The sequence below is a fragment of the Ceratotherium simum genome, chromosome 18 (assembly GCF_057802395.1).
Source record: "Ceratotherium simum simum isolate JZ-2026a chromosome 18, ASM5780239v1, whole genome shotgun sequence".
In the NCBI taxonomy this organism is placed as follows: domain Eukaryota; kingdom Metazoa; phylum Chordata; class Mammalia; order Perissodactyla; family Rhinocerotidae; genus Ceratotherium; species Ceratotherium simum.
Genome location: NC_141917.1, coordinates 13,095,193 through 13,239,371, shown reverse-complemented (window position 1 = coordinate 13,239,371; position 144,179 = coordinate 13,095,193). Strand labels below are relative to the sequence as shown.

General features: G+C 38.9%; 1 pseudogene; it reads right to left on the bottom strand.

The window, feature by feature from the left end:
* Positions 1–48,390: 48,390 nt before the first annotated feature.
* LOC101403033 (serine/threonine-protein kinase MARK2-like) lies at positions 48,391–52,047 on the bottom strand (annotated as a pseudogene).
* Between the last annotated feature and the right edge of the window lie 92,132 nt (positions 52,048–144,179).

Genomic DNA, 144,179 nt, shown 5'->3' with positions numbered 1-144,179 from the left:
GTGTACACTTCATTGTTCACAAAGAAGGCTCAGTAATACAGCCAAATCTCCTCTCCCTTCCGTCACTAATCAATTGTTATGGACAAATTTCATAGTCCTCTATCTTTCCCTAAGATGACTTTTTCTCCTGAAAGCTTTTTCTTGTGCAAAGAGGGCCCTTTCAGGTCAGCCCCCCAAATATATCAAAAATCCCATGTGTGTCCAAATCCTCAGGATGGGTACACATCAGGCCATTGAGCTAGGATCCTACTGTCATCAAGACTCAAGATAAAATTTTCTGAGGCTGAAAATATATGCCAATAAAACAACATGTTGATAGGTTTTTTAAAATTATTTTCAATAATCATTTTTTGGGGGAAGATTTAAACAAAACCTACTTGATATCAACTACAATAAATTATTTATCTTAACTATGCAATTTGGAAAAATTATACTTGGCATTATGTAAATGCAACCTTTCTCAATAACATAGAGCATTTATTCTATTAAAAATTTATCACTTTAAGATACATAGAAAGCAGATTTGTCAAGAACAGAATAGCATTAATACTGATATTACTACTAATAAATAATAATAAGATCCTCACATAAATAATAAATGTTATGTTCCAGTCTAATAGCCTTATTGGCTCATCCACAAACCAGGAATCCTAAGCGGCAGCCACATCTATCCTGCTTCATATTCCAACTCCTGATTATCCAGGGTTAGGATGAGGTAGCTGAATAGACATTACCTTCTAGGGCTATATTTAAGAATAATATAATATAAAAATAGTCATGGGAATGCACAACTGGTACATCGATTTGAGTCTGAACTCCAGATAGAAAGAGGTTCTTTTTGCCAAAGTCCGCATCCCAAAACACGTGTGCATGCGCGCACACACACACACTGCAGGGCTCAAGGAACCCTGGTCTTGTGAAGAGGACAAATCTAACAGAGATTAGAGACAGATTGGCACAGATGTTAGCTCAGGGCTAATCTTCCTCAAGCAAAAAAAGAGGAAGATTTGCAACAGATGATAGCCAAGTGTGACTCTTCCTCACCAAAAAAAATAAACAAATTAATAAATTAAATAAACAAATAAAAGGCTAGGAAATATCTCTGATTAGTAATGAGTAAGGACCCAAATTAAGAAAAGGACTTCTCCATGAAAAACATGTTTTAAGGGACAAGAAGAATTTGAACCATCCGGAAGAGAATGGAAACTAGACCAGAACTATTATTCTTTCATCTTCATGTGAGGAAAATGAAGCTGATAGCGGAAATCTCACTGTGTCACTTGTATACAATTAGGTCTCATTCTAAAGAAGGGTCCGGTTATTCATAACGTAAGGGACACCAGTAGCTACATGATCTTCGAAGGTCAAGAAGTACAAATATGTTTTGTTTCATATATTCAATCCACCAGCTCCGAGCCCCATTTACAAAAGTCAGTGAAACACAGTCTGAAATCTTTAGTCAACTTCGTAACATCCTAACGTATAAAGCCTTCTCTGGGTATTGTTATATAAGGATAACTGGATCAAGTCAACTTTGCCCGTCTACTAGAATCTTGATTGTTGTGCCCAAAGTAGGGAAAGACAAGAAGTAGCATCTCGCACAGAATTCTGCCTTAGGGAGATTTATAGTTCAGATTAGGTTGCGTTAGATATCGCAACACAGAACAGCCGCTAGCAGATTAGGGCATCTTGAGCTGCACTATTTTGTTTAGTAAAATGAAGGGAGAAGAGCTTCCTGGAGCCCCTTAAAGGTTGGGATCTAGGAAAATGGAGAGAAGGGGGAAATGTGAGGGGAATTTGGAGTGAGTAAGGTGGTAATAGGACACCTCTCCATTTGCAAGATCTGCTACATATCTAAACGCTAGGTGTGAGTGTTTTTATTAGGGTGAGGGGGATCACAGAAAATGAAGAATGTTCCACTCTTCAATCTGTGTGGAGCAGAGAAATAAAGAGAAATGCTTGGAGGTGAGAACAAGAGTTTAACAGGAGCCAAAAGTGACCAGGAGAACATGAGCCCCCTGGGAAGTAACAAATTGAGGGAGGCTTTGGACTCCCCACCATGTGTGGGTTAAAGCCAGCTTGCATTTTCTCCATTTTAAGAGGCTGGATGGCCTCTGCAGACATCTGAATTACATTCATTTCAAGAAAGTTAATCTCTGCCTTTTAAAGAAAGTATGTTTCACAAACCTCACGTAGCAAAGGTGAGTTATGAATCCACTGCACCATGTCATCATGACCTGGGCTAGAAGAGGGGGGTTGAGATGCACAGAGGAGAATTCTGTGGTCGAAGCTTGGAAAGAACATGGACATGGCAGGAGGAAGGAAAGCAGACTTGAATAGGGAGGGACATGGGAAAAGGAATTTAGGCAATAGCAGAATGTGGTAAAGAAGGTAGCAGATACTTGATACCACCATGCTCACCACCGTGGTGGTAACAGAGCGTGAGGATTCATTTTGGAGAGCAGTGACATGGCAGAAAAGGAGGATTGGAGAGCAGTGACATGGCAGAAAAGGAGAGTTGCTGGGGGTTCTCCACAATTATACAAAAAATTTTGAAGCAGGGAAAACTCTAAGATTTAGCAATCATTTTGAAAACTCAGCTTAGTTTTGGCCATCACTTGGGTCAATTGTGGTGATTCAAGTTTGTTAATCTTTCTAAATATTACAATATGCTGGCAAAGAGAATGAAGTTTTCAGACACATTGAGTTACTTTTTTACTGAGTAACATGGGAAATCTGTCAGAGAAGCCCGTAAATTTCAGACTTCTGAATGAAAGGCAGTTAATAACGTATCTAACAGATGAACAAAGCTAGCCAATGTAATTACAGTAGAATTTGAGAAACTGGCCAAAAACATTCAGGCACACCGTTTGGGGAAAGAAAAGCTCTCCCACTCCAAGCCACACTAAATCAACAACAAAAAATCATTTTAGAACCTCTCTTTCTAAAGGGAAGTAAGCTTATGCCAGGAAGATCTATTTTAACAGCCTTAAAAATAACTCGGTAGGCAGTCAAGTAAGCCTTAATATGTCCTCTTGATGAATTAATCCCTTTAATATTATGAAATGTGCCTCTTTATTCCTAACAATATTCCTTGTTTGGAAATCTACCTTCTCTGATATTCATATAGTCACTCCAACTTTCTTTGGATTAGTGTTTGCATGGGATATCTTTTTCCATCCTTTTACTTTAAAAAGAATCAGCTTTATTGAAGCAAAATTTACATATAAAATATTCACCAATTTTAAGAGTATAACTTGAAGAGGTATACAGCCAATAACCACTACCACGGTGATGATATAGAACTTTTCCATCACCCTATCAAGTTTCTTCAAGCTCCTTTCTGTCAGTCCCCTCCCCTAACCCCTGAATCCTGTCAACCACTGATCTGCCTTCTATCCCTATAGTTTTGCCTTTTCTAGTGTTTCTTATGAATGGAATCGTACAGTACATAGTCTTTTGTGTCAGGCATCTTTCACTTGGCACAATACTTTGGAGATCTGTCAATGTGGATGAAGTGTTAGGGGGGTCAGTGGTTTGTTCCCTTTCACTGCTGAGTTGTATTCTTTTATAAGGCTAAACCACAATTTGTTTTTCCATTCATCAGCTGATAGAGATTTAGGAGCTTTCTAGCTTGGGGCTATTATGGGTAAAGCTGGTCACATGGTAGGTGTATGTTTAACCTTGTAAGAAACTGCCAAATTGTTTCCCAAAGTGTCTAAACCATTTTCCAGCCCCACCAACAATGCATTAAGAATTCCACTTGTTCCACATCCTCACCAACACTAATTCCTTTTATTTTAGCTATTCTCGCCTTTTAAGCCCTTACTATTCCTTTTGATTTTAGCTAATCTAGTGGGTCTGTAGTGATATCTCACTGTGGTTTTTATGGACACTCTCCGAATACTAACGATGTTAAGTATCTTTTTATGTGCTTCTTTACTACTTGTATATATTCATTTTAAGTATATTTCAATCTCTTTTTCACTTTTTAATCTGGTCAAAAGACTTCTTTATATATTTGTTGCAAGTCCAGATAAATGTTTTGCAAATACTTTATCCCAATCTGTGACTTGACTTCATTTTCTTTACAGTGTTTTTGGAGAGCAAATGTTTTTAATTTTAACAAAGTCCAATTAAAATTTTTTCTTTTATAGTTTGTGCTTTTTTTGTCCTATTTAAAAATCTTTGCCTAATTGAGGTCTCTAAATTTTCCCATAGATTTTCTTATACAATTTTGATAGTTTTGGCTCATACATTTAAATCTGAAATCAATTTTGTATATGGTATGAGTTAAGGTTTGAGACTATTTTCCTTTTTTTGATATACGGATAGCTGATGTTTCCAGTATCATTTGTTGAAAAAATTATCATTTACTTGTCGAGTTGCCTTGGTACCTCTGTCAAAAATCAATTGAATATATAAATGGGCCTATTTCTGCCATCTCTATTCTGTTCCATTGATTCTAGGTATCTCTCTTAACACCAATATCACACTGCTTTATTGCTGTAGCTTTATAATAAGACTTGAATTCAGGTCATGTAAATACTCCAACTTCATTCTTTTTGAAAATAGTTTTGGCAATTCTAGGTTCTTTGAATTTCCATAAAGATAAACTTTTCACTATCTACAAAATAATATTTTTAATGTCAACAAAAAAAAAAGTGGCGGGTTTTTGCTGGGCTTGTGTTGAAAATGTAATTTAATTTGAGAAGAATTGAAATATTAATGACATTGAATCTTCTGAGCCAGGAACATTGTATATTTCTCCACATATTTCAGTCTTATTTAAGTTCTCTCAGAAATGTTTTATTGTTTGCAGTACACAGTTTTGTAAAAGTTTTGTTAGATTTATACCTGCATATTCTGTATTTTTAACTCTTTTGAGAATGACATTTTTAAAAATTTCAGTTGCTGGCCCGCCCAGTGGCGCAGCGGTTAAGTGCACGCACTCCGCTTTGGCGGCCCTACAGATCCCGGGTGCGCACCAATGCACCGCTTGTCGAGCCTCGCTGTGGTGGCGTCCCATATAAGGTAGAGGAAGATGGGCACGGATGTTAGTCCAGGGCTGATCTTCCTCAGCAAAAAGAGGAGGATTGGCATCGGATGTTAGCTCAGGGCTAGTCTTCCTCACAAAAAAAAAAATTTCAGTTGCCAATTTATTGTTTCCTAGTGTATAGAAGTACAGTTAATTTTTGTATATTGACCTGGAATTCTATGAGTTTCCTAAACTTATTCATTAGCTTTAGTAGCTGTTTTAGATTCCATAGGATTTTCCACATAGATGATCGCATTGTCTGTGAATAAAGACAGTTTTATCTCAATTTTCTAATTTGTATGCCTTTTATTTCTTTCTCTTGCTTCATTTCCCTGAATAGAACCTCCCTGACTAGGAGGCATGAACAATTACTTTGTTCCCGGTTTTAAGAGGGAAGCATTCAGTCTTTCACAACTTGTATGATGTTAGCTGTTGATTTTTCATAGCTGTTCTTTATCATGAAGATTACTTCCATTCTTAGTTCATTGAAATTTTTTATCATGAATGGTTGGTGATTTTTTCCAAATAATTTTTCTGCATCTATTGAGAGGATTTTCTAATGTTAAACCAATCTTGCACTTTTGGGGTAAATCTGACTTGGTCATGATTTATATTTATATAAATACTTATTGCTTGATTAAATACTTATACATTTTCTTAAGGATTTTTGCATTTGTGCTCATGCAGCTGTTTATCGTATTCTCTTCTTATAATTCCTTGTCTGCTTTTGATGTCAGTGTAAATCTTGCTTCATAAAATGAGTCTCCTGTTTTCAGGAAGAGTTAATACAGAATCACTCTTGTTTATTCCTTAAATGTTTGCTAGAATTCACCAGTGAAGCCATCTGCTCCTGGAGTTTTTCCTTTGTGGAAAGATTTTTACTATGCTGAGGCTATTCAGGCTATTTCTTCTTGAGTGAGCTTTGGTAGGTTGTGTCTTTTAAAGAATTTGTTCATTTTGTTAAAATTGTCACATTTATTGGTTCATAGAGTTGTTGGTAATATTATGTTATTAGTCTTGCAAGTTTGTAGGATTGTGGTGTTGTCTCCCTATTATTCCTAATATTGGTAATTTGCCTCTTTTCTCTTGTTTTTGATCAATCCACCTAGGATTTTATGAATTTTATTGATGTTCTTCACAGAACAGGCTTTATATTTCATTGATTTTCTCTATGATATTCTGCTTTCTATTTCATTGATTTCTGCTTATAACTCTATTATTTTTCTCTACTTTAAGTTTAATTACTCTTCTTTTTCTAGTTTCTTTAAAGTGGGATCCAAGAACATTGGTTTGATGCCTTCTTTGCCTTTAATTCTATATATTTCCCTCAAAGCACTGCATTAGCTGCATCTTACAAATTTTGATGAGTTTTGTTTTCATTTCCTTCAGTTCAAAATATTTTCTAACCTTATTTCACTGCTTCTTTGACTCATAGGTTATTTAGAAGTGTGTGTTTCAATCTTCAAATATTTTGACTTTTTCCAGATAGTCATTTGTTTTTATTGATTTCTAGTTTAACTTCATTTTGGCTGGAGAACATACTTAGTATGATTACAATCCTTTGAAATTAGATGAGATTTGTTTTATGGTCCAGAATATGGTCTATCTTTGTGAATATTTTGTGTAGTACATGAAAATAGTGTGTATTCTACTTTTTTCTTTTGCTGGAGTGTTTTATAAAGTCATACATAGGCTTATTAATTTTCTCCCTACTTGTTCTATTAATTGTTGAGAGGAACATTGAAGCCTGCAACTATAACTTAAGATTTTTCTGTTTTTTCCTTTCAGTTCTATTAGTTTTTGCTTCATGTATTTTGAAGCTCTGCTATAAAGTTCATTCATATTTAGGATTATTATGTCCTCTTGATATACTGATCCTTCTTTCATTATGAAATATCTCTCTTTATCCTTGATAATATTCCTTGTTTTTAAATTTTCTTTGTCTGATATTAATAAAACATTTCCAGCCTTATTTTGATTCAGGTTTTCATGATATATCCTTTTCTATCTTTTTAATTTTAGCCCTTCTGTGTCTTTAGATATATGGATAGTATTTTTAAAAATCTAATCTGAAAAACTCTCCCTTTTAGATTAGAGTGTTTGTATCATGTGCATTTGATGGGATTATTGATAGGACTGTGATTAAATCTAACATCTTGCCATTTATTTTCTATTTGTCCCATCTGTTGTTCATTCTTTTTCCTCCATTTCTTGCATTATTTCAATTATATATTTTTAATGATTACATTTGATCTCTACAACCAGCTTTTTATGCATAATTCATTGTTTTAGTTTTTGTGCATGCCCTAAGGTTTGCAATACATGTGATTCACATACCACATTCTGCCTGCAAATGCTGTTATATACTCTTTATTTATTGAAGGAATCTTGCAGCAGCATTCTTCCATTTTCCTCTCTGATCCTTTGTGCTATTTTTGTCATGCATTTTATTTCTGCGTATATTATAAACCCTAAAATACATTGTTTTTATTTTTTTAAAAATCTTTCTCCTAAAAAAGGAAAATGTCTTTTGTGTTTACCCACTATTTACAATCTCTAAGTCTCTTCATCCATTCTTGCAGATTCAGATTTCCATCTCTTACCATATTCTGAAAAACTTCCCTTAAGAGTTCTTATAGTACAGGTTTGCTGGCAATAACCTCTCGAATTTTGGTTTGTTTAAAAAACTTTATATTTTGCCTTCATTTCTGAAAGATATTTTTGCTGAGTATAGAATTTTCAGTTGACTTTTTTTGACTCAGTTCTTTAAAGATATTGCTTTGTTGTCTTCTGGCTTGCATTTTTTCTGACAAGGAATATGCTGTCATTCTTTGTTCTCTATACTTATTCTTATACTTCTATACTTTTTCTCTATAAACTCACTGGTTTCCAGGAATTTCATTATGATATCACTTGGGATGATTTTCTTTATGTTTCTTCTGATAGGGGTTTGTTAAGTTTCTTGAATCTGTCGCTTTATAGGTTTCATCGAATTTGTAAAACTTTATTTATACTCAATTTTTTAAGTAAATTGTTTTGAGCCATTATTCACTCAAATTTTTTTGTTTCTACTCCTCTCTTTCTGCAACTTCAACTATATGTTTATCAAACTGTTTGATATTGTCACTCAGGTCGCTGAATCACTGTTAATTAATTTGAATTTTTCTCCCTGTACTCCATTTTGGGTGCTTCTATTACTATGTCTTCAAAGTAACTATTTTTTAAATTTGTTGTGTACTTTGTCTTATTCTATCCTGTGTAGTATCCATTTTCAATGTTATATTTTTCAACTTTGTGAGTTCTCTTTTGATTTTTTAAAATCTTTCATTCCTGTCTTCATCATAATCATGTTTTTCTCTACCCTCTTGAACATATGGAGCATATTTACAATAGTTGTTTTAATGTCTTTGTTGGCTAGTTCCAACATCTCTGTCATTTCTGGGTCTGTTTCTATTGAATTTCTTTTTTAAGGTTATAGGTTATATTTTCCTGTTTTCTCACATGCCTGATTTTTTTTTTTTTTTTTGGATGCTGCATATCATGAAGTTTACAATTTGGTTTTGGTTGCTAGATTTTTTTTTTCTTTTATATGGTTTTGAGTTGTTTCTAGTTCACACTCAATATTATTTGAAATCAGCATGATTCTTTGGAGGCTTGCTTTCAAGCTTTGTTAGGTCATGCCAGAGCACCCAATACTTTAAGGCTAATTTAATTCCACTCTTAAAGTGATACCTTTTTTCAGACTTTACCTGATGAATCATTTATTACAGGGCCTTTCTGCTCTGGCCAGTGGGCACACGAGCTCTTCTCAGCTCTGTGTGAACTCTAGTAATTGTTCTGCCTATAGCTTTTCAGTGTTTTTTTCTTCAGCCTTGGATATTTTCTTCTTTTGCATATGGAGATCAATACTCAGGGAAATATTTAAGGTATCACTTCCACAAATATCCAGACCTTTCTTATGGTGTTCCCTCCTCTTTGGCATTCTTCTCTGAAGATTCTAGCCACCTTTGCCTGCATGAAAGGGACAAAGCCTCCAGATGTTGTCCTCCCAAGTCAGCCAGACGGCTTGGCTCTGTTGGAGTTCCTGTTCCCTTCACTACGGCCTAGAATTGCATCCATGTACTGAGCTGATGCCATCATAAGGATCACTTCATTTGTCTTCATTTTCTCAGGAATCACAGTGCTACATTGCCTGTTGTCCAATGTCTGAAAACCATTGCTTAATATATTTTGTCTAGTTTTCCAGTTGTTCAAGGAGGAGCCATTACTCTCATGAGAAGAAGCAGAATCCTCCTCATAAAGAGCTTTGATGAAAGCTATAAGGATCTTTGACTTTATCTCAGATGTGAAGATAAGTCACTGCAAGATATTAAGAAGAAAATGGCATAGTCAAAGCAAAATGAGGAGAAGACAGTTTGGACATTTTCTCTAGGACTTTGCTGGCATTCATCCTTTGAGAGGAAGCAGAGCTTGACATCAGTCCCAGAGAGAAAACTTTGATGCAGTAAAGAAAACAAGCACTGCATTTGGAGTTAGAATGCTGAAATTGAGTGAGTCCTGATTCTGCCAGCTTCTATTATGTTACCTTAGAAAGTTTAACAAATTAGTTTCTTAGTAGGTGACACTGGTCAATGAACTTGTTTCCTCACCAGCAAAATGGTGGCAAAACCATCTCTCTCATAGGACTCCTGAGAGAAGTGGCTGGACATCAGAATGATCAATGTGTCAGAAGTCAGGATATGAGAGTTCTATTCCATTTCAGCTACTAATGTGCCGTGTCAACTACAACTTTAAAAAGTTAACCATTGGAAGGGATCTTATAATTAATTAATTTTAGTATCTTTAATTTATAAATAAGAAAATTCAGATCTTGACCTTTTCTACATAATTTGTAATATTTTTCACTACCAAAATTATTCCAGGATTCTAAGATTTGGAAATGAAAGCATTTTCTAGACTTCAAGTTTTGACACACAAAAATGTAAAGTTTTATTAATATTTTAAAATGTCAAGAAGGCAAAAGAAAGGGTCTTAATACGGACTATGAATTCACTGAAAATGTATAGTCAAGGTGACCTTACATTCTTTTGCTTATGAATATGGGTGATGAAGTTGGGAACTGGCCAGGAAAGTGGAGTGAAGGCAAACAGCTCACTTTCCTCCAGAGAAAATATGAATTGGTGATAAGAAATATAGTGCTAAATATTTTCCATATCCTGCACCACAATTTGGAATGAATAAATTCAGATGTCATCATAAACTAAAGATACAAATTACTATAAAACACTTAAAATAGTTTTAAGTGAGAAAACTTGAGATGGGAATTCAGTGGAATTTCAAAGTAGAAATATAATTCTGGTAATTTAGAAGCTTCTTTTATGATTTCTAGCTCAGTGGCGAGCCATAATTGCTTTGTAGTTACAATATTAAATTATTATTTGCTGTCATTTACTCTCTTACCTCTCCTTACTAAAAGTAAATTTTTCTAGTTTATGCTTCCACGAGTACGGAGTAGGTATTCTTCCCCCTAGTTCTCCTGCTGAGTACAACTAAAAAACCTGGACATTAGAAATAAAACAAACATAAGAAGACTTTGAAAGATGGAGAGAAGGCAGTGGTCAGGCTAGGACCTCAGGATCCAGGGAACGACATAGAGGCGAATTCCCTGGGTTTTCTTTTTGTCTTATATACCCTGCTTGGAAGCCAAGAAGCCAGCAACCTAGAAACATCAAAGAATGCAAACAAAAAAAGCCCCAACAAAATCCCACTCTCTCTAGCCAAAAGATCAGGAAGGGGGTAGTTTCTCACTAGCAAAGACTGAGTGTAGACCATGACTTGCATCCTCACTAGGCCATAGGGGATGTCCCAAATTCCCCCTGGGGTGGTATCAGAGAAGGTTGAGTAGGAAACTGGATTTCGCCCAACCCAGCAGTAATGAAGGGCCTTCCACCTCCCAGCAGGGGTGATGTCAGAGGAGGCCTAGGGGAGAGTCAGAACTTTCACCTCTGCTCAGCAGCAACATGGTGTCATTGGAGGCCAAGTGGGGAGCAGCAGCGAGGCATTCCTCTCCCTCTAACCAGGTTGGGATACTTAGTTGGGAGTGGAAACTCCCACAACTGCCCAACACTAACAAGGATCCCCCACCCCCACCCCCACCCCCACCCCCACCCCGCACAGTATCAAAGGAGGCTGAGAACCTGGATGTCTACTCTCCCCAGAAGTAATGAGATAGTCTCCCTCACATTTCTCCTGCCAGAGAGATGCCAGAGAAAGCAGCTAAAACAGGAGGTTTAAGTAATCCAGAATCTCATAACATAATGCCCAAAATGTCCAGATTTCAGTAGAAAACCACTTCTCATACCAAGAACCAGGAAGATATCAAGCTGAAGGAAAAAAAGACAATCAATAGATTCCAATGTCAGATGACAGAGATGTTAGAAGTATCTATCAAAGATTTAAAGCAGCCATCATAAAAATGCTCCAGCAAACAATTATGAACATGGTTGAAACAATAAAAAGTAGAGATCCCCAGCAAAGGAATAGAAAGTCTCAGCAAAGAAATAGAAACTACGAAGAAAAAACTAAATGGACATTTTAGAACTAAAAATGTAATCGCTGAAATTAGAAACTCAGTGGGCAGTATCCAGAGCAGAAGGAGGGGACAGAGCAAAGAAGGAGTAAGTGGAAGATAGGACAATGGGAATTACTCAATCTGAACAACAACAAGGATAAAATACATTGGAAAAAAAAATGAACAGAACCTCAGAGACTGGCAGGACTGTGATGATTAATTTTATGGGGCAACCTGGCTAGGCCATGGTGTCCAGAGATTTTGTCAAACGTTATTCTAGATGTTTCTGTGAAGGTATTTTTTAGATAAGACTAACATTTAAACCAGCAGACTTTGAAGCACATTATTCTCTATAATGTGAGTGGGCTGCATCCCATCATTTGAAGGCCTTAGTAGAAAAGGAATTACCTCCCCAGATGAAGAGGGAATTCTGCCAGCGAACAACCTTTGGACCTGAGCTGCAATGCTTCCCTGGGTCTCCAGCCTGTCAGCCTACCCTGCAGATAGTGGACTTGCCAAACCTCCACAACGATGTGAGCCAATTCCTTAAAATGTCCCTTTCTCTTTCTCTCTAGATATAGACATATAAATATATAGATGTATAGATATATAGATATAGACAGGCAGGAAAGAGGGCTGAAAAAGTTCTCGAAGAAATGATGGCTAAAAACTTCACGAATTTGGCAAAAGACATAAAATTCAAGAAGCTAAGTGAAACCCAAACAGGATAAACTTAAGGAAATCCACACCAAGGAACGTTCTAGTCAAACTTCTGCAAACTAAAGACAAAGAAAACATCTGAAAAGAAGTGAATAAAGAAATGACACCTTATCTATGGGGGAAAAACAATTCAAATGACAGTGGGTCTCTCTGACCAGGCATCAAGGATGCCAGAAAGAAGTTGCATATTTTTCAAGAACTAAAAGAAAAGAAATATCAACCAGAAACCAATCATACTGGCACCTCGATTTTGGACTTCTAGCCTCTAGAACCATGAGAGAGAAAATTTCTGTTGTTTAAAGTACCCAGTCTATTCTATTTTGTTGTGGCAGCCCAAGCCGATGGAGACAGGGATAAAGGGTACACAGGGTCTCTGTATTATTTCTAACAACTTTGTGTGAATCAATAAGTATCTCAAAATTAAAAGTTTAATTAAAAAAAATAAACTTTTACATAAATATTTGAAAATTGATCTTGTTATAGAACCATTTTAAGCATGTCTTAGTACACTGTGAGATAATACCTTCCATTCATATGGTAATTGACATTATTCCAGGTGTTTTCACACAACATCTCTCACCAGAACTTTGTTACATTTTGGGTAGCCATTGTTGCCCTTTTAGTGACAAGGAAACTGAAGCTTCTAGGGGTAGGCTAGCTTGAATATAGTTGTATGACTAATAAAAGTTGAGGCTTCACACGGACTCAGGGACTCTTTCCATTACAACAAGCCTACCTTGGGAATCACAAGTTTGCACAGCCATAGAAGAGGTTGAACTGCCTCGATATCCCGAAGAATAAAGCGAAAATCACTGGAGAATTACATAGTGATGTGTTAGGGCCAGGCTGACAATATCAGGAGCACGTGACTCTCCATCTCCCCAGGAGCAGTCAGAGTTGACTTGATTGGCCCTTGATTGAAGATGCATCTGGACAGGATTCCTCTGAGAAGGTAGAGGAGGCACAGGTCCAAAGGCTTCACGAGCACACAAGGGTTAACTTCCAGTTAGTTATTCTCGCCCTAACTCCCCAGGTGAGGCTTTCCTGTGCATACCCTGTGAATGCATAACTTGTAGAAAAAACTGTCTCCACAGAATACGTGCAAGTATAAATATGTAAAGAATGTATGGGGAAAAGTAGGGATTCTCTGTTTGCTTTTCATTAGGAATGGATTCCTGATATTCACTGTCCCAAGAAGAATATCAAAGCCAGTTCCTAAAAACCAACTGTCTTTCCTTTGTGGGCCTCTGTCAGGTTTATAGAAAACATGATACAATGCAAAAATAATGGAAGTGGGCTTTGTGCTGTCTCACTCCATCTGCCTTCCCTGCGTTGGGAATCATATGGCAGGTTCCACCTTTCAGCCAAGAGCCCAAGGTTTTATTTTGCATTCGAGAATTCAAGACAGAAAGAACTTCCCGGGTAGTTGTTATTTTGTGAAAACACACAGTAAGCTAAATTTACTGTAACAAGAGCCCACTGGAATTTAGAGATCCGTGTGTGCGTGTGTGACCAGCCATAGCATTTGGCTCACTGTTATTACTTTAATTTCCTTTGTCAGGATATAAACCACCAAGGTGCTTTGACAAGAGGCTTGTTAAATGTAGAATGGAACTAAGTTATTCATTGTGTTGAGTACATCTGTGAAAACCAAAATTTATCTTTGAGGTAGTCTGATGGCTCACTTGGATCTTTCATAGAACAAGAGGACCGAGTAATCAGATGATTCCCAATGTTACCCTGAGCATTTTACGTGTTGGAAGTGTCACAAGCCACAGTCAACTATCATTGAACTGCTACGTGTTTGAGGCATCACAGTAAACACAGTCTTTCCCAGGTCTACTATCAGGAACTTCAAATCTAACACCATCATGGCCATCCTTGAGAAGGCCGCTTGAGTAGAGGACACTGACTTTGCTCAGGGCGTCATATCTAGATCTGGTTGTTTCTTAATTTGTCAGTAATAATAATAACTACTACTTATTAAATTGCAATCATTTGCTGTGTACTGGGGTAGGTGCAGTGTATGTATTACCTCATTTATTCCTCACAAGAACTGAAAAGTTGGATTAAAGTGGCACAATATTACAGATGGGAAACTGAGCAGGTTAGTACCTATTCTGAGATTGCACGTCTGGCAAGTACAGAGATTGGAGTTGAATGCAAGCCTGGATCTCAAAATCCATGTTTTTTTTCTCCCATTCAACATGATACATTGGCACTAAAACTCTTCAACAGCTAAATCCTTGAGGGATCCAAAGATTATTGTGTTGGAACAGAGTGTCAGAATATTGAATTTTGATTCTTAATTCCTACAGCTTTTAAAACCTCAAAAGCTGCTCTGATATACCCCATGTGTAGCCAGTAAGAGGGATCCTGTATGCCAATTTAAGTACCTTTGAACAGTTTTTCGGTGTTACCTTTATTGGTTGGTGGCATTTCATCTCCCTTTTTCTAAGTTAAGTCTTGGACATTTGGCTGGTCAATGTTTAGTGTCTTCAGAAACCCAATGTCTTTTGGTGGCAAGAACATAGGGCAATATAAGCCAGGAGACCTGGGCTCCTGTTTTGCTTTCACACTAATTTTGCCGTTATGACATTAGACAAGTCAGTTCAGCAATCTGCGCCACAATTTTATGCGTCAAAGGGACATAATGTCTGCATTACTTTATGAGTTAGGAACGTTTTCAATGCAAGTAACAAAATACATGAATAACAGTAGCTAAAAGCATAAGGATATTTATTCTTTACTTAATAAAAAGTTTGGAGGTGGTAGGCCTAAGGATATATCAGCAACTTAATAATGTTATCAAGGAACCATTCTTTTTTATATCCATTGTAGTCCACTATTTGCTTTTTTTTTCTTATCCTCGTGCTTGTTGTCTTATGGTTACAAAATGGCTGCTGTAGCTCCAGTATCATAGCCATACTCAATGAAGGAAGAATAAGAAGGAGCAGAACCAATAAACTCTTCTTTGTAGCTGTTCTTTTCATCAAGGAGCAAGCTGTATTTCTCAGAAATCTCATAGCACACTTCCCCTTATGACCTCGGTGTCAAAAATGAGGTCACTTGACCGCTCACCCATAACTGAGAGGCCAAGAAATCAAGTGTCTGGATTTTCAGCCTCAGTATTGGAAGGCAGAAAGAGAGAAGACAGTTCAGAATGGCTTTTGTAGGTAATCATGAGTGTCTCCCACGTTTGTGATGTCAAAGGATTTGTTTCATCAAACCAAACTTTCCCCTTTTGTCCCTCTTCATCCTAAATAATTTGTAACCAGTATTTTAGACATTGCGTGTATCCAGCCATCTTTTCCTATGTCATGTTTCAAATATGTGAAGTACAAAGATGCAAAGTGGATACCATTGGTGCTCAAGAAATGAGCTATCTCAATGCAGGAAAATGCTCACCTGTGATCAAATGCCTAATAGATTTTTTGTGTCATTTGAAGTCACCTCTTACATTTGTGTTCTCTTCCTGTTTCAATGAATAGTAAACTAGACATGAGCTATGTACAAATAATGCCAGAACATCTGGTTGAAACGGAAAAAAAAAATCGATTATCTGGATGTTTTGTCTATATAACATCATAACATGTAGCATTGTGTAGACAAAACATCTGAATGATTGAATATTTTACTTTTCATCCCGACATTTTGTTGTCATGTGGACCAAAAGCACTGCCAAGTTAGAGATATAAAAGAAAAAATAGGGTATCACAAAACTTGCCTGATTTGTAGGGTTTGAGAATTGTTACTAAGCTTATTATGGGAAAGGAGGACAATTAATGAGATATTGTGTACAATTAATTTCCAAAAATTCTAGACTATATCGCAAGAAGCTCTTTACTACAGGTTCACAGTCATCATAATAAATGGTGGTTCCATTATGAGACACTTAATAGAAAACACACAGATTACTTTTTATTTGACATTGTGTTTACTTTACAAATGAAGCAATGCATTCACAGAGAACAGTGACTACTAAAACACTCCTTTATACCCTGGAAGAACAAATATGGAAACTAATTCTAGTTGTCTAATCCTAAATCAATAGCCCGGATTCTGTTCAAATTCAGTAATTATTTAACTTTGCTGTTCCAGGAGCTGTGCTGGTTGCGTTTTTCTATGTAGGCTGTCATTTAGTTTATTCTACACTAATTCTGTGAGGTTGCTATTGTATTCCCATTTTATAAATGGGAATCTGGGTCTTAAAGATGAAGGAAAATCTCCAAAATCCCACTGGTTGATTATGTCTACAAATAATACGATGCTTAAAGTTTTTTTCTTTTCATTTAGCTTGCCTTATGTTGTGTAAAAGAATAAAGTGAAGGTCTTAGAAGACCAAATTTCCAAAGTTGGGGTGTCACGATTCCTAAAAAGCTGGGAAATTTGGCTATATGCACTATGTCATGCTTTTTTATTTCATGTATTATTATAAATGTTTTTCCGTGTTCTAAATCCAATCTAACTGAGAACTAAACTTTGCAATGAGGGATGTTAGTATTTGACAGGAATCTATTTAATCCTTGAAGAACCTGATAGGGCAATATCCTTAAATACTATCTGAAGGGCCTCACTGAGATAACAAATTAAGTTTTATGACTCACTATCTCCTTTCCATCTTAAGCAGACAGTTCCAAATTCAATACACAGAGATCACTAGGGGAACATTCTGTCTTCAAAGTCGGCCTTATGTAGTCTCTGATTTTTCTGGCAGTGACTTAGCTGGATGGGGTAGTGAGTGCTAGGAGAACTTTGCTTTGAGCCAAAAGTTGTGTGATCAGGGCCCAATGGGTCAAAAAACTGTCAAAAATCTCATCAGTGGGGGAATGGGTCTGAGTGGGGAATCAGTAGAATTTTCAAAGTGGGCCATAGTGGTGTATTACTCACAACAGAGAACTCATCCTTGCAATAACCTGAGCCCGGCAACCACTTTGTTAAACACAGAATTTTCTGATTTATGACTGTGGTATTAGGGCTGGAACAAGTCTTTTGTCTACAGCAAAAACTCACATCAAGTTCTAGCCCAGGAACTTAAAGGTGAACCCCACGGTGCAGCCCATTTATACATTTCCCACTGTTAAAATTCAACATCCTGTTAACACAATGTGTTTTAGATCTGTATTGGGTTCTGGAATTAGATAGTGGCCGTGGTTGCACATCTTTGAAAAGACACTAAAACATCCTGAATTATACACTTAAAGGGGTGAGTTTTATAGTATGTGAATTATATCTCAATTTTAAAAAACTGTATTGCACTAATTCAAATAGCTTCTGGGACATCAAATAGATCTTACAAAGCAATATTTTTGTGATTTAAGTGTGAACGAAACAGAAACATATGGAGTGAATTTCTGCAAAATTGCACATGATTTCAAAAATTAAGGGGAAACGTTCTTGGCAAAACCTAGTTGGGTTTCATCTAATCCAAAATCTGAAAAATAAATTGAGACATTTCATAAACCAAAATACAGCTGGTTTTTCCATGCAGTATGTATTTGTTATGTACTGTCCTCACTAAATATATTTCTACTTATATTGGCAGGTACAGACAGTTCAGGTACCCAGGTACAAAACTATGAATACTTAAGGCATCATACAGCGTAAAGCAAGGTCATGTTGTGGAAATTTTGTTACAGTATATTAAACACATTTTCAAGGAAATATTCCTTATTGAAACAATTAGATGAGAAAGCCTCTAGCAATAGTCTCTGAGTTAGGTTCAAGAGCACAGAAAAACTGAAATCTCTGAGGCTATTCATCAGAGGCTATCCCATCTCCATTATATGTTTACAATCTCTGGACATATAAGTACCATTGTCACTGAAAATGTAGTCTTCTACATGGCTTTATAAAATCCAGTCACAAAAGTAGTAGATATTTACACATATATCAAATTTTTGAGGTTGTCATGCAAAACACTGATATCATTTTTAACCTATATATCTATTTATTGTCTCCTGTCTCTTCTGTTATGTCCTAGACTGCAAATCCCTAAGAAGCAACTTTGAGTGTCCTTTCATAGTTGGTTTGCAGTGTCTGATGGATCTCTTGTACTCACAAAGATGTGTGGAATAAATGCTCTTGACAGAATGTAATTTTAACTTCCCTCACTTCTGCTCAAGTGTCACCTCTCAGAGACCTTCCCCAACCAGTTATGACCATCGGCTCTCCCTCTCTATCCACTGACCTTTCTTTACTTCCTAACATGGCATTATATTATACATCCCTCTTTGTTTGCTGTCTCACTCTCTCGCTGGAATATTATTCTGGAAGCCTAGGTACTTAGTTTTGTTCACTGCTCTCTGATAATCTGAGGACAAATTATCAGAAGATACAGAGAAGCCAGAGTTTGAATCAATCATTAAATGGACATTGGCACCAAGCCACAGGAGGAAATATTAAAGGAGCACTGCCCATCTCGCAAATAGCCATTTCTAAATTACTGGAAGTTACAAAAGGGAAATATCATAAGGACTGCTGGACCCAGTTAATACACCTCCACAGATCTGTTCTATGGCTGTCCCAAGGGCCTTGACAACTGGCACTGCTTCGTGGTCCATATGGAGCCAGTAGCACTTCATGTTTCTGCGGTGATGGCAAAGACCCCACCATGATGCTGTCACATGTCTGAACACCATTGATTTTAACAGTCTTTTCCAGGGGCAAGGGCCTTCAGCAGCAGGAGATGCAGGAGCTCTAGCATCTAGGTCCTACCCAACTGGACCCACAGAAGCCCTGCTTTCTTCAGCAGCTACACAGACAGACTGATGCTAATGCCCCGTGGAGTGATCTTTGAACAACTAAAGATGGAGAAAAGCAGGCAGATACATTGCTCATCTGTCCCCACCCCCACCCCAACAGAATATTCTGAGAGGTAAGAGTTCCATATTGCCTTACTGGAGACATTTCATATATCCACACAAACAGTTATGTTTTCTCGTGAAGCTGTGGCCATCTCGGTGATGCGCAAACTTGAATCTGCCTTCTTCTCTCCTGCCTTCCCTTTTCCCCTCATCATTCCTTCACTGGATCAGACTGCTAGATTTGCTCTACACTAATTCTAGGCGTCTAGGCTAAGACAATCAGTCATAGAAAGCAGTCCCTTGGGAAAGGATTTTGGAATTCCATTTCCCACCTATCTGGAAGTAATATGGAGGACAAGTAGAATAGCAACAATTACTAAAGCTTTCACATATTGATAATTGAGGTGTTGTGCAGGTGGAAAGCAGGGCATTGGGAGACAACGTGGCTGCCATTCTTGATTGATGTGGGGGATGTGGTAATAATAAAGATTGTGGTGAGGAGTGGATACTTTTGTTAGCAGTAGAAGACTTGTAAGAAGAAAATGATATGCATAGAGCAGCAAATTGCCAGCTTAAATCACACTCTGAAAGCCCAAGGGCATCTCTGGCAGCTTTAACGTGAATGTTCCCTTCCTTCAGATGGGGAAGATTGTATTGAAAATCAGGCTCAGTATGTGATTATCAGCACGGCAGAGTTACAAAGGAGACTAAATGCACATCATCGATCTTCGATAATGAAGTTGAGATCTGATAGGAAGAGTGGGAACAGGGAATTTTAGGTCAACAAGTCTAACAATCCCTCAATCCCCCGGAACACTCCTGGTCAGCAAAAGAAGCCCTCTGATCACAAACCAGAAGAGAACAAACTCCCCTTGCCTGAGGATTGTGCAAAAGCCCCACTTGGAGCAGATATCTCTCAATATGACCTGTCTTTTTCTTTTCCCCTCATGGTTCATCCCTACTATTCTTCATTGTGACCAGCCTAGATGGCAACACTTAATTGTTTGAGGCAAAGTGGATGTAATTACTGTAACAGATAGTGGTGCTGGAGTGGGACTGGGAATCAGAATGCTTGAGCCACAGGGGTCTATGGCAACTGTGTTTGGAGAGAAAAAAACAAACAAACAAAGAAATGTTAGGATAACTATGGTGTTTCTTGATTTGTATAATCAAAAATTATCCAAGTCTGATGAGCTGAAGGGTGATGTCAACAGCTATAATGGAAATCCAAGGTTCTTTACCCTGTTTCCAGATCTAAGTTAATTCACAGACTCACAGCCCTGTGATTGAAAGGAAGGCACGATAAGTGGAATAAAGTTAATAGGGTAGATATTTCCCCAGTCCTTCCCCAAAGGGACCCATGGCCAATTTTTTCAGGGCAACCATGCACGGGGAAAAGAAGAATATCCAAATACTGGAGAGCTGTTAGATATAGAATCTGAGTTTACATTCATCTAGTTAAACCTAGAATGGCTTCGTGGTCTTCTGGTTAGGATGGACACTTCAAAGAGATTGGAGGGGAAGGGATAGATGGAGAAAGCTTCTAAGAATGTGGGTGGGGATAGGATTGAATGCACAGAGTAACTTTGGAAACCAGAGGTTAGGGTAGGTGGAGACGTTAACTATATGTGGCTAGAGATGTTAGCAAAAGGAAAAAGTAGATGGTAAGATGGAAGCCAGTAGAGGAAAGCATTTCAAATAGGAAATGGCTTGTCAATAAACATTCTGTAGCAGGATGTCGTTTGTTCAGAGGATTAACTCCTGAGTGTTTATTTCCATTTGTAGAGCAGCAGAAGATAAGTTTTGCCCACAGCTCTTCGCGAGGAAAAGGCAATTCCACATTTTTATCTCTTTTTTAATTGGTTCCAAGGGAGAGACAGGGAAGCCTTCTTGGAACGGAGTTAGGACAGGACAAGAACAGCCTCATGGGGTAAAGTTTTGGCTAGCGGGAACAGGGGATCATGGTGAGGCAGATCGGTTTAGCTCTCAGTTACGCTTCGTTGTAGCATTATGGCCTTGGGCAAGTGTGTTAAAATTGGAAGTGGCCTTGGGAGTCATTAAACAGAAAAGGAATTTTGAAGACTGTTTTAGCCTGGGTTCCCTGGAAAACAGCCTGAAGCAAAGTTTACATGCTAACACTTTATCAAATTATGCAATTTCATGCGTGGGTGAGGGAAAAAGGAGGGTGATTCAGAGCAAAAGAGAAAAGGCAAGTGCAAATATGAGGTGGTACTTTACCTAGATGACCACATCTTCCCAATATAACACAACTCTTTGCGTGGCCAAATAAGAGGTTTATAAATTATTAAAATTAATAACTAGATTTATCAAAGTCAATATAAAAATAAATTAATTTACATATATTAGCAGCAAACAATTAGAAAAATAAATTAATTGAGAAAAAAAGAACAGTTTGTGTCTATTACACTGAGTATTTCACATCCCACCTACTTCCATAAACAGGGTCTAGGATATACATTTTTACACTCATCTCTGAATTTTCAGTTATGTAGCAGTGTCCTTTGTAACATTTTCAAGCAATTTTCCTGAAAAAGATTGTGATGGTAAAGAATCTCCTGTGATCATCTGTAGAGCCTCAGTAAGTTATCCTCTGATAGTTGATAGCAATGGTTTTCACGAAAATAGTGTATCTTCTCTGGTAAGCTATAAGCAGAACCATTTCAAAGTTGTCTTTGGGTTCTTGGTAAGGCATCTCTCTGGTATACCTAAACATCTTCATCACACAACCCAAACAAATTTCTTCCTTTCTTGGTTCTCACCAACATAGCACCTGCATTCTGTCTTGGCCCTTCTCCACCTGGACCCCTGTCCCACTTCTGTGACTCCTTAGGACTTCATGGAGCTTTATGCAACATGAGCCTTTGTTGACACCGGAAGTCAGTGTGTGTATTAACAAGAGATTATGATATTGATGAATATAGACACAGAGATTTAAGTGATTGATACAAACCATTCATGTTCAAGCAAGATGAAAGTGACCAATTCACCTCCCTGAGCTATCACTATTGATACAAGTGTTTCCCAGTCTGTTCTAAAAGTAATCACTAGCACCAGCTGTCACTTCTTGCTTTCTCCCAAGAAAGCGTGTCTGATTTCCTTGATAAATTTGAACACATTTCAAAAGGATCCTCTTTGAAGAGCTGGTTAATTACAGATTTAAATGTATGTTCAGTTTACCAAACTTTTTCTACAATCTAACCTGAGAGTCGCACATGTTTTTCTAACCAAAAAGCTATAGTGTTTTAACCTTCAAAGAATATCTCTGAATAGTGTTTAAAAATTTTGGAGTCCACAAAAAAACTATTTTGAGAGTCATTGAAATAGCACCAATCATCAGTCACCTACCCCACCTACCTGTGTGTGAAATTCTGGTACTGCATTGTACACATGGTCATAATAAACACCAAGCGTTTGGATCTGTCTGAAATTTTCTTCTTTTTTTCCCCCTTAGCTAAATATAGTGGAAAGTGAAAATTATTTATTTGGTGAAAATGTCACATTTGTGAGTCATTCATTCAACAATGTTTGGTTAATTTGATTTTGTTGGGCATTTTTATAAATCCGATATATTTACCCAGAGGACTTTTGGCACTGGCAGCATATTAAAATCAGCAAAAATAACTATCTAGCCTAGCATTGGGAAGACTCAATTGCATCCAGATGAGGACCAAATCCACTTCATATTTCCAAAGCAAGTAAAATTAATTGTGTCAAAAATTAAGCCTTTGGAGATTTCTGGAATGTATATTTATTCCCATTCTAATTACTGTGGCATTCTAGTGACCCTATTTTGCATTATACGCACATTCCCCCACCCTCCTTTTTGTTCATCATCTCCCTTATTTCTGAATCACAGTTTTTCTGAACCCACAATTGAAATGGAGAACTGAGTCAAGTATATAGGGGATTTGCGTAGAGAAAAACCACATCATATTTTCCAAATTTATATCTCCTTTTGGACCCCCAACTAGTTTGTTTAGCTCTGGAAGCCCCATGCTCTTCTTTGTCCAGTGTGCCTCAGCAGACAATCCTCCATAAACACTCTTTTGCAGCTTATCTGTCTAAGGTTAGATGGGCATCTTTTTTTTTTTTTTTTTTTAGGTGAGGAATATTAGCCCTGAGCTAACATCCACTGCCAATCTTCCTCCTTTTGCTGAGGAAGATTGGCCCTGGGCTAACATCCGTGCCCACTTTCTTTACTTTATATGTGGGACGCCTGCCGTAGCACGGTTTGATAAGCGGCGCATATGTCTGCACCTGGGATCTGAACCTGTGAACCCCGGGCCACCGAAGTGGAGCACGTGAACCACTACACCACCGGGCTAGTGGGTGGGCATCTTTGAATGCCCAGTGTTGAGACCCACACATGGGTGACTTCCATGGAAGAGAAAGGAAGAGAGTTTATATTGGTTACATTTTTGTCAAAGGGTACAAACTTGCAACTAAAAAATGAGTAAGTACTGGAGATCTAATGCGAACCATAGTGGTTATAGTTGACAATACTGTGTTATATACTTCAAAGTTGCTGAGAGTAAACCTGAAACGTTCTCACCACAAAAAAAGAAATGATCGTTATGTGACATGATTGAGGTGTTAACTACTGCTACGGTGGTAATGATATTGCAATTCCTCAATGCATCAAATCAACACATTGTACACCTTAAACTTACACATTATTGTATGTCATAATATCTCAATTTCAATAAAATAAATAATATAAAATTGTATAGAGTGAATGAATGAGCTAGTTTATGAGCCATTCCAGAAAATAAGTAATTATTCATTAATAATAACTTACTTTGGATCAAGGGTATTGTTTCTAAATTTGATTTTATTTATTACTTTGACTATTCCCAAAATTAAACCCAAAGACAAATAGTGTGAGCATATTAAAATAATGTGAAACAAGTTTTAAGGGTAATTTCCAAAAAAAGTTCTAGAAATGAGTTGAGAAATGGAGTATCTGAGAAGCACTCGTCTCCTAAGGTGGGCCCTGAAAAATAACACTTCTAAGAAGGAATCTGCCTCAGTGTATCAGTTTAGCAAACAAGGCCATAGTATTAATCCTGTAGAGATATTCTTTTTTTTTTTAATTTTTTTTTTGTGTCTGAGGAATATTGACCCTGAGATAACTTCTGTGCCCATCTTCCTCTATTTTATGTGGGATGACTGCCACAACATGGCTTGACAAGTGATGTGTAGGTCTGCACCCGGGATCTGAACCCGTGAACCCCGGGCCACTGGAGCAGAACATGTGAACTTAACCACTATATCATCAGGCCAGCCCCTAGAGATAGTTCTTTTATTCAGACTTACACTGTGTTTTTATTCCCTATTTATGAGTTTTGACTACCTGACATTTCTGCAGACAGCCATGTCCTCCAGCATTTTCAGAATCCTCTGTAAGTTCAGGGTAGTTCTATGAATATAAGAAGATCACAATATTTATATGTTGGCAAATTTTTTAATGGACTTTTTTGTTTATTTTCAGATCAACTAAATACATTTAAACAAAAGTTATTTTGCTTTAATTCATTAAAACAGATTTTCATTTTGAAAATAGCTCCATTTTTACTCATTGAATGACCTCAGGAAGCTATTTAAAAATAATTAATATGGACACAAAGAAATTGAAAGATGTTCCACGTTCGCGGATTGGAAGAATTAAAGTAGTTAAAATGGCCATACTTCCTAAAGCAATCTACAGATTCAATGCGATCCCCAAGTCCCAACAGCATTTTTCACAGAAATAGAACAAAGAATCCTAAAATTTATATGGAACAACAAAAGACCCTGAATCGCCAAAGCAATCCTGAGAAAAAACAAAATGAAACTGGAGGTATCACATAACCTGATTTCGAACTATACTACAAACCTATAGTAATTAAAACAGCATGGTACTGGCAGAAAAACAGACACACAGATCAATGGAACAGAATTAAGAGCCCAGAAATAAACCTATGCATCTATAGACAGCTAATTTTCAACAAAGGAGCCAAGAACATGCAATGGAGAAAAAGGAAATTCTCTTCAATAAATGGTGTTGGGAAAACTGGACAGCCACATGTAAAAAAATGAACATAGACCATTATCTTACACCATGCACAAAGATTAACCCAAAATGGGGCCGGCCCTGTGGCTTAGCGGTTAGGTGCGCACGCTCTGCTACTGGCGGCCTGGGTTCGGATCCCGGGCGTGCACCAACTCACCGCTTCTCCGGCCATGCTGAGGCCATGTCCCACATACAGCAACTAGAAGGATGTGCAACTATGACATACAACTATCTACTGGTGCTTTGGGGGAAAAAAGGAGGAGGATTGGCAGTGGATGTTAGCTCAGAGCCGGTCTTCCTCAGCAAAAAGAGGAGGATTAACATGGATGTTACTTCAGGGCTGATCTTCCTCACACACACAAAAAAAAGATTAACCCAAAATGGATTAAATACTTGAATGTAGGAGCTGAAACCATAAAACTACTAGAAGAAAACATAGGCAGTATGCTCTTGACGTAAGTCTTAGCAGTATCTTTTTGAATATCATGTCTCCTCAGACAAGGGAAACAAAAAAATAAATAAATAAATGGGACTACATCAGACTGAAAACCTGCACAGCAAAAGAAACCATCAAGAAAACAAAAAGACAACCTACCAATTGGGAGAAGATATTTGCAAACCATATATCTGATAAGAAGTTAATATCCCAAATATATAAAGAACTCGTACAATTCAACCACAACAACAAAATAAAAACCAAGTCAAAAAATGGGCAAAAGGGGCCCAGTGGTATAGTGGTTAAGTTTGGTGTGCTCTGCTTTGGCAGCCTGGGTTCGAGGGTTCAGATCCTGGGTATGGACCTACACCACTCATCAAGCCATGTTGTGGCGCGACCCACATACAAAGTAGAGGAAGATTGGCACAGATGTTAGCTCAGGACCACTCTTCCTCAAGCAAAAAGAGAAAAGTTGGCAACAGGTGTTAGCTCAGGGCCAATTTTCCTCACCAAAAAAAAAAAAAGGGGCAGAGGATCTGAACAGACATTTTTCCAAAGAATACACACAGATGGCCAACAGGCACAGGAAAAGATGTACAACATCATTAATTATTAGGGAAATGCAAATCAAAACCACAAGGAGATATCACCTCATACCCATTAAAATGGCCATTACTAAAAAGACAAGAAACACCAAGTGTTGGAGAGGATATGGTGAAGAGAGAACACTCACACACTGCTGGTGGAAATGTAAACTGGTACAGCCACCATGGAAAGCAGTATGGAGATTCCTCAAAAAATTAAAAATAGAACTACCATATGATCTAGCTATTTTACTTCTGGATATTTATCCAAAGAACACAAAAACACTAATTTGAAAACATATGCAACCCCTATATTCATTGCAGCATTATTCACAATAACCAAGACTTGGAAACAACCTAAGTACCCATTAACAGATGAATGGATAAAGAAGATGCGGTATACATAGATAATGGAATACTACTCAGCCATAAAAAAGATGAAATATTGCTATTTGTGAAAACATGGATGGACTTTGAGGGTATTACACTAAGCGAAATAAGTCAGATGGAGAAAGTGAAACACAGTATAATTTCACTCACATGTGGAAGATAAAAAAACAATAAAACATATAGACCAGAGAATAGATTGGTGGTTACCAGAGTGGAAGTGGGGACTGGGGAGAGCAAATGGGATAAAAGGGCACATTTATACAGTGACAGATGGCAACTAGGCTTTGGAAGGTGAACATGACGTAGTCTACACAGAAGTCAAAATTTAATGATGTACACCTGAAATTTATATAATGTTATAAACCAATGTTACCGCAAAAAAATTAATTTTAAAAAAGTAGTATGAATTATTTTTAAACCAGAGTAAAAAAGGTAGACAAAAGTTCTATACCTTCATAGAGTCTCCCTTTTCTTTGGATATCTTTAGCCACTTCTGTTTGCTATATTGCCTGCTGTTTTAGTACCAAAAAGTAGGCTAAGGTGCCTTATGTAAATAATATCCTGAAGAAATAATTTAATGAAATTTATGATGTGTATTCCAGACATATATAGTTAGACCAAAAGTTTCAGTTTTCATTCAAATGTTACATACTGGGTGTAGCATCATTTAGACAGACGTTTTTCTATCCCTTGAGGATTTCAGGCACTAATCAGGGCCATGATATTTATCCATATGACTAATGTCTTAATCTGTTCAGGTTGCTGTCACAAAATACCATAGGCTGCTATAGCAAAGTACCATAGACTGAGTGGCTTATAAACAACAGAAATTTATTTTTCACAGTTTGGAGGCTGAGAAGTACAAGATCAATAGTCAGAATTGGTGTCTGGTGGGGGCCAATTTTCCAGCTGATAGACTTCTCGCTGTGTCCTCACATAGCAGAAGGAACAGGGAACTCCCTGGGGTCTCTTTTATAAGGGCACGAATCCCACTCATAAGGGCAGAGAGTTTATCTTCTCCCCAAAGCCCCCGCCTCCAAATTTCATCACAAAGGAGGCTTTGTTTCAGCATAATTTTGGAAGGACACAAATATTCAGTCTATAGCACCTCACAAATGTTTACTTTGCACCACCAACCTTGTGCAAGGCACCATGCTAATTTGTGAAAACAGTCTTACACTGGGTTGGTCTGAATAGTATCTAAGGTGTCCCAATCTAAGATTCCATGATTTGAGATGAGCCCAAAACAAAATTCTTAAAAATGAGTTACAGTAGAATTTTTTATTTTTTTAATGAGGAAGATTGGCCCTGAGCTAACATCTGTGCCAATCTTCCTCTGTTTCGTATGCGGGACGCCGCCACAACATGGCTTGATGAGCGGTGTGTAGGTCTGCACCTGGGATCCGAACCCATGAACCCCAGGCCACTGAAGCAGAGTGCTCAAACTTAACCACTACACCACTGGGCTGGCCCCTAAACTAGAATTTTAAAAATAAACATCTATTGAACACCTGCTTTGTGCCAGTAACTCTGTCACATTACCTCATTATAGTGGATGCTATGGGACACTGTCCAGACGCCCCTTCAGGAATGGTACACTCTCCCTAGATGCTAGGAGTCTTGACAACTGTGCTGGCAGCTGCTTCCTTCTCCAAGAATTGTAACTGAACAAAGGGGACTGCCCCACTCAAGTTTATGCCTCCTTCCTGGGGAAGCCTGATCCAATAGCTAGACAAAAGCTAGCCTGATCCAAACAGGCTATCAGAAGCCTGATCCAAAATCTAGTCCCTTTTGCCCCACTGTGGGATAACTCTGATGGCCATCCCAGTTCTTGTAGAGCTGCTCATGGGATCAGCTGGGGCCTCTTTTGCATCTCAGCTCAACGTCTCCCTCTGTCCCATACTGCCTCCCTCACTTCCTGACAAATGATGTTGCACCCGAACCTCCCTCTCAATGTCTTTTCTAGAGAACCTGACCTAAGACCCTCATTTAGTATTAAGCATACTATTTGTCATCCTATGGCAAGTCAAGCACTTTTGTTTTTTTAATTGTTGGGATGAAGCTAATACTTCAGCAGGGAAAAGCTTTTCAAGGAGAATTTGCTAAAACTCACTGGGCAATGAAAATGGAGTTGTAAAACAGCAACATCCCAGGCACGTGTTGACAGTGATGTCTGGAAAGTACCTTGTTCCAGATGGTTCCCCATTTGGCTCCAACCCAATCTGAAAATGACTCTTTCTACCAAAATGAATGGAGACTGATGGAAGTCCCCAGTTTCAGAGTGAAAAGAAGACATAGAATTCAAGAAAGAGAAAACTCAGATTACTGAGGCTGAAAAATGCAGGACTATCCAGAGAGAAGGTACTAGAAGACATTTCCAGGTAAAGAGTTAAGTGGTGGTAGGTATTTTGCAGAATCAATGCCTCTAGAGACTGTAGATGCTACCTTAACAGTGAGTTTTCAGTGACTGTACAAGTAGAGACTAGGCATAAGGACAATTAGGCGAGAAAAAGACTCTCCAGGGTGACATGAGCACAAACAGCTTGGGGCATACAGAAGAGATTCACAGAACCTACATAATATAGGACAACCAGGTGTCTCCCCTTTTAAAGCAAGTCAGAAATGATCATGTTTGATCGACCCTTAGATGGAGGCTTCTCTGCTCCTTCCAAGGGGAGTGTTTGACATTATTAAACAAACCCCCACTTTATATATATACTCACTAAACAAGAGATTATCTTCATTTATAAGGAAGTTTTCAATCATTCTCTGTTTATCTTTTTGTTGTCTATAAAGTTCCACATCAGAGAAATTTTCTAGACATTTTTACAGAGAAATATTTTTAACCATATGGCCTTCACCAAGATTCTGGTGCCTCAAGGGAGTAAGTCAGTAGTGTCTTTAAATAATGTTCCCTTTAATGGAGGTTACTTCTGTCAATGCAAATAATCAAGAATCATTCTGTAGTAAAGAAAAGAAGAGAGCTTTATTCGAGCCAAACTGAAGACTACGGCCCAGGAGTTGTAGCCTTCATAAGAGAAGAAAGTGCTCTGGATAAGAGTGGTTTTTCAGCACAGTTATATACCATTTTGAAACAAACACCAAAAATGACAGGAGCACATTCCTTCAAGGGTTCAAGGAAATGTTTGTTACAGATTGGCACGTACACAGCGGGTCAACACGACCCTGGCTTCATAGGAAGGGAGACATTAATCCTTATCGTCAAAGAGCACATTCTTTACTTTAGGGGTAATAATTAAAGGAGATGTACAATATATGATTGACAGGTTGTAAGTCAGTCTTTTTTGGTTCAAATAAAATTCAGGCCAAATCAAGTTAAACCAGAATGGCTTCCTCATATACTTAAATATACAAAAATTTTCTTATATCACTTCTGTCTGGGCTCACTACACATTGTGCTTTCAGAGAGCTGATCTTTCTTCTTTGTTGGCTGATTATCTTCTATTATGCATCAGACACCAGGAGGCAGAAGAACCCAGATCTGCTTCTCATGCTCCCATTGAACTGCCCTGTGGTTTATAGCAAGACACTCCACCACTAAGCTTCGATTTGTTTGTTTGTTTAATCTGTATCTGTATAATCTAGATCAGTGCTATACAGTAAAACTCTCAATGTAACGGAAATATTCTATATTCTGCGCCGTCTTCTATGGCAGCTACAAGCCACATATATCTATTTAACACTTGAAATGTGGCTAATGTGACTGAGAGACTCAATATTAAATTTTATTAAATTTTATTCAATTTTAATTAACTTACATTTAAATGTAAATAGTCACATGTGGCTAGTGGCTACCGTATGGACAGTGCAGATCTCGGTTGGCATTGAGGTGAAGTTTGGAGAGTCTGCCACTGGTACAAATAGTTACGAAATTCTGTGGTTTTGCTGCAGGTAAATGCTTACGTTGTCATTTGATCTGTTTGTGCTAACAATTAAGGCTTCTTATGACCTAAAATAGAAGTTGGCAAATTAGCTCCTAAGGCCAAATCCAGCCTGCTGCTGTTTTTTACAAATGAAAAGAGAAAAAACAAGTGTTGTGTTGGAATACAGTCACGGCATGTGTTTCAGTATTGTCTGTGGCAGCTCTTGTGCTACAATGGCAGAACGGAGTAGTCGTGACAGAGACCAAATGACTGGCAAAGCAGAAAATATTACTATCTGGCCTTTATAGAAAAAAAATTGCCTACCCCTGAATTAGAATAAGGTAAATTTGCTCTTTAATTTTATGTTGTAATAATTAAATGTTTATCCTTTCTGTATTATTTTATTCCATTTTAGAAGATAAGACTTTTGTATTAGAATGTTGGGTGCCTTTTTATTTTTCTCCTCATTTTGACACCAATTAAACGTCATTGACTCAGTGGGTTAGCACTTCTCCTCGCCTCATTTTAAATTTTGCCTCTCTTGTTATCTGTCTTAGGCAGTGGCTGGTCCAGTAAGCTGACCAGACATTGTACTAGCCTATTCGTGATTTCAGAGGACTTTAAAATCCTTCCAGGTGATTTTCTTTTTATTTTGTAAGAATATCAAATTCAATTCAAGTCATTGATTTTCCATATTTTTTGAGATGGATTCATTCACAGAGAAAACTATATAATCTCTTGCTCAAAGTACAAATATGACTTCAGTTTCTTATTAGCAAGGTTGTGATTGGCATAAAAATTTTTACTACATCTTTGGATGCTTTTATTTATCCACCCCCCCAAATCATTATGCTTCTCAATGCAAAGTCATAGTGTCTGGTGGCTACTTCAAGGAGGGGTATGGGTGATAATTTACATATCAGTTGACAAGCTAATATCTAATACTTATTAATACATTAATATATTTATTATATTATGTATTTATATATTAATATATTTATTAATAACATTGATTTTTATTAATAGTGGGGAAATGTTTGTGCTAACATTTTGGTTCTCGTTTTTGTGACTGCAATTGTTGTTCAGTTTTGAAAAATCAGTAATCAGCCTTCAGAACATGAGTCCATAAGCATGCGGTTGAGCTTTCTGCTGTATAGTCAACAAGCGTCGCCGGATCCTAATGGAGACATTGCCTCCAGTGAAAGCAAAGAGAAGACTGCGCACAGGTGGTAAATAACTGGCAGCACAAACAGTCGTCTAATTCACTGATAGTAAGTGTATTACATTTAACCTTATCGCCATAGTTTTTGGTCACACAGCTGTCTTTTCCTACTGAAAAAGTGTGGGGTTTTCTTTTTGAAAACATTTTCGTCTCCGGTCTAAAACAACTTCACAAACAATGTAATATTGCAATTCTACTCTCCTTGGTTTTCATAAGGACTCTATGCTGGGATGAAAATTTGGTTCTTCAACATCATAATTACAGCTTATAATAAATCTTATAGTGTCTTCTTAAAAACTAGAAATATTATAAATCATAAATATAATTCTGACTATGTCTCTGTCTTCATTTGGGTTGCTATCACAAAAATACTGTAGAGTGAATAGACTATAAACCACAGAAATTTATTTTTCACGATTCTGGAGGCTGGGAAGTCCAAGGTCAAGATGTAGGCAGAATTGGTGTCTGGTGGGGATCTACTTCCTGGTTCACAGATGGTAGTCTTCTCGCTGTGCCCTCACTTGACAGAGGGGCCAGGGAGCTCTCTGGAGTCTCATTTTTTAGGGCTCCATCTTCATGTCCTAATCACCTCCCAAAGGCCCCATTTCCAAATACCATCACATTGGGGGTTAGGTTTCATCATATGAATTTGGGGGGACACAAACATTTAGTCTACGGCAGTCTCCAATGATGATAGATATCTGTCATATGGCAGTTTTGTGCACTACTTCCTGTACTAAAATAATCTGTAGTGAGGTGGAAACCTTGGCGTGTATGCACGGGTCCTCACAATGCTCTGTGATAGCTGTACGAGTACACTGCACTGCATATAGCTGGATTTCTAGGTTGTTGGTGACAATCTGTTTGACATTTTGAGGGCTCTTAAATATTATACATTTATGACATTTTTTAAGAATATAAATTCTTATATTACTCTTCTTTCTCATTTTCCATCAACATAGTTATGATCATACCTTTTAGGTGAAGGTCTTATTTGTCCACAGAGACCCTCTGAAATGCATCTGTGAAAATACTAAGACCTTAACACTACATATGAGAGCAAAGGATTATTTTTCAAATTACAAAGCAAACAGAAACATTAAAAGATTTTTATGGATTAGTTAAACTTGAAAACAAACCTATATCTATTTTTTCTCTAATAAACACTGGTACCTAATACTTTTCTGAAACTATTGAACCAACCTAGAAACTGACCAATAGTAAATTCTTTCCAGTGCTTCTCTAGCATTGTGCCCACAACACTTGCATGGAACTTACCACATTGTGCTGCATCTCATTTACTGAGATCTGGAAGTTGTTGAGTGTGGGCGAGACTAAAAGACCATTCCATCCATTTCAGTAGGTGGGACACTGACTACAGAGCCATCTCTTTGATCAAGGTGGGGTCTCCTCTGTGAGAGGACCCTAAAAGGTAGCTGTTCATCTGGCTAAGGCCACAAGGAAATGTTCCCTGTAACACCTTCTGTCTGTGTCACTCTCAGCTGCTAGTGACTTGGCTGTGCAGTGGTACCACTCTACTGAGGACTTGAACCACTGACTTCCTTCTAGTTATTTCTCTTCCTTTCTTCTTTGAGTTATAAGACAAATCCTCCTAACACTGTAATGGCTTCTTCTTATGATTTTGCTCTTATTATTTCAATTTTCATTTTCCTTTACGTTTATCTATACACCTATCTATCTACGTATCTTTACATTTAATGATCTATAAGGACTTCTTTTTCCCTGATAGTTTTCCAGTCTTTGTAAAGGCAATGGGGAGGTTGCGTGTCCATCCATCTATCCCTTGAAATGCTAAAAAGGGACTAAATTTGGTCCTTTGTCTATGCTTGAGCATCAGAAGATTGCAGACCTGGAGCAGTCCCCTCTAGCCCACTGAACTGTATTTCAGCATCATGCCATTCTGGACATCAGGAACTATGACTCAAAATAGATCAACAAAATTTATTATTGCATCTGTTATAGTGATGTTGTTGAACATTTTTCCATAGCTCACATGTTTCTTTATGAACCCCTTTTCACCATTAGTCTTACCAACCACCCAATGGAGAACTTTCTCTGAGCTCTGGCTCTCCAACCAACATTTGGTTTATTTCTGTCTTAAGGCTGTTGTATTGGGTGCTAGGAAACTTCAAGCCAAGTACAGAGTGTGATGGGGGAAGGTGTTAGTGTGGCCCTTGCTTTTATTTTTTCTCCTTACTTTTTCTCCCGTTCCTCCAGTTTCCTCAACTACTTTACCAAATGTGGCTTTATAAGCCTTCATGAATAAATTCTGGAATGAGGTGGTATAGATAAAAAGGAGAGAAGAAAGGAGGGAGGGAGAAAGGGAAAAAAGAAGGCAGGAATTTAGGATTCTCTCTCTTATTACAAGAACTCTTCAACACACAACTCTCTCTTGTTAATCTTTATTTTTTTTTTACATATTCTAAGATGATGAGCTAATGAAAATTATTAAAATTTTAGGCCCTTGGTTAATTTCTCTATCATTATTTTTAAAGATATTCAAGTCATGGGTAATGCTTTTAAGATAATCTTTTAAAAATATCATCTCTAAAACTGAATTTTCCAAGGTATCTATCAGAAGCTTCAAATTAGATTTTATTTAGTTTGAATATTTCTGCATTTTCTTTTAAATGACATCCTTTATTGTGACTCACTTTATTCATTTCATCACACTGACTTGAATCCCACAGGACTCGCAGTGCCTGGGGCCTCTGGACTCCACCCAGCATTCATAAGCTTCCAATTCGGGGTGAAGGACATGCACCATTTCAACAGTGCAGAACAACACTGAAAATAATTTTAGGCAGAAAATGAAAGCTACTTCATCTCGCTGCAATTATGAGGGAAATGTTACCTTGGCCAGACAGGAATCTTTCCTATTGGCCCTGAGCCAGGCATCCAAGTTGACTTGACGATCATGCTCAAATGCTAAGGAAACTTTTGTACCCTCACAAGTTCAGAACCTTTGTTTTATAACTCCAAGTTTCTAAAAAGTTGGCAGTAAGCTTCAGAATGGTTTACTGTATTTATCTGTGTGCTTTTCAACAAAGCCCTTCATAAAGGACTTTAAAAGAAAAATATAAACTCTCTTTACTCTGGGAAAGTGATGGGAAAAAAAAAGGAAAGGGTGAGATTAGCTATTGATATCATTTGTTGGCCCATCTGCTGACCCTTGCTACCCCTTCTTTGCCTGATATCCTTCAGCTGTATTTTAGTTTCTCAGACTCTCCAAGATCCTTCCCACATCAAGGCCTTCTCCTAGTTTCCCACCATTTTTCTCTGGCTAAGTCTTAACTTGTCCTTCAAGTATCATTCTAAATGGACCTTCTTTAGGGAATCATTCTATGTTCCCAAGACCAAGTAAGGGTCTTGCTGTTATATGCATGCTTAGAAACCTGTACTTTTCCTTTTTAGTATCTGTTATTATCATGATTATATACTCAATGGTGCCTTTATCTTATTCACGGCGGTAATAAGATAAACCACATCACTTACCACGGAGCCTGAGAAGTAATGATTCTTCAATAAATAGTTGAATAAATATTACTTGACCAAGAAAAGAGTCTCTATATAATGTTGTTAATTTGTTTATTTATTTTCGTGTTATGGAGCATAAAAATTACAACTAAATTTGAAAGATGAAATAGATTTTTTTAAGTAGCCAAAAAAACTTGTCACTTCCTTTCTTATTTCTGTCTCCTTGCAAATATACCAACTCATAGTTCCACATTTCTGTGACGTTCTGTAATTTCAAGTAAATTAGAGGATATAATAAGACTATCCTGGTGGAAATTGCCTGAATTTCCAGAGAAAAATGAAAGCATTGTCTAAATAATATTCCTCTGACTGCTATATGAACTGGTCCTTTTTATGGTATTTTAAGATAAATTAGTATGTACCCAAATTCCAGAGGGCTCACAAAATTGGGATTCAACAGTAAAAACTTTAATTCTGGGTAGCCAGTTAGCAAGGAAGTGCTTTAGTATACTCAAGTAGGAGTCAGGAAACTTTGGTCAAGTCTCAAAGTTTCCCAATTTTTTTCGTCAATGAAATGGAAAGTTTAGTCATTCATGTAGCAAGTATTTATTTTACACTTTCTATATAACAGCACTGTGCTAGGTAATAAAAAAAGATGCAAAAGGAAAAAAAATGTATAAATAAGTACCCAAATTAGCCATAGAGGTAGTAAGTGCTACAAACATTTTAAAAAGTTGGAATCAGTATATACTGGTGCGGCAGTTTCCCAGGCATGTTTTATGAATTTCAAGTTATTCAGTGTGTTCCTAACAGGGTTCTATGTTGAATAAAATTTGGAAAATGGTGCACACTCAATTTCCTCCATGGAGAGACACAACGCATATAAACATATCAAAATCACTAAGAATTCTCACAATCATTAAAACTATTTAATTTTATTTAATCAAATATTTTCCCAAATCTTCTAACTACAGCTCCATATCTTTCTCCTAAAATGTCCTATTAATATTCCAGTGTTCAAAGAAAACTTGCAGGCATTCCAAGAAAACACTGCATTCTAATCCTTGGGAAAAGCCCAGGTTTGAGCCCATAATGATCATGGAGAGTTCAGGAATCACGGAAAGGTGGAGCCTGTCTGGGATTCCTGATAAGGCAGAGGATGAGACTGGCCAGGTGGAGCAGAGACAGATTCTAAAGAATATTGAATGCTACTCCAAGGCACTTGAAGATTACTGGTAGGCAACTAGTTGCCTTTGGCCTGTTCTGATCTGAGGGGGTGTGGCAGGAGAGAGACTTTGATGAGGCTAGTGTTTCCAAGAGACTTTTCGGGAAAGTGTATTTGTTTAGGTTGGATGGGAAAGGGGCATAGAGAAGAATCCAGAAGCTTCTGTTCTAGGTGTTCAGTGATGATTGATTGGGCTAGGATAAGAGAAATGAGAACAGGGTTAATGACATCAAAGGACAACATGACAATCTTTTTCTTTTTTTAATTTATTTTTTTATTGCAGTAACATTGGTTTGTAACATTGTATAAATTTCAGGCATACATCATTATGCTTCTATTTCTGCATTGATTACATCACATTTACCACTCAAATACTAACTACAATCCATCACCACACACATGTGCCTAATCGTCCCTTTTGCCCTCCTCCCTCCCCTCCTCCCCCCTCCCCTCTTCCCCTTTGGTAAACACCAATTCAGTCTCTGTCTCTATGTGTTTGTTTGTTGTTGTTTTTATCTTCTGCTTGTGAGTGAGATCATACGATATTTGACCTTCTCCCTCTGACTTATTTCGCTTAGCATGACAACCTTAAGGAGGAATAGCGATGAAAGAGGGCAAAAAAATAGGAGTAACTCCATGATGTTGCTTTCAAAGGATTGAAAGTTTATTGGTGCCAGTGATTCCATATGGCAGCTGGAGGAGGGGCCTTGTTCTGGAGTGGAGGAAAATGTGTAATGTTGTGTGACAGGGATGTGAATAATAAACATAGCAGTCACAGCTGAAGTTGGAAAAAAAGAGAGAGAGAAAAGCAAGGCCAAAATCAACCCCAGGAATGTCCACAACTGATGATAAGTAGGGAAAGAAGGAAGAGGAAAGGCCATTAAATTCTACTAGTATTCATCAAACATTGATTATTTCAGGCACTATATTAGCCGGTGTGTAAACAAAGATAAGACACAATGACTTGCAATCAAATATCTCATAATTTAACAAGGGAGAACAAGCACATAAAATCTACAATGATGGACCCTAATGAATTAGATCATCAGGTATTCATACTCTGGTGTAGTCTTCACCACATTGGGTCTGGGACAGCCCTGAGACTTACATTGACCAATAGAATTTGGTGAAAGTAAAGCTCTATAACTTCTAAGGCTGAATCTTAAGACATTTTCATCTTTATCATTTACCAGTTGAACACACTCTCTTGGAACCCAGTCTCCATGTTCTGAGAAGCCCAGTCTTCATGGAGAGCACACACAATGGATGATCAAAGCTCTCCATTGACACCCTCATCTGAACTTCCAAGTGAAAGCAAGCACCATCTGCCAGCCTTCTGAGTGAGCCATCTTGGATATTCCAGACTGGCCAAGCTCCTAGCTTCTTGCAGTCCCAGTCAGCATCATGTGGGGTGGAAGAACCACCCCACTGAGCTCCGTCAACCCAAAGAACCATGAGAGATGACTAAATTCTTACTGTTCAGACCACTAAGATTAGGGGTGGTTTGTTGTGTAGATATGGATAAGTGAATATGGCCAGCTGATAGAAGAATACAGGAAAAGTGATTAATTATGCAAGGTTGGGCCAGAAAAGCTTAGAATAAGTTGTAACACTGGAGGCTGGTTTAAAGAAAAAGCAAACATTTGCCGGAAAAATAGGAGGGAATGGCATTCCAGAAGATGGCAGCAAAAAAAGATAGGCAAATTTGGAAAACTGCATAGGGAAAGGGCATGAGAATAGGAAGGGTGAACAGAATTGAATCTAGAAAAGTTGTCAAGTCCAATTTCCTGAAAGCATTATGTGTAATAGGTATGAAAATTCTACTGTAGGTAATGGAGCTATTTAAAAAAATCTTAAGATAGACTTATATATTACACATTTATTCAACAAATATTTATTGAACACCTGCTATGTAACTGATGCTGTGGTAGACATTGAGGAGAGATAAATGATAATAACAAACAATCATGATTCATGACTTCATCAGGCTTGCAATGTAGTCAGAGAAACAGATCAAATAATTATGAATAATGAAAAATTATAAATTGCAATGAATGCTATGACAAAAAGGAAAATTATGCTATGAAAGGACACAGTGAAGAATTAAACAAATTTCTTGTACTGTCTTGATATTATAAATTCTCAATAAGTGGTGGTAGCATGGGATGGACCGTAGAGGAAAAAGAAATAGTGGAGGCATAGAGAACAATTGTGAAGATACTGCCAAAATCCAGGAAAATAATGATGAGGATCAGAGGTAGAGCAATGGAAACAGAAATGTAGAGACAGGAAAATGACATTTCAGAAGCAGAGTTGGCAACTGTGGAAAACGGATATCTAGACGAAAGAGAAAGAAACTGTCAGGACAACCCCAGTTTTGATCTTGGATAAGAGTTTTATTAAGGGAAAGAGAAAACACGCTGGGAGGCTGACATATGCAGAGGCAAGATAATGAATTTTGGTTTGTGAGTGTCGAGTATGAGATACTTTAGGGAGAAGATTTCCCATTGATAGTGCAGACTGTATTATTCCATTTATATAAAATTCTAGTAAATGCAAACTAATCTGTAGTGACAGAAAGCAGCTCAGTGGTTACCCGGGGACAAGATCGAAGGTGTTGGAAGGGGCCCAACAAAGAAATTGCAGAAGGTCATCAGAAAACTTTAAGGGTGATGGATATGTTTATTTTCTTGATTGTATTTCAAAACTCATCAAAGTGTACAGTTTAAATACATTCAGATTTTGTTATATAAATTATATTTCAATAAAGCTTTTATATAAAAAGAAATACTGAATAAGAAGACAGTCACAAAGAGTAGCACAAACATTTGCAAATTGAACAAAAAATATCCAAAAGAGCTTGAACTATTTGTGATGTGCAAAATCAATTACTACTTAAATTAAAAGGAAAAGGAAGAAGGTGCTTTTTTTAACTCGTGGAGAAATTCTCACATTTACCCAAAAACAAAGGTAACAAGATTGGATATTAATGATATTTATTTCTGCTAGTGAGAATTGGAGGAAAATGGAAAAAAAGTGGAAAACAAAATTACCAGAAATAAGACAGCGGATTAAGGGGCCGGCCTGATGGCATAGCTGTTAAGTTCGCCTGCTCCACTTAGGGGGCCCAGAGTTCGCAGGTTCGGATCCTGGGCACGGACCAATGCACTGCTTGTCGAGCCATGCTATGGCGGCATCCTGTATAACGTAAAGGAAGATGGGCACGGATGTTACCCCAGGACCAATCTTTCTTAGCAAAAGGAGAATTGGCAACAGATGTTTAGCTCAGGGCTAATCTTCCTCACACACACACACACAAAATAAATAAAAGAAAGTGGATTAAAATGAAGATGACAACAAATTGAGAAATATAAAAATGTCTCAGAAAAGCAGCCTTGACAGAGAAAAGTCATTGCTTGATGAGAAACTAGACAGAAAAAAAATAATAATAGCAGGAACTGGCTTAAGCAAGTCAAAGATTCCTGTCCATTGTGAGCATTGGTATGGCCTGGGGAAAAATCATCACATAACATCAAAGCAGAACAGAAAAATGGTGAAAAAAGAAGAACAGAAAGAAAAGGTCATCTACTGAATAAAATATAACAATAATAGCAAATTAAATGTTATAGCTACATTAAGACTAAGATAATAATCCAAAAAAAAAGTAGTTGGAGGCCTGTGAATCTCTCCTTTTTATGCAAGGCCAATCTCAATATTGATTTATTTGTTTATACACAAAAATATTTATTGAAAGCTTTCCACGTGTCAGACACTGTTTCAAGCCTCAATGTTACATCAGTAAATAAAGTAAAGTGCTTCCTTTCAAGGAACTTACATTTATTTGTTTATTTATTTTTGAAGAAGAAGATTGGCCCTGTGCTAACATCTGTTGCCAATCTTCCTCTTTTTCTTTTTTCTCCGCAAAGCCCCAGTACATAGCTGTATATCACAGTTGTAGAGTTATAGCTCATCTATATGGGACACCATCTCAGCCTGGCTTGATGAGCAGCGAGTAACTCCACACCCAGGAGCCGAACCCGCAAACCTCAGGCCACCAAAGCAGAATGCGCGAACTTAACTGCTACCCCACCAGGCCGGCCCCGACATTTATTTGTTTTATTGATAAAGTATTAAATTGATTAACCAAATCATTTGTAAATTTGTAAAGTTTGAACCAGTGTTTTTCTTATTTGAATAACGTTGCAAACTTCAATATAATGCTGTTTTTAAAAGATTTCTGCTTTTTCTAGGGACTGTTTTCTAGGAGTGGTGGTATCAATAGTAGTGAATAAGAACTTTTTGTATTCTTTAATTTAAACAAAAAGGACAGAGGGGCTATTTTTTTCTATATGCTTTGAAGAGAGTAAAGCTCAAATACAAGCTCTTCCTAAAATTAAAACATTATTATCATTCTTTTCCATCCTCTCCAGCATTGCTATAGTTTCTACCATTATCTTGAGTTTCTCTGGTTGAGAAAAGAATTGAAAATCCTTTGCCAGATGCATAGTTCAAAAGTCAGGATTGTAATATCATTGCCTAAAGAATTCCCAACACCAGGGAATCTCCCAAAGAATGTTAAAGCCCATGTTTCTTCTCAGCCCCTGCCGTGCTTCACAGGAACAGCCCGGCTGGACCTCGGGCTGCCAATAGAAACATGAAAGTGAGAAATTATCTGAAAAAAACAACACGGCCGTCCTTATTGGGACTGTGTTATCAAAAAATCATAATATCCAGCTCAGCTAAAACTTTCAGTTTCAAAAAAACTATTTTTCATCATTAATGCTAGATGTGCTTGGTGGGAAGTTTGGCTGAACAACCAAGAAAAACAGCCTTTCTTTAAAAGAAAAAGAAAAAGTTTCCTATAGCAACAAAATATGGAAACACTCAAAGTGTTTTTCTTTTGGTATAAAATATTTCATCTTCTTATGCAATGTTGCCTCTATGGGAATTGGCTTTGAATTGCATGAAAACAGCAAAGAATTGCTGCAATCTTTGTATTTGGAGAAAGTTATAATCCTTCTATAATTTTCTGACTGATTTATTATAAGTAAAATAGTATGACTTCCATTTGCCCTCTCTCTTATCACAAACAAAAATCTCCCCCACCCAAGTGAAAGTTTAATTGTATTTCTCATCTGGTCCAAACCACTAAGAATCCCATAGCATACCCAATTATGTATAAAAACAGATCATTCTACATTTAATACGAAGAAATTATTTCAGTTCTGATGAAATATACTTCCAATGTTAGAAGTAAAAACCTGTAAGGGCATTTCATCGTCATCTCCCCTTTTACATTCCAGCCATTCATACCCCTAAACACACACACAAAAATACTACTTTCAAGATAGCCTTAAGCTATGTCTTTGTTCCCAATGGGTTTTTATAAAAGTAAAACCTTATTTCCTGCCAAATTTAGTTTATTGGCCCTTAAAATGAAAGTTAATGTTTCCTTGGCATCATGTTTGCCAAATCCAGGAAATATATAGCATCGGTATTTATGTGCAATGTGTAGGAAAAAAACAAGAAAACTGTTGTGACTCTTTGGCCTTATGTACTATATTTGTGAAAAATCATTCAGTTCTCTTTTTATTTTTGAAGACTGATATTGTGTCTCACAATGAAAGTAGGTTTCAAATACTCAAATACAGAGAAATAGAAAGTATAAATGAGAGCTTATCTAAAGAGAAAAACCACTGTAAGGCAGAGTTTGAACTAAATGCAAGAAGGCCAAAGGATATTTGATTTGTCACTTTTTATGAAGTGCTAACAAGGGAAAGAGAAAAAATGCAAAAAAAAAAAAAAACCCACTTTTTAGATGTCTTACTGCTTGGATTTTTCTGACATGAGGTTATGGAATATGAATGTTCTTGAACAAATCTTTTAATAACTAGAGCCTACATGTTACCTTTAAAAAAATTGTGATATGTCTCCTGGAAGAGAACCCCAAAACCATAATTGTCTGACTTTATTTAGCTTGGGCTAAAAGGCAAATCCTATACCTAAGAACATGCCAATGCTTTGGCCAAACCACTTCTCTTTGCCAAAAATAAAAATGAGCACAAAGCTAGTCTAATGTTTCTGTGTTCAGAAAACATAAAACAAAGACATTTGTCAAAATCCTGTTGGGTTTGCTCACTGGGAAGCCATCTGTCTAGAGGTCTGAGACCAGTTTAGGAAATAAGAATTCCCATCTTCATCCCGTGTGACCCAAATCCTCTAAGGACGCCTGGGGAAAGTAAACGAAGCTCTTTGAATTCAGCTTCATCATCTGTACTCATGGAAATCCAGTGTCTTTATTTTAATTTCCTTTATTTGTTTTAATTTGTTTTAGTATTCAATATAGCTAAAACAAAGTTTAAAGAAAGGTGAAAGATCTTCTCTCCTTTTTTGTTCAAACGATTGGTAAAGTGGTCTAAAGTGACAGTGTGTATATTTCTGGAGACGAACTCAAGTTACCAGTCACTGCTTCCTTCTAATCCCAGGAACTCTGACCTGCCCAGCTACATCCAACCCGTTAACATCAGCTACTCAAAGGCACCCAGTATCTACACTCTCAGCAAAGGAATGAACATGACTATCTTTTTAATTGATTTATTATAAACATTTTGGAGTGGGAATTCTACGAGCCTAAGGCTATTAGCAGCTCTATCTGTTAAAAAAAAAAAACACTGAAATCCAGTTTATTATAGAAATGAGATAATAATAGATCTTACTCTAAGGAAAACACACAAGTCAGGATGTATTTTGGTATGAGGTACATGGCAAGAACCGTTCTAAACTCTTATCTCTCCCTGAATGATTCAGTTTCCTTTTGTATTGCAAAACACGCACGCCATCTAAAAAATCTTCATATCTTCCTGAAGGTGTGTTTAGATTGCATTTCTTTTATAACCTCAAATAAACTCAGTTGGATGATGTTTTCAAAAGGTATCTTATGGCCTAAAATAATTACAGGCATTATGAAATGGAAATATAAATAAAAAGCAGGGGAGGATAGAGGAATGAATAGGCAGAGCACAGAGGATTGTTAGGGCAGTGAAAATACTTTTCATGATGCTATAAGGATGAACACATGTCATTATACGTTTGTCCAAATCCATAGAATGTAAAAAACTAAGAGTGAACCCACAGTAAACTATGGACTTTGTGTGACTATGATGTATCAACGTAGGTTCATCAGTTGTAACAAATATCTCACTCTGGTTGAGGATGTCGATAATGGGAGAGGCTGTGCTGGTGAGGGGGCAGGAGGTATATGGGAATTGCCTTCAGCTCAATTTTGTTGTGAACCTAAAACTGCTCTAAAAAATAGTCTTTTTAAAAAAATAGAGGGAAGCGGGATTTGGATAATACGATAGAAATGGAGGTTCAAGAGAAGGCCATATCCCTGAACTAATCTCATTATATTGAACTATTATGGTGCCACAAACTAAATGAGGACTCTAGATGAACCAAATGAGCAGACGTATCTTGGGAAAAAGGGAAACTGGATAGAATAACAGAATTTGAAACCAATCAAGATAAAAATAGGAAATATTAATTATATTCAAAATGAGAAATAAGACTAAAATCTATATACTTTTTTTTTAATGAATGTCAAAAGTAACTCTGGGAGAAGACCACTTTAGAGCTGTCCTCTCCAATACGGTAGCCACTAGCCACAGCTTGCTACTAAGCACTTGAAATGTGGCTAGAGTGACTGAGGAAGAAAATTTTTAATGTTTTTCATTTTCATTTAAAACCTGATAGTCAATTCAGTTGTTAGAAAACTTTAAATGTGTTTGGAACACCTGTTTTAAGTGTGTTTGGAACAACTTGGGTATGTGAATCTTTTTCAACTACAGATTTTATACCTAAAACACAGACAAAGTATTTCCAATGAAAATGTAGTGTCCTTATGGATGGGCGGTCAGTGTAAAGATCTAAACTCTACACATTAGAGTTTAAAGACATAGTACAAAAGGAATGTAAAATATTTTTATATTGAGTGTATGTTGAAATAATATCTTTTAGATACACTGGATTAAATAAAATATATTACTAAAATTTTCAAAACTACTCTGTATGATACTATAATGATTAATACATGTCATTATACATTTGTCCAAACCTATAGAAAGTACAACACCAAGAGTGAACTCTAATGTAAACTATGGACTTTGGGTGATGATGATGTGTCAGTGTAGGGTCATCAGTTGTAACAAATGTACCACCGTGGTGGGGATGTTGATAATGGGGGAGTCTACGCATGTGTGGGGCAGGAGTGTATGGAAAATCTCTGTACCTCCCTCTCAATTTTTCTGTGAACCTAAAGCTACTCAAAAAATAAATACAGCCTTTTAAAAAAATTAAGATGGCAAATTTTATATTATGCATATTTTTCCACAATTAAAAATAAAAAATTTTTGAAAGAAAAGAGGAAAAAAACAGTATTGTGAATCACTAAAATTTTAACTCTACTTGTTCGAAGTTCAACTTACTTTTCTTGCACCATTCCAGAAAAAAATGAAGGCTGAGCCGATTTTAGGGTGGAATCATACTCCTGGAGCTCACACGAGGCTCCACAAAAACTATCAATGGGAGGTGCTTTTAAGGCTTTATATACCCTTTTGCCAAATTGACCAAATTTGCCTGAACCTGAAATGAGCATGAACTACTCTGGCTGCACCCAAGTTGAACACACAGAGCAAATCTGATGGATTTTGTCCTGTGTGCACTCCAGATGCTGACCAGATGTGTGTGCATTACAGCCCACTGGCCCATTTGGGGAGTTTGGACATTTATACTCCAGTCAGTCTCTGTTTTAATATTATTAAAACGCAATTCCCTTAAAATAGAAATTATGGAATGTGATTATTGTCACTTGAAAACGCTCATGTTGTGGCATGTCATCGCTTCTTTGTCTCTTTGGCACTTTAATACTGCTTCCCACTTTTAAATGAATTAACCATCTCTGATCATTAAGACCCAGCTTCCGCGTGGGGCCTCCAGGAAGCCTCCTCGTGGTCGACACCGTCACGCCTCTGTTGGATTTCCACCCTGCTCTACATTACATGCTGCTGTGTTTTTCCTGTAAACCAGCTTCCTCGTCTCCTCCACGAGAATTCTCTGCCTTTGCCAATTCATCCTTACCCCAATTTCAGCTGAAGCCTTAGCTTTACACTTCACTGAAAGAACCGAGTTCTGTGAACAGGACCCCCAGCTCCCCCTCTCCCCTACACACACCTTTAATAAACATTCCACCTTTCTTCCAGAATCTAGACCAGGGATCAGCAAAAATGGCACATGAGCCAAATCCCGTCTCCCACCTGTTTTTGTATGGGCCACCAGCTTAGGATATTTTTTACATTTTAAGATAATTAAAAATAAAAAGATGAATCATATTTCATAGCATGTGTAAATTACACGAAATTCAAATTTCAGTGTCCGTAAAGGAAGTCTTTTTGGAACATAGCCACAGTCATTTGTTTACTTATTGTCTACGGCTGCTCTCTGCTGTAATGGAGTGTTGAGTACTTGCAGTAGAGACCATATGGCGTGAAAAGGCTAACGTATTTACTCTCCGGCCCTTTATAGGTTTGCTGACCCCTGATCTCGACGAATCCCCTTTCTCCCTCCTAGCAAAACAATGGGAGGCCCTCTCCCCCCTTCAAAGGCCAATCCCCCCGCGTGTGCCCCCTTCTGAACAAGCACCTCTCTTGAACTGATCCTCTGATCCCTCGAGCCCTTTCTCTGCTCCCTTCACAGCCAGACTCTATTGACACCACACAACTCATTTTCTTCCTGACTTTCTGGTCAATCACTTCCAGCCTCCTTGTTCTTTTCCTTAATGTCAAATGCTAAGATTCCTCAGGAATCAGTCTAGACTCTTTCCTCCCTTCTCTCTACTCTCTCTGATTAGGTAATCGCCTCAATCACCAGGACTTTAAATAATATTCACTTGCTGAAGCCTCCCAATGTTATCTTCAGCTCTTCAGCCCTGACCTCTCCCCCAACATGCAATGTCACATGTCCAAATGTTAACTTAGTGTCCAAAAGCTCAGTTTTAGCATGTCCTAAACTGAATGTTGGTTTTCCTTCATAAATCCATGCCTCTCCAGGTCTCTCTCATCTCCCCAGTTGCCTCAGCCAGCTACCTAAGAGGTCATCTGGACGCTTCCCTCTCTAATACTCTCCACATCCAGAAAGTCTTGTTGGCTCAACTTCCAAGATCCCTCTTAACTCTTTCTTGGATATTCTAATTCATGCCACCTCATTGTCCCTGGACTGTACCTAGCTTCTAGCTGGCTGTGCTATTCATCCTCTTGCCCCCCTGAAATCCATACAGCATCATGGATAGCTCCCCCCCTAACATTCTCTTTATTACTTGTTTGATCTAGAGGAGAAACTGAGTGCAGGAGCTGAGAGGTTGGGAGGGGGCAGTGGACTTCCTTGCCTTGCACAGCCAAGCCCTCTTGTACACCCTTGGATCACCAGGCTGTTTCGTGAGTTGAGGGAGAGGGGGCAGAGGGGAGAGAGGGTCTGAGGCTAGAGACCACAGACACCTTCTTGAGACCCACAGGTTAGACTTGCAGCTGAGCCTGAGCTGGGAGTGGAGGTGATGAGTAGGTGGGGGAGGGGGGATCATCGTAAATCCAAAGAATGAAGTAATAAAATAAAAAACAAAGCCCATGACTAAAAAATGCACAACTCATGTGAGAGTGAGGCCATCTTGTGTACAACTCCCTCTAGCAGTTTCTCAAGAAAAGAAATACCATAGAAGTAAATGGAGAGATGCTATGCAGTCCCCAGCCAAGTTCCCACCCACTTCCACATGGCCATGGGGGTGAGCCAGCTGGAGCCACTTGGCTCTGTCTGTCCCCACCCTGTGGAGGGGCAACAATGCCAGGAAAAGAAGGCAAGGCTGAGAGATGAGAGAGGAGGGTGGGGAGTTGGGGGATGTCACCTCTGTAGAATTAGCTGGTGCCCAGATTAGTGCCGATGACTGATCAAGGGGAAGCAGTGGGAGGAGAAACAGTGTGTGTAGCAGAAGAGTGCTTCCCAAGGGTCCCTGTCACGAGGGAGACAGCTGACCCTGTCCTGTAGTCCTCTCCCTACTCCCAGTCACCTCCTTCTACTCAGGAGTGGGGTACGGGGAGAGATGGCACCCACTTTTGAGGAAGGGAACAGATGTCTCACAGCAGCTTGTGGAAAAGAATGTCCAGCTCTGGGGAAGGAGGAATGGCAGTGACCCCACCCTCACCTCGGCAACCCAGAGCAGCCCCACGGCTCCCAGCCCCAGCTGCCCAGGCCTCAAGCCCCTGAAGGCCGCCTGTCATGGTTGGCCTGGAAGGGAGGAGGGGACGAGAGGGTAGGAACCTGAAGTGGACTTGGTCAAGGCACTGATGCGGAACTCACTGCCCTTGTCTGAGAATGTTGTAGTCCCAGCCACCCTCCTGAGAAACCCACAGACCCAGACTTGACTGTCCCAATGAGCAGAGAGGAAGGGTGTCCCAGGGGACTGTTTCCTTTTTTTTGTTCATTTTGGTGATAAACAAAGTCTTAGTTTAGGTGACATACTCCTTGCAACCAGAGCACCGAGGGGGAGCGCTGACCCCTCCCTCCCTTTCCTGTGCCTCCTCTCAGGAGAAGAGGAAGAGGGAATTTCCAGATGTGGGAAAAACCTATCTCATGCGCCTCACAACACAGAAGAAAAATCAGAGAAGGGCCAGGGAGAGGAGAAGGGCCAGCAACAGTGACACCAGGTTCAAACCAGTCTCTGCAGTCTCATCCAGGTGGGGCCAAGGCGCCTGTCTCCCTCTCCTCCCCTGGCTCCTGGCAGCCTGTTAAGCTTCAGCTAGTTGGTTAGTTTGGAGGCAATGATTTCCAAGGCCAGGGAGGTGCCCAATGTCCCCTGAGAGACCTCCACACCAGGCGGCCACACACGCTGGTGTCCATAACTCATGGACCTCCAACATCATCCCCTTGGGCTCCATGGAGTGAATGGTCTTCCACTTCCATGGGAAGCATAGTGAATATGGCCTCCTTTTCTTCATCATCTCCTCTGCTGTCCACCACAGGAGGCCTGGGCATCTCCACTGGGTCTTTGCTTTCAGGTTCATCCAGGTTCCTTCTAGCATACCTAAAAGACAGATTGTTGTAGGCAAACTTAAAGGTGACCTTGCCAGAGATACCCCCCGGTGCCTCCAGCTGGCCCTGACTGTAGGCAGAGGGAGAGGACAGGGTCATGCCTTAGAGAAAATTCTGTTGGTTCCACACTTGCCAGAGTTATCCAGTATGGAAGATGTTGCAACTGGAATGAGGAGGAAATTCGTTCAGCTGAGACTCCATGACTGTCCTGATGTTGAGGATCGTGGGAAGAGACAGAGACTCACTTGAAGGCCATGCTGGGCTGTGGCACCTCTCAGCCACTTTCCCTTGGGGGGATCCAAAGTCCTAATTGCAGTGCACCACAGCCCACATAGATTTCTGCTGAGGGGAGGCCCGCAGGATACAGCAGTGCAAGGAGAAGGTGTACAGACAGAGGTCCCCTGGCATGGTTAGGCTGTCTTGGCTATTCTGGGTGGATGCCTGGCCAAGGCAGGTTTGTAAGAGCAGTTCTCCACAGTGGGGAATTCCTGCTTTGATTTGTGTTGGTTGAGAGAACAGTGTTTGTGGAGGGGACAGAGGTGATCCTCCTCTCCAGGAGGAAGGCATTTTTTCACCCTGACTCTGGTCCTCTTCAGGCTGTTCATTTTCTGTGCCGTTACTCTGAGTCTTCTTAGAGCAGAGCTTATGGGAATGGCAGGGCAGCGTGAGTGCTGAAGTGCTGCTGCTTGAGGTTGGCAGACATGCTGTGCTGAACTTTGTAGGATGGGGAAAATGCTATAGGTCAGCCCAGCTGAAGACGGGCTTCAAGATAATGATGTTGCTCTCCAGCTTCAAGCTCTTAAAGCCCAGGAGCAGACAGGTAGCTGTTATCCTGTTTTTCTGGCCCACCCACCAGCAAGTCCTGGATCTCTTCCCATGTATAACACATGGACACCATCAACTCTGTCCACAAAGGGTCCTTGTAGTCAGGGAGTTGCTCCACATAAGGCTTCATTCATCATCTTCGTGAAGCGCATCCCTCTGTCAGTTTCATGATTTGCCTTAACGTGCTGGGATTGAGAAGGAGAAATTTCTTGTGTAGGTTTTTATGGTGCCCTCAGTATCTTCCCCCATAGCTCCTTGAGGTTCTGTCCATCAAAAGGCATGGCTCTGCTGACCAGTGTATACAGCAGGACTCCCATGCTCCGGCCCTCAGGTCCACCACATTTTCACCCTGCAGGAGTTCTGGGGCAGCAAAAGGGGGACTACCACAGAAGGTGGTAAAAAACCAGCTTTTTACCAAAGACGAGTTTGTTGCTGAAGCCAAAGGCTGCCATCCTGATATTCACCTCAGCACCCAAGAGCAGGTTTTCTGCCTTTAAGTCTCTCTGAACAATAAATTTCTGCTGCCAGTACTGCACAGCAGACCCTATCTGGTAGAATTTGACTCCAGCCTCTTTTTGTTTCATGCTTCCATGAGGCACCAGGTACTCAAACAGCTCTACTCCATTGGCATACTCCACGACAAGATGGAGTATTCTCTCAGTCTCAGTCATTTCAAAGACTTTGACCATGTTGGGCTGATTCACTGCTTTCATAATTTTTATTTCTCTCAATGACCTTCATGTCTATCCCTTTTCTTGTCAGAATGTTTGAGGCCAGCTTCATCCTGGCTAGTTGACCTGTGCTGATGGTGTCAGGAACTGCCCGTCAGCAGAGGTGGCTGCGTTGCGGCCCCACAGCGCATAGGGCTTACTGCTGGGCTTGAGTCAATGTGTCCCAGGGTGGGCTTAAAATGGGAAAAGCTGGTAAGAGGCTTGGTCCAAATCACCTCAAAAGAGAATCACTTTCAAAGGAAGTTCACTTCATGAACTTATCTTTGTAATGACTTCAAAACACAAAAGCAGACAAAAATAAAAGTGCCAAAACAATTCTATCAAACTATGTAAAAAAGAGAAAATGAGAAAAATTAAGAAAGGAAAATGAGAAAATAGAATAAAGGAAATGAAAAAATGAGAATGAAAAGGAGGGAATGAAGTATGAGAAAAAAGAAAAGAAACAAAAAGTTAAGAAATTAAAAAATAAAAGAACGACCTAAAAAAGAAAAGGCATAAAGAAGAAGAAAAAGGGGCCAGCCCCGGTGACCTCGTGGTTAAGTTCAGTGCACTCCACTTTGGCAGCCCGGGTTCAGTTCCTGGGCGCAGACCTACACCGTTCTGTTAGCAGCCATGCTGTGCTGGCAGCCCACATAGTGAAAAATAGAGGAAGATTGGTACAGATGTTAGTTCAGGGGGAATCTTCCTAAGCAAAAACAAAAAAAAAAAAAAGAAAAGAAAAATGTGAAATAAAATGGAGAGAGAAGAAAAATGAGAAATAAAAAGTATAAATGAAAAAATTGAGAAAAATAAAAGAATAAAGACAGACAAAAATTAGAAAAGAAAGAATAAAGAAAACAATTAAAAAATAAAAAACAGACTAAACCCCCACCCCTACCCCCAATGTCAACATGATGTAGTCAAAGGAAGAAACAAGTGAACTTTGGTAAAATCCTTCAGATAAGTGACAACCAGCTTCTTGAGCTAGAAGGATGCACAGCTAGGCAGTGGCTCCTTCCTGAAGCCCAACCAAGCAATGACTCCTTATGAGGTGATATCAAAAATTCAACTAAATAGGACTGAGGACAATCAACCCAGTTTTATCTACAATAGTGGTTTTCTCTCACTTTTTGACCTCAAGAACCATTTACACTCTTAAAAATTATTGAGGAACCCAGCGAGTTTTTTGGGTTTGTTGTTGTTTTGTTTTACATAATAGCTAACAACATCTATCTTAAAAATTAAAACCTGTAGGATGCTTCAATGGCTTTTTTATTTCTAATTTGAACAGCCATAACGATTTTTGGCTTTAAAAGAGCTCATCACGACTACACTTAAATTATTCAATTACTTTTTCTTTAAATTCTAAATGATTGGTCTCAAAATTACACTGCAACTTAACTAGCACCATAATAGTATACAAACAGGTTGTTGCATAAGGCTCAATAAGGTACATAGTTAACATTTATAAAGCTGAAGGGAACATAGCTTTTGGCATATTTTCATTTCTTATTTGCAGTTTGGCCCAGTTTCTTTGGCATAAATTCTTCCCTTCCACAGGTCAGAGAACTCGCTGATATGTCAGTTAAATGTGGAGGTTGCAGCTGTGGTTTGAGAAAGTCTTCTCATCTCCGCTTTTTTAAGCCAGCAACCTGTCAAATGAAAAACAAATTTGGATTTAGGTAAGGAGGGACTCTATTCAAAAGACGATTGCGGTAGGGGGAGAGGACTGTTGCAATATAAAATCTCGAAGTATCTTGAAGGTCAGGCTGAAAGGGCTTGCCTTTTACATGGAGGAGTCAACAAGTCTAGAAAGAATGGGGTGTGGGCAAGTGAGATGAGCTCATGGAGTGATGGGACTCACGTAGGAACCATTTTCCTTCATGGCCAGCTGATTCTCAGGAGAAGCTGTTAAGAAGGGACTGCTCTGCATTCTAACACTTGCTGAAACTCAGGGTGAGTCAAAAGCCCACAAAACCTAATATATTTATTATCTGGCCTTTTAGAGAAAAAGTTTGGTGACCCCTCTTCTAGAAAATATTAAATTCACTGAATATTTTTCTATCTCTGATAAAGCTATGGAAACACAATTAACCAGAATATAAGTTTCATGATGGCAAGGATTTTTGTCAGTTTCATACACTGTTTTATCCTTAACCCTAGAATACTGCGTGGCACACGCACACATATGGTAGGTGTGCACTAAATGTTGAATGAGTGAGTTACTGTACAATAGAGCAATTTTAATGGTAAAATTCTATCTATTTCATCTCTGTTTTAGCTATTAGGGACAAATGATAACTTGTTTCATTTAGTATTCCACGGCCTAAAGTAATGAACTTTTTATTTGATTTTTGGCAGCATATTGATACAGCTAAAAGTTATACCAAAAAGGAGAAGAAATGATGTACATAACAAATCGAAATAAGAACATGAACAAATGCAAACAATGGATTTAAGTTGGGAGATATAGTAACCTGAAAAATTTCAACTCTGACTCGGTGTCTTGAAATTTTTTAAAAGTACACACACTTTGGGGTTCATACGTCCCATTCATTTTAGCCCAAAGAGAGTGATTTTTTTTTTTAATGAGTTGGATTTAGCACAGGGGTAGAATATTTGGAGTAAACTAGAAAAGCCACTATGAAGTCATAGAAGAATAAAACTAATAGACTTTTTTCCTTCCATTTGCCCATTTCTTTAACATATTTTAACATACGTTTGCAATGTCTTTAGCTGCAAGATCCGCTTTGGCTAATAATTTGGAATGAGAAAGTAATCAATACAATTTTGCAGAAAGTATTATCTTTTGAAAGATATCTTTATATTCATTGAATGACAAATAATATTTTTTCAGCCACCTACCATGTGCCTGGTACTTTTCTAGCCAACGGGGCATAGCAGTGAACAAAACTCTCAAAGTCTTTACTATCATGCAGCTTATCGTCTATATCTAAAATAATATCCATATCTATATCTAAAATGAATACAACAATTTTACCTCAAATCTCAAACACTACAAGGGTTACTCTCAGAAGTAGATTAATTTCATACAATTTGTGGAGCCAGAAACCCTCTTAAACAAACAAATAGAAGCTAAAAATAACAAGTGAAGTGTGGAAGAAAGAATCTTGGACTTGGAACAAGGACACTTGGAATTTCATTCCTCACTGCCCACTAATTGGCCATCTAATGATGGGCAAGCCACCTGGTCTCACTGATGCACATCCTATCCTCACCTATGTCTGTTCTGAGATGGCCTGAACTGCTGACTAGACCACAGTTCTCTATTACAGTGTGCTGGTGTTCAGTTTTTTAACGTGCAGTGCTGAATTCAGATACTCAAGCACGTAGTCTAGATGGGCCCCATGCTAGAACATATGCACCTACAGGTGAAATGCCATGGCTTGTCAGTGAAACGTATCATGAAGAATCCTTAAGTGCAGCAGAAGGGACCAATTCCTTCAACACATCCCTTCCCACACTCCAACACCCATATACAAAAAGAGGAATATAATATTAAAGTTCAGATGCCTGCACGCTCCCCATGCTCCATTAAAAATACTCTCTGGCTTGAGTACTTTCTGTGGACTTCATCTGACCCTCATCATTATGGGGTCTGCTGTGCATCACCCACCCAGGTGCCCATCATCATCATGGAGGTTTACTGTGCATCACCCACCCCGGTTCCCATCACTATCAAGGGGTCTGCTGTGCATCATCCACCCAGGTTCCCATCATCATCATCATGGGGTCCACTGTGCATCACCCAGCCAGGTGCCCATCATCATCATAGGGTCCACTGTGCAGCACCCACCCAGGTTCCCATCATCATCATCATGGGGTCCACTGCGCCTCACTCACCCCAGTTTCCCATTATCATCGTGGTGTCTGCTGTGCATCACCCAACTCAAGTTCTTATTATCCATATTGCCACACTATGTGGCCAGCATTCTTTCTCATTTTCATCCCTATTCTCTGAGTCTTATTTCTTACTGTCCTTTTTGTTTTTAGTCAGTTCTACACAACTTGGCTTTTCAGAAAAGCAGATTGTTTCATCAGCCTATTGTGAATCAAGGTGGCTAGGGCCGATGAATATCATAATGCAGTCCCCGCAGGGGCTGCTTCTGTGGACCAGACCTAAGACAATGTGTGTCATCAGAGTCTCCTGGTGCCTCTTTCTGCTCTTTAGAATTCTACTCCCCAGATCCCTCATTCCTTACTGCCCAAGACCATTTCCTTAGCCTAACTACAGGATCCAAACAGTTTTCAGATTTTCTCCTCAAACAAAACTTTCCTGTCCTTTTGTCTCAGGCCTTTTGTGGCTGAGAGATTTACAAAAGTACAAAGGAATGCACAAAAGATGATAAAAGAAGTACAAAAGATGATACTTCCCTCTCTCACCCTGCGTGAGACGTCCTATGCACTCTTTCCTGAAACTAGAAGACACATCTCCCTCTCTCTTGTGTCTGAGCTCAGTGCTACAGGATTACTACAGAATATGTCTATGAGTTGGTTTAACCCTTTGCAAGTCAAACACTGCTCTATCCTAGGCAGGAAAGAGGTGAAAAATAACTGGGTGCCAGATATCTAAAATATCATAACTCTACCATTTGGGAATAGTACCGAGAATTACCTAACAAGAAAAAGAAAAATGGCACATTCCCCATGAGACTGCAGAATTATTAGCTGAACATCAGATTTGAAGCAAACTAGTACAGAACACATATTGCTTTGTAACAACCCTATCATTTTTTTTCTGCACTTCTTCAGCCTCAGCTTTCTCCACCCCAAAGTGAGCCTACCAAAAATGGAGAAAACATTCCAGATGCTATTGTGCTATTGTTCAGTAAAATGCCACTTTCATCTGGTCTGTGTTATTTGGTATCCATTTTTAAATACGAATAAGCATCTTATTTGTTTTTTTGACGACTGTTGAGCACTTGGCAGCTGCCAGCATTGTTCTACACGAAGTAATTCTGACAACACCCTTGCTCAACAGAACCCAGCAGAGGTTATGGGAAAATCAGACTAGTTTGTTTGAGAAAGTGTGAAATACCCAATCCAAGTGAATTTTTATTTATAACACAGCCCAAATCCTCTAATCCCTCTACGTTTATCCAGTTGTTTTTTAAAGTATTAATGATGTTAAGAACTCAAGCCCATTGGATCCAAATTGGAAAGGAAGAAGTGAAACAGTCACTATTTGTAGATGACATGATTTTATATATAGAAAACCCTAAAGAACCCACCAGAAAACTTTTAGAAGTAATAAACGAACATGGTAAAGTTGCAGGATACAAAATCAACATACAAAAATCAGTTGCATTTTTGTACACTAACAACGAAGTAGCAGAAAGAGAAATTAAGAATACCATCCCATTTACAATTGCAACAAAAAGAATAAAATACCGAGGAATAAACTTAACCAAAGAGGTGAAAGATCTGTACACCAAAAACTACAAAACATTTCTGAAAGAAATTGAAGAAGACACAAAGAAATGGAAAGATGTTCCGGGCTCTTGGATTGGAAGAATTAACATAGTTAAGATGTCCATACTTCCTAAAGCAATCTATAGATTCAATGCAACCCCTATCAAAGTTCCAACAACATTTTTCACAGAAATAGAACAAAGAATCCTAAAATTTGTGTGGAACAACAAAAGACCCTGAATAGCTAAAGGAATCCTGAGAAAAAAGAACAAAGCTGGAGGTATCACACTCCCTGATTTCAAAATATACTACAAAGCTATAGTAACCAAAACAGCATGGTACTGGCACAAAAACAGACAGACAGATCAATGGAATAGAATCAAAAGCCCAGAAATAAACCCACACATCTATGGACAGCTAATCTTGGACAAAGGAGCCAAGAACATACAATGGGGAAAAGAAAGTCTCTTCAACAAATGGTGTTGGGAAAACTGGATAGCCACATGCAAAAAAATGAAAGTAGACCCTTACCTTACACCATACACAAAAATTAACTCCAAATGGATTAAAGACTTGAATGTAAGACGTGAAACTGTGAAAATTCTAGAAGCAAACATAGGCAGTACGCTCTTCGACATCGGTCTTAGCAACATCTTTTCAAGCACCATGTCTGACCGGGCAAGAGAAACAATAGAAAAAATAAACAAATGGGACTACATCAAACTAAAAAGCTTCTGCACAGCAAAGGAAACTATCAACAAAACAAAAAGACAACCTAACAATTGGGAGAAGATATTTGCAAACCATACTTCTGATAAGGGGTTAATCTCCAAAATATATAAAGAACTCATGCATCTCAACAACAAAAAAACTACCAATCCAATTAAAAAATGGGCAAAAGACCTGAACAGACATTTCTCCAAAGAAGATATACAGATGGCCAACAGACACATGAAAAGATGTTCAAAATCACTAACTATCAGGGAAATGCAAATCAAAACTACAATGAGATATCACCTCACGCCCATCAGAATGGCTATAATTAACAAGACAAGAAACAACATGTGTTGGAGAGGATGTGGAGAGAAGGGAACTCTCATACACTGTTGGTGGGAGTGCAAACTGGAGCAGCCACTATGGAAAACAGTATGGAGATTCCTCAAAAAATCAAGGATAGAACTACCATATGATCCAGCTATTCCACTGTTGGGTATTTATCCATAGAAATTGAAAACACCAATTTGTAAAGGTACATGCACCCCTGTGTTCATTGCAGCATTATTCACAATAGCCAAGACTTGGAAGCAACCTAAGTGCCCATCAAGGGACGAATGGATAAAGAAGATGTCATATATATACACAATGGAATACTACTCAGCCATAAGAAACGATGAAATCCAGCCATTTGTGACAACATGGATGGACACTGAGGGTATAATGCAAAGTGAAATAAGTCAGAGGGAGAAGGTCAAATACCGTATGATTTCCTTCATTAAGTAGTAGATAATAACAACAATAAACAAACACATAGGGACAGAGATTTGATTGGTGGTTACCAGAGGGGAAGGGGGAAGGGAGGAGGGTGGAAGGGATAATTCGGTACATGTGTGTGGTGATGGGTTGTAATTAGTATTTTGGTGGTGAACATGATGTAATCTATGCAGAAATAGAAGTATAATGATGTACACCTGAAATTTTTACAATGTTATAAACCAATGTTACTGCAATAAACAAAAAATTTTAAATAAATAAATAAATAATGCAATGAAAAAAAAGAAAATAAAACAATCAGTTAGTGAGGTTTAAAAAAAAAAAAAAAAGTGTCTTTGATGTTAAGCAATCCTGGGATTAAATACCTATTTCAACTGTTTCCTAAATGTGAGACCTTGGGAAAGTTTTTTAATATCTCTGAGCCTCAGTTATCTTTTCTGTAAAATGGGAATGTCAATAGTAGTATCTACATCATGGGGTTATTGTTAGGACTAAAGAACATGGATAATCATTAAACATACTGCCTGACAAGCAGTTTAAACCAAAAAAAAAAAAAAGAACTCAAGCCCATTGTCTACTAATCATACATTAGAAACAAATATGGGTCAGCAAATATTTTGATTCAATTAACTGTCCGTCATATTCCAACTTGGAAATAACTACAAGGGCAACCTCTGTTAGCAATGACAAGATATGGACATATTTTCCCTGTTCTTCTTTTTTCATAATGAAAAACCATCACCACAATGAACATTTGGAATCTTTGTACAGTAAATGCCATGAACTTACTTATCTGTTTGCAGGCGGACTAGAGAATTGCAAAATTAAGAAGAGAGGATTACATAGGGGAAGCATTTGTTTTTATCAAAAGTTTTGCTTCTTTTTCTTTTCCATGTCACTCTGCACCAGTAAAATGATAGAAATTTCTGGATCACTGGCATCTCAGTCGGAGCCCTTTAAATGGAAACAGCAACCATGAACTATGCTAATAGGTTTCCCATTTCCAAGAACAGTTGATGTTTTGAGGTCAGAGCACAGGCTTTTGTATAAGCTAGAACTGTTCCAGACGTGAGGAGAGCTACAGATTGTATGGAGATTCAATTCTCCAAGCCCATTAATTTTTTTCCTTCCTGATGAAGCCTCTCTTTATTTGTCACTTAGACACATTGTGATCAAGTAATTTGGGGTATGGGTAAATAAGAGAAAGCAGTGAAGTGTCGTGGAGTCTAGAAACTGTCAAACAAATAACCATCAGAGCAGTACCACTCAAGGACATTCTCTGTCTGTTAATGCTTTTCCCACCAGGCCTTGACTCTACAACCCCCTGCTGAAAGGCATGGTATGGTGTAAATAAGAAGTATTTCTTTAACCAGCTACTTTACTCCTGTTCTTTGGAACAGTCCATAAAATGGCGAATTAATACCCTGAATCAGTCTCATACCTACCGGTTCAGAATTCCATCACTCACTGGTTTTATGGCTGTATTATAGAAGTCAATTAAAGCCAGCTTTCCTTTTAGACCGATTATTGATCCATCATTTATTAACATTTTTAGGACAAATGTTTTCTAGAAATAGTATGGAATCATAGAATTTCAGAGTTGGGAGGAGCTTAGAGATCATAGCTCAACTCCCGGACTTCACAGATGAAGAATCTGAGATCAGAAGTGGACAAATGACTTAAATGGGGATAGCAGAGTCCCAACAGTAATTTAACCTGTATTTTCTTTTCCTTTCTTCTTCAGCAAGGAAGGTGCCAGAAAACCACGTTGGATTGCAGAGAACAGCTCCAGCTCCCCTTGGAAGCTAGGGAGGAGAGAGTGCCCAGAGGTCACAGGCACAGAGGTCTGCAGTACAAGCACTGACCAGGCAGAATGGACATTGGCCACACACCTGGAGCAGGGTTCTGGACACCTGCTGTGCTGGGCACTAAATTTTAGCTACTGAATAATGGGCAGCTCTGAAGGGAATGAGGGGGCCTGGAGCAGCCAGGGATAGGGAAACATGAGGCAGAAGCCACATGGACTAACCAACGTGGAAGTATTCCAGTGTTTAAACAAATGGTATTCCACATCACCATATGCCAGCCCAACTTGGAAGAGTAAATACAGAGTGCGTAGCCCACTACTTGAGGAAAAGAATACAACCAACCGTTTTGTGTTCTAAGGACTCAATGTGAAAACTCTATGGTGTCTAGGGATATTGCCAGGGAAAAGTAAAAGGAAGTGATTCTAGGTCTGTTGGTGACACCAATTCTGATATCTTGTCCCACTCTGCATGTTGGAACATGGCTGTGCAGGTGAATCGAACAAAGAAATGCTACAAGCAGGTGTTGCTTTGGGGGACACTCAGAAAAGAAGACCCAGTGTCTACCACAGGGTTCTGCTCCCCATCTGAAGGTCAACAATGCCAGCCCTCCCCATGGGCACTGCGAGAGAGAAATGTCCCAACTCTGCCCACTGCAAGGGTTGGAGAGAAATTTATATAGACACAACTTGTCAGCATAGAGTCTACCAAGCTGCCTGAACTCTTCTCCATGGTTAGCAAAGAGAGTTAAGACAGAGCTAGGACAGATTCTGGCCTCATTCCATCAGAAGCCCCTGAAAACTCCTGGACCCACTGCAGGAAAGGTAGTACTGTGGCTCTGCTGCTAGAACTTACAGGTGGGAGGTCTCAGGTATGCTTGCTCTGGGTATGGACTGAGACCCATCCATTGACTTGTGAGGACAGTGGAGGACAACTGGCTTTCTCAAGGTGGCATGACTAGAAATGCGTGTAACTAGATCCCTCGTCACCTGTCTTCCAGTGATGTGTTCTCTTCTCCAATACATGACAATGATAATGTATCACACTGGGACATTCCCAAGAAATAAGATACAGAACTTGACTCTCCATGCATAGAAGACTACAGGAAATCCATCATTAATAATGGCTGGTTTCAGGAATTTTCCATTCATTCCATCATTTACTCCTTTCCAATGGCTCTGGTTCCTATACTGCCTGAAGATAGTGCTAAGTTTAGGATCTATGTTTTGATCACTCACTAATTTATTCACCTACCACTTTTATGTGTTCGGATCTGAGCTAGACCCTGAGAATACAAAGATGCTGTGACAGGTTCTCCCTGTCTGTCTCTAAGCTGTGAGCCAACAGACTCCAAGCTTTAGCAACCTGAGGGGGCACAATGCCCTTTAGTTGTTCCATTTAACCAGTTTCTCAAATGTCATTACAAAAATTTTAATGATTAATTAAATCAGTATACAGCTTGTTTTTATTAAATATCCTATACTTCTGACCAATGTCCTGAGGCCAAACTTAGAAGCTTGAATTATTCTTTTCCATAGGATGAGTTATTCCCCACAAGGATCTCTGCTCCCTGTAGAGGGTTGAATGGTGGGCCCCTGAAAGACATGTTCACATCCTAACCTCCAGAACCGTGAATGTGACCTTATTTGAAAAAAGATCTTTGCAGATGTAATTACATTACCATCCCAAGATGAGATCATGATCGATTATCTAGGTGTGTCCCAAATCCAATGACAAGCATCTTTGTAAGAAGCAGAAGAGGAGACACACAGAGGAGAGGGCCATGTGAAGACGGAGGCAGAGATTAGAGTTACCCAGCCACTACCCAAGGAATGCCGACAGCCACTAGAAGTTGGAAGAGCAAAGAAAGATTCTCCCCTAGAGCCTCTGGAGAATGTAGTCCTACCCACACCTTGATTTCAGACTTCTGGCCTCCAGAATGGTGACAAAATAAACTTCTGTTGTTTTAAGCCATCAACTTTGTGGTAATTTGTTACAGCAGCCACAGGAAAGTAATACAGTCTCTCCTAGACCTACATTCCTGTAGGTCCCCTCACCTATTCTCCATTTAGATATGACTTCAGATACCAATGGTGGTTGAAATATTTAGTGAACCAAGCTGCTTTTGGTAATAATTCATTTCCACCTTATATGGCTCTCCTTGGATCTGCTGATCAGCATGAGATAACCAGTGTTATTTCCCAAACTTGATTAGACTCCAAGCAAAGCAAAGCTTATCTGTGAAGACCTGTGGTGGTAGATACATGTACAATCCCTTTTAGACATTTTGAAATACAGAAAATCAATATCAGACCACCATTCCTGATTTTTTCAGGCTTTAAAACAGGGGGGAGGGCCGGCCCTGTGGCATAGCGGTTAAGTGCGCGCACTCCGCTGCTGGCAGCCCAGGTTCGGATCCTGGGCGTGCACCGACGCACTGCTTCTCCGGCCATGCTGAGGCCGTGTCCCACATGCAGCAACTAGAAGGATGTGCAGCTATGACATACAGCTATCTACTGGGGCTTTGGGGGGGAAATTAAATAAATAAAATTATAAAAAAAAAAAAAGACAGTGGGGATCTCAGCCTGGAAGAGTCATCCTGAGGCTTCCATGGTACAGTAAGGTCTTAGCCCTGGTAGAAAGGAAACTCTACTTTCTCTTTATAGAACGAATACTGTCTGCCATCTACTCATATTCCCATTTCTAATTTGGGATTCATTCAAGTTACATTTTATTAGAAGGCTATATCACAGGATGCCCAAAGAAACTCTTGTACTCAGAGCCTGGGGCAGTGCCTGATTATCAAAACATTGATAAATGTTTTGTTAAACTAAAATTGATGATATTTATTTCTGAATCTATTTTCAGTATTTTCCACACATTTGTCCTCTGTTACATGAGGCCATCGCCGTTACTTCTCTTCCAAGTCAAGAGTTCTAAGACAGGCAGAGTGCTCTGGGAATTTAGAAGAGAGTGGAATTTTGCCCGGAGAGACTAAAACTTTCCTGAATTCACACAGCACTGGGTTTTTCCTTCATCTATGTCTCTGAATGGGCTCTGTTTTATAGTAACTACTTGTGTGTGTGTATGTGTGAGTGTGCGCGTGCGTGTGTGTGTGTGTGTACATGTCTGGTCTTATAAATTCCTTGAGAGTAAGCACCGTGTCTCATACGCACGTTCAGAACCTCACTTTCCACACCCAGAAGATCCACCAAAGTTCCTTCCACACAGAAGAGGCTGAAAAACCGTTTGCTGAGTAAAAGCTTCCAGGTTATTCTGACATTCCCATCTAGAGATGGTTCAAGGGCTCTGGCTGCCAGCTGGATATGGTGGTAGATGATGGCGGGGAAAGCAACAAATAACTGTGGCCACATCATGTTACATTTCTCTTTTATAAACTTTCCGTTTCTGTCAGCATTATTCTTGGAGGCTTTCCTCCTCAGTGGTTACAAACTAAGATGCTGCTGCCTGACCTGGGCTGCTGCGTGGATCATTTGAGATCTCCTCCCAAGAACAAATTGGAACTCCCAGCATTTTGTCTGCTTGGACTCAACCGTGAATTATTTAAACCCAGCCTCTTGTAGTTTATACAGCTCAGTTGGCCCATTCTGTGGGATGCACGCCCCTGTGTGTTCCTGCTCTGTTTTCAGTCTCACAGGCAAGTATGTTTAGCAATTGAATTTATCATTCTTTAAAACTGGAGCCCTGCCTTTGTCAGGAACTGATGCTTTTCAGCTATGGTTGGACTAGATTGCTTACAGTATTTAGGGGGAACAGCATACTTTTTACATACATTTATTTTTACATTGGTATTTCACTCCTGAATTTTGAGGGGGTTTGTCAATTTCTGGGAAACAAAGTTTGGGTTTCCTTTTTCTTTCTTTCTTTTTTTTTTTTTTTTGTCATTCATGGACTGCATTCCATCACACTATTATTTCAGGATTTTTCTGAGACTGCTTTATTCTTTTTCCTTGAGGAGTGCTCTGCATCTCTTCGTACACAATAAAAATACAGGCATTTTGGGGGTAATATGCGCCAGGAAGTTATTTTGTTGTGAGAAAACTGCCCTCTGGAGGGCGTTGCAAAGTTTACACGCGATGTGGCTATTTCCTTCTCTGGTACTTCAAATATTAGTGGTGGTTGGATTACATAGCAAATGCTTCATTCAGTTGTTAATGTGGGTGTGCCTAGGCTCCCAAAACATATGTGAGCATTGCAATTTGAAAATAGGAAATGAGACAGGTCTAGCTAGACCATTAGGTTTTTTTTACAGAAGGCTGATCCATGCAAGGAGAGGCAAAAGTGACCTTGACCTCATCTTGGCTTCTCAGCTTTAAAGTGGCCTTAGCTAGGGAAACGCACAGCCCAGGTGAAATACGCTATGTTTGCACAGCCTGGCTGTGATCAACTTAAAACAAATTGAGAAAAAAACCACTTTTTACTTTTGAGTACTCAATAGATATTTACTCAATTCAATTAAATAAATCAAGACCTGGGAATTTGAATATTACTTTAAAAAAATAAAATATTTGCCAATATTTCTTTATTTTTAGAGGAGATGACAAGTGTGCATTTAAATCATGCATGAGAAAAACTATTCAAGCTACACTCTACAGTTTAAATATTTGTACCATGCAAACATGTCTGTAACCCTGATGTAACGAAGTCTCAGCATTTTATTATAGCCTCCAAAGAGAAACCTAAATCCAAAATCCATTCATGAGTAGCACAGATTTTACTCAAGATTTCATGGGGCAGCAAATACTACATAGCAAATTTTAAACTGATTTCCCACCGCCTCTTCTTCCACAAAACCCATTCCCAGACTTCTCATTCCCCCTCTTTCCTCAATCTCTTTCACAAACATCTCCCCAACTTTGTTCCAGGAACATCTGGGGGCGGGAGGGGGGTGTCAGGGTTTTGGTAGCCCTATGGGGTGAGGGTGAGGTCCCTAAGGGGAAATCAATGGTGCTATTTTCTTTGGAGTGATGTTTTGCTGAATAGGATAAACAAACTTTGACCTAGAGATAAATTTTTCAGAGTTCAGAGCAGATTTTGGAGACTCAGTGGTGGAAAGATGGGGGCTGGGCTTTGGGGGTGAACCTGGGGGGCTGGGCATGACTCATCATGGAAGCCAGTCTTGGTTTACAATTTCCATCTGCTGCTAGGTTGTTAATTCACTAGGTCATTGCCCACCTCCACAGGGCACCTCTCACAGACACAGCAGTGTCTGACCCGGTATGTGGAATTTCCCCAGACACCTCTCAGGATAGCTTTGTGGTGTTATACCTCTCTCTTCATGGGGCAGACCCTTCCCTGCAGTCTTCAACTCCAATTCTGGCTTCTTCAGCTCTGAAGGGCCCTGATTCCTGCTTAGATTTCTGTGATATTGAGAAAGTTTTTGATACGCCACACAAGACCTGAGGGTGAGCTTCTTCCTTGCACTTAAATATACCAATATTAGGATTTGGTTGTGCCCCACAGAGTAAGTTGGTGCCCAATGTGAGCCTCTGGCCTCTCTCCTTCTTAAGCAAGGGTCAGAGTTAGTCTGCAAGTGAAAGGCCCAATAACAGCCACTGGAGATGGGCAGCTTTTGCTCCTGTGGGGGGCCCCAACTCCTGCTGTAGGACTCAGGGCATCAGCAGTGGGGTTCATTTTGAATTCACCTAGACGTGGCCTAGTATAAGGGCGATGGGTATATGGACGTGGCCAGCCTCCCTCACTGCCAAGCTCTGATCACACAGTGGGCATCCTGATCTCTTCTACTCTGTGTTAATTTCCTATTACTGCTAACAAATTACCACAAACTTAGTAGCCTAAAACAACATAAATTTATTAACTTATAGTTCTGGAGGTCAGAAGTACTAAACGGGTCAGCAGGGCTGCATTTCACTTTGGAGACTCTAGGATATAATCCATTTTCTTGCCTTTTCCAGCTTCTAGAGGCTGCTCATACACCTTGGCTCATGGCCCCGCATCAATCTGACCCCTCCTTCCACTGTCACATCTCCTTCTCTGACTCTGACTCTCCTGCCTCCCTATAATAAGGACCCTTGCAGTTACATTGGGCCCACCAAGATAATCTCCCTTTCTCATGATCTTTAACTTGATCATATCTGTCAAGTCCCTTTTGTCATGTAAGGTAACATTCACAGGTTCTGGGGATTATGAGGTGGACATCTTTGAGGCCATCATTCTGCCTAACACACACCCCTGCTTCAGCTTCCTGTGGTCTGTGTGATGAGAGTTCCTCGGCATTGCTGAGCCTAGTCATTTGCAAAACCAAGGTGTCTCTGCTAGCGTCCTTCTCCCTTCCTGAAGCTTTTAGGCTTACCTAACCTTTGCTATCATTAGCAGTGGAATCTCCCAGGTCAAGCCTACAAGAAAATAACCATCTTCCTCAAAAGAAAACAAGATGGGCATTTTGGTTTCCCTACATCCCCAGAAATTATCTAGAAACTCTTCTCTTTTGTGGCAGGCCAGCCAGTCTGCTAATTATTAAGAACCTTTTAAGTGCGTGAGTGAACAATGCTCAGAGTTGCTAAGCCACAGCCAAGTTGACTCCCAAATTACAGATAATAGTCTAAGAAATTCTTTCAACTCTGGGAAGCTCAGGAGCTAGTCTTGCTGCCTAAACTTGCACAACAGCATTTCACTGAGAAGTCCAATGAGGAACAATCTGCACCCTGCCCTGTGAGGGCAACACTTTCTAAAACTTTCAGAGCCAAGCGTTTGACAGGCCATTGCCTTCTTCCCTCTTTGACAATTCTTAAAATACTTAGCCAGCATATTCTGTGGCTGAACTATGTAAGTGTTGCCTGGCTGGGGAAACTTGCTGACCTCCAGCGCAGACCATGTGAGGTTCCACTAGTCCCTATCATTCTCTCATTCCTCCCACTGCCACTCTCGCAGATTTCTGTTAGGTTGGGTCAGCCAAGGTTCAAATGTCTTTTCTCCCAAGATTGACATTCTATTGCTTGAAAACACCTTGATGCATCGGTTTCTGGTGCATCATCTTTCCTGTACAGACATGACCTTTTCTATCTCCTGTCTCTGCGTGTTAGCCATGTTTCTGATGGACATTCCAGGGTTGGGGTGATTATCTAGAATAAGAGTGTTAAAAATAATTCTCCATGCATCCCTTTTCTTCATTATCTCCCGGGAAGTGTTGATGAGAGAAATTATTTTCAACAACTCAAATAAGTTCTTTATCCTTCTTTTCCAACCACTTTTTATCTTCTAAGGACTTTGTGTCACTCACGCGTAACATCATCCAACGGTATTTGAAAATCTACACCGTAGGGGCCGGCCCCGGTGGCACAGTGGTTAAGTTCATGTGCTCCACTTTGGCAGCCTGGGCTTCGCGGGTTTGGATCCTGTGCATGGACCTACACACTGCTCATCAAGCCATGCTGTGGCAGCGACCCACATACAAAATAGAGGAATATGAGCATAGATGTTAGCTCAGCGACAATCTTCCTCAAGCAAAAAAAGGAAGATTGGCAATAGATGTTAGCTCAGGGCCAATCTTCCTCACCAAAAAAACCCAAAAATCTACACTGTATAGCCATTGTTTCAAACTCAAATGACTCTCACTTCAGAGATTTTAATTAGTCAATGACAGAGCCATACCGCACGAGGATCCCTAAATCCGGGTCTTGGGCTCTGACACAGAACTTCTATGAACTGCTTCCCTATTCAGGCTGCAAAAACATTTTCCTCTCTTTCGTTTGTTCAATGAAATGCTGGGCACTCACTTGCTTTTTTAGTGGGAAAGCCGTTGTCCCTTTCGAGTCATCTCACACAAACCTGTCTGCAATTCCCTGGTGGGTAAGGGGTCGGTCAAATGGCCAGTCCTAGTGAGCAAAGAACTAGGGCCTGATTAGCTCAGCAAGCTTGTCACATCCCAAGGCTGCAACTGGTGTCTGAGTGGCAATGATTCCTTGCCAGCCCAAACGCCATCACAGACCTCTACATGTTCAGAGGAAACGAGGACCTCTCTGCAGTGCCAAACTTTGCCATGATATCCCCGGGCTTGGGATTCTGCAATTGGCATGTGGTGCTCAGCTCCTCACTCCCCAGGCCTTCAGCCATCCCCAGGAGGGTGGGGTCTCCTCAGAAACTCATAGTTACCACCATCCTTCTTTCTAGGGGGTCATCCAAGGAGAAGGGCAGCTTGTGATTTCCAAATCCTGATCTGGTTACACTCTCTTTCCACCAGACAGTTGGCTTCCTGCCCAATCTCTTAAGGGAAGTTACCCCCAGGGATTCTAAGCGGTGCTTCACCTATCCCAAGAAAGGCTACCTAAGTGATTTAATGTGTCTGCACCTACCTATCTAGGTGAGCTACTCTTCGAGACTCTAAATGGACATCCCAACAACTCTCTTATAGAGAAAAAAGTTCTGACACATGTAAATCTGTTTAATGAGGAGACTCGACTTGTTCGGTTTGCTTGAGCCCTGTTTGCTCCACATCTTTCCTGCTCGATACTGGGTCCCCTTAGTGAGAGATATGTGCTCAGTTCTATAACTTTCTGGTAACTCTGAATTATCAGGAAGTCTACTTCCAGTTTTTAAGACTCAGTCTTGATCACTGAGAAAGTTCAGTCTCATATTTTGTTTAAAATTCTCCTTCCTCTCCATTATCACACTTAGAGGTGCTGGTCTACCGATGCTGGAGGGTTGGGGCAGAGAAGGAGGGTGGGGTCTGCTCTCAAACACCCACCTGCCCTTTCTCTGAGTTTCCCTGCAGAGTACAGAGGAAATGATGCTTCTTATCTGACTGTAAAGAGGCTACAAGACTCTGCTTGGTTGATTCTAATTCCTGCTCTAACTCATTGTCTGTTTGTTCAATGAGGGAAAGTGGTGGCCAGGTCTCCTATGCATTGGAGGCTCCTGGGAAGACTCAGCAGTCTCTAACTGATCACTAGCTAGCAGCATCATCCTACAGACCTCTTAGCAGTGAGTCTTTTTGTCCTACTTTAGGCTGCCCTCATTCCTAGCAAGCCTGTAGCACACTATATACCACCCTCCACAATCTTATCTAACCATGTCAATCTATAGCTCTGTACCTATCAGCAATTTGCAGAATCCATCTTCCATATCTCTCAAGAACGAGGAATGGAAGAACCACCTTGCTCCCTCTCCCCGTGGTCATACCTCCACACCATTTCTCCCTAATGCAGGTTCTCCTTCAGGAGTCACACAGATGAAAGTTAGCAAGCATAACGACCAAGCAGACATTCGACTATGGAATTAAATGTTTACCTTTTTGCAGATAACTCTTACATTTTTTTATAAGTGAATCTTTTGCAGTCTTTCTCCCTAGACTATAGAAAGGGGAGGAAATAGCTTCTCTCCATGAACACTGCATGAAGGTGCTAAAATTACATAAAGTTAACTTTAATAACTCTTCCTCTCTACTAGCCTGCTCTACTGATTTTTATTTGTTGTGTCCTTAACTGCATAGTGGTATTTATTTATCCTTTCATGTGATTAAGTATCTTAGTCTTTATTTGGGATTCTGGATTCTCTGTCTCTCTGAGATCTTTACCACCTTCAAATTATAAAAGAATATTCTTATAGTCTATTCCTAACTTAAATTTCTTAACTGAAAATTCAGATATTTAATCCAAGTGGAATTTATTTTTCTATATAATATGAGGTAGTGATTGAATCATATTTTCTCCAGCACCACTTTCATTGACTTCATGAAATCCTGAATCTTTTGCAAGATTTGCTATTTTCACTAAAATCGATTTAATTTTTATATTTTTATTTTGAACAATGTACAGAAGGCTACCAGTGACGGAGCAATTGGCATAATTGGAAGAAGAGTGGCTTCAAAAAAGGAGAGATATAAGAGAGTGTATTTCTTGGTCTCTGTACTTTAGTCAATACTTTTTGGTTATGATGATATCTTTCTTGTAGATGTAATCTTTTAACTGCATACTTGGGTAAGGAAGACCTGTCCCACAGCACATGAGTGATGAAACAGGTGAAATCTGCAAAGTGAAAAATGCTGTCATCTCTGAGCAGCTCCACCTCCACTCAGTTCCTTGGGGTGAAAAGCAGTGCAGAGTTGTGCCTCTGGAGTAATGTGGGTGCCATGAAACCTTCCCAATATTTAAAGCAGAGGAGACAGGCATGTGGAGCAGTCTGGTCATAAGACTCTCTAAAATCTCTATTATTCAGTGACCTCCCCAGGGGAAAAGAAATATGAGGGCTTTTTAACCACAGGCAGTAAAATGAATCATACAGACAAAAAACATATATCTTGACAGAGAAGAAACTTTGGTTTATAAACACTGTGTTAAAGAAATTATGTTAAAGTTCCAGCTACTACATTTTTACATTCAATCAATAAATACCAATTGAGTTTATCTCCCTACCACCAATTTGCAAAGCTAAGTGGACAGGGGAATTCAGAGGTAAATAATAGTCATCATTTTATAGGGTTATCTTTCCACAAAGAGCTTTTTCTAGATATGAAAACAAAGCACCTATTTGTGAAACGTTAAATGACTATGCAGTAAAATAAATGCTGTGAGAGTGATGGATCACTAAAGGCCGTGATTACAAAGAGCACTTTATAGAAGAGGTGAAAAGTCAGCGAGCTCTAAAGAACCTGGATGCATAGAAAAACAAAGGGGAGAGTATTTTAGGAGGGAGAAACACAAGCAAAACAAGAAGGTGGAAATTCACAGGTGTCATCTTTTTATTTGATTTTATTTTTCAAAAGTCCAATGTGAGGTAAAAACGCCATATTTTGCTGGAAAATGTCCATGAAAAATTTCAACTTTATTTTTTGTTCTATAAATATTAATGAATAATCTATGAAGATTCATTTTTTTTTTTTTTTGCCAAATTTGCTCTAAAGAGTCTTTATTCTCCAAACAGAAGCTGTCTGATTTGGTTATCATTGTAACAGATTCTCATATGCTGCATTTTTAGTACCTTCTCCAGCTTTACAGAGAAGGAAAATTATTTGGAAATGCACAAAATATAATCTAAAAGACACGGTTCTTAGAAATCTAAAATAGTTACGAACCGCTCCAATGAATAGATCATCTCTGAATACATTGTTTGACAGACAAGTCTATTGAACATCAGGTATTAGTAAAAGAGGCTTAAACAGAAAGTGACAGAGTTGAAATAATGACAGAGTCAGCAGTTAATAAAAAGAGACTCCATGTTTATTCACCATGCATAACGATGCTTTGAATGGACACCCGAGTTTGTCTCCTACCTCCATCGGCATAGTTCCTCTCAGTTTTGAATTGCATGCTTTCTTTGCTCCTAGCATCTAAGTGATTTTCTACCTTGGTGATGCATCCTTCTCCCACTTTCAGAGCTCCTTAAAACTAACCAAACCCTTCGCGACATCCTGGCTCTTATACTCTCCTTTCTTCCCCCTAGCTGCCCAGGCGTCTCCCCACCTACCCTTTGTCTCCTCCAACACCCTGGGACTGCATGCCAATTCTGGTTCTTAGTACCACTTCCCAATTAATGTACAGCAACTTTCCCCACCCCCAACTCCGTTTAGAGTCTCTTGGGGAATAAAAGCTCTGTAAAGCATTCCAGACCCAACAGCATTGCACGGCAGCCCTCCTTTTGCACTGGTTTATGCCATGAGGCTGAAATGATCAGGGAGGCATGCATAATTCTTTTTCCCGGGTGCCCTAGGAACACTTAAGGTGCCGTGTAATTCATGCAAAATTACCATGGGAGAATTCTCTCTCCTGAGCTGTTTTGTCCTATACCCCTGGGGCTATGTCAGATCTGAGAATGGCTCTGTGCCTCACAAATTCAGCATCAGTTCTCCCTTTGGATGTACCTGCTTTGTTGAGTTTTCTAAAACCAGCAGCTTCTTATTATTTTTCCCTTCAAGTGCAGTTCCAGGCGCAAAGATTAATGGTAGGAGTTTATGGTTGTTTGTAGGGCTCATCCCAGAGTACGTATGCATACAAAGCATCCATGGGCATTAATGAGATGACTGGAGGCCTGTGCCATTATTTCAAGTAAACCTTTTGTGAGGTTTGGCCTGCTGAGCTTGGTTTTTTAAAATGTCCCCTCAAACCAAATTGAATCCATACAGTGCTGGCATTTACCAAAAAATGTCTTACCCTGGTCAGAAAGGTTCCAGGGGGCATAAAATGTATTGTAGAAATTCTCTGTGTCTTCATTAGGAGTGTAGAACTGTTCATGTTTTTCTTATTCGCAATGAGTGACTAGAAAGTCAAAAATACTTGCTTAAGCTATCCAAAAACACATTGGGTTCTTGTGATTTGTTTCTGTAAGGCTTGAAAAGTTTTATAAGTGAATTGCAAATAACTAAATGATAAGTGAAGTGTTCCTGTGCTCTGCACTACCATTCTGCCCTTTTGGACAAGGACCAAAAAGGGAATGGAGGGAGGAGCTAGGGTTGTCATTTCTCTAGCAGCCTAGTGTCTCTTCCATATCATTATCGTCATACCTTCAATCAAGTGCCTCTGATCCTCTGAAACTCAGCCCATCCAGCTATAAATACCCTTTATCCTTCTTCGTCACTGTCCTCTCCTGATTTCCTGGTCAATTCTATTTACTTATTGAATACTTTAAGACATGATCCACTTTCTTCTTCTCTGACAATTCTTAAACTGCTTAGCCAGCATATTCTGTGGCTAGAGCTTTGTACGTATTGCCTGTCTCGGGAAACTTGGTGACCTCTGGATGACCTCTTTCTACTCCAGGATGGCAATGCCATGTAGAAAGTGCATCTGGAAAATTAGCTTTCTTTCCTTAATTCCGATGACCTTTCACTCTACGTTTTATCTCTGACCATTCCTAGGCTCACAATCTAGATCTGGTTATCACCAAATGGAATGTTGCCTCCATCCATAAATACTTGAAGTTTCTCTCTTCTTAAAGATAAAATCCCACCCTTGATTCTCTAGTTATCACTCAGATTTTACTTTGCATCCAAACCCATCTAGGAGAAGTCAAGATGGCGGCGTAGGCAGACTCGGAACTCACCTCCTTCTGCAGACACAGCCAATTTACAGCTACTCGTGGAAAAATGACCCCTGAGACAGAACTGAAAACTGGATAAGAGGAACTCGTGCAACAAAGGACAATCCTAATTGAGGTGGAAGAGGCAGAAACTCCCTTCTGGAGAGGAAAAACGCCGCCTTCACAAGCTGCAGCGCCTCACGGCCGCCCAGCCGCCCGGGGGGCAGCCCAAAGGTACACAGCCCTCCCTGGAGGAGTGGGACCCTGAGCTGGGGAGCGCCCCTGCTGTAGGCATTTTGTGGACCCAGCACAAACGAGGCGAGTGGCAGAATATCTGACTTTCCCTGCTACTAAAATATTGGGGAGTACCCCCAGAAAACCTGGTTCACAAAGAAATTAAAACCGGCTCTTAAAGGGCCCGCAAGCAAACACACCCATTTTAGAAAGCATCCTAAAATCATCAAAAAGAAAGGTGCATAGTACTTTGGGGAAAGGAAACTCACCTGATAGGCCCTGAGTGCATCTCGGTGAGAGGTGAGACCTCTCCAGGGACTGGGACATTGGCGGCGGCCATTGTTGTGGCCTGGTGTGGGCGTGCTGACAGAGACGCCATTGGAGCTCTCCCTGGGGCCTGCTAGCCCAGGTCTGCCCCACTCACTAGAGCACTGACTTAATCCAGCTCAGCCAGGGCAGGCAGCCCACCTTAGAGACCGGCCCCACCCAACAACAAGCCCTCAGGCAACTTGTGGGCCTGCATAGATTGATGACTGGATTCTCTGCAGCCTGGCAACTGAGCCCACTTCAGTGGGGCAGGGCTTGCACAAGGAGTGGGTGGAGAGTGTGGGGCAGTGGTGGAGTGTGTGGGGCTCCCGTCGTAGAGAGACTGGGTCTGCTTCGGGAGGTTGGGGTGCGCACACGTGGCAGGACTGTGTTGACTGTGTGTGTGGACCTGTGGGTGGCAGGGCTTGTCAGCTGCAGAAGACTTGTGTTTCTCAAAGACCCACATAGGGGGTTTGCCTCACCTTCCAAAGTCTGAAAGAATTGGGTGCTCCTGTGCCTGAGGCCAGCCCCACACAGCTGCAATCCTCAGAGAGCTGACAAGAGATCTAAAGGCTGGAAGCTTATAGCAATTGAAGGCCCCTGAGCCTAACAACCTGCGATGCTGGGGGCCAACTCACTTAAAAGAAATACTGCAACACAAATGTAGTATTAGAACTTGCAACCAATTGTGCTGGGGTTCCCCACATCTGATAAAGAGACTAAAGGGCCCACAACAACTACAAACAGCTGAGCATTACAACAGCTGACCAGGAGCAAAACTCGGCCTACCTGGGCACATACAAGGAGAGCAAACAGGCCACAACAGAAGGACACATGTAGCCAACATAGGGGTCACCCCTGGAACATTGAGAACTGAGGGAAGCACACTGCAGACCTCCTAAGCCATCACTGGTATAAGCTTACCTATCCAAGAGCAGGAGACGTAGCTGACCTACCTAATACATAGACACAAGCGCAGGGAAAGAGGCAAAATGAGGAGGCAAAGGAATACATTCCAAGCAAAGGAACAGGACAAAACCCCAGAAAAGGAACTAAGTGAAACAGAAATGAGCAACCTACCTGACAGAGAGTTGAAACTAAGAGTGTTAAGGATGCTCACTGATCTGGGGAGAAGAATAGATGAACTCAGTGAGAATGTCAACAAAGAAATGGAAGATATAAAAAAGAACCAACCAGAAATGAAGAATACGACACTGGAAATGAAAAATTCACTAGAGGGACTCAAAAGCAGAGTAGAGGATACAGAAGAACGGATCTGCGAGCTGGATGAAAGACTAGAAGAAATTACCCAAGCTGAACAGGTAAAAGAGAAAAGAATTAAAAAGAGTGACGACAGTCTAAGGGACATCTGGGACAACATCAAGCGTACTAACATCCATGTTATAGGTGTCCTGGAAGGAGAAGAGCGAGACAAAGGGGCAGAGAATCTATTTCAAGAAATAATAGATGAAAACTTCCCTAACCTAAGGAAGGAAACAGACATCCACGTACAGGAAGCACAGAGAGCCCCAAACAAGATAAACCCAAAGAGGCCCACACCAAGACACATCATAATCAAAATGTCTGGAATTAAAGATAAAGAGAGAATCCTAAAAGCCGCAAGAGAATGTCAAGTTACATACAAAGGAAACCCCATAAGGCTATCAGCTGACTTCTCAGCAGAAACCTTACAGGCTAGAAGAGAATGGCACGATATATTTAAAGTGATAAAAGGAAAAAACTTACAGCCAAGAATACTCTACACAGCAAGATTATCATTCAAAATGGAAGGAGAGATCAAAAATATCCCAGACAAGCAAAAATTAAAGGGGTTTGTCACCAAGAAACCAGTGCTACAAGAAATAATAAAGGGACTGATTTAAGGGGAAAAGAGAAGACCACAAATAGGAAAAATTATCTGTTTCCATGGTAAAAGGGCAATGGATACAAATGCACAAAAAAGAGGTTAGATATGATATCAAAAACATAAAATGAAGGAGGAGGGGAGTTAAAGAGTAGAGCTTTCAGACAGAGGACAAACTAAAGAGACCATCAATTCTGTATAGAATAAGGACGGAACAGAGAAGGACTACTAAAAGACTGAGAAAAAAAGTTTAAAAATGGCAGTAAGTACATACTTATCAATAGCTACTTTAAACGTCAATGGACTAAATGCCCCAATTAAAAGGCATAGGGTGGCTTATTGGATTAAACACCAAGACCCATATATATGCTGCATACAAGAGACACACTTCAGACCTAAAGACACTCACAAACTGAAAGTGAAGGGATGAAAAAGGATACTCCACGCAAATGGCAATGAAAAGAAAGCTGGAATAGCAGTAATCATATCAGAAAAAATAGACTTTAAAACAAAAACTGTAAAAAGAGACAAAGAAGGGCATTACATAATGATCAAGGGAACAATCCAACAAGAGGTTATAACACTTGTAAATATCTATGCACCTAATGTAGGTGCACCTAAATATATAAACCAATTGTTAACAAACATAAAAAGAGAAATAGACAGTAACACAATAATATTAGGGGACTTGAACACTCCACTTATACCAATGGATAGATCATCCAAACAGAAGATCAATAAGGAAACATTGGCCTTAAATGACACACTAGAACAGATGGACCTAGTAGATATATACAGAGCATTCCATCCAAAAACCGAAGAATACACGTTCTTTTCAAATGCACATGGAACATTCTCCAGGATTGATCACATATTAGGCCACAAAACAAGTCTCCATAAATTTAAGAAGATTGAAATAATACCAAACATCTTTTCTGACCACCACGGTATGAAACTGGAAATCAACTATAGGAAGAAAATCAGAAAAGCCACAAATATGTGGAGATTAAACAAAATGCTACTGAACAATGACTGGGTCAGTGAAGAAATCAAAGAAGAAATCAAAAAATACCTGGGGACAAATGAAAATGAAAATACGACATGCCAGAATTTATGGGATACAGCAAAAGCGGTTCTAAGAGGCAAGTTTATAGCAATACAGGCCTATCTCAACAAACAAGAAAAATCTCAAATAAACAATCTAACAATGCACCTAAAGGAACTGGAAAAAGAAGAACAAACAAAGCCCAAAATCAGTAGAAGAAGGCAAATAATAAAAATCAGAGCAGAAATAAATGAAATAGAGACTAAAAAAAAATAGAAAAAATTAATAAAACCAAGAGCTGGTTCTTTGGAAAGATCAACAAAATTGACAAACCTTTAGCTAGACTCACCAGGAAAAAAAGAGAGAAGGCACAAATAAGTAAAATCAGAAATGAAAGAGGAGAAATTACAACAGACACCTCAGAAATACAAAAGATTATAAGAGAATACTATGAAAAGCTATATGCCAACAAATTAGACAATCTGGTAGAAATGGATAAATTCTTAGAATCATACAACCTTCCAAAACTGGATCAAGACGAAGTAGAGAATTTGAATAGACCAATCCCCAGTAGGAGATCAAAACAGTAATCAAAAACCTCCCCCAAAATAAAAGTCCAGGACCAGACGGCGTCCCTGGTGAATTCTACCAAACATTCAAAGAAGACTTAATACCTATCCTTCTCAAACTTTTCCAAAAAATTGAGGAGCAGGGGAAGCTCCCTAACTCATTCTACAAAGCCGACGTTACCCTGATACCAAAACCAGAAAACGACAACACAAAAACAGAAAATTACAGGCCAATATCACTCATGAACATCGATGCAAAAATCCTCAACAAAATACTAGCAAATTGCATACAACAATACGTTAACAAGATTATACACCGTGATCAAGTGGGATTTATTCCAGGTATGCAGGGATGGTTCAACATTCACAAATCAATCAACATAATATACCACATTAATAAAATGAAGAATAAAAATCACTTGATTATCTCAATAGATGCAGAGAAAGCATTTGACAAGATACAGCATCCATTTATGCTAAAAACTCTGAATAAAATGGGTATAGCAGGAAAGTACCTCAACATAATAAGGCCATATATGACAAACCCACAGCTAATATCATCCTCAATGGTGAAAAACTGAAAGCTATCCCTCTAAGAACAGGACCCACACAAGGATGCCCACTGTCACCACTCCTATTTAACATAGTACTGAAAGTCCTAGCCAGAGCAATCAGGCAAGAAAAAGAAATAAAAGGGATCCAAATTGGAAAGGAAGAAGTGAAACTGTCACTATTTGCAGATGACATGATTTTATATATAGAAAACCCTAAAGAATCCACCAGAAAACTTTTAGAAGTAATAAACGAATACGGTAAAGTTGCAGGATACAAAATCAACATACAAAAATCAGTTGCATTTCTATACACTGAGAATGAAGTAGCAGAAAGAGAAATTAAGAATACAATCCCATTTACAATTGCAACAAAAAGAATAAAATACCTAGGAATAAACTTAACTAAAGAGGTGAAAAATCTGTACACCGAAAACTATAAAACATTGCTGAACGAAATTGAAGAAGACACAAAGAAATGGAAAGATATTCCATGCTCTTGGATTGGAAGAATTAACATAGTTAAGATGTCCATACTTCCTCACGCAATCTATAGATTCAATGCAATCCCTATCCAAGTTCCAACAACATTTTTCACAGAAATAGAACAAAGAATCCTAAAATTTATATGGAACAACAAAAGACCCCGAATAGCTAAAGGAATCCTGAGAAAAAAGAACAAATCTGGAGGTATCACACTCCCTGATTTCAAAATATACTACTAAAGCTATAGTAACCAAAACAGCATGGTACTGGCACAAAAACAGACACACAGATCAATGGAATAGAATCGAAAGCCCATAAATAAACCCACACATCTATGGACAGCTAATCTTGACAAAGGAGCCAAGAACATACAATGGAGAAAAGAAAGTCTCTTCAACAAATGGTGTTGGCAAAACTGGATAGCCACATGCAAAAAAATGAAAGTAGACCCTTACCTTACACCATACACAAAAATTAACTCCAAATGGATTAAAGCCTTGAATGTAAGACCTGAAACTATGAAACTTCTAGAAGAAAACATAGGCAGTATGCTCTTCAAGTCGGTCTTAGCAACATCTTTTCAAGCACCATGTCTGACCGGGCAAGAGAAACAATAGAAAAAATAAACAAATGGGACTACATTAAACTAAAAAGCTTCTGTACAGCAAAGGAAACCATCAACAAAACAAAAAGACAACCTAACAATTGGGAGAAGATATTTGCAAACCATACATCTGATAAGGGGCTAATCTCCAAAATATATAAAGAACTCATGCAGCTCAACAACAAAAAAACTAACAACCCAATTAAAAAATGTGCCACAGACCTGAACAGACATTTCTCCAAAGAAGATATACAGATGGCCAACAGATACATGAAAAGATGTTCAAAATCATTAACTATCAGGGAAATGCAAATCAAAACTACAATGAGATATCACCTCACGCCCGTCAGAATGGCTATAATTAACAAGACAAGAAACAACATGTGTTGGAGAGGATGTGTAGAGAAGGGAACTCTCATACACTGCTGGTGGGAGTGCAAACTGGTGCAGCCACTATGGAAAACAGTATGGAGATTCCTCAAAAAATCAAGGATAGAACTACCATATGATCCAGCTATTCCACTGTTGGGTATTTATCCAAAGAACTTGAAAACACCAATGCGTAAAGATACATGCACCCCTGCGTTCATTGCAGCGTTATTCACAATAGCCGAGACTTGGAAGCAACATAAGTGTCCATCAAGGGACGAATGAATAAAGAAGATGTGGTATATATACACAATGGAATACTACTCAGCCATAAGAAATGATGAAATCCAGCCATTTGTGACAACATGGATAGTCATTGAGGGTATTATGCAAAGTGAAATAAGTCAGAGGGAGAAGGTCAAATACCGTATGATTTCCCTCATTTAGTAGTAGATAATAACAACAGTAAACAAACACATAGAGACAGAAAAAAAAAAAAAAAACAAACCGTGGAGTGGCCCAAGAAGAAACCTGATGTCTCCAAGAGAGGTTGAGAGGAGAGAACGGTGGCAGGTTCTCTAAGGGTCAGAGACCTGTAGCCCTCCTACCCAGCACCCTCAGAGTGGCAAAACCTCCGGTGGTGTATCCCTGGGGACAGAACACTGAACATAACTGTTTTGAGAACAAGGGAAGAAACCTTCTGTAGCCAAGCCTATGACAAGTCCAGTGCCATGAGGGGCATGTCTCTTCCCACCTCCAGACCTGCAGGCCTTGTCAATATCAAGGTGTACTTTGAGGGGCTGTGGCAACAGAGGCACCGACCGTGGTCTAAAGATAGGTGCCTTGTCCATTTCTTGTACCACATTAACCCTGGGATGTAGGAAGAGCTACTGGAAGGTGTGAAGGGGGTTGTGGGGACGGGGTGCAACAGTCCCGGACACTGTTTTCCTTTCAGCCGGGCAGGTTAGGATTCTAAGCTAGATTTCATCAAATTTAGAAAAATAAAGAAATGTGATAGTTCTTCCACCTATATGGAAGGAGCAAACTCATGCCTGATATACACGTGTTTTTAAAACACAGTAAGAATGTAATCACACTGTATAATGTATCATCATCGTTCTGTGCTGTTAAATATTCTTTTGCAAGACAATTTAAAATAGCTACATAGTAACTCATTTTGTAGCCAAAGTACAATCTGTCCACTTCCCCATAGCTGGATATTTAGGTGGTTTCTACCAGACTTATAAAAATTTCTGAGATAAACAATACCATTGCCATATGTCTTTACTCACATCCCTTATTTCATTGAGATAATTTCCAAAAGAATTCTTGGGTCAAGGATTTTACAGAATTCTAAAGTTCTTGAACTCTTGATATATGCTGACAAATTATCCCACAAAAAGGGAGCATCAGCTTACTTTTTACCAGTAAGACAAGAAATTGCCCATTTCCTGGCACCCTGTTTAATTCTGGAAAGTAATATTTTTCAAATCTTGGCAGTTGAATTGGTGAAAAATGGTATTGCCTTAACACCATTTTTTAAAATAAAAGTGCAATTACTTCTGTTAATCGTCAAAACAAACAAACAAACAAACCCCTCTAAAGAGTGTTCTACACTTGCTATGTCCCTGTCATCACTCCCTGTCATACCTAAACATGTGCCATATTTCTATGATATGGCATCCATCTCCACTAGTCTACTGAAATTGTTCCATTGGAGCCACCCGATGGCTTGATTCACAAAGCCAGTGTGTTTGGGGGTTTTTTTGGACAATTCTACAACAGTTTATTCTGCAGAACCCCTCTCCTTTCTCTTGCATATGTGGCAGCATATTTGTTTGTTTCTGCACATCTCTCTCTCAACTACCTTTCCCTGCATCCTTCATGGACTCTTCTCAAATATTGTTTTCCACAGGGTTCCATCTCAGATTTTCTTCATTTTATTTTCCACCATGATTTCTCCGGATAGTCTACTCTAATCCCAACTTTCATCTAATACATGTTTATATGCCAATAACTCCCAAACTGTATCTTTAGCCTCTTCTTCGAGTTTCAGAATCATAATAAATATTTCCATCTTCTAGATATCCCCACGCATCTGTTACACTAAGACCTAAATCTCAACATGTGCAAAACAGAACTCATCATCTTCCCTCAAAAGGGCCCTCATGCTCATCTATGTTCATAGTGGGTCAGTGATCACAGCCAGTAACAAAACCTAAAATAGGCTTATCTTTATTTCTTTCTCTTCCTCATTTCCAAGAAATATAAAGTCCTTAGCATGGTGCCTGGCTCATAGTAAGTGCTCAGTAAAATTTGTCAGTTGACCTTAAAAACAAATTTCTAATTTAGAATTTTTAAAGAAAACAAGATTAATTTGGAAGGCATAAATATGAATATGTGGTAGGCTTAGTAAATAGCTAACTTAATCATAAATTTACCCAAAACAAGTAACAAATAACATGTGTGGTACTAATATTAACTTACATCCTTCCTCTCTAGGGAAGTAATGAAACATTGTAATTCTAAGGAGTTTTGCTTTCTTCTAAGGTGTGCTTTTCCATAAAATGCCTCCTCCATTTGAGTGCCTGGAATTTACTTCAGACAGTGTGTGCTATGCTGTATTAGCTTCATGCCCCCCTCTATTCTGTAAGGTCTTTGCCAACCTGTGGCAGTGAGGAAGGGGGATTTTATATACTACTTGATTTTCCTCCTGAAAAAAGAGAAACTTTTAGATTGAGCATAGTTGTCTGTGACCTAAAAAAGACTTCTCCAGAATGTAGAAGTCATGGACTCCACATGTTTCTTAAGCTATACTACTAACATTCCCAATGGATACAGATGCTTGGTAAGAAGAGAGGGTTGCTATAAATGAATACATGCTCTCCACTAATCATTTTTTAAACTTTCTAATCTTAAGAAGTCCTTTTTTAACCCATTATCAATCACAGGATTAAATTATGAGGTCTTTACAGACAAAACCTACAGACAATACTTTAATACATTTGCACATTATGCACAGCACATTTAAGAAATTTAAGCAATAAGCTTGGAAGTCTCAATCTTAACTCTTTCTGACTAAAAACATTTTATAGATATTTGCGCATCTTGAGGAAAACTCTTCTTTTCAGTATGTTCCTACCAACTTACAAGGACTCAGTGGTTTCCACTGACCCTGGCAATGACACAGAATCAGAATGTTCAGCTGCTGTGCCTGAGTGATCATTTTCTGGTTAGTGATTTTGGTGGGTAATTGTTAACTTGTTCTACTGGTAATGATACTAGGTCTATATCTACACCTCTTTTTAATTTTACCCTCCCATGTTGATCAAGGACATATAAAAGCACTTGGCTGCAATGTGTATGACTCTGCACTGCCCTAACTTCACCACCTTCAGGGCTGGCCCCCTGCAGGTAAGCACTGCTGTGTTGGCTATCCAATGCCCACTCCCGTTGGCCTCTGTCCTCACCTACTGGTGTTAACATTTTGAATATCACCCCTGACCATCTCTGCTTTTGATCTGAACCTTGGTCACTAGCAAATTGGCACATCATTGCTTGATACCAATGTGTCTCTGACTCACATCTAATAGATGGACTCTACTTCCCATGGGCAGAATTTATTCATTAAAACTCAACCACGAGATTCTATATTTTCAACACACAAATTTCTTTACCTGGCTCCCTGACATTTAGGAATATTTGGCCTTACAGGCTTCCTCTGCTAGAAATAGATTGTTCCATTTAAGTCCTAGGTGTTAGGATGCCAAAAGTGGCACTCACCTCCCCGCTAATGTGTCCACTTTAAGCATCTGATCTTGCCTACAATTTTACGCCTGCTCTCTTAGTCAGCTCAGGATGCCACAACATAATACCATACACTGGATGGCTTAAACAACAGAAATATATTTCTCACAGTTCTTGAGGCTGCAAATCTGAGATCAGGGTGCCAGCATGGTCAGTTTCTGGTGAGAGCTCTCTTCCAAACTTGTGGATGGCTGCCTTCTCACTGTGTCTTCTCATGGCAGAGAGAGAGAATGAGCTCTCCGGTGTCTCTTCACATCAGGACACTAATCCTATCAGGCTAGGGCCCCACCCTAATGATTTCATTTAACCTTAATTAGTTCCTTGCTCCAAATGCAGTCACATTGGTAGTTAGGGCTTCGACACGTTAATTTGAGGAGACACAATTCAATCCACAGCACCTGCTTTGTGCTGATTACATGGGAAGTGAATTGTAAACAAATAAAAGGATTTCCAAAGAGTGGTGGGACCCAGACAACAGGTCAAGTGAGTTGTTAATGGGACCATCAGCCAGGTGGGATGGCTTCCTCATTGATTAGCAGAAGTTCTGGAGCAAAGTAGTGAAAGAAGAGAGGGCGTATTTTATCTAGAGCTGAAGGTGGACAAGGCAGTCAGGGTAAACAAACAAGAACTGTAAATTTTAACAGTAAAGATTAGCAAAAATGTCAGAGCCATTTATAACCAGCAGACCATAAAATCCATCTTGCTGAATTTCCTACAGGATTCAGGTAAAGAAACTGAGGCCCCAAGAGGTTCTAAGACAGGGAGTCCTTGGCAAACCAGGATAAGCTGGACATCCTGTTTTTCCAATATGACACAATATTATATGAATATAAAAAAGAAGACATTCCTCAAAGAATATTAAAGCCCCAAATACACCTGAATTGTGACCATGTGATGCTGTAATGACAAATACAGAACTGTATTTTCATAGAACATTGCTTTGCAGAGACTGGCAAACTCCAAACTTCCAACAAGTTTCCCTCACACATGGGGTTTATTAGAGGCCCTGCATTTCCCTTGGCAAGGGAGACAAGTTGCATTTAAATACTAACACGAGCTGCTTTTCATAATGTATGCAGAGTGGGCTTCAACCATGTGTTGGAATGACATCAGCAATCCGCACATCCGGGCTGCAGAGGTTCAGAATCATTGCATGCCAGAAAGATGAGAAGAGTGGGGTTGTTATATGTCAGGGGAAAATGGACGAACTCATCCACTCCAGCTAACAGAGGACTCGAGAATTTGCCTCCAATTGATTGGAGTCTTAAAGAATCTCTGATCTTAGCTACAGTACTTATCTATATACATTATTTCCAATAGATATGAAAAGGAAGTGCTGGGAAATATGTCCTTTGTTTGCATTGTCAAATGGGTTCCATAAAAAAGCCATACTAAAGCACTGATAATTTGTGGATCTGCCTCTGGAACTCCAAAATGTATACCACACTGGAAATAGACTACAGTTGGACACCTTCCTTCAGGCTGTTCCCAGACACAAAACCTTCTTCACAGAACCCAAGTCTTCCAGCTTAATAATTAGAGATGTGTTTGTATTTAGAAGAGTGGACTAACACTGTGGCATCTCAACATTTTTTAAAAAATGATTTTTCAAGTTTTCATGAAATAAAATGGTTCCCACAATTTCTTTGGACTGGTAAGATTCAATCATTTTCTTTTTCTTGCTTGTGAGGGCAGTTCTGATACCTGCCCACATGCAGGTAGAAGCCAAGAGTCTGAAATTCTTGTGGACAGGGAAGAAGATAAATTGACCAGGCTGCTGCCGTTCTATCTGTGAGAAATATTCATGCAAAAAAATCATGGTGGACAAAATAAAGAGACTCATTCTTCCTGCTTGAACATATTATCTGCCATTAAGGCAAAGAAAATTTCACAGGAGTTTTAAGACGGAAGAAACAGTGTGTGGAGTTTTAAGTTTAAGCTTAAAAAAACTGGTTCACGACGCACCGACGCACCGCTTCTCTGGCCATGCTGAGGCCGCGTCCCACATACAGCAACTAGAGGGATGTGCAGCTATGACATACAGCTATCTACTGGGGGTTTGAGGGGAAAAATAAAAAAAAAAAAACTGCTTCAAACTTGTGGGTAAGAGTTGCTGGCTGTATGATTTGTGCAAAGAACTTCATCTCTCAGGTATGAAGTTTTCTAACCCAATTCCATGGGACGAGTGCATTGGCTCACCTCTTTGGTCCCTTCCACTACTAAATTTCTATGATGCTAAGATCCCTGAAACTATTTCAAAGCAATGGAAAAAACTGCTTTTCCTTCTTTTGAATAACACCAGCATGAAGACACACTTAAGCAGACCCAAAGGGATGACTCATATACTTTGTTACAGACTGAATGTTTATGTCTTCCAAAATTGATGTGTTGAAACCCTAGCCACCAGTGTGACTGTATTTGGAGATACAACCTACAGGGAAGTGATAAAGGTCTAGTGAGGTCATAAGAGTGGGACCCTAATCTAATAGGGCTGATGGCCTGAAGAAGAGGAAGAGACACCAGAGCTCATCGTCTCTCTCCCTCTCTGCCGTGTGAGGCCATGGCAAGAAGACAGTCACCTGCAACCCAAGGAGAGCCCTCTCATCAGACTCTGACCTGCTGGCACCTTGATCTTGGACTTCCAGGCTCCAGAACTGTGAGAAAAGAAACGTCTGTTGTTCAAGCCACCCAGTCTTGTTATGGCAGCCCAAGCAGACTAACACATACTTATATTTTTAAAAATTATTAAAGTCTCAATCCCTATTCTCATATCTTGACTCCTAATATTACATTCAGGCTCTGCCTAGACACATGCCCATTCTGTACCATGAACACTTTGGATTTGATTCTTCTAGGCAAATACTTAAAAATAAGACTTGTCTATGCATCTTACAAGCTGTGAACTCTTTTTAAAAAGTGAGCTAAAGTGGTCAATTGATTTTCAACAAGGATGCCAAGAACATTCAATGGAGAAAGGACAGTCTTTCCAGCAAATGGTCCCGGGAAAACTGGATATCCACATGCAAAAGAAGGGATTTGAACCCTTTTCTTACCTCATATACAAAAATTAACTCAAAATGTAGCAAAGACCTAAACTTGAGAGCTAAAACTATAAACTCTTAGAAGAAAACACAGAGGAAATCTTTATGACATTAGACATGGCAATGATTTTTATGAAACCAAAACCAGAGGCAACGAAAGAAAAATACGTAAATTGGACTTCATTTTAAGGAGCCAGCCTGGTGGCATAGTGGTTAAGTTCATGCGCTCCACTTCAGCGGCCTGGGTTCTCAGGTTCAGATCCTGGGTGTGGACCTACACACTGCTCATCAAGCCATGCTGTGGCGGGGTCCCACATACAAAATGGAGGAAGATGGACATGAATGTTAGCTCAAGGCCAATCTTCCCCAACAAAAAAAGAGGAAGACTGGCAACAAATGTTAGCTCAGGGCCAATCTTCCTCACCAAAAAAAAGAATTAAAAACTTTTAAAATTAAAAAAATTAAAAAACCTTCATTAAAATTAAAGTGCATCAAAGAATACTATCAAGAGAGTGAAAAGACAACCCACAGAATGGGAGAAAATGTTTGCAAATCATATATCTGATAAAGCACTAATATCAGGAACATATAAAGAACTGCTACAACTTAACACCAAAACAATGACAACAACAAAAACCAATTCCAAAATGGCCCAAAGAAGTTCAATAGACGTTTTTCTAAAGAAGATATACAAATGGCCAATAAGCACATGAAAAGATACTAACATCATTAGTCATTAGAAAAATGCAAATCAAAACCACAATGAGATACCACTTCACACCCATGAGGAAGTCTGTAATAAAAAAAAAAGATTGGGAAACAAAAACTGTTGGTGAGGATGTGGAGAAATTGGAAACTCGTTCACTGCTGGACGGAATGCAAGATGGTACAGCCACGGTGGAAAACAATTTGGTAGTTTCTCAAAAAGTTAAACATAGAATTATCACGTGATCCAGCAATTCTACTCCTAGGTATACACACAAAACAACTGAAAGCAAGGACTCAAACAGACACTTGCACACTGATGTTCATAGCAGTATTATTCACAATAGCCAAAAGGTAGACACAACCCAAGTGTGCATCAACAGATGAATGGATAAACAAAATGTGGTACATACAAAAAATGTAATATTTCTCAACCATAAAAAATAAAATTCTGATACGTTCTACAACACGGATGAATCTTGACAACATTATGCTAAGTGAAATAAACCAGACACAAAAAGACAAATATTGTATAATTCTGCTTATACGAGCCACCAAGAATAGGCAAATTCATAGATACAGAAGGGAAAATTGGGGTTACCAAGGGCTGGCTGAGGTGGAAATGGGGAGTTATTGTTTAATGGGTACAGAGTTTCTGTTTGGGATGCTGGAAAGTTGCGGTTATGTTTGTACGACTTTGTGAAGGTACTAAATGCCACTGAATTGAACACCTAAGAATGGCTAAAAGGGTAAATAGTACATGTATACTTTCTGACAATAAAAAAAATTGTTTTAAATACATCCTGAATTGACCCCACTCCAGCTCCTTACTATCAATCTAGCCCAAGTCACCGCACCTCTCCGTAGGACCCCAGTCATAGACTCCTAACCAGTGTTCCTCCCCTTCTCTAGCCTTCATGGCCATTGAATTTCTACACAGCAGCCACAATGGTCTTTTAAACATAAAAATCAAATTATGTCATTCAAAATTAAGTCTCCCAAAGGCTTCCTATCACAATTAAAATAAAATACAAATGCCCTCCCCACCCCTCGCTGCCGCGGCCGCCACGTCCTCCCAGGCCCACATCGTCTGACCTGCTGGACAGTCTTGCATCTCATCTCACACTCCGCCCTCTTGGCTCCCTCAATTGCCCCACATGGGCTGTCCAGCTGGCTCTCTCCTCTTTCCTCCATAGCATGACAACCTGGCTCCTCCTCATCTAATTCTCAGTTCAAATGTTACATCCATAGAGAAGTTTTCGCCAACTTCCATCTAAAGCAGCCCCCACCCTGTAGCCTTCTTTGTGTGATTATTCTGTTTTATTTTCCTCATAGAAATTATCATTGTCACTAGCTGGAACTATCTTGATTATTCATATATTTAAAAATTTATCCGTCTTCCTTTAGACTACAAACCCCACAAAAGCAGGGACATTGTCTATTTTGTTCACTGCTGTCTCTTCATTGCCAGAGGCTGTCACATAATAGATGCTCAATAAATATTCGTGAAATAAATAAGTAATATTTTAAAGTGGGCGAAAGCTCTCCCTATTCTATAACTATAGTTTACCAGAAAACAGCTCACAAATTTACCATTTCTGTCACACATTAGAAGTGAGTAAATTTTTTTGGTTCTCATATTTTTCTTGATTCTTGCTTGTTAATATGTTTCAATGAACTCTTAGCAATGTCCAAGTGTACTACTTTATTCTTTAGGATTCCTAAGTTCTAAGGAATGGAGATGTCAAAGCAATAAACATAATCCATTTATATTTTACACATAGAAAGTATCTAAAATTGCTGTATATAAAAATATTCTGTTCATCAAGATAAATTTTCAATATAAATACTATTTTTTTCATACTTTCATAAAAGTTACTTAAGAATAGTAGATTGGGGAAACTGTAAGAATAAGTCTTTTATAAAAATAGGTACAACCGATAAAGCCTTTAAACTCACTAAACTGTACAATGGAACATTCCCACAAAAGCTATGTTACAAGGCCCCAATTACTTCAGAATTAAAATCTTCCATTGCAGGAAAAATATGTACTCTTTCTTCAGAAAAATAGTACAGATTTAAGGTCCCTGGGAAAAAAATAATCACACTGGTTTCCTTGGGAATGTGTAGGATGCAAGAGAACTTGTTGCCAAGTGAAAGATAAAAATTCCTACAGCTCTACCCAGAAGATATAGCAAGCAAGCAGGAAGTGACCAGACCAAGAATCCATTAAATCATTCAACATTTCTTGAGCTTCTACTATATTGAGGAATCGGGAGCAACAAATGTAAGAGTTCTATAGGATTCTCTACACTTTGCACCTGGAGTTGCCACACATGCTGGATAGACTGTCAACAGTAGAACTTTAATCAGTTTCAAGCAGAACTGTGAATCCAGCTAAGCCCCATACCACCGTCCCCAGCGCATCCTTGAACATCATCCCAAATATAAGTGTCTTGGTTGTGCTGTTCTATCCTCTGCTCCCTCTGCCTGTCTTTTCACCCAAGCTGCCATTTCCTCAACATTGTGTTGTGTCCTCTGCAGTTCCCATCCCTCAGCCTTGTCTCAGGAGGCATCCATCTCCATCTCCGTCCCTTAGGCCCTCTTAAGTACCTGCTTTTACTACTCCCATGAATCTCAGGATGGTGGTGGGAGGTTTCTTGGTCCACGTAGCTGCTTTCACACTATTTTATCCTCATTTAAAAGCATCTTTGGCTCAGAATGGCCCTATCCAATGTTCTCTTATTAGTCTACATTACGGCCATATGCCAATCTCTTGTCTTGCCCACTTTTCGTTGAGGCCCTTGGCACTTGCCACATACCTTTCCTTTCAAAACTGAAAGCCACCAGTATCCCAGGGGACTGCAACATCTAAGTGGATCAACACTTCAACTTCATTCTCCTTTAGTAAACTATTTCCAGGGCCAAGTCCTGGACTGGATTGTTATGCAAAACTACTTTATCTCTGAAGTCATAAATCTCTTAGCTCATCAACCATAAATATCTTGTAAAACTCCAATTTCAGATTAATCTAAACAGCAGACTTTTTGCTGCCACAACTAAGCCACTGAACACTGCTTGGAAAAACCATTTGTCTGGGTGGAAAAATATGTTTTGCTTGATCTTTAGCTCTGCCCAATAATCCCTTTAAGTGTCCTTAGTCACCAACATCTCCTTTGCTTCTCAAGAACTACTCTGTGCTTCCATCTCTCTCTTCATCCCTTCGCCCCCTTCCTGACACATAGCAGGTGCTCCACTTCTTGCTTCATTGTGGCAATGGAGACTTCCCAGCCAGTAACTCCCTCAATGCCCCTACCCACCTAGCTTATCAGTTTTCATGTATCCACATATATCCATATCGCTGATCCCTTTGTTCAGGATAAGAGTAGCCATCCCTCAGTCTGCTCTCTGGATCCCATCCCTACCTGCTTCCTCTGGGATTTTGTTCCATTAACTCTTCCCATTTTCTACAGGATCTTCAAACTCTGTCTTCTGATGGCCCCTCCATCTCAGCATATAAAAAAATCTCAAACCGTATCCCTGTCTTTAACCTTTCCTTCATAGGCAAGTTTGGCGAAAGAGTAGCCATTGCTTGTAGTCTCATGTCCTCTTTTGCCATTTTACTCCCCAATCCAACTGATGGGGTGGTGAAAGCAGAGACATGCAAGCTATATAAAAGGGAGCATGGTATAGTAAGAAGTACCAGGCACAAAAGATCTTGGTTCTAGTCCTGGCTTGACCACTGTGTGTCTTGGGCAAAACACTTCTCTCTCTGTGCCTCAGACAAAGCACATGAACATATTTTATACACCATAAAATTAGCATTCAAGCACTTATGTGTGTGAAAGTGTTTATTATTTATAAAAGGATATTTCGATATTAATTTCTAATTATTCTTTCCTAATATTATTCACATTTTAGCGGGGATCTGGCTTTTCCTGGTGATAAATCTCTTTAGCAAAAAAGAGTGCTTATAATGGTGAAATTTCAGACATTGGGGTGGGTCAGCCCAAAGGGTATTTTGGACAAGTGGTCATCATTTCAGTACACTCTACTCACCTTGATAGCAACTCACCCTTGACTTAGGTTCGGCTAGATACGTGCAAAAGGGAGTTTAGACCTGAGCTATGGTAACAGTCTGTTGAAGATCACAAACTACTTTCCAAATGTTTGGGGTTCAATAAAATTCCAGATGTATTTGGCCCTGAGTAATTTTATTTTGTTTTTAGACCCATGTGTGTTTTAAAGAAAATTTTATCCATGTGTTTTTGATTCATTTATATTTCATTCACTAAAATTTGGTTTATTTCATAGTTACCTAACATCCAAGAAGGTTTTTTTAAAAAACAACTGTTTAAACTACTTTCCTTAAAAAAAAAAAAAAAAGACACTCTAAAGAAAAGGTCAAATAACAGGAAGCTGTGGTTTTCCAAGAGTAAATAAATTTTACACACCCAAAGTTTCCATTTTGAGTCCAAACTCCAAACCTGTCATCTCCGTGTTGTGTCTAAAGAAACCTTAAGAAAACAAGTTATATTCTCCAAAATAAGCAGAAAAGTGCCAGGTGAACACAAACTTAAAATTACTAACAAAACATGGCATTCATACCCACAAGTGCGAACATCTACCAGCTGATTTGCAAATAGATATTGGCTATGTAGCACAGAATCAGAAAGAGTACTTAGGCTTTCTATTATTAAGTGACTGTGGATCAATCACTTAATTTAACAGGGTCTCAGTTTCCCCTTAAGAATATGGAGTTAATAAGATCTGCCCTACCTATATCAAAGGGTTGAAGAAAGAGTCAAGGAGTATAAGGGATATTACGGCCACTTTGGAAAATATAAAATGCCATGTAATTACATTGTATCTAAAGAACAGTAGTAAAAAATGTACAATCATTACTGTGGAACAAAGAATTTTGCAAAAATGTCAATTTTTGATAATTGCAATGGAACACTATTAGTGGAAAAAATAAAGAAATTCGAATTCTAGTTTCTGTCTTCTTTAATTTATAATCATCAATTTTATAATGCTGTGGCATTTATTCTTTATCCAAATTCTTGATCCCTTATTTTTTTTTTGATCCAGGGGTATTTGAGAACAAATTCTAAGAATTTTAAAATTACAGGGTTGTAGTAAATATCCATTAAATATTTACAATTTGCCAGTCCCTTTAATGTACATTGTTTTTTTAATCCTCACTTAATTCTGTGAAATAGATATCGTGATCTTCAATTTACAGGTGAAGACATGAAAATAAACTAGTTGAAGGTCACATAGCAAGTGGGCAACACAATACCTGAACAAACACAGCCTTTATTTCCAATAATGAAGTTGTTTCTAATTTCTCAAAATATAAAGAAAAAATTTCTAGTTTGAAAAAAAAAGTAATACTCTTCCTGGAAATGTAAAAGTAATAAAAATAAGTAAAATAACCATCTTTAGTGCTTTCCTGGCTCAATCTTTACTTGCCTTGGACGAGTAGCTATTTATATTGTATCCTTAAGTATTAAGTTCAACATTTAAGTATTCAGTTAAACATCATCATGATTTGATTAACAAGGGAAATTTCATTGTTTCTGTAATGTTGGGGTTTATACCCTGTTCATTACCTGAGCACACATATGCTATTTTAGTTTCTTCAGTTTTAAAATGTACTATCGTGCTATTCGGTATTTCTTGAAATCCACACCAAAAAAGCCTCTCATAGGCTTTTCTAGAACAGACGGGGACCTCAAGAAATATTTTTAATGCAGTCCTAGAGTATAGAACATGGTTATCAGGCTTCCTTCCATGCTGCCCAATCGTTGCAATGTTTGTGTGTCTCCAGCCTGCGTATGGTTTCTACAGCTTCTGCAATTCACCAGGCTTTTTAAAAAAGAACCCTGTATCAGTTAGCTTTTCTGGCATAAAAACCACCTCACAATCTAACAGCGTAAAACAACATTTATTTAGTCCATGGCTCTGTGGATCGGCCCAGTGACTCTTCTGATCAGGGCTGGCTTGCTGATGTCTGCTGGGCTACCACATGGCATGCAGTCAGTTGGCCGGTTAGCTGGCTGGCTGGTCTAGGATGGCTTCACTGAGCTGTCTGGCACTTGGCACTGGTGGTTCAGAGTGACAGGAGTGACCAGGCTGTGTGAGTCTCTCATTGTCCAGCAAGCTAGCCCCAGCTTCTTCTTATAGTAGTCTCAGGGCCCCAAAAGAGGAAACCAAGAGCCTCTTGAGGCCTTGGCTTGATGTATGGAAGCCAAGTCAGGGAAGCGATGAGTTCAAAATCCCGAGAGGTCCCTCTGAGTGGAGCTGCCTCCCTTTACTAGGTGGCAGAATCATCAGTCACACAGACTTGTAGCTTCAAAGGATCATTAGCGTTGTGCGGCCCTGAAGGTAAAGAGCTTGCCACAGCTGGCTGGATAATTTCTGCAGTCTGTTGGTTTGGCTGCCACTCACAGCAGGCTGATTGGGGATTGGCAGCTATAAAGGACTAAGCAGAATGGCCCAAGTGAGACACACATTCCCCAGTCCCTAAAGAATCCAAGAAGGTGCTGGGACTCCTTTTGGTGCTAGAGAGATTGAAGAAATAGCAGTATTTTCTTGACTGCCAGAAGGATTGAGTATTGTGAATTTGTCTACGTAGTTCCAAGAGTCAACTTGGCAAGGAGGACCCTGAGTTTTGTCAGGGTTTATCAGCCGCCCCAGCTGATTGAGATGTTATAACATCAGAGTCAGGGTAGTTTCACCTGAGGCTTCTGACTTGCCAGCCAACATCAGAGGTTTGAGGCGCTTACTCTAAATCTTGACCCCTCACTTGTGGCAAGAAGCAGGGCTTTTGTCCCAGTAGCACTTCTCTACATGTCATGCTCGCTGAGAGCAATCCCTTATTGCACTTATGGGACATATCAACAAAGCAATTGCTATTATACATTCAGATGTATAACAGCAACAGTAACATTAAATTAGCCCAAGAGGTCCCACCCACAGCATTCTTTCCCCTCCCAACATTTTCCTGTATACTTGGGTGGTTGCACATGGCCTTCAGTCCCATTTGGAGACCAAGAGTCCTCAGCCTCACCTCTTCTTTCTCTTAAAGCATTTGAGATTAGGTAGAGAGAGAGGGAGGGATCAGGGCACAAAAGGAGAGAGCAGCTTCATGCCAGTAAGGAAGGTGGATTTACTTTCTGTTTTGTGCAACCTGGAGGCTGCTTAAGACTTAATCAAATGAACTTCTAATGTTTTTGATCTACCCAAACCTCTTTATTCTTGTTGCTGACACTGATTACTTCCACTTTGGAGATTCCTTGACTCAGCAGCTACAGTCACATTGCCTTTTGTCTGGAGTCTCAGGACTTGCTGCCCCATCGTCATGATAAATATTCCTTCCTTCTCTGCCCAGAGGAGAGTCAGCAAACTCCAGAGCCCCATTCAGGAGACTTGTTTTAATTGTTGTCCTCAACTTCTAAACATTCATCAACAGGTTGTATAATGGAGGACCCTTATTCCACACCCCTCCTGGCACCTGGTGGAGAACATTTGCTACTGGATCATAGGAGGTCTTCTCAGATTCCCTAACCAAGCCTAGAAGGCCCTCATCCTTTCTCTTCCAGAAAGCTATGTCTCTGTCAGCATTTCATCCTCATCTCCAAATGTTTTCAGTGACTGTGAAGGGTCTGAGATTATACCATACTTGCAAGCTGAGAAATCAGCCTGCCATAGTTTCATGGTTGCTGGCAGAAGACATGAGATTCCTGAGTCAAAGACAAAAACATTTATTACTAACAGCACAGCAAGCAGCATGAGCTTCATGTGTGCATCAATCTTTCTTGGCCTCAGGTCCCACTAGGGCACTGGGAAGCAGCTTGGGTGGATGCTGCACACGTATTGAGTTTGCATCACAGCTGAGCAATCTCAAGTTTGGAGAACCCAAGTATTTTATAATGGATGGCAAGCAAACCTGCCTGACTGCCCTGGAGGGAGACATGACTTTTATTTTACTGGACAGTGTTAGGAGACAATTCTCATGCATTTCTGCATACCTTGCTATCAGAGACACTGACAGCCTTTCTTCTGGAATATCTTTTCAAGGATGCTCCATACAACATCCCTGTGTGCTACAGACATAGTGACAGAAAAGCTTTCACAGTGACCTGGACATATTACAGGGCATTCTCTTATTTTGGCCCCACTCAAACTTTGTAGCTTTTTTGGTTCCTGGGTCAGAGCACACTCCCAAATTAGGTCTATGTTGCCTCAAAAATTCAAAGAGGCCCGCTAGGTCCTTTGTCTCCTTCTTAGTATTGGAAAAGCCAGATGGAATAACTTGTCATTCACCTTGGAAAAGTTATCTTGATATTCCCCAAACTGCTGGATAACTAGAAATTCCACTGAGGTGGCAGACCCATGCATTTTCCTGGAACTTTTTTTCCTATTCTCAGGCAAACATGCATTTTACAAAGAGCAATTTTTACTTCCTGCTCTCTAAGTTGAATCAGTATGATATCATTCATGTAAAGGATCACTGTTAAATCCTATGGAATAGAGAGGTGATTTAGCTTTCTATGGACTAGGCTATAACATTGGGCTGGAGAGTTGATGCAGTTGGAGCTTGGATGGTATTGATATATTGCTGGATGTGTTCAGTGAAAGTAAATTGCTTCTCATGCTCTTTACTAAGAGATGTAGAAAAGAAAGATTATTTTCCAGATCAATAACTGCATGCAAGGTACCAGGAGATGTGTTTATTTGCTCTAGAACAGTGCTTATCAAGGGGAGGAAGGTTTTTTATCCAGAGACATTGGCAATACCTGGAGGTGTTTTTGGTGGTCACATTTTAAGTAGAGGGTGCTACTGGCATCCTGCTGGTAAAGGCCAGGGATGCTGCTAAACATCCCACAATGCATAGAACAGGTCCTCACAACAAAGAATTATCTGGTCCAAAACATCAACAGTGCCAAGTTTGAGAAACTCTGATCTAGAGTAAAATTAGAACAGGAACAGAGCTGCAGTTGGAGTCAATGCCTGGTTAAGTTTACAATAATCCACTGTCATCTTCCAAGATCCAGCATCTTCTGAACAGGACAAATAGATGATTTGAATGGGACTATGGTAATAATCACCACCCTTGAATCTTTCAAGTCCTTGGTGGGGGTGCTGATCTCAGCAATGCCTCCAGAAATGTGTTACTTCTTCTGGTTTATTGTTTAATGAGGTAGAAGCAGTTCCATATGCTTCCCCTTGGCCTTTCCTACCACAATAGTCATCACTCCAGAGATCCAGGAACCCAAATGGGGATTCTGTGTGTTGTTGACTGTGCTTATTCCAATTTTGCATTCCAGAGCTGGGGAGATAACCTCAGAATGGACTCAGGGATCCACTGGATGATTTGTTAAACATAATCTTTATATTGAATAGATGGAATACTAGAGTGGATTTATAATGTAAGATCTATTTATTGATCCTCTAAATATGTCCCCCGGGAAGTTCAGAGAACATTCTCATTAACAAGACTGCGAGAAATATATTTGTGTGGGGAGCCTTGGCATCCTTGAAAAGCTCTGTGGCTTCTATTTTTTATAGGCTAAAAATGACAGCAGGAATGACTGTTCTCAAACTAGGCTCCCTGTAATCAGTGCAGATTAAGGAGTCCTGGAGAATCTCCAAGACTGACACAAGCCCAAACTCTATTGTTTATGCAACCTCCCTGAGCTGCTATTTTGGTGAAGAAGTAATTTTGAAAATGAGAAAAAATGTCCTTTGTGTGACACTTTTGCTGCCAAAAAGTGATGTGTAGGTGTCACCTATAAAGACTTTCATATTTGCACATTAAAGAAGGAAACAAAACTTCTAAACTACTTAAAAATCATCCCAAGATTTATAGGGAGTTTTAAAACCACTTGATAAATATTTAACACTTTTCTATTACATTGACAATAAGTGATGGACACCTTGATAGATGGCTATTTACTAGTTAAACTGTAACAATAAATTACAAATTGGAGATGGACTGAAAAATATCGGCCAATAATTGACTAGCGAAGTATAGCAGAATTTTCTGACAATGCCTACCTGAAATTTGCAGTCGTAAATTTTGTCTCTTATCTTTATGGAGTATGTTTAAAATATGTCAGTCTTTAAAACTGAGTAACATCATGAACTGAATTTAAAACAAGTCCTTTGAATTATTGTATCAAAAGTGTTAAGATAAGATTTTCTGAAAATCACATTAGTTTCACCAAAAATATATAAAAGCAGATGGTTGGTCAGCGTCATGGAGGAGTGAGCTTTCCCCGTGAACTCTTCCCCCAATAGGATACAACAAAAAGAACAGTCACAGACCAACAACGGAATCCCAGACAGTGAAAAGCTAGATCGGAAAGATCCACACTGCCGCACATCTGATAGTGGAACGTGCTGGCCCCCAGAGGAAGTGGGGAGAGGTAAGGAGAACTCCTCTCCCTCCCCATCAGATCAGTGATCCTGGTCTGCGTGGCTCCCAGAGAGAGGGGAGGGGTGGCCCTCTGCGGGGAAACTGTAGCTCTTTGGGCTCACTCAGCCAGTGGGAAACTCCCACACAGAGGACTCAGAAGAGCCACAGGGCTACCATCAACATCTGAGCACCCCAGAGAGCAGATAACGAGGGGTGAACGAGAAGCCCCCTGTGCCAGCAACCCAGAGGGCAAAAGAGAGAGCCCCCCCACCCCCACAAACCGGACCCTGCAGCTCAGCCAACCAGACCAGACCAAACCATCCGACCTGCGGATGGCAGCGGAAAAACCATGGCAGAGGGCAGGGGGCTTAGATTACACAGCCCTTTACCACCACACAGTGGTGGCAGGTGGAAATTGCAGCCAGAGATTTCCAGGATGAGGAAAACAAAGCCAACACAGGAACCACAATGCTAAGATACATGAAATCACCAGACCAGAAGGAAAATGACAAGCACCCAGAAACCAACCCTGAAGACACAGAAATCCATAATCTAAATGGCAGAGATTTCAAAATAGCTATCATAAAAACACTCAATGAAATACAAGACAACACAGACAAACAATTCAATGAGATTAAGAGTTTCTTCACAAAAGAGATTGAAATCATAAAGAAAAACCAATCAGTGCTGATGGAGATGAAGAACACAATGGAGGAGATAAAGGAGAATCTGGAATCTTTAAAGAACAGAGCTGACAATATGGAGGAAAGAATTAGCATTTTAGAGGATAGGAATACAGATATGCTCCAGATGGAAGAGGAGAGAGAGCTAAGACTAAAAAGAAATGAAGAAAGTCTCCGAGAAATATCTGACTCTATTAGGAAATGTAACATAAGAATTATAGGTATTCCTGAGGGAGAAGAGAGGGAAAGAGGAACAGAGAGCCTATTCCAGGAAATAATAGGTGAGAATTTCCCAAATCTGGGGAAGGAGCAGGAAATACGAGTAAGCGAAGCCAACAGGTCACACAAATATATCAACAGGCAAAGGCCCTCTCCACGATACCTAGTGGTAAGGCTAGCCAGAGTCAATGACAAAGAAACAATATTAAGGGCAGCTAGACAAAAACAAAAAATAACGTACAAAGGAACTCCCATCAGGCTCTCAGCAGATTTCTCAACAGAATCTTTACAGGCTAGGAGAGACTGGAATGATATATTCAAAATACTGAAAGACAAAAACTTCCAGCCAAAAATACTTTATCCAGCAAAAATATCCTTCAAATATGATGGAGAAATAGTAACTCTCCCAGATAAACAAAAGCTAAGGGAGTTCATGGCCACGAGACCCCCACTACAAGAAATACTCAAGAAGGCCCTCAGGTCTGAAAAAAATAAGAGAAAGGGAATACAAAGCTTGGAGCAAGGAGAAAAATAGGTAGATAAACTCAGTAAAACAGTAGATCTTTGCTGGACTAGGTTAACAACCACTTAAATACTAAAATCAAAGATCAAAGGAAGGAATTCATCAAAAATAAATTTAACCTCATCACTATAAACACACAGCCACAACACAAGATAGAATAAGGTATAACAAGAACGACTTAGAAGGGGAAGAGGAAAGTGATTGAATGGACTTAGTATAAGGAAATAGGAGGTCATCAGATAATGGAACATCTCATACACAAGATTTTTTACACAAACCTCAAGGTAACCACTAAACAAATAATCAAAACAAAACCACATATGATAAACAAAGAGAAAACTAGAAGAGTCATAAGACAGAACAACCAAACTGAATTGGCAGTCCAAAACAAATGGGACAAAAAACAAAGGAAATGCAAAAGAACCAGAAAATAAGTGACAAAACAGCAACATTAAGCCCTCATATATCAATAATTACCCTAAATGTAAATGGATTAAACTCTCCAATCAAAAGATACAGAGTGGCAGGATGAATTAAAAAGCAAGACCCAACAATATGCTGCCTCCAGGAAACACTTCTCAGCACTAAAGAGAAGCACAGGCTCAGAGTGAAAGGATGGAAGACAATACTCCAAGCTAATGGCAAACGAAAGAAAGCAGGTGTTGCCATACTCATATCAGACAAAGTAGACTTCAAGATAAAACAGGTTAAGAAAGACAAAGAAGGGAAATATATAATGATAAAAGGGACACTCCACCAAGAAGACATATCACTTATAAATATATATGCACCCAACATAGGAGCACCAATGTACATAAAGCAACTATTAACAAACCTAAAAGGAGACATTAACAACAACACAATAATAGTAGGGGATCTTAATACCCCACTTACATCAATGGATAGATCATCCAGACAAAAAGTCAATAAAGAAATAGTAGACTTAAATGAAAAACTGGACGAGATGGACCTAGTAGACATATACAGAGCTCTACATCCAAAAACAGCTGACCACACCTTCTTCTCAAGCGCTCACGGAACATTCTCAAGGATAGACCATATGTTGGGAAACAAAGCAAGCCTCAATAAATTTAAGAAGATTGAAATCATAACAAGCATATTTTCAGACCATAATGCTATGAAACTGGAAATGAACCATGAAAAAAAAACTGGGAAAGTAACAAAAATGTGGAGATTAAACAACATGCTACTGAACAACCAATGGATCATTGATGAAATTAAAGGAGAAATCAAAAACTATCTGGAAACAAACAAAAATGAAAATATGCCATACCAAACCATATGGGATGCAGCAAAAGCTGTCCTGAGAGGGAAACTCATAGCGATACAAGCCCACCTTAAAAAACAAGAAAAAGCCCAAATAAACAACCTTAAATTACATGTGACAGAACTAGAAAAAGAAGAACAAACAAAGCCCAAAGTCAGCAGAAGGAGAGAAATAATAAAAATCAGAGCAGAAATAAATGAAATTGAGACCAAAAAAACAGTAGAAAGGATTAATGAAACAAAGAGTTGGTTCTTTGAGAAGATAAACAAAATCGGCAAACCCTTAGCCAGGCTTACTAAGAAAAAAAGAGAAAAGGCTCAAGTAAATAAAATTAGAAATGAAAGAGGAGATCCTTCTCAAACTCTTCCAAAAAATTGAGGAGGGGGGGAAGCTCCCTAACTCATTCTACAAAGCTGACATTACCCTGATACCAAAACCAGACAAGGACAACACAAAAAAAGAACATTACAGGCCAATATCACTGATGAACATTGATGCAAAAATCCTCAACAAAATACTAGCAATTCGCATACGACAATACGTTAAAAAGATTATACACCATGATCAAGTGGGATTTATTCCAGGGATGCAGGGATGGTTTAACATTCGCAAATCAATCAACGGAATACACCACATTAATAAAATGAAGAATAAAAATCACATGATCATCTCAATAGATGCAGAGAAAGCATTTGACAAGATACAGCATCCATTTCTGATAAAAACTCTGAATAAAATGGGTATAGAAGGAAAGTATCTCAACATAATAAAGACCATATATGAAAAACCCACAGCTAATATCATCCTCAATGGTGAAAAACTGAAAGCTATCCCTCTAAGAACAGGAACCAGACAAGGATGCCCACTGTCACCACTCCTATTTAACATAGTACTGGAAGTCCTAGCCAGAGCAATCAGGCAAGAGAAAGAAATAAAAGGGATCCAAATTGGAAAGGAAGAAGTGAAACTGTCACTATTTGCAGATGACATGATTATATATATAGAAAACCCAAAGAATCCACCAGAAAACTTTGAGAAGTAATAAACGAATATGGTAAAGTTGCAGGATACAAAATCAGCATACAAAAATCAGTTGCATTTCTGTACACTAACAAAGAAGCAGCAGAAAGAGAAATTAAGAATACCACCCCATTTACAATTGCAACAAAAAGAATAAAATACCTAGGAATAAACTTAACCAAAGAGGTGAAAGATCTGTACACCAAAAACTACAAAACATTTCTGAAAGAAATTGAAGAAGACACAAAGAAATGGAAAGATATTCCATGCTCTTGGATTGGAAGAATTAACATAGTTAAGATGTCCATACTTCCTAAAGCCATCTATAGATTCAATGCAATCCCTATCAAAGTTCCAACAACATTTTTCACAGAAATAGAACAAAGAATCCTAAAATTTATATGGAACTACAAAAGATCCCGAATAGCTAAAGGAATCCTGAAAAAAAGGACAAAGCTGGAGGCATCACACTCCCTGATTTCAAAATATACTACAAAGCTATAGTAACCAAAACAGCATGGTACTGGCACAAAAACAGACACACAGATCAATGGAATAGAATCAAAAGCCCAGAAATAAACCCACACATCTATGGACAGCTAATCTTGGACAAAGGAGCCAAGAACATACAATGGGGAAAAGAAAGTCTCTTCAACAAATGGTGTTGGGAAAACTGGATAGCCACATGCAAAAAAATGAAAGTAGACCTTTACCTTACACCATACACAAAAATTAACTCCAAATGGATTAAAGACTTGAATGTAAGACCTGAAACTATGAAACTTCTAGAAGTAAACATAGGCAGTACGCTCTTCGACATCGGTCTTAGCAACATCTTTTCAAACACCATGTCTGACCGGGCAAGAGAAACAATAGAAAAAATAAACAAATGGGACTACATCAAACTAAAAAGCTTCTGCACAGCAAAGGAAACCATCAACAAAACGAAAAGACAACCTAACAATTGGGAGAAGATATTTGCAAACCATACTTCTGATAAGGGCTTAATCTCCAAAATATATAAAGAACTCATGCATCTCAACAACAAAAAAGCTACCAACCCAATTAAAAAATGGGCAAAAGACCTGAACAGACAGTTCTCCAAAGAAGATATACAGATGGCCAACAGACACATGAAAAGATGTTCAAAATCACTAACTATCAGGGAAATGCAAATCAAAACTACAATGAGATATCACCTCACGCCTGTCAGAATGGCTATAATTAACAAGACAGGAAACAACATGTGTTGGAGAGGATGTGGAGAGAAGGGAACTCTCATACACTGCTGGTGGGAGTGCAAACTGGTGCAGCCACTATGGAAAACAGTATGGAGATTCCTCAAAAAATCAAGGATAGAACTACCATATGATCCAGCTATTCCACTGTTGGGTATTTATCCAAAGAACTTGAAAACACCAATTTGTAAAGGTACATGCACCCCTGTGTTCATTGCAGCGTTATTCACAATAGCCAAGACTTGGAAGCAACCTAAGTGCCCATCAAGGGACGAATGGATAAAGAAGCTGTGGTATATATACACAATGGAATACTACTCAGCCATAAGAAACGATGAAATCCAGGCATTTGTGACAACATGGATGGACATTGAGGGTATAATGCAAAGTGAAATAAGTCAGAGGGAGAAGGTCATATACCGTATGATTTCCTTCATTAAGTAGTAGATAATAACAACAATAAACAAACACATAGGGACAGATATTGTATTGGTGGTTACCAGAGGGGAAGGGGGGAGGGAGGAGGGTGAAAGGGATAATTCAGCACATGTGTGTGGTGATGGGTTGTAATTAGTATTTTGGTGGTGAACATGATGTAATCTATGTAGAAATAGAAGTACAATGATGTACACCTGAAATTTTTACAATGTTATAAACCAATGTTACTGCAATAAACAAAAAATTTTAAAAAAAAAAAGAAATGAAAGAGGAGAAATTACAATGGATACCATGGAAATACAGAGGAGGATAAGAGAATACTATGAGAAATTACATGCCAACAAATTGGACAATCTAGAAGAAATGGATAAATTCTTAGACTCATACAACCTCCCAAAACTGAACCAAGAAAAAATGGAGAATCTGAATAGACGAATCACAAGTAAAGAGATTGAAATAGTAATCAAAAACCTCCCAAAAAATAAAAGCCCAGGACCAGATGGCTTCTCCGGTGAATTTTACCAAACATTCAAAGAAGATTTAATACCCATCCTTCTCAAACTATTCCAAAAAATAGAGGAAGATGGAACACTTCCTAAATCGTTCTATGAGGCCAACATCACCCTGATACCAAAGCCAGACAAAGACAATACAAAGAAAGAAAATTACAGGCCAATATCACTGATGAACATAGAAGCAAAAATCCTCAACAAAATATTGGCAAACCAAATACAACAATACATTAAAAAGATCATACACCATGATCAAGTGGGATTTATACCAGGGATGCAGGGATGGTTCAACATCCACAAATCAATCAATGTGTTACATCACATCAACAAAACAAAGAATAAAAACTATGTGGTCATCTCAATAGACACAGAGAAGGTGTTTGACAATATACAACATCCATCTATGATAAAAATTCTCAACAAAATGGGAATAGAAGGAAAGTACCTCAACATAATAAAGGCTATTTATGACAAACCCACAGCCAACATCATACTCAACGGGGAAAGACTGAAAGCCATTCCTCTGAGAACAGGAATGAGGCAGGGCTGCCCACTCTCACCTCTCCTGTTCAACATAGTACTGGAGGTTTTGGCCAGAGCAATTAGGCAAGAAAAAGGAATAAAAGGAATCCAAATAAGTAATGAAGAAGTGAAACTCTCACTATTTGCAGATGACATGATTTTATATATAGAAAACCCTAAAGAATCCATTGGAAAACTATTAGAAATAATCAACAACTACAGCAAAGTTACAGGGTATAAAATCAATCTACAAAAATCAGTTGCATTTCTGTATCCTAATAACGAACTAACAGAAAGAGAGCTCAAAAAGATAATACCATCTACAATTGCCTCAAAAAGAATAAAATACCTAGGAATAAATCTTACCAAGGAGGTGAATGACCTATACAACGAGAACTACAAGACATTATTGAAAGAAATCGATGATGACATAAAGAAATGGAAAGATATCCCATGCACGTGGATTGGAAGAATAAACATAGTTAAAACGTCTATATTACCTAAAGCAATCTACAGATTCAATGCAATCCCAATCAGAATCCCAATGACATTCTTCACGGAAATAGAAAAAAGAATACTAAAATTTATATGGGGCAACAAAAGACCCCAAATAGCTAAAGCAATCCTAAGGAAAAAGAACAAAGCAGGAGGCATCACAATCCCTGACTTCAAAACATACTACAAAGCAATAGTAATCAAAACAGCATGGTACTGGTACAAAAACAGACACAGAGATCAATGGAACAGAATTGAAAGCCCAGAAATAAAACCACACATATACGGACAGCTAATTTTCGACAAAGGTGCTAAGAACATACAATGGAGAAAGGGAAGTCTCTTCAATAAATGGTGCTGGGAAAACTGGACAGCCACATGCAAAAGAATGAAAGTGGACCATCTGCTATCGCCATTCACAAAAATTAACTCAAAATGGATCAAAGACCTGACGGTGAGACCTGAAACTATAAAACTCATAGAAGAAAATATAGGCAACACACTATTTGACATTGGTCATAAAGGAAACTTTTCGGATGACATGCCTACCCAGACTAGGGAAACTAAAGAAAAAATAAACAAGTGGGAATTTATCAGGTTAAAGAGCTTCTATAAGACAAATGAAACCAGAATCAAGATGAACAGACAACCCAGCAGCTGGGAGAGTATATTTGCAAAACATACATCTGACGAGGGGATGATCTCCATAATATATAAAGAACTCACACAACTGAACAACAAAAAAACAAGCAACCTGATCAAAAAATGGGCAAAGGAAATGAACAGGTACTTCTCCAAAGAAGATATACAGATGGCCAATAGGCACATGAAAAGATGTTTAACATCACTAATCATCAGGGAAATGCAAATCAAAGCAACAACACTAAGATATCACCTCATGCCCATTAGAATGGCTATAATCATCAAGACAAAAAACAACAAGTGTTGGAGAGGATGTGGAGAAACAGGAACCCTCATACACAGCTGGTGGGAATGCAAATTGGTGCAGCCTCTATGGAAAACGGTATGGAGATTCCTCAAAGAATTAAAAATAGAGATGCCCTATGACCCAGCCATCCCACTACTGGGAATCTATCCAACAAACCTGAAATCAACAATCCAAGGAGGCTTATGCACCCCTGTGTTCATTGCAGCATTATTCACCATAGCCAAGAATTGGAAGCAACCTGTGTCCCTCCACTGACGATTGGATTAAGAAAATGTGGTATATACATACAATGGAATACTACTCAGCCATAAAAAAAGACAAAATCGTCCCATTTGCAACAACATGGATGGGCCTGGAGGGTATTATGTTAAGTGAAGTAAGCCAGAAAGAGAAAGACAAATACTGTATGATCTCACTCCTATGTGGAATATAAACCAACACATGGACAGAGAAAACTGTATTGTGGTTACCAGGGGCAATGGGGGTGGGGGGGTGGGCACAAGGGGTGAAGGGAGTCATATATATGGTGATAGACAAACAAAACTGTACAACCCAAAATTTCACAATGTTAAAAAACTATTAAAACATCAATTAAAAATATACATATATAAAAGCAAAATTTGTAGTTTTGTTCATTTATTACAAGTTATATGACATACAAATATGATTATAAATGTATACATCTTATAAATACATAAATATCTTTAGAGGCAATTCATGTATTGGAGGTGTATGTATTAGTTTCTTAGGGCAGTTGTAACAAAGTATCACAAACTGAGTGGCTTAAAACAACAGAAACTTATTGTCTCACAGATCTGACGGCTGGAAGTTGGAAATCAGGGTGTTGGCAGGGCTATGCTCCCTCTGAAACCTGAAGGAGAAAATCTTTTCTAGCCTCTTCCTAGCTTCTGGCGCTTTGCTGGCAATCCTTGGTGTTCCTCTGCTTGCAGCTGCAACATTTCAATATGTGTCTCCATCATCACATTGCATTTTTGCCTCGTGTTTGTATTTCTTCTCCTCTTCTTATAGAGACACTAATCATATTGGATTAAGGGCCCACCTACTCCAATATGACCTCATCTTAACTAATGACATCTGCAATGACCTTACTTTCAAATAAGATCACATTATGAGGTACTGGAAGTTAATACTTCAACCTATCTTTTGGGGGACAAATTCAACCCATAGCAGTATGTATGGTCAAAACTTTGGGAAACCACTGTCCCAGATTTTGTTATTTCTGAGACTGCTCCATCTCTGAAAGCTCTCTTGTAAATACCCCTTGTCTTATTCCCTCCTACTCTTTACTCATGCTGGCATTCCTACCATCAAAATATTCAACATTATCAAGAGGTTCAATCCATAGACCTATCATTTATTCATTACCCATCGGAACTCTTGTGGTTTTGCTTCCCTCCTTATTCAGCATACACTAAAATTACAACCTCACTATTGCAAAAAGTCCTTTCTTCTTCTCTTCCTTTAACAAGCTCATATAGCAGAACCCGAGCCTATTTAATACTAGTACCCTCTACTCAGCACTCATATCTGAGTAGGTAAATATTGATGGACAGGAATCAAAATTTACAAAATCAAATTCACTGGACATGTTTCAAATATATGACCACAAATCTCAAATGGGCACTGTCAGACAATCCTGATACATTTCCTTAATCAATTTTCTCTCACACATTCTGAGACAATTTCACTCTTTCTCCTTTTTTACTTGAACCTCCACTATTCCCTCCGCCCTAATCTGATGACCATATGTGTTATTTCACTGGTAAAATAGAAGCAGTCAGAAGAAATCTTCTTCATCTTTGCAACACCTCATTCACCAACATATCTATCTCTGTACCCACGTGTGCCAACTTCCAACCTATTCAGATGAGTGAATTTTCAGTGCTTTTATCTAGGGCCAACTGGTGCAGTGGACGCAATTTCCTCTCATGATCACCTTTGCGATCACACTCTTGGTCATCTTTCTCATCAATTTTACCTACTCCACTGCATCATTTCCATCAATATCTAAGCATTTAAAAATACTGCCTTGACTCATATCTCCTTTTACTTGATGTCCCATTTCTCTGTATCCATTAAGAGGAAAGATTTTCAAAAATATTATCTAAGCTTTCTGTCTCCACTATTCCATTCTTTCCTCCACTTACTTTTCACTCGAGTCAGGCTTTCTTGCCCAGCCTTTCACTAAAATAGCTTTATCAAGGACACCACTAACTGATACTTTGATATACCACAAAAAATATTCAACATTATCACACACTTCAATCCATAGAACTCTCATTTTTCATTGGGACTCTTATGGTTTTATCTCCCTGTTTATTCAGCATGTTCTAAAATGAAAACCACACTCTTGCAAAAACTCCTTTCTCTCTCTCTCCCTTTGATACACTCATGCAGCAGAACATAACCTATTTAAAATGATGAAATCCAGCCATTTGTGATAACATGGATGGACACTGAGGGTATTATGCAAAGTGAAATAAGTCAGAGGGAGAAGGTCAAATACCACATGATCTCATCCATTAAGTAGTAGATAATAACAACAACAAACAAACATATAGAGACAGAGATTGGATTGGTGGTTACCAGAGAGGAAGGGGGCGGAGAGGAGGGCAAAGGGATAATTAGGCACACGTGTGTGGTGACGGATTGTAATTAGTATTTAGGTGGAGAACATGAGAACATGATGTAATCCTGGCAGAAATAGAAGTATAATGATGTACACCTGAAATTTATACAATGTTATAAACCAATGTTACCACAATAAACAAAAAATAAATAAATAAATAAATAAATAAATAAATAAATAAATAAAACTATCCTCCTATGTGGCACCTGTATCTGAGTAGACAAATGTTGATAAAAAAATGACAAAATCAAATTTACTAGATTACCTCATATTCATGACCATGATTATCAATGGGAATTGTATTCAATTGCCTGTACTCATCATGCTTAAATCTCTGCAACATTGGACATTGTTGAGTCCTCCCTCTTTGAAACATGCTTATCTAAGCATATCCCCAGATTTGTATATTTAATTGTTTACTCAGTCTTTCAAACTTAATTTGTCCAAAAAAGAGCCATTATTTCCACTCCCACTCAAATCTTCCTGTGCCCTAATCTTTGTCCATATTAATAACAGCACCACCATCAACCCAGTTGTTTCAGCTTTACATCTAGGAATCATCCGTGGTTCTTCTCTCTCCCAAACATCCCAGTTCTTATAATTTCCATAAATCATATTGCTTTATCCCTAAAACATACTCAGAATTTGGTCACCTTTCACATCCCCCCTGCTCTAGTCTAATAAAACATCGTCTCTTGCGAGGACTGTTGTAATAGCCTCTTGACTTGAGCACTTAAGGCTAATAAAACAAAGAAAGAGTTTTATTTATAAAAGTCTGGACTACATATATTCTCTTTTGTTCCCTCTCCGAAGACAACGGAAAGTTCTGAGCCCGTAAGCCCCGAGATATTTAAAGAATACTGTTGACTGTCTGTTGTCACATTCACTTACCCACCCCCATTTGGTATTTCATATATCTTACCTAGAATGTCTTATCAAATATAGAATCACATGATCTCAAAAAGTTGGGAGTGACTTTAAAGATAACTTTAACTATGGCCTCGTCTTTCAGATTCTGTTGTCAGGCTCAGAGTGTTTAAGAGCTGCTTTCAGGGCCACAGAGCTAGTTAGACCTACTGCTCAACTAGAGACCGTGTATCAGGACCCTTAGCTCAAGGCTCTTTCTACTACTTCAAAAAGTGATATTTCGTCATATGTTTGTGTATATGTGACCTCACGATCATGATATACTCTTTTCTAACCGCTCTAGGCTGATTGTTATGGCTCTTTGGTTGTATTTTGTGCATGAAAATGGCATGAGGTGAAAGACAAGCAATTTAGGTGTAATGTAATATAAAAATTTCTAGTTAATGTCATTCTTGTCTCTCAGTATACTCAGAAGCGTCCTCTGAGCTGTTAGAACTCTATGTAAATAAAGACATCCTGCAATGTAGGACATTCACCATTCCTTACTCAAGGTCTGGCCAGCAATCAATTGAATTCCAAACTGCGCTGGAACCTTTCCTTTCAAAATGCTAGACACACTCCCCAAATGGTAGGTGATAAGTTTTTTTTTTTTAATTTTTTGTTTATTGCGGTAACATTGGTTTATAACATTGTATAAATTTCAGTGTACATCATTATATTTCTATTTCAGATTACATCATATTCACCACCCTAATACTAATTACAACCCATCACCACACACATGTGCCGAATTATCCCTTTCGCCCTCCTCCCTCCCTCCTTCCCCTCTGGTAACCACCAATCCAATCTCTGTCTCTATGTGTTTGTTTGTTGTAGTAGGTGATAAGTTTTAAAAGCATTTCATTTGGACCCTTGTAAGTGACTCTGGGCCCCTTTCTTATTTGTGTGAAGTTTCTGACTGTCTGCTTATTTTATCCCAACACATGGGCTAAATTACACCTTCCTTTACATATGTAATTTGAATCACCTTTTCTGCCCAGCAGCTGTCAGGATTTGGCCACCTGTAGGGGCCTGAAGAGACTACATGCTGAAAATATTGAGCTCTATGCTGATCCCCACTTCTGCTCTTGAGCCTGAGGCTAGGTAATTCCACAACTCAACATTTCAACAAACATTTATTGACTATTTCAAAAGTACTGTGTAAGTTACTCTGGGGGGTGCAGAGACGAATTCTTACCTACATCCTCCTGAGGTTCAGTGAACCACCTGGAGAACGCATATGTGTTTGACACAACATGAGGCTGACTGTGATACAAGCCATGGTAGAAGCACAATTTGGGGGGTGGAATTTGGATGAGGTCCGAAAGACCCACAATATGTCAAATGTGATAATGGGGCCAGGAGGGCTGCAGGGTGTGTTAGAGGAAATGGAAGAATTACCAATGTCATTGTAATGAAGGTTTGCATGGGTGTTGAGGTGGTACAAGGCTGGAAAATAATTTGGGAAACAAATTACAAAGTGCTTTGAACTTCAGTGTTTAGGTTGTGGCCCATATTCTGATCGCAAATGTGACTCAAACAAGTTTCAAGCAGAAGTGTGATACCACCAGGTGTTTTATGAAGACAGGGTGCATGTGGGGGACAATTTAAAGTAAAGAAAGCCTGGAGACAAGAATGCTAATCAGTTGGTGTAAAGATCTGTTGTCTTTTGCCTTCATCACAACACCAAGCACTTGTGACCTTTTCCCTTGAAAACAGTTCCTCAGGTTCCCTTTGGGAACAACAATTCTCCCAACTAATGCCCTTCAAGAGGCATTGACTCCACTCCTGATTCTAGGTGTGGGCATGAGGCTGATGTGACACCAATCAAAACAGTGTGGTCCCTTAGCTAAAATGATTGGTTTTATAATGAGTGTGCTGGGGTTCCTAAAAGGAAAACAGAAGATTATTCATATTGGAATTGCACTTGGGAGTTAGAATTGACTGCCACAAAGTATGTGCTCAGTGACAAAATTTTTTAATAAATGAAGGCAACCATTTGCATCTCAAAAAAATAAAGCTTGAGAATGATGCTTAACCTGGGATGGAGCAAGAGAAACTGCGACCTGACAAGATTGTTTGAGCCCTGAATCAAGCCTTAAAGCTGTCTCTACTCTAAGACTTTTGTCAATGAAAGACTCAGAACTGATAAAATAGAACATCATAAAACCCCAAGAAAGGGGTGCTGCTTCAGGGATATAGCTTCAAAGAAGGGTCTCCTTGTATCAGTCAGCTGATGTCACAATAATTCTGTGTAATAAACCATTCCAAAACTCAATGACTTAAAATAATAATTATTTATTCTTGTTCACAGGTCTAGGCGTTGGTTGGAGGATAGCTGAAATAGACCAAGATCAGCAATGCAACTTTGCCTCAGTCTATGTATTTGACTCTTCCTGACTCCTCACTGTAGATTTGACCCAGGTCTGCTCCAGGTTTGTTTATTCTGGAGTCTATAATTGGACAGTAGCTATGCAGGGCAAGTTTTCATAGTGATGGCGTAAATGTAAGATGACAAACCCAAACATGCAAGTACAGGTCAAGCCTCTGCTGCTGTCACAACTGCTAACTTCCTTTTGGCCAAAAGCAAGACACATGGCTGAGTCCAAAGTCATGGTTCAGGGAAGCACATTCCACCTACATGAGTCAAAGTGAAACTCACATGGCAAAGCCCAGCATCAATGGAAGAGGTAAGTAAACCCTGCATAAGAATGTGAGAAGGGGAGTAAATATTTTTGAAAAAAAATTCTGACATACTATTCTCACTAAGCAGATAGGAGTTTATCAAGATCTAGAAAATAGCTCAGAGAATGTAGAGGAGGTTCTTTCAGAGGCCAGCACAGGACAAGTGCATATAGACTGCTACTGCTTCAGTCTTGATCACAAAATAAACCCTCAAATGGGCGTATTAAAGTCAAGTGGGATGTACAACCGAGTGATGATGTCTATTAGAAAGTGGGAAATAACGAGCTATCATTTTCTAGGAGAAAATTTGTTCATGGAGAAAGAAAGGAGCCAAGGACCAAAACTTGTGGGAACACTATGTTTAAGCTGAGATAGAGAAGCCAACCAAGAAGAGAGAGAAACAGTGACTAGAGGGACAAGAGACCCAAAAGAAGGAACTGACGAAAGAAAAAAACAACTTTGAGATATTTGAAGTAGTTGTTGTAGATTAAAGTGTTCAAGACTTTCAAAAAGCTCAAAAAGAATAAAAACTCAGACAATGGCATCCTTAGTATCTGAAGAATAGATTATCAATGTCCTTTAAGAGAATAGCTTTGTAGCAAATTGGGGTCAGAAACCAAATTATAAAGCACAGGAGAGAAAATTGGAGCAGAGGAAGTGAATAGCCGTTGATAATATTTTAGAGCATTTTCTTTAGACATTTTCTTCTCTTACCAAAAATTCTGCATTTTGCTTTAAAAAATTATACTATAAATATGTTTATGTCATTTAAGTTTCTTTGAAAATACTATTTCTGTTTCGAATATGTGTCTCTTTACATATGTCATAAAACTCATGTAAGCGTTTCCTTATGGTAGGGCATTTAATTCTCCTCTTTGTCCCACTAGTGGATAAAATACTATCATATATCCCATATGAAAAAGTAGCCCATATTTCTGTCGTTGCTTTAGAAAAGATTCATGGAAAATAAATTATTTGATCAAAGTTTATGAACTTGTTAAAGACATCATACATTGTAAAATTTCTGAGCCAATTTAAACTCTCACAGTAGAATGCTGCAAATATCACCCTCATTAGTACTGAGCACTTTTTATTCTAAATCTTGGGTTATTTGATATGTAAAAATCAAGATCATTTTTTGTAACTCATTTTGATTGTATTTCTTTTTTAATTTTATATAAATTTTTGTTTATTTATTGGCTTTTAAAATTTCTTCTTTTTAAATGTCTATATTTTTTATCCATTTTTCCTTGAGGAGGAAGGAGGGTTTTTTAAATGATTTATAAGATAAATAGTATAAATACTAAAAATATTTACTGGTCATATTCCCTACAAATCTTTGATCAAGTGTATGGACCAGCTATGGTTGAAATAATGATGAATACTAGATTGTTCCAACACTCATTAGCTTACTACAAGCATTTATTTCCTGTGTACAGTTCTGCAGGTAGTCTGTGTCTCTGCTGAGCTGAATTGGGATTAGCTGGACTTTTCCAGGCTGAAAGTTGGATTAAGATCTGCTCCACTTGTCTCCTCATTCTCCTTAGACAAGCGGTAGTGAAGAACATCTTCTCACGGGAAATGAGAGGAATACAAAAGACAAAGCCAAACTATGCAAGCACATTTAAAGACCTCTTTGTCATTTGCCTACAAACCTTAGGTCAAATGTATTCATCAGCTGTTGCTGCAATAATGCTGCATAACAAACAACCCTGATACTCAGTGGCCTACCTATTCCTTGTGTATAGGACTGCTGGTAGGTTGTAGCACTGTTTATTTCACATCTGCTAGAATTCTATCTGCAAAATAAAATTAAAGGAAAGTTCAACATCAATGAGGCAAGGAAATATACTCTGCCTAGTCTAGTGGGAGGTACTGCAAAGTCACATGGCAAAGGGTACAGATATTTAATTCTATGATGAGAAGGGCAAGAGAAATTGGGAAGATTTGATTGGCCACATTGAGGTTTTCAAATTTGCATTTGAAGTCACAATTCTTCAATGTTAACATTTCTTTTTTTTTTTTTAATTTTTTGTTTATTGCAGTAACATTGGTTTATAACATTGTAAAAATTTCAGGTGTACATCATTATACTTCTATTTCTGCATAGATTACATCATGTTCACCACCAAAATACTAATTACACCACATACATGTACCAAATTATCCCTTTCACCCTCCTCCCTCCCCCCTTCCCCTCTGGTAACCACCAATACAATATCTGTCTCTATGTGTTTGTTTATTGTTGTTATTATCTACTACTTAATGAAGGAAATCATACGGTATTTGACCTTCTCCCTCTGACTTATTTCACTTTGCATTATACCCTCAATGTCCATCCATGTTGTCACAAATGCCTGGATTTCAATGTTTCTTATGGCTGAGTAGTATTCCATTGTGTATATATACCACAGCTTCTTTATCCATTCGTCCCTTGATGGGCACTTAGGTTGCTTCCAAGTCTTGGCTATTGTGAATAACGCTGCAACGAACACAGGGGTGCATGTACCTTTACAAATTGGTGTTTTCAAATTCTTTGTATAAATACCCAACAGTGGAATACCTGGATCATATGGTAGTTCTATCCTTGATTTTTTGAGGAATCTCCATACTGTTTTCCATAGTGGCTGCACCAGTTTGCACTCCCACCAGCAGTGTATGAGAGTTCCCTTCTCTCCACATCCTCTCCAACACATGTTGTTTCCTGTCTTGTTAGTTATAGCCATTCTGACGGGCGTGAGGCGATATCTCATTGTAGTTTTGATTTGCATTTCCCTGATAGTTAGTGCTTTTGAACATCTTTTCATGTGTCTGTTGCCCATTTGTATATCTTCTTTGCAGAAATGTCTGTTCAGGTCTTTTGCCTATTTTTTAATTGGGTTGTTAGTTTTTTTGTTGTTGAGATGCATGAGTTCTTTATATACTTTGGAGATTAAGCCCTTATCAGATGTATGGTTTGCAAATATCTTCTCCCAATTGTTAGCTTGTCTTTTCGTTTTGTTGATGGTTTCCTTTGCTGTACAGAAGATTTTAGGTTGATGTAGTCCCATTTGTTTATTTTTTCTATTGTTTCTCTTGCCCGGTCAGACATGGTGCTTGAACAGATGTTGCTAAGACCGATGTCGAAGGGCGTACTGCCTATGTTTTCTTCTAGAAGTTTCATAGTTTCAGGTCTTACTTTCAAGGCTTTAATCCATTTGGAGTTAATTTTTGTGCATGGTGTAAGGTAAGGGTCTACTTTCATTTTTTTGCATGTGGCTATCCAGTTTTACCAACACCATTTGTTGAAGAGACTTTCTTTTCCCCATTGTATGTTCTTGGCTCCTTTGTCAAAGATTAGCTGTTAATAGATGTGCGGGTTTATTTCTGGGCTTTCGATTCTATTCCATTGATCTGTGTGTCTGTTTTTGTGCCAGTACCATGCTGTTTTGGTTACTATAGCTTTGTAGTATATTTTGAAATCAGGGAGTGTGATACCTCCAGCTTTGTTCTTTTTTCTCAGGATTCCTTTAGCTATTCGGGGTCTTTTGTTTTTCCATATAAATTTTAGGATTCTTTGTTCTATTTCTGTGAAAAATGTTGTTGGAACTTTGATAGGGATTGCATTGAATCTATAGATGGCTTTAGGAGGTATGGACATCTTAAATATGTTAATTCTTCCAATCCAAGAGCACGGAATATCTTTCCATTTCTTTGTGTCTTCTTCAATTTCTTTCAGCAATGTTTTATAGTTTTCGGTGTACAGATCTTTCACCTCTTTGGTTAAGTTTATTCCTAGGTATTTTATTCTTTTTGTTGCAATTGTAAATGGGATAGTATTCTTAATTTCTCTTTCTGCTACTTAGTTGTTAGTGTACAGAAATGCAACTGATTTTTGTATGTTGATTTTGTATTCTGCAACTTTACCGTATTCGTTTATTACTCCTAAAAGTTTTCTGGTGGATTCTTTAGGGTTTTCTTTAAATAAAATCATGTCATCTGCAAATAGTGACAATTTCACTTCTTCCTTTCCAATTTGGATCCCTTTTATTTCTTTCTCTTGCCTGATTGCTCTGGCTAGGACTTCCAGTACCATGTGAAATAGGAGTGGTGTCGGTGGGCATCCTTGTCTGGTTCCTCTTCTTAGAGGGATAACTTTCAGTTTTTCACCATTGAGGATGATATTAGGTATGGGTTTGTCATATATGGTCTTTATTATGTTGAGGTACTTTCCTTCTATACCCATTTTATTCAGAGCTTTTTTCATAAATGGATGCTGTATCTTGTCAAATGCTTTCTCTGCATCTATTGAGATGATCGTGTGATTTTTATACTTCATTTTATTAATGTGGTGCATTACGTTGATTGATTTGCGAATGTTAAACCATCCCTGCATACCTGGAATAAATCCCACTTGATCATGGTGTACAATCCTTTTAACGTATTGTTGTATGCTATTTGCCAGTATTTTGTTGAGGATTTTTGCATCAATGTTCATCAGTGATATTGGCCTGTAATGTTCTTTTTTTGTGTTGTCCTTGTCTGGTTTTGGTATGAGGGTAATGTCAGCTTCATAGAATGAGTTAGGGAGCTTCCCCCCCCCCAATTTTTTGGAAGAGTGTGAGAAGGATAGGTATTAAATCTTCTTTGAATGTTTGGTAGAATTCACCAGGGAAGCTGTCTGGTCCTGGACTTTTATTTTTGGGGACGTTTTTGATTACTGTTTTGATCTCCTTACTGGGGATTTGTCTATTCAAATTCTCTACTTCTTCTTGATCCAGTTTTGGAAGGTTGTATGATTCTAAGAATTTATCCATTTCTTCCAGCTTGTCAAATTTGTTGGCATATAGCTTTTTATAGTATTGTCTTATAATCTTCTGTATTTCTGAGGTGTCTGTTGTAACCTCTCCTCTTTCATTTCTGATTTTATTTATTTGTGCCTTCTCTCTTTTTTTCTTGGTGAGTATAGCTAAAGGTTTGTCAATTTTGTTGATCTTTTCACAGAACCAGTGCTTGGTTTTATTAATTTTTTCTATTGTTTTTTTGGTCTCTATTTCATTTATTTCTGCTCTGATTTTTATGATTTCCCTTCTTCTACTGATTTGGGGCTTTGTTTGTTCTTCTTTTTCCAGTTCCTTTAGGTGCATTTTTAGATTGTTTATTTGAGATTTTTCTTGTTTGTTGAGATAGGCCTGTATTGCTATAAACTTCCGTCTTAGAACCGCTTTGCTGTATCCCATAAGTTCTGGCATGTCATATTTTCATTTTCATTTGTCTCCAGGTATTTTTTGATTTCTTCTTTGATTTCTTCGTTAACCCAGTCGTTGTTCAGTAGCATTTTGTTTAATCTCCACATATTTGTGGCTTTTCTGATTTTCTTCCTATAGTTGATTTCTAGTTTCATACCGTTGTGGTCAGAAAAGATGCTTGGTATTATTTCAATCTTCTTAAATTTATGGAGCCTTGTTTTGTGGCCTAATATGTGATCAATCCTGGAGAATGTTCCATGTGCATTTGAAAAGAATGTGTATTCTTCGGTTTTTGGATGGAATGCTCTGTATATACCTACTAGGTCCATCTGTTCTAGTGTGTCGTTTAAGGCCAATCTTTCCTTATTGATCTTCTGTTTGGATGATCTATCCGTTGGTGTAAGTGGAGTGTTAACGTCCCCTACTATTATTGTGTTACTGTCTATTTCTGTTTTTATGTCTGTTAATGATTGCTTTATATATTTAGGTGCACCTACATTGGGTGTGGAGATATTTACAAGTGTTATATCCTCTTGTTGGATTGTTCCCTTGATCATTATGTAATGCCCTTCTTTGTCTCTTTTTACAGCTTTCGTTGTAAAGTCTATTTTGTCTGATATGAGTACTGCTACCCCAGCTTTCTTTTCATTGCCATTTGCGTGGAGTATCTTTTTCCATCCCTTCACTTTCAGTTTGTGAGTGTCTTTAGGTCTGAAGTGTGTCTCTTGTATGCAGCATATATATGGGTCTTGGTGTTTAATCCAATAAGCCACCCTATGCCTTTTAATTGGGGCATTTAGTCCATTGACGTTTAAAGTAGCTATTGGTAAGTATGTACTTACTGCCATTTTTAAACTTTTTTTCTCAGTGTTTTAGTAGTCCTTCTCTGTTTCTTCCTTACTCTATACAGAATTGATGGTCACTTTAGTTTGACCTCTGTCTGAAAGCTGTACTCTTTAACACCCCTCCTCCCTCCTTTTATGTTTTTGATATCATATCTAACCTCTTTTTTGTGCATTTGTATCCATTGCCCTCTTACCATGGAAATAGATAATTTTTCCTATTTGTGGTCTTCTCTTTTCCCCTTAAATCAGTCCCTTTAACATTTCTTGTAGCACTGGTTTCTTGGTGACAAACTCCTTTAATTTTTGCTTATCTGGGAAAATTTTGATCTCTCCTTCCATTTTGAATGATAACCTTGCTGGGTAGAGTATTCTTGGCTGTAAGTTTTTTCCTTTTAGCACTTTAAATATATCGTGCCCCTCTCTTCTAGCCTGTAAGGTTTCTGCTGAGAAGTCAGCTGATAGCCTTATGGGGTTTCCTTTGTATGTAACTTGACATTCTCTTGCGGCTTTTAGGATTCTCTCTTTATCTTTAATTCCAGACATTTTGATTATGATGTGTCTTGGTGTGGGCCTCTTTGGGTTTATCTTGTTTGGGGCTCTCTGTGATTCCTGTACGTGGATGTCTGTTTCCTTCCTTAGGTTAGGGAAGTTTTCATCTATTATTTCTTGAAATAGATTCTCTGCCCATTGTCTCGCTCTACTCCTTTCAGGACACCTATAACATGGATGTTAGTGCGCTTAATGTTGTCCCAGAGGTCTCTTAGACTGTTCTCACTCTTTTTAATTCTTTTCTCTTTTACCTGTTCAGCTTGGGTAATTTCTTCTAGTCTTTTATCCAGCTCACAGATCCGTTCTTCTGTATCCTCTACTCTGGTTTTGAGTCCCTCTAATGAATTTTTCATTTCCAGTATTGTATTCTTCATTTCTGATTGGTTCTTTTTTATATCTTCCATTTCTTTGTTGACATTCTCACTGAGTTCATCTATTCTTCTCCCCAGATCAGTGAGCATCCTTAACACTCTTAGTTTTAACTCTCTGTTGTGTAGGTTGCTCATTTCTGTTTCACTTAGTTCCTTTTCTGGGGTTTTGTCCTGTTCCCTTACTTGGAATGTATTCTTTTGTCTCCTCATTTTGCCTCTTTCCCTGTGCTTGTGTCTATGTATTAGGTAGGTCAGCTACGTCTCCTGCTCTTGGGTAGGTGACCTTAAGTAAGTGATGCCTTAGGAGGCGTCCAGTGTGCTTCCCTCAGTTCTCAATGTTCCAGGGGTGACCCCTATGTTGGCTATGTGTGTCCTTCTGTTGTGGCCTGTTTGCTCTCCCTGTAGGTGCCCAGGGAGGCCGAGTTATGCTCCTGGCCAGGTGTTGTAATGCTCAGCTGCTTGTAGTTGTTGTGAGCCCTTCAGTCTCTTTATCAGGTGTGGGGAGCCCCAGCACAGTTGGCTGCAAGTTCTAATACCACATTAGTGTTGCAGTATCTCTTTTAAGCGAGTAGGCCCCTAGCTTGGCAGGTTGTTAGGCTCAGGGCCTTACAATTGCTGTAAGCCTCTAGCCTATTAGGTCTCTTGTCAGCTCTCTGAGGATTGCAGCTGGGTGGGGCTGGCCTCAGGCACAGGAGCAACCAATTGTTTCAGGCTTTGGAAGGTGGGGCAAACCCACTATGTGGGTCTTTGAGAAACACAAGTCTTCTGTAACTGACAAGCCCTGCCACCCACAGGTCCACACACACAGTCAACACAGTCCTGCCCCATGTGCACAACCCCACCTCCCGAAGTGGACCCAGTCTCTCCAAGACGGGGGGAGCCCCACACACTCCGCCGCCACCCCACACTCTCCACCTGCACCTTGTGCACGCCCTGCCCCATTGAAGTGGGCTCTGTTGCCAGGCTGCAGATAATCCAGTCACCAATCTACTCAGGCCCACAAGTTGCCTGAGGGCTTGTTGTTGGGTGGGGCCAGTCTCTATGGTGGGCTGCCTGCCCTGGCTGAGCTGGATTAAATCGGTGCTCTAGCGGATGGGGCAGACCTGGGCTAGCAGGCCCCAGGGAGAACTCCAATGGCGTCTGTGTCAGCACACCCACACCAGGCCACAACAATGGCCGCCGCCAATGTCCCAGTCCCTGGAGAGGTCTCACCCCTCACCGAGATGCACTCAGGGCCTATCAAGTGAGTCTCTTTTCACCACAGCACTGTGCACCTTTCTTTCTGGTGATTTTAGGATGCTTTCTGAAACGGGTGAGTTTGCGTGCGGGCCCTTTAAGAGCTGGTTTTAGTTTCTTTGTGAACCAGCTTTTCCTGGGGTGCTCCCCGGTGTTTTAGTAGCAGGCAAAGTCAGATATTATGCCACTAGTCTCGATTGTGCTGGGTCCACAAAATGCCCACGGCGGGGGCACTCCCCGGCTCAGGGCCCCGCGCCTCCAGGGAGGCTGCAGACCTTTGGGCTGCTCCCGGGTGGCCGTGACGCTGGCGGCTTGTGCAGGCGGCATTTTTCTCTCCAGAAGGGAGTCTCTGCCTCTTCCACCTCAATTAGGATTGTCCCTTGTTGCAGGAGTTCCTCTCATCCAGTTTTCAGTTCTGTCTCAGGGGTAATTTTTCCACAAGTAGTTGTAAATTGGCTGTGTCCACGGGAGGAGGTGAGTTCCAAGTCTGCTTACGCCGCCATCTTGAGTTCGCCCCCAATGTTAACATTTCAATAGATGAATCTGTTATCATTTCTTTTGTGAATTCATTTATGATATTTATCCATGAATATTTTAAAATAAAATGTTTTTCCCTAATGTTCTAAAAATAAAGTTTATAGATTTAATTTCCCTTTAAAATAATATTTAAGTGAAGAAGTCACATAGAAATTTCCAAGTTGGTGGGTATTTTTATTAATTTCTGTTGTTAATGTTTTCCAGTCTGTGTACATATTATACATAATTCGTGCTTTGTAGAATTATTTACTATTAAGATTTTATTTGTAGAGTAGTATATTAAAAATTTTTATAATTTATTGTATATATTTGAAGAAAATAAGTAATTCCTGCAGGATAAAATGTTACATCTATGCTTCTCTCTTTTACTCTATAAATAACACTTCAAATCTCATATTCTTGTTTGATTCCCTTGAACATATCTATAAAATTTTTTGTTTTTCTGAGTGTGTCCTTGTAATCCTAATATATTTTTGTTTCTATATTTTTTTTTTTTTAAATCAAACAATCATGCTGGCTAAAGTCATTTCAAATCCATGACCACACATGGCACAGGCACACTACACTAAGTGCCATCTGACTGTCCCTGCCAAGCATATTCAATTTCTCACTCTCTGTAATGACTCCTTAAACCTCTACTTCCCTTCCCTGTTCACTCACATGTTATGATTTCACGACCATTTAATTTTCCTTCCACTAATTCTAAGAGCCCACCATATTCATACAGACTCGCCAAGTCTCTTTGCCCCTCTCTGAGGCCATTCCCTTGTGATATACTCTGGATCCCACCCCATGCTACCTTCCTGAAGACTTCACTCCTCCAATTACCCTCTTCTTTTTCGCAGTCATCAGTTTATCTCTCTCCACTGGATAGTATCTGACAGCATTCAAGCAATGACTTAATGCACCAACCTTGAGCACCTGTTGCTATCTCGGGATGTTTGCATGTTATAGTTGCCATTGCTTCTGCTTGGGCTCTTTGCTCAGATCTACAGGTGACTGCCTCATTATTCTGGTCTCAGCTCAATTTCTCTTCTTGTAGCCTTTAATGACCTTCTTAGCTCAAATTAGCTTTCCCATCCACCACTTTTCAGGCAGACACTGTATGTCACATTACACAATTTTATTTCTTTCATAGTACATATTATCTTATTTTTTTTTTCAGGTGTACATCATTGTACTTCTATTTCTGCATGGACTACATCATGTTCACCACCAAAATACTAATTACAACCCATCACCACACACACGTACCGAATTATCCCTTTCACCCTCCTGCCTCCCCCCTTCCCCTCTGGTAACCACCAATCTGTTTCTATATTTTGATGCTGGATTTACTACAATGATTTCTCACTATTACGTCTTCATTTTGTTAATCACTATAAATGACCTTTTGAGTTTCCTGAATTTTGCTTTGACATCTACTTTGAAACTAATTGTTGTTCACCCCAACTTATTCCTACTGCTTGTGCTTGGCAGTGCCCCACACTGTAGATCGCCTTTTGCAGTGCCCCCTCAGCCCCCTTCTAACATGCTTTCTTATAATCAGATTCACTTTTGCAAAACTTGGAACATGGAAATAAGCCATATGTGACTCCAGCTACGTGGGAAATTCACTCTTCTGAAATGCAATTGAGAAAGAGTTTTATTCTTCTAGTTAGCCATAGAGAAGATCTGCAGAATCTTAGGTGCACGCAGTGTGGAGCAGTGAGATGCTTCCAGAAGAGTCTTGTGGTGGTGTTCGATGATTCTGCAGGTTGTGTTTGCACCTGGACAAAAGGTTGATCGATATAAAATTCTTCAGTCACAATGTGCTTCCTCCAATTCTCTGTAGATAATGTTCCATCATCCTCAATACTTAGGGTTGCCAAGAAAAAGTATAAGCCCAGTTTGCTTTTTATTTATTTTTTCCATTTTTAGGTAAGTCAGATATTTCAGAGTGAGTGGATAGATAGATGTTCACAGGATTCTTTTTCTTTATTTGAAAGAGTGTTTCTATGGGAATGTGAGAAACGGTGGGAAAAGCTGGGTCGCCGCTGCCACAACTTGGAATTCAAACAGTTTACTTTTTAAGTAAAGTTCTATTTTCCATATAGTCCATGTAGTTTGTCTCTGTCTCTGTGGGAAAGGTATTAGTCTTTGAAAATTCTTTTTGGAATATGAAATTACTCGTGTGTTACCAGGCAATCTCCATATCATTTCTCTTGCTCTCTCTCTCATGATTCTAATGATTTGTTTTTACTCTTATGTACTGTTAATAAAAGAGATTCGTGTGGGTTTTGTCTTCTAGTTGCAGAATGTGTTTTATCAGAGCGACTCAGAGAAGTGTTGAAATATTTTACCTCAGGTAAAATAAATTACAATTTTATGAACTACAAGTTTTGCCCAAATGGTGCTTACCTGTGAAATAAAAGTTTACTCAGCACTAGAGCACATTAAGCTGTACCAACAGGTAAATTAACTTTTTCCTCTTTTTTTTTTCTCTTGGATAATTGTTGTGTGCTTTATTCAGTGCTGTTACAGGAGGTAGAAACCTGCCTACCTTGCCTCCTCCTATTAACATACTAAAGTTCTGGAGAGAACAGATATAGTTGGTGTAGTTAGTCTGAAGCCGACAACCATAGACATACCCCTTTTCTTGATCCTTATATACGTTCCCCATTTGGTTTGGGGGTCACTTTAATTTTGCAAATTCAACACATCCTTTAGGAGCATCTATGGGGTACCAGGCACTGTGCTAGGCACTGGAGACAGAAAGGTGAATGAGAAAGACACAGTCCCCTCCCCACATGGAGATTTCATTCAACACAAAATTAAAATGGAGCAAGGGAATCACTTTAACAGTGTAGCCAGAGGTGATATCTCTAAAGAGGTGACATTTGTGTTGACATTAGCCAGGCAGGCTAAAATCGGTGGTCTCTGTAATGTTTCCTTTCATTACAGTTAGAAATTGTCTGAGCCGAATGGCAGGATTTACAGTTATGGCCAGTTCCCAGGTTACATTTGTGGCAGATATCCCCTCAGTAAGTACTGATACTTAAGGAGAGAAACTGACTTCTTAAGGGTGCTGGGTGGGAAGAGGTGAATGGCAATGTATGTTCAAGGGCTGGAATAAAATAGGATTACTTAAAGCACTGAAAAAGTATCGTTCCACATCACTCTTTTATAGACTCTAATTTTGGAAAATTCTATATTGGTTGGACCACAGAGGTAGATGACTGTAAGGGATTTTCCAAACTTAAAATTCTACAGTTCTACGGAACAAAAATAAATATTACTCAGGTTGGCAGAAGCAATGAGGAATCGCCCTCAGTATTTTATAGTTTACATTATACCATATGGATTGCATATTTTTTCACTATAAAACATCGCATTTATTCCCATTTAATATCTTTCGCTCATGTGGGTCACTTGAAATTTCTGATAATCTCAGGGGATCAGTATGATTATGTATATATTACAGATGAGAAAATTAAGGCTCAGAGGAATAAGTGACTTAGTCAAAATTTCAAGTTAGGAGTAGCAGAATCAAGACTGGAACAAAAGTGCCTTGATACTGTATGTGCTGCTCTCCCTATGATATCATATACCAATCTGCTCTTACCAGCTATTTGAGATGAGCTGTGTCACTCTTGGGCGCTTGATTTGTCTCAAATATATGATAAACAACAAATGAGCAAGCAGAACCCATGGAATTTTCCATTATTCATTGCATGACAAAGGGAAGAAATTCAAACACTTTGCAGAGACCTACCTTTCCCCAGGACCTAAATTAAAGAAAAGGTGGATTCCTTTTTAAGGGATGCCAAATGACATAATAGATAGTAACTTTACAGATTTGCAAAATATGCAGAAAAACTGCTTAAATGCATGATTCTCAATTTGTTATTTTCATAGGCTGAGCACATATTTATTTAATTTTTACTCAGAAGAAGTGTTTATTGAGGAGTCTAAGATAATATGATCTACATATTTGCCTTTAATGATTTCTCTGTATACAGGAATGGCACTTGGGCAATCTAACTTCCTCAAATATCAGGTTTTCTAAGTGAACAACTCGCAGAAGTTGATCGAACCTATTATGATGGAATTTTCTAGCATGTATTTATAGCATCCATGTGGTTTAAGTGAGGACACTCTAAGCTTTAGACATCACAGGTAGTGGAGGAGAGTTTCCACAGCTCTGAAACTATACGTGCTAGGCTTGTGTTTTCATTGCCACCCAACTCACACCAGCATCCAACCCACATCCACCCAACCCACATCAGCACTCAATCCACAACCATGCAACACACATCAGCAGCAGTATTAGCACCTGGTGAAAGTTGTTAGCCAGCTGGAATTTAGAATCAGAAGGTAGAACATTGCAATAGGAGATCTTGGTTCATGGCAAAATTACTCCTTTCACATGGGAAATCTGGTGCCTAAAGTAGAAACTGAACAAAAAATTGCCATTTTCTCTCACAAAATAAAGAGGACATTTTAACTAGTCTATATCAGTTGCAAAGATGCCACAGACAAAATCCTCCTTTAAAAGTTATATTATCTTTGGCAGTCTTAACATTTCTATTCCAAATTAAGTGTCTGTATGGGGCAATATTACACATACATTGAAATGTTTTCTAAATATGAAGTGTTATTATATTGATTTGACATTTTATCAGCAATATGTTTAACATATATTCAAGTAAGAGAAGTTTTTTAAGTCAATTCACATAAGTCATATCACTAATAACATTTTTTCAGCATTTAGCATGTCTGGAGATTATCAATTCCAACAAACTTTGTCAACTGAAATAATAAATAAAGCTTACCCATTGTAGTGATACTATGCTAACTAAAGATTTTGACTCTTATTTGTTTATACTGCATTAAACTTACTCTCTTACAGTTGGGGATCTTCCTCCTTTAATGGCCCAACTTTGATTGTAGAACTTGTTTGGATCATTTTACTATCTCTCTCCTCGCAAATTTCCAAATTCCTGAATTAAAGTTACATTCTTTAAAATTCTCAGAAATATGCATCCCTCTCAGATATCTCCTCTTGTGTACAAAGGTGAGACAAGCTTGATTTACACAGAAGGAATGAGAAGAGTTTATAGTCAATGGCACTGTCTACTGGAATTTTATTGTATACTATTTAGTACTGTTGTGGTCTTTCCTAGCATAGGACGTTACTAGTAATAGTTAATTGACTATAATAGCACAAATTTGTGGTATTCAGGTTAGATATAGACCAGATGTAAACTAGATATATAAATATTAAATAATCCATAAATAAGTTGTAAAATATCTTAAAAGGAGGAGGGACAAGAATTCTACTTCTGGCTATGAAGGAGAAGTGTTATAAGATTTACCTTCTGCTGTGGACTGAATGTTTGTGTCCCCCTCAAATTCAGAGGTTGAAATCCTAACCCCCAATGTGATGGTATTAGGAGGTGGGGCCTTTGGGAGGTGCTTAAATCATGAGGGTGGAACCCTCAGGAATGGGATTAGTGCCCTTATAAAAGAGGTTCCAGAGAGATCTCTAGCCCCCTTCCACCAGGTGAGGATACAACGAGAAGTCTGCACTCCAAAAGAGGGCCCTCACCTGACCATGAGGGAACCCTGGTCTCAGACTTCCAGCCTCCATTACTGTGAGAAATAATTTTCTGTTATTTACAAGCTATTCAGACTGTGATATTTTGTATAGCAGTCCAAATGGACTGAGACAAGTATCTTCCTGGGATGGGCAGGTCACCAGCATTTCTCATCATGTCCACATGTATGTTGCAGAGACTGAATTCCAGATGAGTGCAACTGAGAGGAGATTCCTTCTTACACCAACATCCCACTAACTAGACAGAGGCTCAGTCTCAAGCATGGCATGCTGAGAATACTGGGACCCTCATTGCTCTCACCCCATCTCATTTGCAGGGTGAGGGTTCAATGCCTTGGAGGGGCAATCTAAGAATATAGAGGTTACTCTACTCACCCAGCACCATGCTTTTAATGCAGGACTGTGAGAGCAGTAAGCAACTGTCCCTGCCCCCAGATCCAGAGCCATGGCTCAGAAGTTTTGCTCAGAAGGAGCAGCAGCCATAGAACAGAAAGCTCCAAAAGTCTCCCCAAATGAACTGACCCTTTTTGGAACAGAGTATGTGAGAAAGTTCAAGCCTAACAGTGTTCTCAAAAGCAATGGTGGTGTTGGTGCTAACCAATTAAGAGGAGGCTGGTATCTTCATGAAAGGTACAAGCTAAACCACAAGCCAATTAGTATAACAGTGAGAAGCAGGAAAAGAGACAGCTAAGAAGAGCCCTCTAAGGGCCAGGAGCTCAAACGTTGACCTCAAAAACTACCCCCCTAAGGAGCCCAAATTTAATTGGATCAGTCTGTGAAGCAATGTATTCTCCAGGGTATTGCCAAAAACAAAATGACCATCATCTGGAATTTAGTGGAGCTTAACAGCTGGGTGCAATCAGGGAAAGAGAGAGGCAAAGAGAGACTTGCTAAAACCACTGTCATCCCAGGGTGACTGTGCATGTCCCAAGGCTGCACTTTTTGAACAGCAACATCAGAAGCTTCCACTGCAGAGTAAATAGAATTCACTAAAATAGTCCAGCCAGTCACTAAACAAATGTTAGTTCTAAAAGTTTTTAGTAGATTCTGTAGGAATTTTCATATAAGAGATATGTCTTCTAGAGATAGTTTTACTTGTTCATACATGAACAGATAAAAAGTAGAAAACCATGCAATTATCTCAATAGAAAAAGAAAAAACGTTTGACAAAATGCCACATCCTTTCATGGTAAAAACTCTTAGCAATGTAGGAACAGAAGGGAAGTGCCACAACCTGATTAAAAGATGTATGAATAACCCTCAACATACATCATAATTAATTGTAAAATATGGAGCTTTTTCCCCCCTAATATTAGGAACAAAGCCAGTGCAGTATTACAAAAAAAAAAAAAAGTATAAGTGGGAGAAGAAAAATTAAAACAATTTTTATTCACAGATGATCTGTTGGTTTATGTGAAAATACTAAGGGATCTAAAGATTTAACTACTAGAAATAAAACTTAGCAAGGTAATAGGATAGAAGGTTAATATACAAATATCAATTGTGTTTCTAGATACTAGCAAAAAGTAATTCAAAAATTAATTTTAAAATGCCATTTAAAAGAGCACCACAAAGATTTTCCAGGAGTACCAAGCGGAGTGCATAGGCTTCACAAATGGGTTTTCACAGGTGCAGCAAGATGCTACTGTCATTTAACCTGCAGGAGCAGACAGCGTTTGCAAGGTAGGTGGTGAGATCCCCCAGCACACACCCAGCAAGGAAAACTTACTCCTAAAGTAGTCTCTGGGAGGGTTTTTGAATCCCAGATTCCAGTCTGGCACTGTTACAACACTCAGACTGTCCAGAAGTCAAATAGACTGGAAATTGCAAAGGCTGTGCCTTCTTTGAGTTCGAGTCTGAAGACACTGCCAAGATAGTGACTAAAACAATGAACAATTACGTTTTTGGCAAAAAATCTTGAAGTGTCAGTTTATATCATCTGAAAAAGTACCCAAAGAAATTTTTAAGGAGTGGGATGTTCCATGTTCAAAGACATCATATACTATCAGTGGAATTTTATAAGAAGAAATGGATACTTAAAAGCTCAGATGGAAAAGGCATTTAAAAACAAAGAAAAATTAGGAAGACAATAGCTAAAGTAGGAATAGATTGTGACTTTCCTACATTAGTCTTATGGAAAAAGAAAAAATATATCTCAAGCACAGATCATCAGAACTCCATGAATTGCAAGGTTTCATCAAATAAGGAAAAAGAGGTTTTAGGTACTCTAGCTCTCCTAAGACAACTACGGATAGGCCTGGCCACACAGCAGTATGTACACTAATATTTTTGGAGAAGTAAAAATTGCTGGGGCCGGCCCTTTGGCGTGGTGGTTGGGTGCACGCACTCCGCTGCTGGTTGTCCGGGTTCGGATGCCAGGTGCGCACCGACACACCACTTGTCTGGCATGCTGGGATGGCATCCCACATACAGCCACTAGAAGGATGTGCAACTATGACATACAGCTATCTACTGGGGCTTTGGGGAGAAAAAGGGGAAAAAAAGGAGGAGGATTGGCAATAGATGTTAGCTCAGGGCCAGTCTTCCTCAGCAAAAAGGGGAGGATTGGCATGGATGTTAGCTCAGGGCTGATCTTCCTCACAAAAAAAAAAAAAATTGCTGAGTGGCTGGAATGGATAGTGATGATAAAATAGTGTTCAAACAGCTCATATCTGATGTAAAAAAAGGAATACCAGAGACTCAAGCACCTGCACATTTATGAGAATGAAAGACGCAGAAAAAGCCATCTATATATATTAATAAGTATTCTGAATATATTACGTATCGTATTTCTTCTGAAGATGTGGTGGTTTTATTATTAGGACTGATTCTTTACATTTTGATAGGTGCAATGAAATGCAACCATTAGCAAGATTTCTGGAATAGAAATATGTTGTTCTGAGTAAATAAGAGAAGCAGTAAGTAATTTATATTTTGCCCAACCTTGCTGAAATGCAAGGATGCATACCAACTCACAGTGGGTAGGCTCACGCTGCTTCTTGGTGCTACTGGTCTCCTCTAGCTTCTTTTGCAGATTTCATAGCTGTCCTTAGTTACTCTACCTAGATAGAAAAGCCACACTGTCAACTGTAGGCTTAAGTACTAAACTGCAGCTTCTGCTGTCATCACCAATCCTGCTTGACATACATATGTCATGTGTTAGGCCTATTAAGCAGTGCACATTTAACCATCAAGGGTACTTAAGAGTTCAACATCAGATGCTTAATTTAGAAAGCTAAATTAACCTGGAGAGTGAGAAGGCATTTCAAATATTAACAGAGATTCATTTATGAGTATATGATTCACTCTTACCAATACTGTCAAATTCATTTTTGATGGGCTAGCATGGATCAATAACTATCATTTTGTAATAGTTACATCAGTGTGGAATTACATTCCAAGATTCAAACACTGTCCAAGTAAACTTTTTCTACGATTTATTGTAATGCAAATGGGACCTAGAAGCCTTGAAATAAAATAGTAGGATTTTGTTTTCTCAACTAAAAAATATAGCATCAAAAATAAAATACTTAGGAATAGATTTAATGAAAAAGATGCATAATTTCTTAACTGAAAACTATAAAGCATCACTGAGACAAATAAAGATTTAAATGAAGGGAGAGAAAAATCCACATTCATAGATTGGAAAACAATATTGTTCAATTGTCTATAGTCCTGAAATTGATCTATAGATTCAAAGAATAGCACGGTATAATTTGACAGGCAGATTCTGAAATTTATATGGAAATGAAAAATACCGAAGATAGCAAAAATTACCTTGAAAGAGAACACAATTGCAGGATTTAAGCCCTCTGATTTAAAGACTTACCGTAAAGCTACAAGAATCAAGTCAGAGTGGGTTTGGCAAGATGATAGACAAATAGATCAATGAGACAGAATAGAGAGTTCAGAAATAGACCTACGTGTATAACACGAATTGATTTTCAAGAATAACATCAAATCTACTAAATAGGGACAGAAAATCTTTTCAATAAATAACATTGGAACAATTGAATGAATATATGAAAAAACAACTAAGGTCAAGTCCTGCCTCACATCACTCAAAAAATTAATTTAAGATGAAAATAGGCCTAAATTTCAGAGCAAGAACTATATAACTTCTCAGGGTAAGCATCAGAAAATATTTTCATGATGTTGGGATAGGCAAAAATTTCTTAGGGGCACCAAAAGCATGAACATAAAATTTTAAAATGGATAAATAAGACTTTTTCAAAAGTGAATATATCTAATCTTCGAGAAATACTGGGAAGACAACTCTTCAAGAAATGCTAGGAAGATAATGAAAAGACAACCACATTTCCAGGGGAAATCTCTTTCTCTGTCTCCCCCTCCCTCCCTCCCTCCCTCTCCCTCTCCCTCTCTCTCTCTCTCATCTATCTATCTGACAAAGAACTTGTATCCAGAAGTTATAAAGAACTCCTACAACTCAGTAATAAAAAGTCAAATAGAAACATAGAATACAGAATCTATACCCAGTATAGATTCTAAAGTACTTTATAAGTAATTGCCACAATGGTACTGCTGTTTTATGAAAGTGATGAAATGCTACACAGGCAAGGAGCCAGCTGAAACACTAGAAGGCTACTGTAGCTATTTGAATGCCTGAAGTTATAGGTACTTTTCTTCAATTATTTTTAGAGTGTGAATGATGTCCCCAAGGATGTTGGGGTATTACAGAGCAAATATTTAGAAAACGAACCACAATCCCTCCAAGCAAAATTCCAAATTAGCCAGGAATGAAACAGTAGAAAGACCTCTGAATGGAAAGCTGAAACACCTGTGTTCTAGGACCAGCAGTATTACCACATTACTGTGTAAATTTGGCCAAAACAAAGCTCCACTGAGCCTCATTTTCCTGTTGTAAAACATAGCATTTGGACAGTAGAACCTTAATATTCCTTGCAAATCTAAAATCCTATGATATATTCATCCATTCATTCATTTTATGTATTTGTCAATCACCTGTTGGTGTCTACTATCTATATGTGCTAAGCACCATTAATACACAGCTGAATAAAATAATTTCTACACTTACTGAACTCAATCCAGTTGAAAAGACACATAAACAACTAAAGACATTTACAAACCACTAAGAGAATTCAGATCCAAGGATCACCCAAGCAGGATCTTAAACTGTTGATAGGTCCAGAAGCAGCAAATGGTCCCACGTGGAAGCACTGTGGTGTACGTCAGTGCATGGGGTAGTGGAGGATCAATGGAGCAGAGGAATGACCTAGAAGTATGTGGGCTATGCCAAAGAACTTGGACTTTATTCTCTAAAGTCTTTTGAAAATCTTCAATTTTTCTTTTCCTCTTCTTTTTTAAAACAAACATCTGTTTTAGAAAAATTTGTCTGGAAATAGACTAGGTTGATTATAAATTATTTGCTAGTTTTTTTGAGCCAATATAGTCTTTAAAATGTTATTTTTTAAAACCAAGAGCTGGTTCTTTGAAAAGATCAACAAAATTGACAAATCTTTAGCTAGACTCACCAAGAAAAAAAGAGAGAAGGCACAAATAAGTAAAATCAGAAATGAAAGAGGAGAGTTACAACAGACACCTCAGAAATACAAAAGATTATAAGAGAATACTATGAAAAGCGATATGCCAACCAATTCGACAATCTGGAAGAAATGGATAAACTCAGAATCATATAACCTTCCAAAACTGGATCAAGAAGAAGTAGAGAATTTGAATAGACCAATCACCAGTAAGGAGATCGAAACAGTAATCACAAACCTCCCCAAAAATAAAAGTCCAGGACCAGACGGCTTCCCTGGTGAATTCTACCAAACATTCAAAGAAGACTTAATACCTATCCTTCTCAAACTCTTCCAAAAAATTGAGGAGCGGGGGAAGATCCCTAACTCATTCTACGAAGCCAAAATTACCCTGATACCAAAACCGGACAAGGACAACACAAAAAAAGAACATTACAGGCCAATATCACTGATGAACATGGATGCAAAACTCCTCAACAAAATACTAGCAAATCGCATACAACAATACGTTAAAAAGATTATACACCATGATCAAGTGGGATTTATTCCAGGTATGCAGGGATGGTTTAACATTCGCAAATCAATCAACGGAATACAACACATTAATAAAATGAAGAATAAAAATCACATGATCATCTCAATAGATGCAGAGAAAGCATTTGACAAGATACAGCATCCATTTATGATAAAAACTCTGAATAAAATGGGCATAGAAAGAAAGTATCTCAACATAATAAACACCATAAATGAGAAACCTACAGCTAATATCATCCTCAATGGCACAAAACTGAAAGCTATCCCTCTAAGAACAGGAACCAGACAAGGATGCCCACTGTCACCACTCCTATTTAACATAGTACTGGAAGTCCTAGCCAGAGCAATCAGGCAAGAGAAAGAAATAAAAGGGATCCAAATTGGAAAGGAAGCAGTGAAACTGTCACTATTTGCAGATGACATGATTATATATATAGAAAACCCTAAAGAATCCACCAGAAAACTTTTAGAAGTAATAAACCAATATGGTAAAGTTGCAGGATACAAAATCAGCATACAAAAATCAGTTGCATTTCTGTATACTAACAACGAAGTAGCAGAAAGAGAAATTAAGAATACCATCCCATTTACAATTGCAACAAAAAGAATAAAATACCTAGGAATAAACTTAACCAAAGAGGTGAAAGATCTGTACACCAAAAACTATAAAACATTGCTGAAAGAAATTGAAGAAGACACAAAGAAATGGAAAGATATTCCGTGCTCTTGGATTGGAGGAATTGACATAGTTAACATGTCCATACTTCCTAAAGCCATCTATAGATTCAATGCAATCCCTATCAAAGTTCCAACAACATTTTTCAAAGAAATAGAACAAAGAATCCTAAAATTTATATGGAACAACAAAAGATCCCGAATAGCTAAAGGAATCCTGAGAAAAAAGAACAAAGCTGGAGGTATCACACTCCCTGATTTCAAAATATACTACAAAGCTATAGTAACCAAAACAGCATGGTACTGGCACAAAAACAGACACACAGATCAATGGAATAGAATCGAAAGCCCATAAATAAACCCACACATCTATGGACAGCTAATCTTTGACAAAGGATCCAAGAATATACAATGGGGAAAAGAAAGTCTCTTCAACAAATGGTGTTGGGAAAACTGGATAGCCATATGCAAAAAAATGAAAGTAGACCCTTACCTTACACCATACACAAAAATTAACTCCAAATGGATTAAAGACTTGAATGTAAGACCTGAAACTGTGAAAGTTCTAGAAGAAAACATAGGCAGTACACTCTTCGACATCGGTCTTAGCAACATCTTTTCAAACACCATGTCTGACCGGGCAAGAGAAACAATAGAAAAAATAAACAAATGGGACTACATCAAACTAAAAAGCTTCTGCACAGCAAAGGAAACCATCAACAAAACGAAAAGACAAGCTAACAATTGGGAGAAGATAATTGCAAACCATACTTCTGATAAGGGCTTAATCTCCAAAATATATAAAGAACTCATGCATCTCAACAACAAAAAAACTACCGACCCAATTAAAAAATGGGCAAAAGACCTGAACAGACATTTCTCCAAAGAAGATATACAGATGGCCAACAGACACATGAAAAGATGTTCAAAATCACTAACTATCAGGGAAATGCAAATCAAAACTACAAGGAGATATCACCTCACGCCCGTCAGAATGGCTGTAATTAACAAGACAGGAAACAACATGTGTTGGAGAGGATGTGGAGAGAAGGGAACTCTCATACACTGCTGGTGGGAGTGCAAACTGGTGCAGCCACTATGGAAAACAGTATGGAGATTCCTCAAAAAATCAAGGATAGAACTACCATATGATCCAGCTATTCCACTGTTGGGTATTTATCCAAACAACTTGAAAACACCAATTTGTAAAGGTACATGCACCCCTGTGTTCATTGCAGCATTATTCACAATAGCCAAGACTTGGAAGCAACCTAAGTGCCCATCAAGGGACAAGTGGATAAAGAAGCTGTGGTATATATACACAAAGGAATACTACTCAGCCATAAGAAACGATGAAATCCAGGCATTTGTGACAACATGGATGGACATTGAGGGTATAATGCAAAGTGAAATAAGTCAGAGGGAGAAGGTCAAATACCGTATGATTTCCTTCATTAAGTAGTAGATAATAACAACAATAAACAAACACAAAGGGACAGAGATTGGATTGGTGGTTACCAGAGGGGAAGGGGAGAGGGAGGAGGGTGAAAGGGATAATTCGGTACATGTGTGTGGTGATGGGTTGTAATTAGTATTTTGGTGGTGAACATGATGTAATCTATGCAGAAATAGAAGTACAATGATGTACACCAGAAATTTTTACAATGTCATAAACCAATGTTACTGCAATAAACAAAAGATTAAAAAAAATAATAAAAAAAATAAATAAAAAATAAAATTGATTACGGTGATGGTTGCAGAATTCTGTGAATATACTAAAACCCACTGGATGGTACCTTTAAACAGGGTAACTGTATGGTGTGTAATTACATCTCAATAAAGCTGTTTTAAACCAAAAAAATAAAATAAAATAAAATAAAATGTTATTTTTAAAAATTTTCCAGAATGAATCTACCTCATTTTGAGATATTTGGTTTCTATCCTAGAAATAACTCTTTTCTGTTCTTTTAAATCTACATAGTGTCACTCAAAGAACACTGACACACCATTAGAAATCCAAAGTTTTTCCAGGCAGCTTGACTAAAGGACATGGAGGAGAGTTAGCTTGCTTAACTAAAAGAAAAAATAAATATAGTCTTCCCTGCTTAAAGTAGCCATCACTCTCATTTCCTCCCCCTTTGTAACACAGAAGAAGATGGAGTTCCAGTAAGCTAGAAATAAATTTAAAATAATGATGTTATCAAAAGGCATATGATTGGATCCGTGATGAGTTTCACACAATGAAACCTGTTCTTCTATTCCCATTTGTGTTGGCAAACTCACAGTAAGTTAAACTGGGAGAAAATTCAGCAATGTAACATTTTTGAATGCCAACATAATAAATATGAGTTGGCTAAATATTCAGGCAAGCTAGTTAAATCTATTCTGTTTTGATTATGGCTCAACCACTTGAGCTATATTTCAGTATATGTGCTATATTTACATGTACTCCATTTATGGACTATCTTTGTATTTTAAGACAATTACCCACATAAACATTTAGGCAGGAATTTTGAAATATGCTATGGGAATATGTTTTTAATGTTCACATCACACAGTCTTATGAAGTCTTCATAGTAGCCCATAGGCCAAGTATCGGAATAAAGATACAGTCTATGTACCAGTCGGGATTTGGTCAGAAGAAACTATACTAGGTATTTTAAGCAGGAAGGGGTATAATACAGGGAATTACAGTCTTGCACAATTATTGCAAGGTCAAGGAAGCTGAAAATAGCATCAAACAATCAGAAAGTGGAAAAATCCCAATAAACCTCCACTAAAGATCCGTGCTGCCTACAGCATTGCAGAAGGACACCTGAAAGCCACTGACAAAACCCCGTATCTGCCATCTGCAGATGCCCAGCTGCTCCTGGAGAATAATGGCTTCTCTGTATCTTCCACTTCCAAATCTCACACAAATGGCTTTCACTGGCAGAATTTAAACCAAATCCCTATTGGCTAGTAAATCTGGTTAATGTAGCTTCCAAACTGTCAAGCTCCATGTTACAAGATAGAGTTTAAAAGAACAAGGATCATACTACATATCAAGACACAGCATCTAGTTGGTTCTCCATAAATATGTGTTTAAATTTCCAAACAGCAACAATATTATGCTTTTGATTGACCTGTTGCAACTATCCCTCAATCTGATGAAGTTGTACTCACCCTCTCCCGCAAAAGGCAAGGCCTGAAAACTCCAATCTCACTGTACCCATCTCTGAATATTTTTTTTCCCGTTCATTCACAATCCTGATTTGATATCCTGTATTTTGAAGACTGAGATATAAGGTTAACCAGCATTAACACTCCTTATATAAACTGGTAGGAGAAGACGAAGGAGAAAACTAATTTAGCTAATGTAATATATACATAATATATCAAGGAAAAATATAAGTATAGCTACTATAGTCCTTTGTGTGACTGATCATAAAGCTATAACTGGTTTAGAACTTACATCTTCTATTACCCATTCCAAATTCACTTTGTCCTTAGCATCTCAAGTGGATGTGGGTTTTTGCCTGGCAGAACCACCCTTAATTTCATTTCTGAGTGGTCCAAGCCATTAGTAATCTTGTCTCTATTGGGCGGCTGTGATTTTCCATTAACAGTACTGGAAGTATTAAAAGGCACACGCAGACAATCCCCTGCATTTTCTGCATAATCTTCCTCCCTAATGGTAGCATCAGCCCTATTTCCCCTTGATATCAGGGTTAGTCACCCCAGTCAGTACAGTATTTCCCTTCTTTGTTGTTATTCCAATGGCATTGGAAGTCCAATGTGGCCATGTTGCAATCTGAACTTCAAGTTGAACGTGCCCCCTGGTAAAAACTCTCCTTTTTGGGGAACTAAGACCTCAGAATCTACAGAGCCCAAGGTTATGGGGACAGGAAGCATAACTTTTGACAGAAGTTCATAAAGTGAAAAGATTGAGAAGAATCACACCCACTTCCACTCCATGTTTCTCAGACCAATGACTTCCTACTACAGTTATGCACAGCATAACGATGTTTTGGTCAACAATGGACTGCATATACAATGGTGGTCCCATAAGATTAGTACCACAAAGCGTAGGTGTGTAGTAGTCTATACCATCTAAGGTTTGTGTGAGTACATTCTATGATGTTCATACATGATGAAATGGCCTAATGATCCATTTCTCAGAATGTATCCCTGTCGTTAAGCAATGAATGGCTGTAAAGGAGAAAGAGCATCATATCACGTTTACAGGTATAAGCATTTGGTTTAGCTTCTGAAACATATTGTCTCCCAGCTTGCATAAAACTGAGTCTTCAATGATTTTCAGTATTCAATTTTTTTAGCTTGCTTCTATTATTGTGAAATTAATTCCTTGGTCATGGGTGATAAATTCATTATCACTATGATAGTTAATAAAGTATCATTCTCTGCAAATCTAATCATAATCATAAATCATCATCGTTATAATAATCATAAATCTATAGATGATGGTACAGGCAGAATCACTCAGAGCAGGGAGGCTAATCTGTAGCAAGAAGGAAATATCTATTCCAGTGAGGACACATCACTACCTCCTCCATGATAAAAGAGTTCCGAAGTAATCAATCTGATAACAGATAATTGGCTAGTATCGTATCAGGGGTTCAGTGTTGGTCACTGCTGTTGGCAGGTTGGACACTCAGCAATGATCATGGCCAGATCATCCTTAGTTAGAAGAAGCCCATGTTTTTGATCCCAGTCATAACCTTGATCCCATTGCAACGGCTGTTTAGTTCATGGGCCCATAGACCAAACACTGAGGTGGCTGAGAAAAGATGCTCAGTGAGTAATCTTTGATTAGCATTCCATGGAAAACAAATATGTTCATACTTTCTGTGCATTCTGAGAGCTTTATTCTTACACCTTCACGTCATCTATCCACTAGAATAATTCCTTCCAAACCATGTGGCCAAATTATTTATATATCACGCGTGAATTAGTATAGAACTTTATCTCTGGTCCCTCTTTCCTCTCATGCACAATGAAAAACAAGATGCTGGGAGTTCTTTCCACTGAAAGTATTTCTTTTCCTAATTGCCCTTTAGGGCATCCCCTGAGGGAGCTATGAAGCTGCAACAGTCCAAATGTGACTAGTGTCAGCATATCTTGTGAAACCACCTTAAACCAAGAGCAATTGTTTTCTTCCTCAGTCAACTGGTTAGAGGAAACTACCCATGAGGGTATACTGTGAGTTGAGGAAGTGGTAGCAATACATTAGGAATGGTTTCTGAGAGTCTGAGTCGACTGCACATTAAATATTTTAGCCTTCAGAACCTACTTAAGGCTAATCTTGTATGTATGTCACTTCCATTCGAAGAAAAGTGTTTCCATACTGGCCCATCATTCTATGCATTCTGTGATATATCAAGTTATCTTGATATATCAAATACACCATTTCATAGTCATGTGATCATGTGCTGTCCCATGACCAGGGAATTAGTCCCTATCAGGGCCCAGTAGCAAACCAGGAGTCGTTTCTGAAAAGGAGAAAGTTATGTGCAAAAAAGAGTAAGGATTTGCTCTAAAACCCTAGAGGTCTTCACAGTAAATCTCTTACGGGAGCATGCCAGTGACTCCATATAGAGTTCCTGTCTGCACCATAGACAATTCAAGCTCCATTGGATCTATGGGTCATAAAGTGCAGTTGGCAGAGTGGCCTGGGCAATTTGGAAGGCTTAAGGAATGCTTAGTAAACGGATCAGAGCACCACACTCAGGTACACTCCAAAATCCAAAGAAGCTTCCAAGCATTTCATTTCTTACTTAGGGATAGGGAGCAAAAGGTTCAGCAACTTGTCTTTCACATCGAATGTGATGTCTCAACCAGGCTAGACCACTATGCCACTAAAAAATTCACTGAGATGGCAGGTCACTCAATTTTAATGGGGTTAATCCTATGATCCGTCGTGTGTGTCTCAGCAAGGCATCTAGGGTATTGTCGACATCCTGCTTGTCAGATTTTATCGTCATGATATCGTCAATATAGTAGACAACCTTGATGTTTTGTGGGAAAGTGGCACAACTAAGGTCTTGTGGATTAGAATATGACAGATAACTAGCAAATTGACATAGCTCTGAGATAGATTGGTTGACTGTACTGCTAATCTTATAAAATGAAAGAAAATTGCCTTTAATATTTTTATTAGTTAGTATAGACAAAAAGACATTTTCTAGATCAATAGCTGAATACCAGGTGCCAGAAGTTGCTGCAATTAGGGCGAATATCTGCTTCAGTTTACAATATCCCACTCATTTTCCAAGATCCATTTGTCTTTTCCATAGGCCAATAAGATGAATTAAATGATGGACTTAACAAGACTCAACTCTCTGGCGTTTTTCAATGCTTTGATGGTGATATTAACTTCTACAATCTCCCCAGAAATGTGTTGTTGACTTTTGTTTACTTTTTGATAGTGGTTGTAAGGCTTCCACTTGTCATTTCCTTCCCTCTTAGCCCTGTCTCCATGAGAGGATTCTGCCAGTTACTAACTGTCTAAATCAAGTATGTATTCAGGAACAGAGGAAATAACCTCTGTGGGTTTGCAGTTCCACTGAGATCTCCATAAGTCTTCTCTCTGACTGATGGGACAGAGTTGAATTTCAGTTTCCCATTTCATCTCAGTGTAACTGTCCAATAAATCTCCAAATGTCCAGGTAGCTCCATTTCTCCAGTACACAGTCACTATGTTAAAAAGCCAAATGTCTTGTGAGAAAGGCTAGAATGCAGATTTACCATAAATGTGGTATCACATGGTCTTCTCTCAAGGGAACACGGCCTTCCTTCAATCAAAGAACTCTTGGTCCTTGAATTGGTGCAGGTCTGGGAATTGAGTGGGGGGAGGGGTATCACTAACATTGTGTTAAGTTAAGACCTGGGTTTTTGGAGGTTGTATATTTTAAGTAATTCTCTAGCAGGCTTCTGATCTTTTTCAATCTTACCAGCACCATAATCAATTAGACACTGCCAAAAAAATTTGCAGATCAAACCATTCTGATTACCATCCCAACATTGCAGCCCATTTCAGAAACTGCCTCCACTTATTCCCGGTGTTTGAGTGCAGCCAGTGGCTTCTGTTACTCTGGGATGTCTTTATTTCTTTTTTAAGTATAGGGGCCTACTTTCTTGATGGTATCTCCCACTATCATCCCTGACTTGCAGAGAGCAGTCACTAAGAAGTTTCAAGACTGCTTTTGGTCTCCTCATCAATACATTTTTTTCAAAGTCTTTAGGAAAGAAGTAATCTCTAGATTCTCATGGGACACATGGTAAGAGAGCTGATGAATTGACTGCATGTGATAAATTCACTCCAACATTCTTATCTCCTTAAGCCTTTGGATTCCTTCCTCTCCATTGTGTCAAGGAAGTTCTAATATTTCAACGTCATTTAGTGAAGGATAACTCTGAGTCTTGGTTTCAATCAACCAAACAATGAAATTGTTAGAGTCATCCTTGGCTGTTTGACCCACATATTAAATCCAGAAACTCTGGTGTGTGCAAGGATATCAATAAATTTGATCTATTTCAATGTTAGGTTTCTTATTGCCCAGTCTTAATTGCTTAGAATCCATTCATCACACATAGTCCTTGAGTTTCTCTTAATATAAATTAGCAAAAAGCTTACAGTTCCTTTGCTGTGTATGCTGTCTCCTGTCGGGTCTGCATTTGTACTCAAATCTCTGTCACTGGGCTCTAATTATGAGCTAGAGACAAGAAGAGAAATTGGGAGTGTGCTGTGAGGAGGATCAGCCTCTTTCTGTATGTGATGGTCTCAGGCGAAGTCATTGTAGGATCATCCAGCAAGGGGAGCAATGATTGAGGAAGTGGCTCAGCAGTGGTTACTGCTTCTGGAGAAGCAGACTCAGTAACACCAGGGGATCAAAATATTCAAAGTCATTGGAATCCATCCAAAAGTTACCATTCCAGTTCTCAGGATCCCACTCTTGCCTAATCCCTAATTTTCACATAAGAGACCTGGTAAATCTGTGAAATCAGTTGGTGTTTAATTTCTACAACCTGTAAGATCAAACCTTGAGGCTGTTTTTTGGATACCTTGGTCCTCTGACTATAAGATCTAAGAAATATTTTGAGGGCATTTATAGAAGCTCCCTGCTTCTGTGAACCATAAACGTGTCATTATCTTACTCAAGCTATCCATTACAATAAGAAATAATCAAATCATTCCAAAGTTGATATAACAATCATTTCCACTATAACAAGGTATCGGAGCAGCCACTTGGTCTTCCAATGTCTTTTCTTTCAATAGTCACATAGTTGCGAGTGTCTTAAGATGTTTCTTTAAGAAAATGTTTTGTCTCTGTATGCTATGAACTACCAATAGCCCATTTTTTATTGGCAACAGGATCATTATTGCCTTCAAATTTAACCAGTCAGATAACCAATCCCAGACTCCAATCTATGAGGTTCTGTATCTGTATCAAACTGTGGTATCAAATTTTGTATCCAAGAGCTTGAGTCAGGAAATTGGAAACCACTGTTGATATGTGTAGGCATTAGAGGCATGCACAGTCGTTGGAAAGATTGGAGGAATGAAAATCGGGGAAGCTGCTACTAGCAAGAGGAGATCAGAAGTGCTGGGATCCCGGAAAACAGGCACGAGATGAGCTCAGATGCCTGTAGCATGGCAGAAGGGATTCTCAGAGGTCAAAGATGTCATTGGCAACATTCCATAGCCATTTGCCACTGTAAAATAGAAGCTTCTTTTCTTCTGCCTCCCAAATCTCACTGAGAACCTCTCAATGGCAGAATCTAAATGGAAGCCTGCCAGCATGGAAGTCTGAGGCTTTCCACCTTTGCAATATGGAGAAGTGCTTAGTAGGTAGGGATGGTACTGTGTTTCAACAAAGAGTATCCTACACAGTGACCATGGAGAGAAAATAACGTCTCAAGGACTGGACTTCTTTTCAGAATGTCTCAAACCAAATGAACTAATCATAATCAAATGTAAACTCTATTCTATAATTCTAGATGGGTGAATGTGAGCAATATTTTTAATCTTTAAACTTTTGTTTCCTCCTCTGTAGTTGGAGTTAATTATGATGAATTTTCTTAATTTTGTTGAGAAAATTAATATGCATATAAAGAGCCTCAAACAAATGTAAGCAATCACTATTGAATAATATGATATAATAATATTTCTCTTGTTTATACGAATGTTTAAACATTCTGTTTGAATTAAAAATTCATTTCTGTGCATGTTATGTTTAGTATCTTAACAAAAAGACACAATTTTAGGGGCTGGCCCGGTGGTGCAGTGGTTAAGTTCGCATGCTCTGCTTCAGCGGCCCAGGGTTCTCAGGTTCAGATCCCAGGCGCCACTTATCAAGCCACACTATGGCAGGCGTCCCACATATAAAGTAGAGGAAGGTGGGCATGGATGTTAGCCCAGGGCCAATCTTCCTCAGCAAAAAGAGGAGGATTGGTGACGGATGTTAGCTCAGACTCACACACAAAAAAGACACAATTTTAGAGCTAGGAATAATTTTCTTTAAATGATATAGGCAGAAAAACTAATACATATATAAGAAAATCCCAGGTACAGCAAGATTAAATAACAAATCTATAACAATGTAGCTAAACTCAGGCCATCTGCCTTGCAGTATCTTATTTTATTCACAAATATACCTTTGTGATGATTTCAGCACTATATTTTGTGCCCAGTTTGTATACATTCCTGGCTAAAGTAAAATCATTAATTTTGAATGCTTTGCCTTAGAAAATTGATACCACATGGATCATGGAAACATGATTTATGTTAGTTTTAAAGCTAGAAATTAAGTAGACATTAACTTTGATAACTCTGCTTCAAGATGTGATATTTATTCCAATTTAAGTCTCTTCAGGGATTCATTACAGAGTTAAATGGGCAAGTCACATAGCCTCTTCAGGCTGTGTTATTGAAAACAAGATTGATAGGTAAAATTTTATGTTTTCTACCTCTATAAAGAAGGCTTTAATTGATTTTAAATGGTTTGCTTTATTGGGAAACTTCCCATTTTATTACCCATCTGATAATCTGAATTAGTCATCATTGAGTTGTAAGCAGAACTACATGTTTTATAACTTTGTTCTTTTTTTTTCTTGTGTTTAAAGTTTTTCTAATTATAACAGTAGTCTAGAATGAAAAATGAGCAAATGTGTGCATATAATTGATTGCATAACAAACTTTTACAGTCAACTATGTAATTGTTCTCCTTTCCTATTTTAAGCTTATTATCTCTAGTTACATGCTCCAAATGTTGATTAGGGAAACTATGTTTCAGCATAATGGATTTTTTTTCTTTAAGAAAGAGGCAACAAAATACAAAAGACATTACTGTTTTATGAAGGTGACATTTTGAGTGGAGGAGATGTTACTTATTGATGTATAAATTGCCCCTTATTATTCTACTTTACAAATGTTGCATTCTTTCTCCAATGACATTAGTCCAGAATGTGTATTGGAAACATATCTATCAATATGAAATGCCAGATCAAGTTTTACAGAGATAAAGATGTAACTCTATAATTGATTTGTCCCAGGATCTAACATGTCTAAAATGTAGGTCATTAATGAGTTAGAAAGAGACATACACTCTTAGACAAGAAGAGGTCAGTGCTAATAACTGACAGATAAAACTCTTCATTTTAAGATAAAAGTCATCCCTATGAGGATCAGAATCTCTCTTTATACAACATAAACAGAAAATTAATGATACTGATGTGTCCTGACATAAGGGAAGGGTCCCTTGGCACCATCAATGATTTTTCTAATGATTCCAAGTTGATTGTGTCTTGTTTCTCCAATTAGTCCATATACTCTGGAATTATAGGTACCATCTTTTTTCTACTCCCTAGTATAACCTAAATCAGAGAGCCATTCTTGAGCCAAAATACACATTGTGCTTATCTCCAGTTCCTTACCCCTATCTGTTTAAAACTAATGAAAAAGGCAGCCTCCAAGTTGGCGGAGGGTGGGAATAGTTATAAAGACACTTTCTGAAGAGGTGTCTCAAAGAAGAAAGAGGCAATTCTATCCCATCACCTCAGCAATGATAGAGGTTGGGACTTGTATTTGTCCAGGTAACCGACCCCAACTGCCACAACAGATAAGTTTGAGGAACTTAACAAGTAAAAGGTTTATTTTTTTGCTTACATAAAGTCCAGTGCACGTGCAGTGGCCCATCCTGTCCCTATGCCATATTGATCCTCCAAAGTCACCACGGCTAGGAAAGAGACAGCTGGAGCATCTTGAGGGATGTATTGATGGGCCAGGCTTAGAAATGATTACATCACTTCTGCCCGCATCCCAGTGGCCAGAACCAAATCCAACTGCACAGGAGGCTGGGAAATGTGGAGGAGCAGAGGGCTATTTGGTGATCCCTGAGAAAAACACAGCAAATATCGTTCATCAATTACCCAATTCTCATGCCTAAGAATGAATATTATTACATCTAGTGTGATCTCTCTCCCTCCCTCTCTCTTTCTCTCTCTCTCTCTCTCTTTCAGGTAATCAAAGTATCAGATAATTATAATACAATTTTACTTTGGATTTATCCTTGGGAACCTTCATACCCATTAAGCCCTTTCCTCCCACTCAGGGGAGGTAGATGGGTGGGATTCCTCAGGTGTCTCACAAACTGCAATCAGTCACTATGTAATTACTAGGTATTTACTATATGTCTGCATACCTGGCTCTTCTGCTCCCCAAAGGTGTCTTTATGTCATCGTCTTCCCAGCCTAGCAGTAATGCCACTGGCTCACTGGTGCTTGTGACATAGTCTGTCCACCTTCATTTCTCCATAGCTGCTAAGAGGCTGCCGTTTTTTCAAGATGTCTCTGTGCCTGGAAAGGAAATCGAGCTGCAGGGAGCTATCTATATTTTTTCTTCCATGGCAATGGTGCATGAATGTATCCCACAATAGCCATGGCCCTATTTTGACGGCTGTTTAATTTCAGACCCCAAATCTGGGCAAGAACAAGGAATAAACTCGGTCCTCTTTCTCCCTCCCTTCTATGATGTAAGAGGTATAACACTCACTCTCCCTCAGTCTCATAAGCCAACCCTCTCTACTCTCTTCCTAGTCTAATAAGGCAACTCAACTGCTATCAAGAAAGCAGGATTTTTCATGTTCACTTATTCTCAACCACTTGTTACAGAATTTGACAGCAAACTTATCACGAATATTTCCTAGGGAATTTGCTACAGCAGCTACAAAAATTAGGTGCTTACTAAATTTATAGTATAGCCTGGGACTTTTATTTTACATTTGCTTGAAAGCGTTGATTTCGGCCACATTAAGAGGAGGTTTTCTCATTAACAAAACGAAAAGACAACCTAACAACTGGGAGAAGATATTTGCAAACCATACATCTGATAAGGGCTTAATCTCCAAAATATATAAAGAACTCATGCATCTCAACAACAAAAAAACTACCAACCCAATTAAAAAATGGGCAAAAGACCTGAACAGACATTTCTCCAAAGAAGATATACAGATGGCCAGCAGACACATGAAAAGATGTTCAAAATCACTAACTATCAGGGAAATGCAAATCAAAACTACAAGGAGATATCACCTCACGCCCGTCAGAATGGCTGTAATTAACAAGACAGGAAACAACATGTGTTGGAGAGGATGTGGAGAGAAGGGAACTCTCATACACTGCTGGTGGGAGTGCAAACTGGTGCAGCCACTATGGAAAACAGTATGGAGATTCCTCAAAAAATCAAGGATAGAACTACCATATGATCCAGCTATTCCACTGTTGGGTATTTATCCAAACAACTTGAAAACACCAATTTGTAAAGGTACATGCACCCCTGTGTTCATTGCAGCGTTATTCACAATAGCCAAGACTTGGAAGCAACCTAAGTGCCCATCAAGGGACGAATGGATAAAGAAGCTGTGGTATATATACACAAAGGAATACTACTCAGCCATAAGAAACGATGAAATCCAGGCATTTGTGACAACATGGATGGACATTGAGGGTATAATGCAAAGTGAAATAAGTCAGAGGGAGAAGGTCAAATACCGTATGATTTCCTTCATTAAGTAGTAGATAATAACAACAATAAACAAACACATAGGGACAGAGAT